The sequence below is a fragment of the Pristiophorus japonicus genome, chromosome 2 (genome assembly GCF_044704955.1).
Source record: "Pristiophorus japonicus isolate sPriJap1 chromosome 2, sPriJap1.hap1, whole genome shotgun sequence".
Classification (NCBI taxonomy): domain Eukaryota; kingdom Metazoa; phylum Chordata; class Chondrichthyes; family Pristiophoridae; genus Pristiophorus; species Pristiophorus japonicus.
Window position 1 is genome coordinate 340,233,498 of NC_091978.1, and position 144,179 is coordinate 340,377,676.

Sequence of the window (144,179 nt, forward strand, 5' to 3'; positions counted from 1 at the left end):
GAGGTGGACACTGGAGGGACTGGAGTGAATCATCATCCCCGGAAAACAATTTAAATTTGATCTTTTAAGTTCCCTTTAAAGTTTTATTTGTTCATTTGTGGGTTTTAGTCCTTCTTTAATAAGGGGGTAGCTTTATCTGTTTATTTTAAAATAGTTGTAGAGCTGTTGCATTGTGAGTGGCTTAGCCAGTCATATGATGTTCAATGAGACTCAATAAAACCCCAGTCAGTTGGGTCTCGATCATCCATGATGAGGAATGCAGTTGTGAGCCTAGTGGATGAACTGGTAATGTGTAGTGTTATTGTTAAACCTTTGTTAATAATCCAATTAGTTCTTAATTGCAATGTGTTGCTCTGAATTCTTAAGCAAAGAATCAATGAAGCAAATACATTAGAATTAACTACTCTTAAACCAAGCATAAAGAGTGAAACTTGGGTTAATTATGAGGCAGCTGTCAAGAATCACTTAAGTTAGATAGATGGAGGCAGGTTCGGAAGAAATGGATCCCAGTCGAGATTGATCACAGACTGGAAGATCGTCAACAGGCAGGCATAGGAACAGAATTAGAGCCCCAATTTTAACTCTGCATGGGAATCAGGCGGATGAGGCAAGTTGAACTCCTGTGCCTCATCTGTATGACCCTAGTCAGTTGTCTGCCTGAAATCAGAGGGAAGTGGCTGCTAGCCAGCAGGCTGGACTGGAATGTTGGGAGGCAGAAGGCCGCTGCCAGAGACAGAAGGAATGGTCCCTGGGCAGGGGTGTCAAGAGAGCTTCGCGGTGGAGGTGTGGAGCCCACCACTGCTTCTTCTGGCTCCACAGGCACGGTAAAAAGAAAGTTACAAAGCTCATCTGTTTTGGCCTACAATGGCTTCCCCACTCAAACCATTGGTTAAAATAGCTGGCGGGTGCTGATAACATCTTCGGAACCCGATCTACATATTTAACAAAGGACCCTGCCGCTGTCCTTCCTGTTTGCTCAGAAGAACAGGTTAAAATGGAAGAATACACAAATTGAGGAAATTAGGTCCCTCTTGAATTTTATGAGTTTGGGTGAAGCTTTGCCCACAAAACAAGCTTTGCTGATAAAATTACGCACAGCGGAGTCACAGGACGCGGCCTGCTCTAATAAGCCTCTTAGGTTTTCAGTGTAGGTAATTTTTTTTTGCTTTTGATTTCCACCTTGCTTCATTTTGCTTCAAGCGCTAGTTGATTTTATTGGTTCGTCCATCATTATTTTTTTTTGTTCCCTGCCAATTTTTCTTTATTTTTGGTTAGTACTGGCATTCAAATTGCACCACACCAATAGATAAGGACTGGTACTCCTTTCGGGGCTCCGAACTCATTGCAATATTGAGATGATGAAGCAGAAGGCCGACAATGATCCTTGAGGCATTTCAGTTACACACATCAATGCCACTGAATATCAATGGCAGATAAGATTTAATATGAACAGTTGCAAAGTACTGCATATGGGAAGAAAAAAATGAACAATCTACCTACTTCATAATAGCTAAGGACGGAGTTGATAGAAATCTAATGGTCCTAGTAGCTTCAAATCTCAACATTTCCAACCATTGTAGAGCAGCAATAAACAAAACCAATGGAACGCTGATCTATATAACCAGAATAGTAGAGTACAAATCAGAGGATGTCATGCTATAGAGCGCTCTGTTCAGACCACACCTTGAATACTGCATCCACTTCTGGTCACCAATACACAAGAGAGACATTCAAGCATTGGAGACTGAGAAGTCTCACGACGTTGATCCTTAGGCCCCGATGTTAAAGTGGGGACGGGAAATAAAACTTTAAAATGATCCAACTCTCGTCAGGTCTGGTCTGACGGGGAAATATCACTGCTCCTGAAAAATAGGGTCTTACTGTTACGCCCCTGGGTTACACTATTGTATATCAGTATGACACAGCTCTAAATGTAAGACACTCGGGGCCAAACTGGGTTCCTGTCTGCCTGCCGTTAGTGCCTCTGGAGGGGCTCTAATGGGGCACAAATGTTTTTTTTGCCTGGGGGGAGTGGGGGTGGGGAGGGGCGCTACTGGCTCTTGTGAAATTGCACGGGATTAAGCGGAGGCACAAAATCGGCAGTACCCTGCTCCCATCGGTAGTGCCCTGGGCCGTTGCGCCGGTGATGATGATGTCATCACCAATTGGGCAGTGCTCCTTGAGGCTGCCACGGGCAATGTCAGCGCCAGCCTCGCAGATCGTGAACCAGGCTGCACTCCGCTGGTGGGGTGAAAATTAAAGGGAAGGTGCGCGGCATCATCTATTTCCCGTGGCCGACTTACCGTTGCGGCCTTCCGTTATTTATTTCGCAGGGTCCGTACCACGATGGTGCAGCCGGGCACTCCTCTTCTGCTTCTGGCGCAGGACATATCGCCTCGCCTCGGTTACCATCCGCAAAAGAGACGATAGCGAATTTCGACCCCTCAGACCTCTTATAGGAATGACCACCATGACTGTACCTGAGAAGAATTTTATGGAAAGACCAAACTTGTTAAAGCCCATCCAGTCAGTCTCTCTGCCAGGCATCAAAGCTAATGGACATACTTAACGGCAGATTTGAAGAATTACTTCTTTTTTGCTCAAAATTAACAAAACAAATCTGTCAAATATAATGAAATGACTTCTGATTTAATTTAAATAATCCATTTCAAAATTTGGATTAAAGTTTGTTAATTTTAAAATCCCTGCCCATATGGTTTGGGAGCTGTGATTATGCTGTTCATTGAAAAGTGTTCATCATATCCTTTCATGAAAATGAATAAGCGAGCACTAACGAATAAGTGTATTTAAATTGCATTTTTTTAAAGGTGTGTCATCCAGTTTGTGCGCAGCGGGTCCCAGAAGTAGCCATGAGTTCAATGGACAGGTAGTCTATTTTGGTGATGTTGGTTTGGGGATGGATGTTGGCCAGAATGCCGGGAGGACTCCCCCGCTTTTCTTCAAGGGATGCTACGGGATCTTTTGCATGCATGGGGGGGGGGGCGGGGGGGGGCAGACGGGGCTTCGGTTTTGGCATCTCATCCAAAAGACAGCACCCGTGATAGTGTCAGCCTAGATTGAGTGCTCGAGTCCTGGAGTTCAGTTTGAACACACAGCCTTCTGAATAATGGACAAGACTGCTACCACTGAATGCAGATTGACACGTGTTTGTCACGTCTCAATCTGACTAAACATTACTATAGGATCTAGAAATACACCCCAGGTTCTTCAGCATCTGTAAAGAAAAAAGACAGATTCTCATTTACTTTCCTGCCATATTGGCTCATATTTTGCAGTCAAAATAACGGTAAAGCTATCAGCACTCACCGTTATTAAAGAGTAATTCGAACAGCAATTTCCGTTGACCGCACATGCCCTGTTAAATGCAAAAATCAGGAAGTTTCTGTCCGAGTTGCCCTGCTCATCCAGAAGCTTCGCTACACAGGTATCTTGCTGAGAGACTCAATATTTCAATACATGGAAATCCACGAAATGCTGTACTTACATAATAGTTACCAACTCACCAGAAAAAGTTAGGGATTTCCATTCCAGTGTAAATAATTTTTTAACAGCATGATAACTCTTAATTACTGGCAAACACGGTCTCTGGCACTGAAAATTAACTTTTACAAGTGTGGAGTCTCATTTCTTCATATTTCAATTGTAAAACACTTTTTAAAACTTTTTTCTTTCTGTCTCTTATCTCTCTCTCTCTCTCTCAATCCTATCTTTCTTTCCCGCTCTTTATTTTTCTTTCTGGCATTGAATTATTCAAGCTTACACTTCCTGGTTCAAACTCTGCATGCCTCATAAAGAAATCTTCAATCTGATTGGTTAAGGAGCTATGCAGTTGCTTTCCCTGTTCACACAGGTCCCAGCTACCCGGTAGAGGATGCCATGCTGATCACAGCATATTCCAGTGCAAAAGCCCATAGAAAGTCTGCGGGTAAGTGTAAGTGTAATGACCGGCTGGCGCTGTTCGTTCGCCACTAACAGCAACATTCAGGCCATTATCTCAAAATTTTATAACCTCCTCCAGCCCTATAACCCTCTGAGAACTTTAAATTCCTCTAAACTCTGGCCACTTCTGCATCACCTCACACTTGGTGGCCGTGCCTTCAAGCATCTAGGCCCTAAGCTCTGGAATTCCCTTTCCAAACCTCTTTGTCTCTCCAACTCTCTCTCTCTCTTCCTTTAAGGTACTCCTTAAAATCAACCTCTTTGACCACACATTTGGTCACCTGTACTAATGTCTCTTCCTTTGGCTTGGTATCAATTTTTGTCTGATTATAATCTTGTGAAGCACTTTTAGGAATCTTACAACAATAGAAATAAAAAAGGGAAGGTGGCTCAACCGTGGCTATCAAGGGAAATCAGGGATAGTATTAAAGCCAAGGAAGTGGCATACAAATTGGCCAGAAATAGCAGCGAACCTGGGGACTGGGAGAAATTTAGAACTCAGCAGAGGAGGACAAAGGGTTTGATTAGGGCAGGGAAAATGGAGTATGAGAAGAAGCTTGCAGGGAACATTAAGACGGATTGCAAAAGTTTCTATAGATATGTAAAGAGAAAAAGGTTAGTAAAGACAAACGTAGGTCCCCTGCAGTCAGAATCAGGGGAAGTCATAACGGGGAACAAAGAAATGGCGGACCAATTGAACAAGTACTTTGGTTCGGTATTCACGAAGGAGGACACTAACAACCTTCCGGTTATAAAAGGGGTCGGGGGGTCTAGTAAGGAGGAGGAACTGAGGGAAATCCTTATTAGCCGGGAAATTGTGTTGGGGAAATTGATGGGATTGAAGGCCGATAAATCCCCAGGGCCTGATGGACTGCATCCCAGAGTACTTAAGGAGGTGGCCTTGGAAATAGTGGATGCGTTGACAGTCATTTTCCAACATTCCATTGACTCTGGATCAGTTCCTATGGAGTGGAGGGTAGCCAATGTAACCCCACTTTTTAAAAAAGGAGGGAGAGAGAAAACAGGGAATTATAGACCGGTCAGCCTGACATCGGTAGTGGGTAAAATGATGGAATCAATTATTAAGGATGTCATAGCAGTGCATTTGGAAAGAGGTGACATGATAGGTCCAAGTCAGCATGGATTTGTGAAAGGGAAATCATGCTTGACAAATCTTCTGGAATTTTTTGAGGATGTTTCCAGTAGAGTGGATAAGGGAGAACCAGTTGATGTGGTATATTTGGACTTTCAGAAGGCGTTCGACAAGGTCCCACACAAGAGATTGATGTGCAAAGTTAGAGCACATGGGATTGGGGGTAGTGTACTGACATGGATTGAGAACTGGTTGTCAGACAGGAAGCAAAGAGTAGGAGTAAATGGGTACTTTTCAGAATGGCAGGCAGTGACTAGTGGGGTACCGCAAGGTTCTGTGCTGGGGCCCCAGCTGTTTACACTGTACATTAATGATTTAGATGAGGGGATTAAATGTAGTATCTCCAAATTTGCGGATGACACTAAGTTGGGTGGCAGTGTGAGCTGCGAGGAGGATGCTGTGAGGCTGCAGAGCGACTTGGATAGGTTAGGTGAGTGGGCAAATGCATGGCAGATGAAGTATAATGTGGATAAATGTGAGGTTATCCACTTTGGTGGTAAAAACAGAGAGACAGACTATTATCTGAATGGTGACAGATTAGGAAAAGGGGAGGTGCAAAGAGACCTGGGTGTCATGGTACATCAGTCATTGAAGGTTGGCATGCAGGTGCAGCAGGCGGTTAAGAAAGCAAATGGCATGTTGGCCTTCATAGCAAGGGGATTTGAGTACAGGGGCAGGGAGGTGTTGCTACAGTTGTACAGGGCATTGGTGAGGCCACACCTGGAGTATTGTGTACAGTTTTGGTCTCCTAACCTGAGGAAGGACATTCTTGCTATTGAGGGAGTGCAGCGAAGGTTCACCAGACTAATTCCCGGGATGGCGGGACTGACCTATCAAGAAAGACTGGATCAACTGGGCTTGTATTCACTGGAGTTCAGAAGAATGAGAGGGGACCTCATAGAAACATATAAAATTCTGACGGGGTTAGACAGGTTAGATGCAGGAAGAATGTTCCCAATGTTGGGGAAGTCCAGAACCAGGGGTCACAGTCTAAGGATAAGGGGTAAGCCATTTAGGACCGAGATGCGGAGGAACTTCTTCACCCAGAGAGTGGTGAACCTGTGGAATTCTCTACCACAGAAAGTTGTTGAGGCCAATTCACTAAATATATTCAAAAAGGAGTTAGATGAGGTCCTTACTGCTAGGGGGATCAAGGGGTATGGCGAGAAAGCAGGAATGGGGTACTGAAGTTGAATGTTCAGCCATGAACTCATTGAATGGCGGTGCAGGCTAGAAGGGCCGAATGGCCTACTCCTGCACCTATTTTCTATGTTTCTATGTTTCTATGTTTCTATGTTTCTAAAGGCACCATATAAGTGCAAGTTAATGGCCCTGAAATTCCGGGCGGAGGCTTCCTGCGGGCAATTGTCTCCGACCTGAAACATTTTGACAAATTTACCTGGTGTTCCGGGAGGAGCCTGCAATTCCGGTGGGGAGGCCTTCTCTTCCCGTGCTGCGAAGCGTGCTCCCATCCTCCTGGTTACCCATGCAGAAGGTGCAGTCACGTGTGACTGATCAGCCAACAGATACTTTATTCCACAGCTTTCTCATTAATAGCAATGAGAACGCCGTAGCTACGAGTTCTCATTGCTATTAATGAGAAAAAAAAAACAAAGACACTAAGCACATATAATAAAAAATTAAAAAAAACACCTCACATAATTAAAATTAATTGAAATTAAAGTTAATAAATATCTGAGAGAATTTTTTTTCTGAGTTTTTAAAAAGTTTTTTTAATTATGGTTAAAATTAAATGTAATGTAGTGGACAGGGTTTTAAAAAAATGTGTTTTTTAAATTTAATTAAATTATGTTTTTGTATGTTTTTAAACTCTTACGTCTGTAAAAGTAGGCTATTCGCCTGCTTTTATCAGGCGCAAGAATTTTGAGGACATTTGCTAGGCAAGATATGGATATATACTGGAAGCTTGCCCCATGCAAATGTCCTCGCTCCCAATATACGTGCGCATTGTGCGCTGAAAACCGGCTTTTCAAATGTCTTCCTGGGTCCGTACACACTCCGTATGGACCCGGGGAGGTCGGAATTTCAGGGCCATTGTCAAACAAGATCCTTTCAAATGCATCATATTTTTTTCATCAAGCGTAAAAACTAGAATAGTTTCATTTGTCCATTTTTGGCCCAAATCAGGATATCACATGTGCCATATTCATTTCTTTAAGCAGGTTTTAGAGAGAATAGTGAATATGGTTGAATTTTTAAATGATATCAAGCAAGTAGATTGATTTAATTAGTATCTGTTTACAGTTGTTGCGCACCCAATATGTAATGTGGCAGAGATCATGCTCCCATTTCCGACTTGGTGAGTTCCTAATTTTACCCACATCAGTGCGGAATTCCTGAGAGAGGGCCCAGCACTCCTTCCAGCACAAATGCTAGAAGGAGTGTCATTTTCTCATTGTTCTTCAGAGCTGCTGATTTTACAATAGCGCTGTTCCTCTTAGCAAGGTAAAAGGAAAAGGGGAAAATTGATTTAGTAATGTTACCTTCCAAAAATAATCAAAAAAGAAAGGCCATTCGGCGGCCCTTCGAGCTTGCACCGCCATTCAATGAGTTCATGGCTGAACACGCAACTTCAGTACCCATTCCTGCTTTCTCGCCATACCCCTTGATCCCCCGAATAGTAAGGACTACATCTAACTTCTTTTTGAATATATTTAGTGAATTGACCTCAACAACTTTCTGTGGTAGAGAATTCCACAGGTTCACCACTCTCTGGGTGATGAAGTTTCCCCTCATCTCGGTCGTAAATGGCTTACCCCTTATCCTTAGACTGTGACACCTGGTTCTGGACTTCTCCAACATTGGGAACATTCTTCCTGCATCTAACCTGTCTAAACCCGTCAGAATTTTAAACATTTCTATGAGGTCCTCTCTCATTCTTCTGAACTCCAGTGAATACAAGCCCAGTTGATCCAGTCTTTCTTGATATGTCAGTCCCGCCATCCCGGGAATCAGTCTGGTGAACCTTCGCTGCACTCCCTCAATAGCAAGAATGTCCTTCCTCAAGTTAGGAGACCAAAACTGTACACAATACTTCAGGTGTGGCCTCACCAAGGCCCTGTACAACTGTAGTAACACCTCCCTGCCCCTGCACTCAGATCCCCTCGCTATGAAGGCCAACATGACATTTGCTTTCTTAACCGCCTGCTGTACCTGCATGCCAACCTTCAATGACTGATGTAACCATGACACCTAGGTCTCGCTGCACCTCCCCTTTTCCTAATCTGTCACCATTCAGATAATAGTCTGTCTCTCTGTTTTTACCACCAAAGTGTATAACCTCACATTTATCCACATTATACTTCATCTGCCATGCATTTGTCCACTCACCTAACCTATCCAAGTCACTCTGCAGCCTCATAGCATCTTCCTCGCAGCTCACACTGCCACCCAACTTAGTGTCATCCGCAAATTTGGAGATACTACACTTAATCCCCTCGTCTAAATCATTAATGTACAATGTAAACAGTTGGGACCCCAGCACAGAACCTTGCGGTACTCCACTAGTCACTGCCTGCCATTCTGAAAAGTACCCATTTACTCCTACTCTTTGCTTCCTGTCTGCCAACCAGTTCTCAATCCACGTCAGCACACTACCCCCAATCCCATGTGCTTTAACTTTGCACATTAATCTCTCGTGTGGGACCTTGTCGAAAGCCTTCTGAAAGTCCAAATACACCACATCAACTGGTTCTCCTTGTCCACTCTACTGGAAACATCCTCAAAAAATTCCAGAAGATTTGTCAAGCATGCTTTCCCTTTCACAAATCCATGCTGACTTGTACCTATTATGTGATCACTTTCCAAATGCGCTGTTATGACATCCTTAATAATTGATTCCATCATTTTGCCCACTACCGATGTCAGGCTGACTGGTCTATAATTTCCTGTTTTCTCTCTCCTTCCTTTTTTAAAAAGTGGGGTTACATTGTGATGTGTGACAAAGTGCGCGATGTGTGATGTATGACAATGTGCCCGGTGTGTGATGTGTGACAATGTGCACACCGTGTGATGTGTGACAATGTGCGCGGTGTGATGTGTGACAATGTGCGCGGTGTGTGATGTGTAACAATGTGCACGATGTGATGTGTGACAGTGTACGCATCGTGCGATGTGTGACAATGTGCGCGATGTGATGTGCGACAACGTGCGCGGTGTGTGATGTGTAACAATGTGCACGATGTGATGTGTGACAGTGTGCGCATTGAGTGATGTGTGACATTGTGCGCACCGTGTGATGTGTGACAATGTGCACACCGTGTGATGTGTGACAATGTGCGCGGTGTGATGTGTGACAAAGTGCGCGATGTGTGATGTATGACAATGTGCGTGATGTGATGTGTGACAGTGTACGCATCGTGCGATGTGTGACAATGTGCGCGATGTGATATGCGACAATGTGCGCGGTGTCTGATGTGTAACAATGTGCACGATGTGATGTGTGACAGTGTGCGCATTGAGTGATGTGTGACATTGTGCGCACCGTGTGATGTGTGACATTGTGCGCACTATGTGATGTGTGACAATGTTTGCGCCATGTGCTGTGTTACAATATACACACGTGTGATGTGTTACAATATACATACATGTGATGTGTTACAATATACCTACGAATGTGATGTGTTACAATATACATACGCCCTGTGATGTGTTACAATATACACATGCATGTGATGTGTTACAGTATATTCAACAGGTCAGACAGCATCAGTGGAAGGAACACAGCATTAAACTTTCAGGTGTGAGTCCTTCGTCAAAGCAGTTTTCTCCTGTTGTGACAAATTCCACAGTATTGGCACTGAGTATAGGGAAATAGAGGCAGAATAATTTGGTTATAAATATAAATTAATGCATTAAGCTCTATATAAATGTAAAGCGAAGACTGGGGATGGCTGTAATCCTTACCCATCATCAATGAGCCATTTAAAGGGGTGAGGGTAGATATTATTGTTCCGTTGATTGTCATGAGTAGCTCACAAAGCAAGACATTAAACTGAGGTCCCATCTGCTCTCTCAGGTGGATGTAAATGATCCTATGGCAGTATTTTGAAGGACAGCAAGGGAATTCACCCTGGTGTTTGGTCCAATATTTATCCCCCAGATTATATGGTCATTATCACATTTCTATTTGTAGGATCTTGGTACTTGCAATATTGGCTGCCGCGTTTCCTACATTGCAACAGTAACTACACTTGAAAAATACTTCATTGGCTGTAATGCGCTTTAGAATGTCCCGAAGTCATGAAAGGCGCTATATAAATGCAAGAGTTAAAAAAAATATCTTGATTATGATGGACTAATGGGGGGAGTTTTAATTTGGAGCAGCGCATGGGTTTAAGTGTGGGTGGGGGAGTTACCGTGACCAAAAATGTAAGCACATCGGGAAGCCGGCTCCAAAATGCCAAATTCCGCTTTTAATTCGGACGTGTTGGGCTGGTTGCACAGAACCCCCTCGGGAGAACCGGCTTAGCGATTTAAATACAGTAATTGCTCAATGGCAGCGATACTTCAACCCGGTATCAAACTTAACTTCGTATCCGCAGCCTGCCGATCCGATTTAAATGAGGCCCGAGGCCCAATATTGGGTGGTCCTCGGGCCTACCTGTTCCAGCGGAGTTATTGTTCCGACACGAAGCAGTTTCCTGGCCATGGAGTATGATAACTATTTTTAGCTCATCCTCAGTTTGAACCCTTTTTACATCCTAAAGAAATCTCAGTTCCCATTTCATAACCCTCTTGCAGTTGTAGTACTGGAAGAACTTTGTTGTGCTGTGTTTGACACCTACAGCTACGTTTCACCCTCTTCACCCACCTGACAGACATTTTTAAAATGATTTGCTCTTTATTAGAAGTTCTTTTATTCTTCCCAATAGTTTCCCTCACTTTGCTCCTCATAGGTTTTGTAGAAAATGGTATTCTATTGCATTTCATTTTTGTATTGTCTTATTAATAGATTTAGATTCAGGTTTATTCTCCCTGTGCTTAACTGTCCTCAGTATCTGTTTCTCCTGCATACTCAGTAGTATGCCTTTAAGCATTTTCCATTCGTCTTCACTTGTACCATCCTCAAATCAATCTGTTTAAGCTCTTTCCTCATTCCCTTGAATTTGGCCCTTTTAAAGTTGTGTACCAGGGTTTTGGTTTGTGGTATTTATTGTATGCTAGATCACATCAAATGTAATCATGCTATGGTGGTTTTCACTCAAAGATATCAATACTTCCATTCCCAAAATGCTGTCTGGGTTTTTTGCCATTACCAGGGACCAAGGTCCAACAATTACATTTTCTAGAAGACCATTCCACACAAAGACAAAAGCTGTGGGAAACATCCCCACTGACATTGCATTTGTATGTTTTGGATTGATAGAAATATTGAGTTTTGTGGCTCCAAACATTATTCAGAGGGTTAAACTAACTTCCAAACAACTGATACATTTTACATTTTCAAGTTGTTTCTTATCTAGCTGTAAAAATTCATTCTGTGACTATTTCTCCACCCCACACTTTCTCTGCTCTGCAATGTTGCTAAAAATAATGCAGTGGTATCAGGAATTGAGCTGCCCTCTTCAAATGTTGATGGAAGTCAGCTTTCAGCTGTCTGGTGATCACTATGCAAGTCATATTGTTTGTAAGTAAATCAAAAATTGTTTACTTTCTAATAATTTCATTTTTTATTTATATATATATACATGTGCAGGTAATTGCCTTTGGGCACAATGCAAGCTTTGTGTTCCATTCCTTGTGGATTGGAGTGAAAGGGAAAAGCAAGCTCAGCACAGCAGTTATTCAGCCATTACTTCACAAGCAATCTCAGTTAGAGCGCAATATTATATTTACATAGTGCTACTTATGCAGTTTTTAAAACAAATTAAAATTTATGCTTGACGTACTGAAATGGAAACAAAGTATTGGTCCAGAATTTATGGTCAGTTGCAAAGCAAAAGGCATTCACCACTGGTCCCGAAGAAAGCTGCCCACAGCGGTCTCGCAGTCTCTATGGTGAGAAGTTTGCCTTTTTCGACGCGCAAATTATTTCAATGCAGTATAGTGGTGAATCCCTAGTGCAATCTGCTATAACGTCAACAAGCTGTCTTAAACAGCCAATCACATTGCAGAATTCTCACAGACAGGGAAGCAGGAAATGAGAACCTGCTTTTATCCAGACTTCTAAAAAATTGTTGCCGAGAGCAAAACAAAGATTAAGGCTCACACACGTGGATAAGGTAGAACCTGAAATATCAGATCAAATTTTTTTTTTCTTAAAAATGGTAATTTATTTCATAATGGAGAAATTTGATACTCCACAAAATTGAAAGTTCTTCAGGGCCATAACGTTTGTTTAGCAGTCAACGTGCTGTTAAAATGCCTGTGCCTAATCCAATAAGGCTTAACACTTAATGCGACACCATAGTCCATTCCGCAGTCAACCCAACACATCCACCCCTTCCCACGGCACCTTCCCGTGCAAGAGTAGGAGATGCAAGACCTGCCCTTTTACCTCCTCCCTTCCCACTGTCCAGGACCCTAAACACTCCTTCCAGGTAAAGCAGCGATTTACTTGTACTTCTTTCAATTTAGTATATTGCATTCGCTGCTCAGGATGTGGTCTCCTCTACATTGGGGAAACCAAATGCAGATTGGGTGACCGCTTTGCGGAACACCTCTGTTCAATCCGCGCTTCCTGTCACTTTAATTCTCCCACTCTGACCTCTCCCTCCTCGGCCTCCTACACTGTTCCAATGAAGCTCAACACAAGCTCAAGGAACAGCATCTTATCTTTCATTTAGGCACTTTACAGCCTTCCAGACTCAACATCGAGTTCAACAATTTCAGACCATAACCTCTGCCCACATTTTGTTCCCTTTTCTCACTTTTCTTTTCACTAAAAATCCCCCCACCTCTTTTTTTAATTTTAATTTTGTTTCTCTCTGTTTCCCATGGCAGCCGACATTTATTCCACCATTCACACTCTATCTAGACTCACCTTTTGTTTCCTAACTTGTGCTATTACCGTCTCACTTTGTCCCATCATTTCTTTTGTCTCTCAAATCTCTTCTGCCTTCCACCTCATCACAGACCTTCCCTTTTGTGCTTACCACCCCTCCCCTTGCAGGGCCCCAGCACTTCTTTAAGACTCTGTTACATTTTGAACTGTTGCCAGTTCTAACGAAGGGTCGTCAACCTGAAACGTTAACTCTGTTTCTCTTTCCAAAGATGCTGCCTGACCCGCTGAGATTGCCAGCATTTTCTGGGTTTTTTTCAGATTCCAGCATCCGCAGTATTTTGCTTTGTATGAACGTTTAATGTGGTATTTAATAGCGATATTACTGTGGAAAAGCCCAAGTTTGCCTCGGTTTCACTGGTTTCACTGAGTGTCGGCTTAGGGGATGGAGGTGGCGGAGGGGCGGGGCGGCTAATGTTGGAATTACTGACTGCAACTTCAGGATTTCTCTGTTTAGATGCACATGCACTACTTCCTGAAGTTGTGATCAATTTAAAAGGAGTAATAATGGCAAACGCTGTTAGTGGGCTGTTGTTACCCACCACATATTCTACCCCGTTAACCAGTCCAAATTTAGGTAGAAGAGCTAGGTGTGTCATGATTCCAATAAAATTTGGAAACCCTCTTATGCTGCTGCTGTTAATCTGTGGGAAAGGAGAACATAGAATCATATAGCATGGACGAAGTCAGTCAGCCGAATTTTTGCCTGTGCCGGCTCTTTGATGGAGCTAGCTCTGCAAATTTTTCCTTTTCCAGTATATATCTAATTCTCTTTTGAAAGTTACCATAGTGACCCGGATGTTCCATGGCCTATGACCGCGTATAAACTACGTATGCAGCCGTAAGTGCCTCACAAGTTCCGGGTTTACGCATGGGCTGCGCATGCGTGAAAACCTGGAATTGCGATCTGTGAAGAATCTTCTTGACAGATCCTCTGCATGCGCAGAAGTGGACAATCACTGGTGGAATGTTGGGCTATTTGCAGTCAGTCGAGGAGGCGGGAGCTCAGAGCAGCGTGAGTCCGGGGTCGGCGAGAGGCCTATAAAGGCCAGCGGGAGTCAGGCAGTTCGAGCAGTCAGTCGAGAAGGTGGGAGCTCGGAGCAGCGCGAGTCCGGGGTCGGCGAGAGGCCTATAAAGGCCAGCGGGAGTCAGGCAGTTCGAGCAGTCAGTCGAGGAGGCGGGAGCTCGGAGCAGCGCGAGTCCGGGGTCGGCGAGAGGCCTATAAAGGCCAGCGGGAGTCAAGCAGATCGAGCAGTCAGTCGAGGAGGCGGGAGCTCGGAGCAGCGCGAGTCCGGGGTTGGCGAGAGGCCTATAAAGGCCAGCGGGAGTCGAGCAGATCGAGCAGTCAGTCGAGGAGGCGGGAGCTCGGAGCAGCGCGAGTCCGGGGTCGGCGAGAGGCGTGCCGGTGCAGCTACAGGGAGAAGGCAAAGAAAGAAACAAAGGTGACGTCACAGCCTAGGGTGTAAGTGATTGGCTGGTGATTGGTGAGTAGTTTTTCTTTTTCTTCTTAAATTAGTCAGTAACTTTTAACATTGTCGTTGCCAATTTAAGTGTATCTAAGGGTTAAGTCATGGCAGGAGAGCTCGGTCGGGTGTTATGCTCCTCCTGTACCATGTGGGAACTCAGGGGCACTTCCGGTGTCCCTGACGACTACGTGTGCGGGAAGTGTATCCGCCTCCAGCTCCTGACTGTCCGCGTTGCGGAGTTGGAGCTGAGGGTGGATTCGCTCTGGAGCATCCACGATGCTGAGAATGACGTGAGTATCACGTGTAGTGAGTTGGTCTTACCGCAGGGAAAGGGTCCACAGCCAGCTAGTGAATGGAAGACCAGCAGGAAGAGCAGTGCAAGGAAGGTAGTGCAGGGGTCCCCTGTGGTCATCCCCCTGCAAAACAGATACACTGTTTTGAGTACTGTTGAGGGGGATGACTCATCAGGGGAGGGCAGCAGCAGCCAAGTTCATGGCACCGTGGCTGGCTCTGCTGCACAGGAGGGCAAGAAAAAGAGTGGGACAGCAATAGTGATAGGGGATTCAATGGTGAGGGGAATAGATAGGCGTTTCTGCGGCCGCGACCGAGACTCCAGGATGGTATGTTGCCTCCCTGGTGCAAGGGTCAAGGATGTCTCGGAGCAGGTGCAGGACATTCTGAAATGGGAGGGAGAACAGCCAGTTGTCGTGGTGCACATTGGTACCAATGACATAGGTAAAAAAAGGGATGAGGTCCTACGAAACGAATTTAAGGAGCTAGGAGCTAAATTAAAAAGTAGGACCTCAAAAGTAGTAATCTCGGGATTGCTACCAGTGCCACGTGATAGTCAGAGTAGGAATCGCAGGATAGCGCAGATGAATACGTGGCTTGAGCAGTGGTGCAGCAGGGAGTGATTCAAATTCCTGGGGCATTGGGACCGTTCTGGGGGAGGTGCGACCAGTACAAACCGGACGGTCTGCACCTGGGCAGGACTGGAACCAATGTCCTAGGGGGAGTGTTTGCTAGTGCTGTTGGGGAGGATTTAAACTAATATGGTAGGGGGATGGGAACCAATGCAGGGAGACAGAGGGAAACAAAAAGGAGGCAAAAGCAAAAGACAGAAAGGAGATGAGGAAAAGTGGAGGGCGGAGAAACCCAAGGCAAAGAACAAAAAGGGCCACTGTACAGCAAAATTCTAAAAGGACAAAGGGTGTTAAAAAGACAAGCCTGAAGGCTTTGTGTCTTAATGCAAGGAGTATCCGCAATAAGGTGGATGAATTAATTGTGCAAATAGATGTAAATAAATATGATGTGATTGGGATTACGGAGACGTGGCTCCAGGATGATCAGGGCTGGGAACTCAACATTCAGGGGTATTCAACATTCAGGAAGGATAGAATAAAAGGAAAAGGAGGTGGGGTAGCATTGTTGGTTAAAGAGGAGATTAATGCAATAGTTAGGAAAGACATTAGCTTGGATGATGTGGAATCTATATGGGTAGAGCTGCAGAACACCAAAGGGCAAAAAACGTTAGTAGGAGTTGTGTACAGACCTCCAAACAGTAATAGGGATGTTGGGGAGGGCATCAAACAGGAAATTAGGGGTGCATGCAATAAAGGTGTAGCAGTTATAATGGGTGACTTTAATATGCACATAGATTGGGCTAGCCAAACTGGAAGCAATACGGTGGAGGAGGATTTCCTGGAGTGCATAAGGGATGGTTTTCTAGACCAATATGTTGAGGAACCAACTAGCGGGGAGGCCATCTTAGACTGGTTGTTGTGTAATGAGAGAGGATTAATTAGCAATCTCATTGTGCGAGGCCCCTTGGGGAAGAGTGACCATAATATGGTGGATTTCTGCATTAGGATGGAGAATGAAACAGTAAATTCAGAGACCATGGTCCAGAACTTAAAGAAGGGTAACTTTGAAGGTATGAGGCGTGAATTGGCTAGGATAGATTGGCGAATGATACTTAGGGGGTTGACTGTGGATGGGCAATGGCAGACATTTAGAGACCGCATGGATGAATTACAACAATTGTACATTCCTGTCTGGCGTAAAAATAAAAAAGGGAAGGTGGCTCAACCGTGGCTATCTAGGGAAATCAGGGATAGTATTAAAGCCAAGGAAGTGGCATACAAATTGGCCAGAAATAGCAGTGAACCTGGGGACTGGGAGAAATTTAGAACTCAGCAGAGGAGGACAAAGGGTTTGATTAGGGCAGGGAAAATGGAGTACGAGAAGAAGCTTGCAGGGAACATTAAAGTGGATTGCAAAAGTTTCTATAGGTATGTAAAGAGAAAAAGGTTAGTAAAGACAAACGTAGGTCCCCTGCAGTCAGAATCAGGGGAAGTCATAACGGGGAACAAAGAAATGGCAGACCAATTGAACAAGTACTTTGGTTCGGTATTCACTAAGGAGGATACAAACAACCTTCCGGATATAAAAGGGGTCAGAGGGTCTAGTAAGAAGGGGGAACTGAGGGAAATCTTTATTAGTCGGGAAATTGTGTTGGGGAAATTGATGGGATTGAAGGCCGATAAATCCCCAGGGCCTGATGGGCTGCATCCCAGAGTACTTAAGGAGGTGGCCTTGGAAATAGCGGATGCATTGACAGTCATTTTCCAACATTCCATTGACTCTGGATCAGTTCCTATGGAGTGGAGGGTAGCCAATGTAATCCCACTTTTTAAAAAAGGAGGGAGAGAGAAAACAGGGAATTATAGACCGGTCAGTCTGACCTCAGTCGTGGGTAAAATGATGGAATCAATTATTAAGGATGTCATAGCAGTGCATCTGGAAAATGGTGACATGATAGGTCCAAGTCAGCATGGATTTGTGAAAGGGAAATCATGCTTGACAAATCTTCTGGAATTTTTTGAGGATGTTTCCAGTAAAGTGGACAAAGGAGAACCAGTTGATGTGGTATATTTGGACTTTCAGAAGGCTTTCGACAAGGTCCCACACAAGAGATTAATGTGCAAAGTTAAAGCACATGGGATTGGGGGTAGTGTGCTGACGTGGATTGAGAACTGGTTGTCAGACAGGAAACAAAGAGTAGGAGTAAACGGGTACTTTTCAGAATGGCAGGCAGTGACTAGTGGAGTGCCGCAAGGTTCTGTGCTGGGGCCCCAACTGTTTACATTGTACATTAATGATTTAGACGAGGGGATTAAATGCAGTATCTCCAAATTTGCGGATGACACTAAGTTGGGTGGCAGTGTGAGCTGCGAGGAGGATGCTATTAGGCTGCAGAGTGACTTGGATAGGTTAGGTGAGTGGGCAAATGCATGGCAGATGAAGTATAATGTGGATAAATGTGAGGTTATCCACTTTGGTGGTAAAAACAGAGAGACAGACTATTATCTGAATGGTGACAGATTAGGAAAAGGGAAGGTGCAACGAGACCTGGGTGTCATGGTACATCAGTCATTGAAGGTTAGCATGCAGGTACAGCAGGCGGTTAAGAAAGCAAATGGCATGTTGGCCTTCATAGCGAGGGGATTTGAATACAGGGGCAGGGAGATGTTGCTACAGTTGTACAGGGCCTTGGTGAGGCCACACCTGGAGTATTGTGTACAGTTTTGGTCTCCTAACTTGAGGAAGGACATTCTTGCTATTGAGGGAGTGCAGCGAAGATTCACCAGACTGATTCCCGGGATGGCGGGACTGACCTATCAACTGGGCTTGTATTCACTGGAGTTCAGAAGAATGAGAGGGGACCTCATAGAAACGTTTAAAATTCTGACAGCTTTAGACAGGTTAGATGCAGGAAGAATGTTCCCAATGTTGGGGAAGTCCAGAACCAGGGGTCACAGTCTGAGGATAAGGGGTAAGCCATTTAGGACCGAGATGAGGAGAAACTTCTTCACCCAGAGAGTGGTGAACCTGTGGAATTCTCTACCACAGAAAGTAGTTGAGGCCAATTCACTAAATATATTCAAAAGGGAGTTAGATGAAGTCCTTACTACTCGGGGGATCAAGGGTTATGGCGAGAAAGCAGGAAGGGGGTACTGAAGTTTCATGTTCAGCCATGAACTCATTGAATGGCGGTGCAGGCTAGAAGGGCTGAATGGCCTGCTCCTGCACCTATTTTCTATGTTTCTATGTTTCTATCCGCCCAGAGAATGCCCGTGAAGCTCTTAGGACTGGATTTTCGAGGTATGTGGCCAGTTTAGCGCATGGGCAAAAACGATTTATTTGACCGCTAAACGAGGCGCACAACATTTAGTTTCCGGGTGGATCTTTCGGCAGTGGTTTTGCGGCGACGCTAAAACTTAGCTCCCGCCCGATGTTCTCACCATTTGGATGACGTCAATCAGTGTGCAACGCTACGTTAGCGCCCTAAGCGGAATTTTTGAGCATATCACCTGATTTAGTGTCCACACGGGAACCAGCAAAATGCAGTCGCACCCTGGTTGGACCCAGGGCATAACTGGCTCTAACGGCACCATCTTGAAAACAGAGCAAAAGTTCAGTGCATAAAAGGATTGGGAGAAGAAGGCTGAGTTTTTCATAATGAAGTATTATGTGAGGTTACAGATCATTTTAAAGGATATTTAAGGACATTTTAAAAGATGGGAGCTGTACTATGTCAGCCATTAATCCTGGCTGCTATAATTATATGGTGTCGAGCGTAAGAAGGCTTATTGATGATCATTTTGAACGTAATCAAAGAGGTCGCAGATGTATGGGGAGGAGGCCTTACCCCCAACAAGTTTACCGGGTACAGCGCTCATACCTGCAGCTCTCTGAGGCACAGTGCGCTTGAAGGCTGCACTTCTGAAAAGAGGTACTCACAGAGATATGCCTGCTCATAAAGGCAGACTTACAGCCTACCAGCGGCAACAGAACTGCACTGCCTGTCGAGGTGAAGGTAGTTATGTACGGAGAAAGAGTCAGACTGAACACTGTGAGCTCAAAGTAATGTGTGACCTTCGTCTTTTATTTGAAGATCTCCAGAGTGCCTCTCCAACCTGTGAGGCCTCTTTAAATACCTGTGCTCCCAAGGGATTAGGGGATGAGCCCTCTGATGGCTGTACAGAGTAAATATAAGTTTATATAAATAACAACAATGCCCCGCAAAGTCAATAGTGTAACTATTTACAATGTGAGTCGATCTGGGGCTCTTCTTGCCCTGGTTGATCGTCTCGGTGTAAAAGCTGGTGTTGTTGAATCATTTGTTGGGCCCTCGCTGGGCTGCAGTGCAGCTGGCCTTGCTGGACTGCCTGGTGTATTGGGTCCTGCTGGGCTACTGTGGATGATGGGTTCTGCTTCGTGGTCAACCGTGGTGCCGGTTGCCACTGGTGTGTGTGTGTTGAGGGATCAAAAAATGTAGGGTCCAAGGTGGGTTGCTCAGGATAATCCATGAATCTGAGTTGATTTGGTCCAAGTGTTATCGGTGAATGAGTCCATTTGAAAGTTTGACCCAAAACACCCTGCTCCCCTCTTTGGCCACGACAGTGCCGGGAAGCCACTTGCAACCTTGTCCATAATTTAATACAAATACAGGATCATTGATTTCAATCTCGCATGACACATTTGCGCTATCATGGTATGTACTTTGTTGAAGCACCTGCTCTCTAACTGTTCATGTAGATCAGGATGAACTAACGAGAGCCTTGTCTTAAGTGCTCTTTTCAGGAGCAGTTCAGCAGGTAGGATCCCAGTGAGCAAGTGGGGTCTCATGCGGTAGCTAAGCAGGACTCGGGATAGGCGAGTCAGCAGTGAGTCTTCAGTTACCCTCTTCAAGCCTTGCTTGAAGATTTGCACTGTTCTCTCTGCCTGACCATTGGATGCTGGTTTAAACTGGGCAGAGGTGACATGTTTGATCCCGTTACGGGTCATGAATTCTTTGAACTCAGCACTGGTAAAACATGGCCCGTTGTCGTTCACCAGGACATTGGGTAGGCTGTGTGTGGCAAACATAGCCCGCAGGCTTTCAGTAGTGGCAGCGGATGTGCTAGCCAACATTATTTCACATTCAATCTACTTGGAGTACGCGTCTACAACCGCAAGGAACATTTTACCCAAGAACCGACCTACATAGTCGACGTGTACCCTGGACAACGGTTTGGAGGGCCAAGACCATAATCTTAGCGGCACCTCCCTGGGTACCTTGCTTAACTGCGAGCATGTATTACATCTGTGAACGCAGGACTCTAAGTCCACATCGATATCGATACCACATGTGGAATCTGGCTATTGCTTTCATCATTACCATGCCTGGGTGGGTACTGTGGAGGTCATTGATGAAGGTGTCTCTGCCCCTCTTGGGAACCACTACTCGATTGCCCCACAGAAGGCAGTCTGCCTGTATAGACATTTCATCTTTGCGCCACTGGAATGGCTTTATCTCTTCCTGCATTTCCACTGGGACACTGGACCAGCTCCCGCGAAGCACACAGCTTTTGACTAGAGATAATAAGGGGCCCTGACTTGTCCAGGTTTTGATCTGCCGGGCAGTGACAGGTGATGGCTCACTCTCAAATGCTTCCACATCCATGGCTAGATCTGCGAGCTGCGCCATTTCCACCCCAGTGGTGGGCAATGGCAGCCTACTGAGAGCATCAGCGCAGTTTTCTGTGCCTGGCCTGTGGCAGATGGTGTAGTTGTATGCGGACAACGTGAGCGCCCATCTCTGGATGCGGGCCGATGCATTGGTATTTATCCCTTTACTCTCGGAAAACAGGGATATTAGTGGCTTATGGTCAGTTTCCAATTCGAATTTTAGCCCAAACAGGTATTGATGCATTTTCTTTAGACACACGCTAATGCTTCTTTCTCAATCATGCTGTCGGCTCTCTCAGCCTTAGACAGACTCCTGGATGTATAAGCAACCGGTTGCAGTTTCCCGAAATCATTAGCTTGTTGCGATACATACCCGACGTCATATGACGATGCATCACATGCTAGTACCAAACGCTTAGATGGATCATACAACACAAGCAATTTGTTTGAGCATAACAATTTTCTCGCTTTTACAAAGGCATTTTCTTGGCTTTTGCCCCAAACTCATTCGTCCCCTTTTCATAGTAAGACAGGCAGTGGTTCTAACAGTGTGCTGAGACCTGGTAAGAAGATACCAAAGTAGTTCAGGAGTCCCAAAGACGACCGTAGCTCCATCACGTCCTGTGGCCTCGGTGCGTTCTCGATTACCTCCATCTTCACGTTGGTGGGCCTGATGCCGTCCGTCGCAATCCTCCTTCCCAAGAACTCCACTTCAGGCACCAGGAAAACGCACTTTGAGCATTGTAACCTGAGCCCCATGTGGTTTAATCAACTAAGAACCTCCTCCTGGTTCTGCAGATGCTCGGCTGTGTTCCGACCTGTGACCAAGATGTAATCCTGGAAGACCACGATGTGCGGGACCGACTTCAGTAAGCTTTCCATGTTTCTCTGGAATAGCGCTGTAGCTGATCGAATTCCAAACAGGCATCTGTTATAAATAAAAAGGCCTTTGTGCGTGTTGATGCAGGTGAGGCTGTTCGATGATTCCTCCAGTTCCTGCGTCATGTAGGCTGGATTCAGATCCAGCTTCGTGAAACTCTTTCCTCCCGCCAGCGTTTCAAAGAGGTCGTCAGCCTTTGGTATTGGATATTGGTCCTGCAGGGAAAAACGATTAATACTTACTTTGTAATCGCCACAGATTCTGACGGTGCCGTCTCCCTTGAGGACAGGAATGATCGGACTAGCCCACTCGTTGAACTCAATCGGTGAACGTCCGAGGCCTATAAAAGCCGCGAGAGGCAGCGGGAGTTCGTGGTCGAGGAGGATGCGTGAGTCCGGGGCAATGTCCGAGGCCTATAAAGGCCGCGAGAGGCAGCAGGAGTTCGTGATCGAGGAGGAGACGTGAGTCCGGAGCAATGTCTGAGGCCTATAAAGGCCAGCCAGTGCAGCTGCAGGCAGAAGGCAAGAAAGAAGTAGAAAGAAAGCGAAAGATGACGTCACAGCCAAGGGAGTAAGTGATTGGCTGTTGATTGGAAAGTAGCTTTTCTTTTTCTTTTATTTTTCTCTATCAGTAAGTAACATTTAGCATTGTTGTTGCCAAATTAATTTTATCTAAGGGTTAAGTCATGGCAGGACAGCTCGGACATGTGTTATGCTCTTCCTGTACTATGTGGGAACTCAGGACCGCTTCCGGTGTCCCTGATGACTACGTGTGCAGGAAGTGTATCCGCCTGCAGATCCTGACAGACCGCATTGCGGCACTGGAGCCGCGGGTGGATTCACTCTGAAGCATGCACGATGCTGAGAATGATTTGAATAGCACATTTAGCGAGTTGGTCTCACCGCAGGTAAAGGATACACAGCCAGATAGTAAATGGGTGACCAACAGGAAGAGCAGTGCTATCAACGCCGCCCCTTCTAACGTCAATTTCTTGGTCTCGATGAGCTTCCTGAAAATCCCGGCATGATTCATGCCCTCAATGAAAAAGTCCCTTAATATCTCCCCCCTGCAGGCGTCTGTGAACTTACAGAGACTGGCCGAGCGGCGCAGGTCCGCAACGAAGTCCGAGATGTATTGTACCTCCCGACACCGGTGTGTGCAGAACCGGAGCCGGGCCATGTGTACGCTGTAAGGGGAAAATGGGAAGGCTTCTCCTCCCATGAGCGGGCCCCCTGATATAGAGGGTCGACGCTCGCCCCAACCCGCGTAACAGCCCCCGGAGTTAGCAGACAGAGATGAATGGCAAGGTATAACGATCTTTTATTACGAACATCCGGGAACACCTCGCATCACAGCCTCCTGTGAGTGGAGATGCTCCCCGAACAGCACAATCATACAACTTTTATACATTTCAAAAACCCCTCTGTTCCCAGACAAGATCTCCCTAGATCCCTAATTGGACTACCTTATCAGTGCTACTTCTCTAATTGGACTACGTTATCCGTGCGACTCCAGATTAACAGGTCATGAGCTCTGACTGACAGGCCATGATCTCGTGACCATCTTAGACAATTCCCAGAATGGTATCATAGATTGGAATTTGTTATACATTTCCTTTGGTGCCATGAAGTCTATCTCGGGCCTCTTCTCACGGCCTTATCAGCGGTCTGTTTAGGTTCTCTCCTATTGACATTCCTTGTTGGAATACTATCTGGTATCCCAACCTATAACAGTACCTTCTGGAGCCTTGGTGCTGGAATGTACAAGGCGTGAGAAGAAAGGCCTTCTACCTCCTTATGGGTCAGTGCAGGAACCAGCACTTTAACCCTTGTCCCACTGGTACCCCTAATGCCACATTTCTCTTATAATTGCCCCCCCTTTGGCCCTTGGCTATACGCCAAGCTGGCCATATTTCCCGATAACTATCTCCCTGTAGGCGAGTTCCAAATAGGTTTGTTCACCTGGGTGGCCATCTCCCAAGCTTCGGGACCTGCTGAAACCTTCCCACAGAGTTATATAAGGTAAGTCCTTCCTGTAGGACTGCTTACATTTTCATCCCTTATGGCCTTAATCATAGCGCATGCTCTACCGTGTCGTTTGGCCTGGTTAATTCGTGCACATGTTAATCCAATCATGACCATCAGAACCAGGCCCTGTATTACTACAAGTACATGTGATATTATTCTTATCCATGGGTGAATTTGAATATTAAGTCCAATGTCCCACAGCTTTGAGTACCAGAGCTGATCAGCCAGCATTGCATTAGTGTCTCTCTGTAGGTTGTTTACTTCTTCCATCAGCTGGATAAACTGTCATCTTTGATTCTGGATTCCTTGCACCAAACGTAATAGTTCCTCATTTAATTCCAGTATCTGTTTGCCTTGCGGTTCCCATACCGCCTCCTTGTACCCCTCTCGGAAGGTATCCGTGACCGTTCCGTGGATAATCGTCGGGTTGGCTGCTCCTGTGTTCATGCACCAATCTCCATTCCCTTGTGGAGCAGCGATTGTTTCGGAATTTCCATTGTCTCGGGATGTATGTGGTATCCATTTCTCTCTATTTTTCCCAAAGGCCTGAAACGGAAGAGAGGGTTGGTGATGACACAGGGGTGACTCCTCCCCTGGTCTTAATCGTGTTCGAGAGGTGTGATACTTAGCATGCATCCGTTTGTTTGGTGGAATCTGCAATCATCATTCATCATTCATGGCATACCTCGACATAAAATCACTTGATTATTTTTATAACAATCGGTTATGCCAATGCCTTTCGTACTAATTTAATTTTAATCACCCGTCTGGCAGGCTGATAGTAACGCAACCGAGTTTGGTTTCTTACTTCACCGATATTATCGATCTGGTATAAGGGGTCTCCATTTGTTATATCATACTGTGGTATGGACAACACAAATCCGATCATATTCACACGCCCAGTAATACATCTGAAATTTGGCACCCATGCGTGACTGTTCCTTCGTACCTCGCATGTGTTATTCATTTTTTTATCTCGAGTCCAATTGTTAAGTATGCTGTTTGGGATCCAATCTGGTATGTCCCCATTCTGGAGTTGCTCCAAGTTATGTTGTACTTCACTTAATCCAGGCCCCATACCCGGCTTGTAATCGTTTACTTATGTCGTTCCCCATTGCGTGGATCAAATTTATTGTCTTGGCATGCTTCTGTATGGGCCACCTGTAACAGTTCCCCTTCCGCGCCATCTCCCAACCGCGCTTGTAGGGCTTGGTTATCCATTTCCCTCCCCAGTAAATCCCTCAAGATTTACGTTAAGTTGTTAACCCAGTCGCCTATTGCATACAGGTCTATGGAATTCATCGTCGTAACCCCTGCCGCATAACCCGTGCCTAGTGTTTCCAGTATTCCCCTTTTTGTTCGACCTTGTCCTGTTCCCTTTCTGACATTAAATCTCAGGGTAGTGGATTCAGGTCCTTCGAGAATCCGTTGTGTCAGGTTCTGGTATAGACTTATAGTTTCATTCCCACAGAAGTTAGGAAGAATGAGTAGTCGCTGACGCACCCCAAATTATATCCTTTCTTCAGATTCTTTCATTATTAGGCCCCCTTTGGCTCCAGTCTTTATGGACGGGCTTACGGGGGGACTTGCGTGGTTGTGCTGGGAAGAGTTGTTGTCCCCAGGGTGGTTGTTGGGGCAGTGGTAGGCTTCCCAGGGTCCCTTTGGGCATGTTTGGTGTCCCAGCCGGACCTTTATTGTCATCTTTCCTCCACACTCCATCCGCCCCCCTTTTTTAGGTTGTATTCCTTCTTGTTTGCGCTGCGCATGATCAATACCGGCTTCTCTGTGTTATAACCGTGTCACGCTTCAGGACATACACCTTATATTCCAGAGACCTCCCTTGGTCTTCATTTTATCCCATTGGCCAGTTTTCCTAAACATCCTGGGGTCCCACCCCCCTTTTGCTCCGTTCTGTTCCCACCCTTCTGTTCTTGTGGGGTGGATTTGGCGGCTTGTTTTGCAGCTTCGTCCGTCCAGGCATGAGCTTCTAGAACTGAAATTCCATCCAGTTGGATTTCTGCGCCCTTCCCCTTTTGGTCCTATGAACTAGCTCCTGTCCTCGGAATCTACTGGCGCCCATGGCATCGGCAGTCTGCTGCATTACACTTAATACACTATACATAGCCATGCGTTAAAATAAATTCTGTCCTTGCTCCAGTCCTTGGCTGCTGGGATGCATATTTCGGCAGTTAAATTAAACAAAGCTAGTTCATGTAGTTGTGTCTTTCCTGCGTGTGCTATATCTCTCGTAGTCCATCTGTATTATCCAGTGCTTGCGTGGGCCTCAAGGTCCCCAGTATCCTGAGTCTCCAGAGTCGAAGTAGTCACTGCGGTCCCATCTCGGTGAGTGTTTTATCTGCAAATTTTAAACAGATAGTCTGGTCGTCACCAGGTGTTAGGATCTGGTCTACTCATCTCTTATCCATGCATGTCGAGGTCACTCTGTGAAATTGGAGGTAAGGGTTAGGTTGGGCTTGTGGACTACACTTACCCAACGTGGGCTCTATTGCCATAGGTGATGGTGCTATGGCTGTGCACTGCACTATCCGTCTGGTCCCATTTAAAAAAAAATCTCTTCCAGCTTATTTATCTTAACTTTTAACTCTTGAATTTGTTTTGCTTGAGTATCTTTCTTTTATTTGTATCAGCCGAGTATTATTACATAGGCTAGTTCTGTTTTTATTTTTATTCTGACTATCACACCATTTCCTCTATCTATCAGGTGAGTCTTTTTTATTCTATTTAGAAATCCAAATTAATAATGTCCAGTATAAAACAGCTGTCAATGGAAAGGGTTAACTCCTTTACAGATTTGTAAGAAGGTCTGATGTCATTACGTGACTTCGCATAGTCTTTGTGCCTTTAAAACTTGCTTAGAAATAAGGAATCCGTTAAAACAGCAGAAATCATTAGTAAAGCCGTCATAATAAAAGTCTTCTCATCAGGAAAGATGGCATTTTAGATTAAACTCCAATTTTTTCTTAACTTCTAATTCAAGTACTTGCCAAAGATTTTTTTTTAATTGATTTAAAACGAGACCACACATTTTTAATAGCTATTTTGTTTACTGAAATCCAATTTTCACATAAGCTGCATACATTCCAACATTTCGTTTTATTTTACGGTCCCGTTCACTGGGCAAATCTTGTGTTATATTTCTCTCTCAGCACAAAATCTAAACTTCCGTTCCAGTTCCATTTTCTATAAGAATTTTAAAATTCAGTAAGCTTCTCTAATTCCCAGTTTTTTCATTCTGTGCTGAGTTCGCATAGCTTAGATCTTTTCTCCTCGTTATTTTCAAAACCCTCCTGCTTGTTTAGACTGTTCGGGACTTTTCTTGATAAACAACGTCCATTTTGGAAATCTTTCAAACTGCACTGAAATTTTCTCGTAACTTAAAATCAATATCAATGGAGAGTGTCTTTTACCTCTTCAAATTCTTTTTTTTCAATGAAACCAATATCTTTTTCACAGCCGATATCAACTAGTATTTAGTAAGTTATGTCTTTTTCCATCGCAAACACCCTTTTTTTTGTCAGCACCTATTTAGTACGTTACGTCTTTTTTTCCCCAGATCTCCTTTCTTCAAATTAGGTTTTGTATTTTACACGGAAGGCTCGTGTCTCTGCAAATTTGTTAATTTAAAATCATCAGACAATCAAAGACACTTTTCCTTTCAAATTCGTTCAATTTGTTTTCTTTCAAAGTTGCGTCTTTATCTTTTTTCTTTTCTCCATAACTAGAACGGAGTCTAGCATGTAGGCTTTGAGGGCTGCTTTTCGTTATCTCAAATTCCAGTTTCAAGATCATTACAATGTCTTTTTTCTAAACTGCTAAAGCTTGCCATTTTAACATTTTTTCAAAAGTCCATTTTACACCTTCGCAGATAGCTCGCCACTTGCCCAGGAGTTTGACCTGATCCCTGAAGGTATTTCTAGATTGTTTCCAAACATTTTAGTTTAATTTCTCTTTTTTCTAAGAGATCAGATTTAATTTAATATATTTTTTTAGTTTGAATCCATCTCAGTATTTTGCTGTGCCTTCTCTTAATATCATCCGAATAAATCCACACCTGCGTTTCTAACTTAAAATGTCTTAAAACTTCCCACATACAGGACAACACTACAAAGGGTTCAAAAAACTTTCACTCTGTCTGAAAAAGTGGGTGGAGCTAAAATAAACAGACAGCTGCACTATTTTTCCAAACAGGCTTTCAGAAACATGAAAAATTCATTCCGCAGTCAAAAGATCACACAAGGACTCTCACTCAACGACAGACATTCACAAAATTCTCTCTTCATTCAACAAAGCTTATTAATTGTTTGGCCGGCTCTATTTTTGGATCCATATGTCACTTAAGATAGTCACTATCAGCTTCTTTATGGCCTTACGTAGTTACGCAAGTTACAATTAATGATTGGTTTTATTCGCCTTTTTACTAGTCGTGTTACCCATCTTCTTCGGGGCTATCTTGGGCACTCGCTTTAATTCGTGTTAGGTATGCAGGACGTTATTTATATCTATATGTCTTCCCTTGGCGCCGTACACTCGTACTGCCACGTTTTGGGTCAATATGTCACGTCCCTGCACCGTGCGCTCGTACCGCTTCAGGTCAATAGACCTTCCTCTATATCTTCCCTTGCATCGTACCCTCGCACTGCCGTGCTACCTCCACGCGCACATTTTAGGATATACCTTTGACCCCCTTCCACCCCTAGATCGTCCTTGTCCTCCGTCTCTGTCCCTCCGGGACTCACTACAGGTGGTTCTTTGTACGGATGTCCTTCCCTTGCGGTTTACAATGCCACAGCTCTAACTTGAAGATGGTAAATTAAAACATACTCACCCCAACAGCTGGGTCATTGTTCCGTTCGGGAAGTCCGTACCCTGCATGCAGACCAAATGTAAGGGGAAAATGGGAAGGTTTCTCCTCCCACGAGCGGGCCCCCTGATATAGAGGGTCGACGCTTGCCCCAATCCGCGTAACAGCCCCCGGAGTTAGCAGACAGAGACGAATGGCAAGGTATAACGATCTTTTATTACGAACGTCCGGGAACACCTCACATCACAGCCTCCTGTGAGTGGAGATGCTCCCCGAACAGCACAATCATACAACTTTTATACATTTCAAAAAGCCCTCTGTTCCCGGACAAGACCTCCCTAGATTTCTAATTGGACTACCTTATCAGTGCTACTCCGGATTGACAGGTCATGAGCTCTGACTGACAGGCCATGATCTCGTGACCATCTTAGACCATTCCCAGAATGGTATCATAGGTTGGAATTTGTTATACATTTCCTTTGGTGCCATGAAGTCTATCTCGGGTCTCTTCTCACAGCCTTATCAGCGGTCTGTTTAGGTTCTCTCCTATTGACATTCCTTGTTGGAATACTATCTGGTATCCCAACCCATAACTGTACCTTCTGGAGCCTTGGTGCTGGAATGTACAAAGCGTGAGAAGAAAGACCTTTACCTTCTTATGGGTCACTGCAGGAACCAGCATTTTAACCCTTGTCCCGCTGGTACCCCTAATGCCAAATTTTTCTCTTACATATGCTACTCACTGGCTTGAGATGCTCACTGATCAGCTGGCTGAGCTCTTCAAAGGACTTGTCCGCTGGCTTTTGGGATGCGAGCAGGTCTTTCATCAGCGCATACATCTGTGGTCCGCAGCTGGTCAGTTGATGCGCCCTTCGCTTGTCAGCCACTGTCGCTACCAGCCAGTCCTTTGTGACAAAGCTCTGCTGGAGTCTTTCCACGAAGTCGTCCCAGTCCTCTCCCACACATTAACGTTCCCCTGTGCTACCGGTGGCCATCCTCGTGGTTCGGTGATTCCCGTTTTTCGTCGCCAAATGTGGTGTCCCTGCACCTTACTACAAACTCACACGAGGCATGTACTGCAGACACAGTCACTACGTGACCTTAACCTTTATTCCCAGGACCAAGGAGTGCTGACCCTGCGTGGGACCTCCCCTTTTATACCTGGAAACCCAGGTGAGGAGTGTCTCCCACAAGTTCACCCCCTGTGGTCAGGGTATGCATTTCTAGGGTATAAGTACAGTGTACAGGAGTTGCATAAGGTTACAGTTATGTGAAGATTACCGTTGCATGATGGTTACATACATGACAGAGAGAAAACGGGAAATTATAGACCGGTTAGCCCGACATTAGTCGTGGGGAAAATGTTGGAATCAATTATTAAGGATGAAATAGCAGCACATTTGGAAAGCAGTGATAGGATCGGTACAAGCCAGCATGGATTTGTGAAAGGGAAATCATGCTTGACAAATCTTCTGGAATATTTTGAGGATGAAACTAGTAGAATGTACAAGGGAGAACCAGTGGATGTGGTGTATTTGGACTTTCAAAAGGCCTTTGATAAGGTCCCACATAAGAGATTGGTGTGCAAAATCAAAGAACATGGTATTGGGGGTAATATACTTGCATGGATAGTGAATTGGTTGGCAGACAGGAAGCAGAGAGTCGGGATAAACGGGTCCCTTTTGGAATGGGAGGCAGTGACTAGTGGAGTGCCGCAGGGCTCAGTGCTGGGATCCCAGCTCTTTACAATATACATTCACGATTTGGATGAAGGAATTGAGTGTAATATATCCAAGTTTGCAGATGACACTCAACTGGGTGGCGTTGTGAGCTGTGAGGAGGATGCGAATAGGCTGCAGGGTGATTTGGACAGGTTAGGTGAGTGAGCAAATTCATGGCAGATGCAGTATAATGTGGATAAATGTGAGGTTATCCACTTTGGTGGCAAAAACACAAAGGCAGAATATTATCTGAATGGTGGCAGAGGATGAAAAGAGGAGGTGCAACGAGACCTGGGTGTCATGGTTCATCAGTCACTGAAAGTTGGCATGCAGGTGCAGCAGGCGGTGAAGAAGGCAAATGGCATGTTGGCCTTCATAGCTAGGGGATTTGAGTATAGGAGCAGGGAGGTCTTACTGCAATTGTACAGGTTTTTGGTGAGGCCTCACCTGGAATATTGTGTTTAGTTTTGATCTCCTAATCTGAGGAAGGACGTTCTTGCTATTGAGGGAGTGCAGCGAAGGTTCACCAGACTGATTCCAGCGATGGCTGGACTGACATATGAGGCGAGACTGGATCAACTGGGCCTTTATACACTGGAGTTTGGAAGGATGAGAGGGGATCTCATAGAAACGTATAACATTCTGACGGACGGGATAGGTTAGATGCGGGAAGAATGTTCCCGATTTTGGGGTAGCCCAGAACCAGGTGACACAGTCTTAGGATAAGGGGTCAGCCATTTAGGACTGAGATGAGGAGAAACTTCTTCACTCAGAGAGTTGTTAACCTGTGGAATTCCCTGCCGCAGAGAGTCGTTGATGCTAGTTCATTGGATATATTCAAGAGGGAGTTAGATATGGCCCTTACGGCTAAGGGGATCAAGGGATATGGAGAGAAAGCGGGAAAGGGGTACTGAGGTAAATGATCAGCCATGATCATATTGAATGGTGATGTCGGCTCGAAGTGCCGAATGGCCTACTCCTGCACCTATTTTCTATGATTCTATGTTTCTATGAAATGATGCCCTCTCTTTGCAGCCGGTCTAGCTCGGCACTTGCCTTCTATGCCTCCGGCTCCTTTCAGGCATCAGCAGGGGACATATGCTCCATCTCGCAGCACGCTATACATTACAGCATTCGCCAGGTGACTACTGCACTTTATGCATGCAGGATGGACTTCATAAACTTCACAATGATCAAGGAGGCACAGCATGAGAGGGCTGTAGGTTTTGAATGATTTGCTGGCTTCCCCAATTATATCGTTTCTTAAATACAGAGACCACGGGTGTACTGTGCATGCGCATGGCCGTGCCCTGCACTGCATTTGCGATCGGACAGCAGAGCAGAAACGCGGGAAAAAAAACATTTGCGCAAGCGCAGATTGGCCGAGATTTTTTTTTATGATCGGAACTTTCGGCTCCGATGAATAAAGTCTGTGGTGCAACGCCGGAGTTAGTGCTAACACCCATCGTGATCTTTCATTTGGTGAAAATTGTGCACTTTGGCACTAACACTAACCAAACGGTAAAAAAAATATTTCGCCGCAATTTGCGCCAGGAGATCGGTGAAATCGCTAAAACCTGAAAATCCAGCAATTATGCTTGGTAGAAGTCGGCATAAGCTGCCTTTTACCAGTGTAAGGGTGAAAATAAATATTAAAATATTTTTTAAAAATTATTTTAACATTTAAAAACCTGTTAAATAAGTTTGTGTTATTTTTGGCCCCTTAGACGTAGAAATTGGTGCCCTAAGCGAGACTCGGCGGGCAGGGAAAGCCAGCTGAAAGAACAAGGTGTTGGTTACACCTCCTTTTGGAAAGGTAAACCAGAAAATGAGCTATTTGGTCATCTCAGAGACTCCCCTTGTGGGATAAACGAATGTCTCATGAATCTTCGGCTCACGCTAGTCCGGAACCAGTGCTCTACGGTCATCAGTGCATACACCTCAACACTGGAAGCTACGGACAAGACCAAAGAGGAATTCTACTCCAGCCTTGAACCATCCCTGTCCCGAGTCCCAACGGGCAAAAAGCTGATGCTTCTTGGCAACTTTAACGCCAGAGTTGGAAAGGACATAGACCTCTGGGGAGGTGTGATCAGCAGAGAGCGGGTAGCAAAAACCAACTCCAACAGTACCCTCCTCCTGACGAAATACTTAGAACATGGCCTTGTCATTTCCAACATCTTGTTCCATCAGAGAGACAAGTTCAAGGCTTCATCGCAACACCCTCTCTCCAAGCACTGGCATCTGCTAGACTACATCATCGTCCAAGTGAGAGACCGCAAGGATGTGCGCATTGCCCACGCCATGACAGGAACTGAACACTGCTGGACAGGCCACAGCTTAATCCATTCTGTCAGCTCCATCAATGTAGCCCCAAAACAGCGGCAGCAACAGAAACAATGCCGCAGGAAAGTCAGCGCTGGAACACCCAAAGACCCTGCTAAGTGAGCCCTATTCAGCTACTGCCTCACAACCAACCCGATGACTCCCAGTGATCCAGAGATGCAGAGTGTCCACAGCACCTGGTCTGCCCTCAAGGCCTCCATAATTAGCACTTGTGAAGAGATGCTCAGTCACTCGACCAGGAAACATCTCGTTCGACGAGAACGACCAGGAGAACCAGGAGCTAATAAGCCACAAGCACAAGGCATTCTTGAACTGGAAACAGCAACACAACTTGAGAGCAAGAAAGCAGCTTTACAGAAGTCTGAAGGCCGAGGTCCAATAAAAAACTTGTGACGTAAAGAACAGATAGTGGGTGCAGAATGCACAGGAGATCCAGCAACTAGCTGACAACCACAATGTGTGTGGATTCTTTAGCACAGTCAAGACTACCTATGACCCAAAGACCCAAGGTCCTACCCCACTATGGGCCAAAAATGGAGGGGTACTCATCAAGGACAGAGAGGCAATCGGTGCCCGTTGGAAGGAGCACTTCGAAGATCTCATTAACTGAGACTCTGTCTTCGATGTGACTGTCCTCGACTCCATCCTGCAGCATGCTACCCACCACCACCTCAGCCCAACCCTAGCCCTGGCATGAGGTTGAAAAGGCCATCTAACAACTAACAACTCTTTTTGGTTGGAAAACAAAACAGTTAAGTCAAGTGCCCTCCAATCTGGGGGACACTCCAAACATTTTTCAACTGCCCTTTTTTTTGTTTTTTTGGGGTTTTTTTTAAACTTTTTTTTTTGTTTTTTTTGTGATTTTTGGGCAATAAAATCATAAATTTTCCAAGTGCCCCCTATAAAAGGGGAGGGGGACACTAAAAACACCAGCAATTAAAACAAATTAAACTTTAAAACATAAAATCAAATTAAAATTTGGTTGCCGGGGGTGATAATGCACTCCAGTCCCTCCGGCGCCCACCTCTCGTGGAAGGCCGCGAGCCTGACAACTAACAAACAACAAGGCCTCAGGAACAGATGGTATCCCCGCCGAAGCACTAAAGTGTGGCGGAGAAGCATGATTGGTGCAAATACATGAACACATTTCTCTTATTTGGAAGAAGGAGATCATGCCGGGGGTCTCAGAGATGCCGTAATCATGACCATCTTCAAGAAAGGGGACAAGTCTGATTGTGGTAATTACAGAGTAGTCTCCCTGTTGTATGCCACAAGGAAAGTCATCATAAGAATCCTCCTCCCTCTGGCTGTATAGCTCTTCCCAGAGTCGCAATGCGGATTCCGCCCACTAAGGGGCACAATGGACATATGGACATGATCTTCACCACGCGTCAAATTGAAGAAAAATGCAGGGAACAGCACAAACCTCTGTACATGGCCTTCTTTGACCTCACAAAGGCCTTCGACACTGTCAACTGTAAGGGATTATGGAATGTCCTCCTCAAATTCGGCTGTCCTCAAAAGTTTGTCACCATCCTCCGCCTGCTTCACAATGACATGCAAGCCATGATTCTTACCAACGAATCCACCACATGTACGGACTGGTGTCATCGCACTAACGCTATTCTTGCTCTTCCTTGCTGCAGTGCTCCATCTCCCCCTCAGTAAGCTTCCCGCTGGAGTCCAGCTAATCTACAGAACAAACAGGAAACTGTTCAACCTCCGTCACCTCTAGTCCAGATCCAAGGTCGTCCCATCCACTGTCATTGATTTACAGTATGCAGACGATGCTTGCGTCTGTGGGCACTCGGAGGCCGAACTCCAAACCATCGTCAACACCTTCATCGAAGCATACTCGAGCATGGGCCTTACACTAAACATCTGTAAGACAAAGGTCCTCTACCAACATGCCCCCACCACACAGTAATGTCCCCCGATTATCAAAATCCACGACGAGGCTTTGGACAATGTTAACCATTTTCCATACCTCGGGAGCCTACTGTCAACAGGGGCAGATGTCAATGATGAAGCCCAACACTGCCTTCAGTGTGCCAGTGCAGCCTTCGGTTGCCTGAGGAAGAGAGTGTTTGAAGAGCAGGACCTCAAACCCGGAACCAAGCTCATGGTCTATAGAGCAGTAGTGATACCCGCCCGCCTATATGCTTCAGCGACATGGACTATGTACAGCAGGCACCCCAAAGCACTGGAGAAGTACCACCAATGTTGCTTCCGCAAGATCCTGCAGATCCATTGGCAGGATAAGCACACCAATGTCAGTTTTCTCACTCCGGCCAACATCCCCAGCATCGAAACATTGACCTTGCTCAATCAGCTCCGATGGACGGGCCACATCGTCCGCATGCCCAATACGAGACTCTCAAAACAAGGGCTCGATTCAGAGCTCCAACACGGCAAGTGAGCCCCAGATAGGCCGAGGAAGCATTTCAAGGACACCCTCAAAGTCTCCTTGAAAATGTGCAACATCCCTACTGACACCTGGGAATCCCTGGCCCAAGACTGCTCAATGTAGAGGAGAAGCATCCGGGAAAGCACTGAACACCTCAAGTCTCTTCACAGGGAGCAAGCAGAAGCCAAGCGCAAACAGAGGAAGGAGCGCATGGAAACCCAAGCACCCCACCCAGCTGTTCCTTCAACCACTGTCTGCCCCATCTGTGACAGAGACTGTAGGTCCTGCATTGGACTCATCAGTCACCTGAGAATTTATTTTAGTGCGGAAGCAAGTCATCCTCAACTCCGAGGGGCTGTTTAAGAAGAGAAGAAAACATGTTTAAATTTATTTTTCAAAGAATTACACTTTTGTTTTAAATGTTTAATGAAATTGTATTTTAATTTATTTTAAATATGTAGTGATTTTTTATTCAAGATTGTATACATGTTTTTTTTTTATGATTCCTATTAGCTTATGAGGATTCCATATATAAATGGGATTCCAATACACATAATGGGAATCCCTTTTCTGATTGGTTGAGCCAGTCCATGTGAGCCCAGCGGCGCTGGTGAACCGCATGCGCTCTTGGGATACGTGGGCTTTTATTCAGGCCTACGCATAGAGGCCCAGGGACACAACTCTCTGTGGATCCAGGACCATCAGGTAGGTGTGTAGATATATTGCGGTTCAGAGGCATCCGCCCGCGGGAAGCCTTTGACCGCAAATTCAGGCCCAACAACTCGTTGTGTAATGAAAGTGTGGTGCCCAGAATTGAACACAATACTCCCCATCTCCCCTCTTTTGCCAATTACTGTAAATCTGTCCTCTGTTTACCGGCCCTCCTGCCAGTGGAAATAGTTTTTCCCTATCCACTCTATCAAAACATCTCACAGAAGGGATTGGCCCAGCATAAGAAATATGTTTAATGCATCATGAAAAGTAAATTGGCTGATATTGTTGATGTCCCTTGAACTATCACACAGGAAGCAGAGACATCAAAATTGAGGGTCACAGATACCTCAATAGTCTTTCACAGTTCTATTGCTATATTCAAGGTTGTCTGCAAGTCTTTTTTTGCCACTTTCCCTTAAACCATGATAAACTATTAGTCCTGGTCTGAACTGGTCTATGATCAAGCAGATTCTTGAAAAGAAGTCTTCATTTATTTGGATGCCTGGTTGCTCCTGGGACATGGCAGCATCCAGCTTAAATCTTTCTCAGACAGAACAATCGACCCCAGTGGATGTGGAATGAAAATGGATACAGTTTATTTTTTTCCAAAAAAAACTAGTCCTATTTTTAACACAAATGGTTGACTGATTTTATGAGTTTATTTAACTTATGCTTTTATATACTCAGCAACATCGTGCCTTTACTCTGTAGGGACACACTATCACGTTGAGCTGCTGCATGCACTGTGACGGAGAATTGCTGTCCTGTAATACATCATCTGGGAAAAACTGTCATTATTGGCACAACAATCGTGAAGAAGTGGAGTTTGGAGCAAATATTCAGCAGTTGCACTTGATATAAAACTTTAGTTAAAGAGAAAGGAGTTTAAAAGGCTGCTTTTACAAGATATGAACATACATATTACATAGAGTTTCAGATGTTCAGTGTCCTTTTGGTATGGATGCTTCAGGAGACCACCCACCACCCCCACTAACCCTTCACCCAACCAGTGACCTTTGACCCTCTGAAGAAATGGCCGCAGAGATCAAGGGCAGGGAGGTCATAGAGAAAGCAGGAATTGAGCAGTCAGAAGCCTGGTGCAATTCATGGTTTGTAATAAAGTATACCCTTGATATAAAGCCTGGAAATTAGTGTCAATGTCTAAATTATATCACTTTCATGGCATTAACATATTAGGCCAGGTCTTGCTGGAAAAATAGCGACGTGTTGACGACGCCACCATTATTAATGTGCAAATCGGGCCAGCAAGTTCAGGGGATTAAGAGATATGCCATGACTGCAAATCTCCAGGACATAATGGTCAATTTACACCTCCATTTGCTTAACACAATCGGCATCTTAACCATAACCTCCCTGTTATTTTTAATAACTGTTTGGATTTGATCATTAATTTCCCATTAAACTCGCCGCAGAAAATTACGTCTTGTAATTAATCCTAAAATCTTATAGCACAAAAGAAGGCCATTTGACCCACCATGCCTGTCCTGGCTCTTTGAACGAGCGATCCAATTAGTCCCACTCCCCTGTTCTTTCCCCATAGCCCTGTAAATGTATTTCTTTTCAAGTGTATATCCAATCCACTTTTGAAAGTTGCTATTGAATCTGTTTCCACCACACTTTCAGGCAGTGCATTCCAGATCGTAATATCTTACTGTGTTCAAAAGATTTTCCTCATCTCCCCTCTGGTTCTTTGGCCAATTATCTTAAATCGGTGTCTTCTGCTTATTGTGTATGTAGGCACTCTGTTAATGACTACACGAGGTAGGGTATGGCACTTGAACTGTACGGACTGTAGTCCTTTATTGCAGCTTCTAGAGTGAGGACACCAAGAGGTGAGCTCCCTTTTATACTGGGTTACTTGCAGTGTACAGGTGACCCTTAGGTCTCCATCAGCAGCACCCTCTGGTGTACAGGTAAGGTATATACAGGGTGAAGGTACATGCAGGGTGAAGGTACATGCAGGTCCAGTGTTACAGTCCATCAGTACATCATTGGCATGCATATATAAAACTGGTTACAGACACGTATGCCACTGGAAGAAGCTGCTCCTTATTTATTCTATCAAAACCCTTCATGATTTTGAACAACTCTATCAAATCTCCCCTTAACCTGCTCTACACTAAGGAGAACAACCCCAGCTTCTCCAGTCTCTCCATATAATTGAAGCCTCTCATCCCTGATGCCATTCTGGTAAATCTCCTCTGAAGCCTCTCCAAGGCCTTTACATCCTTAGACCAATTTTGCACAACATTGCGCAACCAGATTCGACACAGCTCAGTGAGCTGGAGCATATACGTGACACGAGACAGACCAAATATACATTCTAAGAAAAGGAAACTATTGCAGATATGAGTCAGAGTAAAGCCTCAATTTCTTCCAGTTGTTTTATCATAACTACAGGCAGAATGTTTTTTAAACATCAGCCTGGGAGTCAGGGCAGCACGAGAGTGCAGAACAGTGCTGGCTCTGGCATTGTCCAGTGTCATTAGAATGGTGTCAAAATGAACAGCGAAAAGCAGCCAATTGGATGAAGCTTCCCTAAATCACAAAGCTGCTCTGGGTCCGAGTGTCTGCATTGGTTACATTCAGAAACATTTTAAATGCAATGTTGTAATTAGAAGACAATGAAAGAGCCGACAGCAATACTTTGTAACCACCGGCCCTTTGTGCCTCTTTCCAGCCCAGCCCTGCTCCCCCTCACCCAGAGCCCAGACGCCCCAGAGCCCGGTCAGTCCCCACTTCTCCCAGAACAAGCCCTCACTCTCACCACCGGACCACTGTGCCCTGCTCTCCCTCTCTCGGCACTGTAAGTACACTTGTGACAATGTGATAGAAACATAGAAACATAGAAAATAGGTGCAGGAGTAGGCCATTCGGCCCTTCAAGTCTGCACCGCCATTCAATAAGATCATGGCTGATCATTCCCTCAGTACCCCTTTCCTGCTTTCTCTCCGTACCCCTTGATCCCCTTAGCTGTAAGGGCCGTATCTAACTTCCTCTTGAATATATCCAATGAACTGGCATCAACAACTCTCTGCGACAGGGAATTCCACAGGTTAACAACTCTCTGAGTGAAGAAGTTTCTCCTCATCTCAGTCCTAAGTGGCCGACTGATAGAGAATTCAAGCTCTGCAGCCTGGCTGCAGGTTTTGAGAAAACACAGACCACATTGCATTAAGTCATCAATCAACTTGACATTTTAGGACCTTGGGTAGCGAGCCAATTAAAGGTTAACAGATTATCAAATGAGCCAATAAGGTCAAAGAAGGCGAGTTCTTTTCTGTAAATTGAACCAGGTATAAGTACAGCCATTTTGGTCATGTGTTCTCAGAAGGACAAAGGCCTGGCTTAAAGCCAAGAGCTTGTTGTTGCTGCCAGAATAAAGTTACATTAAAACTACAATCGGTGATCATATTTCATTGGAAATTAAGAGGTCTAACAATTTTGGCGTCACCAACAGGATCGCTGAGGGAAGAAACTGAATTTTGGACATTGGACCTACATACTGAGGTAAGGACTCCTCTTTATAAAAGTCCTCGTTCAAACGTCTAAATTTGCCTCTCCTTCTACGCGATTCTGAAAGCCTCCAGTTTGCAAACTCTCCGGTTGGTAGTCAGTTCGAGGTCCCATAGACATCTAACTTCGGCGGTGTGTTAGTTAATTAATCACCGACCCACTGACCGGCTGAAAAGCCTACGACTCGAGACCCCAGTAAAGAAATCAGTATTATGTCAGCAGGAGATAAGAGCAAAGAATTGCCTACAACTGTTAAAGGTGGGCAGGCACCACCTGAGGTTTCGATAGATGAAATCCTCGAACAGTTGAAAAAATACATAGAGCAACAATTCAAATGATCTAAAACCTGTATAAAGATCGAACAAAAGTATGGTACCTCCAAAGGACAATGGTCCTTGGACGAGATTAAAAGGGTCTGGGGAAAAACGACCAGTATGAAAAATAAAGAGCGAACTAGATGGTCCCTAGCCGTTATGGGACAGATCCGAAAGCGGAATGAAATTATAATGCGTTCCCAAATGATCGAGAACTGACCAGTACAAAGGACCAATTGCAAGCTGTTTGCGCACAGCTGCGACAGAAAAGACTTGAACTTGATAAGTTGGAAATGGAAGTTAAAGATCTTAAAGGTGAAATTAAAGAATGGAAAAAATCATTAGGTCAACAGACAGTAATAGGAAAAGGAAAATGTATCGGTCAATTCCCAGGGTACCCATGTTTGGATAAATTAAAAGCGCAAACCCGAAGACACGACCGAGGAATAGATACAGATTCTGAATCTTCTGACGATACAGGGTCGGAGGATAAAGAATTAGGGGTGTGCTTTGCCCCATTTAAAAAAAACGAGTTGTAGTCAAATCAGGAGAGACTGCGGATGAGGGCGGAACCAAAATAAGGAGGAAAAGGGTGTATGCAGAATACTTAGTTCATGATCCGACAGACCCAGAGAAAATTGATAAATGGTCCAAGGAATTGCCCAATCCAAAGAAAGGGGGAGTGAAAACGTTGGACCAATTGAACCGCTTAAGAAATATATATCAACTTCATCCCTGGGACGGAGTGCAAACTTTGACCATAATGGTGCCAAAAACACAGGGAAGAAAATTGCACGACAAGGTAGAAGAAACTTTGAGGCAGGATGAGCAAGAATTAGACACAGGGTGGGAGGCGATTAAACACTGGCTGTAAGCCTTCAGTCCAGCTAAGACAGACTGGGGAAAAATTGCAGCCAGCCAACAGAAAGGAACAGAGGAGGTCCTGGAGTATGACGAGCGGTTTAGATGCATGTGGCTAGAACATTCGGGTATAAATAATACGGATGAGGAAATGGATGAACAAGTGTTTGGACCCCTGAAAGCAGCTTTCGTGGCAGGTCTAAAGCCAGAACTGTCCAAAATGATTAAGGTAGTGTTACCGGACTGGGAAGGTAGAGGAACTACCTTTGCAGCATTGGTGGATCGATGTAACCAATTAGACAGGGATATGGGAGCTAAAGTCCGAGCTCTACAGGCTATGGGATGGAAATCCCAGGATTCCGATAAACAGTCATTCAGAAAATTACCCGGAAAATGTCCTTATTGTGGGAAAGAAGGTCACAGGGCCAAGATGTGCAGGGCAAAACAGCAAGGTCGTGGCCAGGGAAGAGGACGCAGCCAGGGATACAATTCAGCCAACAAACCAGGTTTGTCACAAGATAACGACCTCATAGAAGTATTTAAGCGACTGACAATATAACAACAGAAGGAGTTACTTGGGATAGCAAAAAACAATTAGAGCCCACCATGGCGCCCCTCCTCGCACTAATACAACAAAGGGGAGATGGACCATATATAACTGTGAGGGTGGGCGATAAGGATGTGGACTGTCTTTTAGACACAGGGGCGGAATTAACATGCTTACCCCTACAATATGGAGACTTTTTGCCATTGGGTGGTAGGGCACGTACAGCCTATGGAGTTGGGGGCCATAAAATGGAAATTAAAAGGACAACACTGGTACTTATAGGGCTGGGTCCACATGAACTAACCACGCCGGTCTGGATAGGCCCAGTAGATCAACCCCCTTTGGGAATGGGCGTTCTAATCCAAGTCGATTCATCGTTGCATTTTGAGGATGATCGGGTGACATGGTCAATTAGAACTTTGAATAAAGAAGAATTGAAGGAACACCCGATTATGGGCTAAAGATAAGAACGATTGTGGCCGACTCCAGATGGAGCCTGCATCATTTACCGGGACCAAGCCTCCATGCACTAAACAGTATCCCATCAGTCCAACTGCCATCGCGGGAATCTTACCGGTTATTCAGCAATTGGAGAAACAAGGGGTGCTTATTAAAATGCATAGCTCTTCCAATAGCCCCGTGTGGCCAGTACAGAAATCTAATGAGACTTGGCGTTTGACTGTCGATTATAGGAAAGCTAACCAGTGTATTGATCAAAAAGCTCCTTTGGTCGCAGATCCCTCCACCATTTTTAATGCCCTCAAACCAGAACATAAATATTTCTCGGTTATAGATATGGCCAACAGATTTTGGTCGGTGCCTCTGGCACCGGAGGTTCGACAGTGGTTTGCTTTCACGGTCCAAGGACAACAGTATACTTGGACCCGATTACCGCAGGGTTTCCACAACAGCCCTACGGTATTCCACATGGCTTTACAAAGCCATTTGCGAGAATTACCTCCTCTGTCATCCACAGTCATCCAATATGTAGACGATATCCTGCTAGCTTCAAACATGGAAGAACAGCATGAACAAGATTTACGAGCTTTGCTGGACCACCTTTGGCTGAAAGGACATAAAGCCAGCATCGACAAAGCACAAATATCCCAAGAAGAGGTTGTATACCTGGGACAAAAGATTTCACAAGGAAAGAGAGAACTTACCCAGGATAGAACTGCAGCCATTCGGGCTGCTAAAAAACCCACCACTATTCAGGAACTAAGGTCTTTTTTGGGATTGTGTAACTTTAACGGAAATTGGATTGACTCCTTCACACAGCTTGCTCAGCCATTGAATGATATCTTAAAGGGGAAACGTGCCTCTAAAGAAGCCATCACCCTCACTAAGGAACAGCAACAGGCCTTCCTGTGTTTGAAAAAGGCTTTGTGTTCGGCACCGGCTCTGGGAATCCCCGAAATGGGAATGACCACTGCGGATCTAGTCCTCGACCAAAAGGTGATTGTCAAGTGTCCCCACACCGTATACGCTTTGCTGTCTATGAATAGAATGTCTCAGGTGACGGCAGCTAGATGGACCCACTGGACAGCAGTTTTGGAAGCTCCTAATCTCCATATCGTCTGGGCCAGCCCGGTTAATCCCACAACTATGCTCCCGATGTCAGAATTGAGGGAGCAAGAGGGGGGAGAATGTGAAGAGTATGACTGCGTGGAGATTTTAAAAGAAACAGAAGAAGCAGCCTTAGCAGCAGAGGAGCCTCTGCACAATCCAGACCTCATCCTGTTTACAGATGGTTCCTCCTTTGTTGACAATGGTACCAGAAAAGCAGGATGGGCAGTTACAACCTTATATGAGGTAGTGGCAAAAGGATGTTTACCCTCAGGAACGTCAGCACAACAGGCCGAGTTCTGGGCCCTGTCAGAAGCATGCCGAATAGCAGAAGGACAGACAGCTAATGTCTACACAGATTCGCGTTATGCTTTTGGAGTCGCTCACGACTTTAGTCTGTTATGGTGGAAAAGGGGATTCCTCACTGCTGCTGGTACACCGATCCGAAATGGAAAAAAAGTCCGAGACTTACTAGAGGCCATACAATTACCTCAGGAAGTGTCCATCCTGAAGTGTAAGGCCCATACCAAGGAAAATACCACAGAAGCACAGGGAAATGCCCTAGCCGACCAGGCAGTTACAGATGCTGCCTCACAGGGCATTCCTCCAGAAGAACCAACACAGATGTGCAGATTGAAAGCACTCAGGACTCTGACACGAGACCTTCAAACAATGCAAGGCGAGTGCTGCTGAGAGGAAAAATGGACATGGATTGAGGCAGGAATTACGCTATGCGAAGATGGTGTCTGGAGACAAAGAGTTATCGACAAGCCAGTCGTGCCACAAGCGCTTATGCCTTTTTTAGCCCAACAGATCCACTTGTGGGGACATTTGGCCTCACAACAGATGACGGCACGGTTCCAGAAAAGCTGGTGGGGTCGGGGATTTAAAAAACATGCCCAGCTGGTGGCAGACCGCTGTGTAATCTGCCAGAAAAATAATCCTGGACCCATCACGGTAATGCCCCAACTGAGGCCCCCTGCCCCTGTCGGACCATTCCAGCATCTGCAGGTTGATTATATATCTCTTCCTTCATGCCAAGGATACACTAACATTCTTGCCATGGTCGACAGATTCTCTAGATGGGTAGAATCTGTCCCAACTAAAAGAGCCACAGCCAATCACACTGCAAAGGCCTTGTGTAAGGATTACATTCCCCGATGGGGAGTCTCGAGTAGCATTGACTCAGATCAGGGAACTCACTTCACAGGTGCTGTCTGCAAAGAAGTCTGTAGGTTACTGAACATTACGTGGGATTTACACTGTCCTTATCATCCACAATCATCAGGACAAGTAGAGCGAATGAATCGAACTCTGAAACAACAGCTTGCCAAATATCACCAAGAAGGAACACCATGGCTCCAGGCACTACCAATAGTGCTATGTAGCATTAGGGCAACCCCGAACAGAACTACAGGTCTAAGCCCATTTGAAATTATAACAGGAAGACCCATGTCGCTGCCAGGAACTATTGATTTAAGGAAAGCTGATGGTCACTTAATGAGTGACACTTTGTTATCATACTGTCAGAACCTAACTAATGCTATTAGTTCTGTTTCCCGACAGGTATCGGCAGCTTGGGGTAATCCACCCGAAGGAGGACATGACATCATCCCGGGAGTCTGGGGGTTTGTGAAAAAGTTGCATAAAGAACCTTTGGGTGCCAAGTGGGAGGGACCTTATCAAGTGTTATTGACCACCCAGGCAGCTTTAAAGTCCAAGGAAAGAAAGCCTAGATCCATGCTTCACACGTTAAATGAGCACCCGTAACAGAAGCTGAAATCTAATAAGGACAATTACTTCTTGCCAAAATGTATGAATTTACTGTATTACTGACTGTAGGTATTCTAGGCATTTGCCTACTTCTTACTTGCCGACCCTCTGCACCAAAGGGAAATAGTAGGGTAGCAAGGGAATTATAGTAACTGCTCCCGGAATTCTGAAAAGGGAGGTACTTGCGCCCTACTCGGAACTGAGTGTTGCACGTATATCCCAGATAGCTCCGAAGAAATTACCCACTTAGCGGAGCATATCCAAAAGGAGGTCGAAAAACTTAAGCAATCCCCATCGTTCACTTTGTGGAGTGGAGCATCTGAATGGCTAGGTTCAATAGGAACTTCATTGGTGGAAGGTTTAATTCTATTTGTTGTAATTGTTTTACTGTTATATTGTTTGTTTATGTTGATTAAATGTTGTTGCGACCAGGCGGCTGCAGCTGCTGTTCCGCAGGTGAGACACCTTGCAGGTCCCAGCAGACCATCTGTACGTGGCACAGGGGTATGTTATGCTTCAGGGAAGATTGTTTACTGGTTGAATTAAGATATTGATTTGGATTAAATTGGAATAAGGTTAATCAACCTACTAAAACCAGGCTTCCATTGTGGCCACGATGGAACTCAGATTGGTGTAAATTTGTGTGGAAGTTACTAGTCTGGACTTGTGGCGAAATACATCAACAAATTTTAGAAGGAAACTCTATTAATATGTATGAAATTATTTTGTAGAATGTTTAAGCAGTGATAGCTGATGTTTTATGATTCAGTTGGTGAAAGAATCGAAGGGGGGATTGATAGAGAATTCAAGCTCTGCAGCCTGGCTGCAGTTTTTGAGAAAGCACAGACCACATTGCATTAAGTCATCAATCAACTTGACATTTTAGGACCTTAAGTAGCGAGCCAATTAAAGGTTAACAGACTATCAAATGAGCCAATAAGATCAAAGAAGGCGAGTTCTTTTCTGTAAATTGAACCAGGTATAAGTACAACCATTTTGGCCATGTGGTCTCAGAAGGACAAAGGCCTGGCTTAAAGCCAAGAGCTTGTTGTTGCTGCCAGAATAAAGTTACATTAAAACTACAATCAGAGTTCGTATTTCATTGGAAATTAAGATATCTAACACCTACCCCTTATCCTAAGATTGTGTCCCCTGGTTGTGGACTTCCCCAACATCGGGAACATTCTTCCCGCATCTAACCTGTCCAGTCCCGTCAGAATCTTATAAGTTTCTAGAAGATCCCCTCTCATCCTTCTAAACTCCAGTGAATAAAGGCCCCGTTAATCCAGTATCTCCTCATATGACAGTCCAGTCATCCCTAGAATTAGTCTGGTGAACCTTCGCTGCACTCCCTCAATAGCAAGAACGTCCTTCCTCAGATTAGGAGACCAAAACTGAACACAAGATTTCAGGTGAGGCCTCACTAAGGCCCTGTACAACTGCAGTAAGACCTCCCTGCTCCTATACTCAAATCCCCTAACTATGAAAGCCAACATACCATTTGCCTTCTTCACTGCCTGTTGTACCTGCATGCCAACCTTCAATGACTGATGAACCATGACACCCAGGTCTCATTGCACCTTCCCTTTTCCTAATCTGCCGCCATTCAGATAATATTCTGCCTTCGTGTTTTTGCCCCCAAAATGGATAACCTCACATTTATCCACATTATACTGCATCTGCCATGCATTTGCCCACTCATCTAACCTGTCCATGTCACCCTGCAGCCTCTTAGCGTCCCCCTCACAGCTCACACCGCCACTCAGTTTAGTGTCGTCCGCAAACTTGGAGATATTACACTCAATTCCTTCATCTAAATCATTAATGGATATTGTAAAGAGCTGGGGTCCCAGCAGTGAGCCCTGCATCACTCCACTAGTCACTGCCTGCCATTCTGAAAAGGACCCATTTATCCCGACTCTCTACTTCCTGTCTGCCAACCAGTTCTCTATCCATGTCAGTACATTAACCCCAATACCATGTGCTTTAATTTTGCACACCAATCTCTTGTGTGGGACCTTGTCAAAAGTCTTTTGAAAGTTCAAATACACCACATCCACTGGTTCTCCCTTGTCCACTCTGCTAGTTACAGCCTCAAAAAATTCCAGAAGATTTGTCAAGCATGATTTCCATTTCGTAAATCCATGCTGACTTGAACCGATCCTGTCACTGCTTTCCAAATGCACTTTTATTTCATTCTTAATGATTGATTCCAACATTTTCCCCACTTCTGATGTCAGGCTAACCGGTCTATAATTATCCGTTTTCTCTCTCCCTCCTTTTTTAAAAAGTGGTGTTACATTAGCTACCCTCCAGTCCACAGGAACTGATCCAGAGTCGGTAGACTGTTGGAAAATGATCACTAATGCATCCACTATTTCTAGGGCCACTTCCTTAAGTACTCTGGGATGCAGACTATCCGGCCCCGGGGATTTATCAGCCTTCAATCCCATCAGTTTCCCAAACACAATTTCCCGCCTTCAGTTCTTCAGTTCCTCCTTCTCACGAGACCCACTGTCCCCTAGTACATTCGTAAGGTTATTCGTGTCGTCCTTTGTGAAGACAGAACCAAAGTATTTGTTCAATTGGTCTGCCATTTCTTTGTTCCCCATTATAAATTCACCTGAATCCATTTGCAAGGGACCTACATTTGGCTTCACTAATCTTTTTTCTCTTCACATAATTATAGAAGCTTTTGCAGTCAGTTTTTATGTTCCCTGCGAGCTACCTCTCGTACTCTATTTTCCCCCTCCTAATTAAACCCTTTGTCCTCTGTTGAATTCTAAATTTCTCCCACTCAGGTTTGTTACTTTTTCTAGCCAATTCCTTGGTTTTAACACTATCCTTAATTTCCCTTGTAAGTCACGGTTGAGCCACCTTCCCCGTTTTATTTTTACCCCAGACAGGGATGTACAATTGCTGAAGTTCATCCATGTGATCTTTAAATGTTTGCCATTGCTTATCCACCATCAACCCTTTAAGTATCCCTTGCCAGTCTATTCTAGCCAATTCACGCTTCATACAGTCGAAGTTACCTTTCTTTAAGTTCAGGACACTAGTTTCCGAATTAACTGTGTCACTCTCCATCTTAATAAAGAATTCTACCATATTATGGTCACTCTTCCCCAAGAGGCCTCGCACAACAAAATTGCTAATTCGTCCCTTCTTATTACACATCGCCCAGACGAGGATGGCCAGCTCTCTAGTTGGTTCCTCGACATATTGGTCGAGAAAACAATTCCTAATACTCTCCAGGAAATCCTCCTCCACCGTATTACTACCAGTTTGGTTAGCCCAATCAATATGTAGATTAAAGTCACCCATGATAACAGCTGTACCTTTATTGCACACATCCCTTATTTCTTGTTTGATGCTGTCCCCAACCTCACTACTACTGTTTGGTGGTCTGTACACAACTTCCACTAACGTTTTCTGCCCTTTGGTATTAAGCAGCTCCACCCATACCGATTCCACATCATCCAGGCTAATGTCCTTCCTTACTATTGTATTAATTTCCTCTTTAATTAGCATCGCCACCCCACCTCCTTTTCCCCTCTGCCTATCCTTCCTAAATGTTGAATATCCCTGGATGTTGAGTTACCAACCTTGGTCATCCTGGAGCCATGTCTCCGTGATGCCAATTACATCATATCCGTTAACTGCTGTCTGCGCAGTTAATTCGTCCACCTTATTCCGAATACTCCTCGCATTGAGGCACAGAGCCTTCAGGCTTGTCTTTTTAACACACTTTGCCCCTTTAGAATTTTGCTGTAATGTGGCCCTTTTTGTTTTTTGCCTTGGGTTTCTCTTCCCTCCACGTTTATTATTCTCCTTTCTATCTTTTGCTTCTGCCTCCATTTTATTTCCTTCTGTCTCCCTGCATAGGTTCCCATCCCCCTGCCATGTTAGTTTAACTCCTCCCCAACAGCACGAGCAGACACTCCCCCTCGGACATTGGTTCCGGTCCTGCCCAGGTGCAGACCGTCCACTTTGTACTGGTCCCACCTCCTCCAGAACTGGTTCCAATGTCCCAGGAATTTGAATCCCTCCCTTTTGCACCACTCCTCAAGCCACGTATTCATCTGAGCTATCCTGCGATTCCTACTCTGACTAGCACGTGGCACTGGTCGCAATCCTGAGATTATTACTTTTGAGGTCCTACTTTTTAATTTCGCTCCTTGCTCCCTAAATTCATCTCTTAGGACCTCATGCCGTTTTTTACCTATATCTTTGGTACCTATGTGCACCACGACAACTGGCTGTTCACCCTCCCTTTTCAGAATGTCCTGCACCCGATCCGAGACAACCTTGACCCTTGCACCAGGGAGGCAACATACCATCCTAGAGTCTTGGTTGCGGCTGCAGAAACGTGGTCATTGTTAATGCAATGCCAATCAACTTCCTTAAAATATGCAATCACATTTCCACACATAGTAAATTGTTCCTAGAGATTTTAAAAACATTAGAATTTTTTTTCTTACTTTTCGTTTCTGTCTCTTTTTTCTCTCTTAATCCAATCTTTCTTTAAATTTCTTTATTTCTCTTTCTGTACCTGATTTGACTCTAATTCACCCTATTTCCTTCTCCGTCATTTCTCTGTTTCTTTTTCAATCCTTAAATCTCATTGGTTAAAGCATTACACCACTGGTCCCATCATTCACTATAGTCCCAGATGCCCCAATGCCCTCAATCCTGCCGTTATCAGCACGCACTTCCAGCCAGTTACCGTGCAAAGTATTTTTGAGCTGGAAGGTGCAGGAAAAAGTCTAACTAATGCCGTATGCTCCAACAAGATCCTGTTCAATAAAATATGATCAAATATTATTAACATAAACAGGGTCAGCTGTGGCTCAGCGGCTAGCATTCTCGCCTCTGAGGCAGAAAGTTGTGGGTTCAATTTCTACTCTAGAGACTTGAGCACAAAATCTCGGCTGACACTCCAGTGCAGTACAGTGGAAGTGCATTCTTTCAAATGAGATTTTAAACTGAGGCTCCGCCTGCCCTCTCAGATGGACATAAAAGATCCCATGGCTCTATTTTGAACAAGAGCAAGGGAGTTTTCCCTGATGTCCTGGCTAATATTTATCCCTCAATCAATACCTAAAAAAAAAACAGATTGCTGTTTGTGGGACCTAGCTGAGCACAAATTGGCTGCCGCATTTCTGATGAGCAACAGTGATTGCACTTCACAAAAGTACTTCATTGACTATAAAGTGCTTTGGGACTTGCTGAGGTTGTGAAAGGCGCGAATCAATGCAAGTCTTTCATTTACCTTCATTCTAAAATTAAAACTGTTTCTGACAGGAAGTTCATGTGGCAATCATGCACCTTCTCGGAAATGCTCATAAATAATTTCTGTCCTTATATGATTGTTCCCATCTTAGGATTAGAACTGTTGTAGGCATTAGGCACCTGCTGAATATATAAAACACTTGGCATTAGGCACCTGCTGAATATATCTAAATTCATATAAGTTTAAAGTGGCCACATATAAAATGGCTGCCCAAGCAGGATGGGAACCCCGTTAGTCAAGTAATGAACTGGGGCTGACCGAGCAATGACTGAGCAATGACCCTGTGAGGCCCACTACATAGGAATGCCTTGGATACAAGATAATTATAATGAACCAATGATTTCACACAGCCGAAGCCCGAGGAAGAGAGATAAGGGGAGAACCTGCCTCACATAACGAGGTCATTAATCAGCCCGAGCTGACAAAAACCGAACATGCAGTTCCTGAGGTATCAGGGGAATTCTATTGGGTTAAAGAAACCTATATGTAATCTATAATCGTTATGATTGGATTGTATCCAGCCGAAGTGGGCTGAGTAACTGTAAAGAACTATTGTAAAACATATAAATATCGATGAGTTTCTTTGTTCGGCTGAGAGAAGTGCCTGGATCCAGTCCTGAGGCTTCCTCCCCGCTAGCGTAAATAAAGGCCGCATTGGCATTGAAACCAACTCTGAGTGTTGAGTGATTCTTCTGAGAAAACATTCACGCTAACAGTGGTGTAGTTGGCAGGATTTCCCGGAGTCGCTGGACGCCCTTGGAAAAACCCGGGTGAGTATAAAAAACGATTTTTAATTATAAAGGGTGCGGAAGGTGAAAGCCGGTTGATCGACACAAGACAATGGTCTAATATCTCAAACGCCTAGCCTGAGCCTGAATTAATAGGACTTTTGTCCCACATGATGGCCAGGAACCAAGTAGGCGTAGGGAACACACTTAGACCTTGGAATCATGATACTGAAAGACATCTTCCGGACCCAGTAGTGTGATTTGAAATATACCCGGGGGAGAACCAAGCGGTGTACAGTGGCTAACGGAATCCAAACCTGTGAACAGGGTCGGACCAACAGACAGATCGGTGGTAGGTAGTCATTAAGGATACGTAGAGCACTGCGGGAATTGCTTAAACGTGTTTTAAGAATTGTATAAGTTTGTGTAACAGCAGACTTGTGACCTGACAGCAGCCTAGAGATGGTCTACTACAAGTTGTGTGAGGTAAAGGGCAAACCTCTGAGAGTAGATTCTTAACGGTTCTAGTCCTACCCAGGAATGGCCAGATAAAGCAGATAAACTCGAGTGGGAATCAGAAGGGTCCCTTACCCGCCATCTGGCGGAAAAGCAAAAGAAACTAATCGAGAAGATGATTAGAGCAGGGTGGGATCCTCAGGACCTGCCAACAGCCCAACGGGAATGGTGGGTGAAGGAACGGAAAAACCAATACCGGTAGTCCACTACAAAAGTTATGTGAGGAATTATTTAGATAAAACTACGAATTCCCTGAAAGGTCATGGATCCAAAAATAGAGCCAGCCAAAACAATTAATAGGAAAGAAGAGAGATTGTTGTAAATGTCTGGTTGTTGAGTGAGAGTCCCTGTGTGATTTTGTGACTGCTGAATGAATTTTTATGTTGTCATGTTTCTGAAAGCCTGGTTGGAAGAGGAATGCAAGTGTCTTTTTATTTTAGCTAACCCTTTGTAGTGTTGTCCTGTATGTGGGAAGTTTTAAGACATTTTAAGTTAGAAACGCAGGTGTGGATTTATTCGGATGATAAGTTACGGAGCTAGGAAATGTACAAAGGATAGGTTTGTTGAGCAAAAGATAAAAAATACATGGTCCCGGTGGTTAAAAAAAAGAATTTACTTGTCGAAAGAAAACATGCAATGCTTGATTACATTGGATTGAAAGACATAAATTTAGTCTCGGAATGAGATAAAGAATGCCTTTTAAGAAAGCTTCTAGCTCAAAACAAAAAAAAAGGTTTTAAATAAAGATTGAAATTACAAAGTTTGAATTGGGATTTTGAGATATTCAGAGAAGGCACAGAAAATACTGAGGTGGATTCAAAAAAAAAAATATTAAATTAAATCTGATCAGGTCAAACTCCTGGACGAATGGCGAGCTATCTGCGAAGGTGTAAAAGGAACTTTTGGAAAATGTTAAAAACAGCAAGCTTTAGCAGTTTAGAAGAGACATTTTAATGACTTTGAAACTGGAGCATTTTGAGATAATGAAAAGCAGCCCTCAAACCCTCAAAGCTGGACTCCATTCCAGTTATGGAGAAAATAAAAAGATAAAGACGCCACTTTGAAAGTAAATAAATGATTTTAAATTAACACATGTGTTTGTGATGGAAAAAGACATAACTTACTAAATACTAGTTGATGTTTGCTGTGAAAAAGATATTGGTTTAATTAGAAGGAAAAAAAATTGGAAGAGGTAAAAAACACTCAACATGGATTCGAATTTTAAATTATGAGAAAGTTTCAATGCAGTTTGAAAAGATTTCCAAAATTGAACTGGCACAGAAGTTTAGATTTTGTGCTGAGAGAGAAATTTAAAAAAAAAATTGAATTTCAGTAAACAAAATTGCTATTAAAAATGTGTGGTCTCACTTTAAATCAATTTAAAAAAAAAACATTCTTTGGCAAGTACTTGAATTAGAAGTTAAGAAAACATTGGAGTTTACTCTAAAATGCCGTCTTCCCTGATGAGAAGATTTTTATTATGACCACTTTACTAATTTATGCTGTTTAACGGATTCCTAATTTCTAAGCAAGTTTTGAAGGCACAAAGACTTAAAAAAGAAGAATTTTTCGGATGATTACGTGAAGTCACGTATTGACATCAGGTTTTCTTACAAACCTGTAAAGGAGTTAACCCTTTCCATTGACAGCTGTTTTATACTGGACATTATTAATTTGGATTTCTTAATAAAATAAAGAAGACTCACCTGACAGACAGAGGAAATGGTGGGATATTCAGAATAAAAATAAAATGGAACTAGCTGGTCAAGAGTTAAAAGCTAAGATAAACAGGCTGGAAGATAATGTTTAATAAAAAAAACGGGACTAGACGGATAGTGCAGTGCGCAGCCATAGCACCATCACCTATGGCAATAGAGCCAATGTACCCCACGGTGGGTAGGTGTTGTCCACAAACCCAACCTAACGGTAAAGCAGACAGCGATGTTTGGAGGAATAATGGTGGCATTGGTGTTGATTGGAGTTTGGATAATATTTAAATGGGTCATCATGCAGGCTCGAGCACAGCAGGCTCAAACGCAAAACCGACGGCAGCCCAGACAGGGACATGAAGTGATAGAGATGGTACGACTATAAAGAATATGGCTAACCTAATCCTTACCTTCGATTCCACAGAGTGACAGCGACACAAGTAGACCAAAACCTAACACCTGGTGACGACCAGGCTATCTGTTTAAAATTTTCAGATAAAACACTCACCAAGATGGGACCGCAGTGGTGACTTCGACACTGGGGACTCATGATACTGGGAACCTCAAGACCCACGCAAACACTGGATGATACTAACAGATTGCAGCGCACTCAGGAAATAAACAACTACATGAACTATAGAGTCTTGTTTAATTTAACGGATCGAATGTGCATCCCAGCAGCCAAGGATTGGAGCAAGGACAGGACTTATTTTAATGCATGGTTACAAGTAAATCCTAATAAGAACCGGGTATGTGTACAGTGCTCCACAGGTATAAGGAGCAGCTGCATTAAACAGAGGGATGTCAAAGGGCCCGATGAATGTACTTTCAGCATAATTTGCGCGCCTCCGGGACAGTCCCAGCAATCAGTCATCCGCAAAAAGTGAGTGGGGCTGTGTGGGTACTACGAGGAGGTGGGGGCGGCTGCAATATCATTGTATGTATGCTTCTCACCCTCTCCGACACCGCGCCCCATAAGAACCACTACATTGCCCGAGGAACTGCCTTGTCCCATAACTACTAATGGACCAGAAAATGGGATTGTAATGTACAACGAAGGGGAATTATTGTATGATAATGTTAAACATGAAATTGTGCCTGTCCTGATCAATATTTCAGGCATCCAGATGCCGGAATACTGTACAGAACAGTCAAGGAAGATGTACAATGTATTAAGTAAAGTTGTAATGCAGCAGGCTGCTGATGCAATGGGTGCCAGTAGATTCCGAGGAGAGGGGTCAGCCCCCAGGATAAAGAGGGAAATAGTTAATGATATTGCCATCGTTTTCAATACAGGGACCTCCGTAGTAAACTCGATAGATATACAAGGGTTAAATGAGAGGGTGGAACAGCTTAGAGGGGTGATGAAGGGGTTATTAGAGAGGGTGGAGCAAAACCAGGAAGACCAAGCCAACCTAGGAAAGGAGGGTGCCGAAATCCAGTTGGATGGCATCTCAGTCCTGGAAGCTCACGCCAAAACCATCAATCACCTCATTGATAGAGAAAAAGAAGATACAGGAAAGCAAAGACAGGGGCAACTCTGTCACGCTTATGGTCTGTGGATGGTAGGACAGATCCGCCACAATCTTGACCAGATCCAACGCGGGGAAGTACCCGATTAGATAGACAGTTCACATTTGGCTCAGTTGGCTAACCAGAGGGGACACTGGATAATTGTACTCTGAAGGGACTGACCCGAGTATACCCAGCAATTCCAGATTGCCAGATGGGTAGGAATACTGGGATAGGGATAGTCCTGATGATCCCTATAGCCACGCCGGACTCAGGGCTGTTCCCCCTGTACCAACTAGAGAATATCGGAGTAATACGGGAAAATGTCTCCATGCGTTACTATTTGACCAGCACCTCCGCCGTTCATCGAAACAACATACTTACCGGGATTTCCCTAACAGATTGCAAGCAAAGGGGTGAGATCACAGTATGCCCTCACCCGGTAGGCCGAGGTGAGCTAGACGAGTGCGGGTTTAACCGAACCAACGGGTGTGTACTAGAAATAGTGCCCGCACACAGGCACTTCGCGAGGGCAGGCTATGGAGGGAAGGGAAGATACTGCGTCTCTACCACAGAGCGTTCATACCAGTATAATGACCTGCAGTGCCCGATACCACAGCCAAACTTTTACTTTACGCCACTACAACCTGTCACGATCGGGCAAGTGCATATCACCCAGGTCAGGCGCCGGAAGTCCGAAGTTATTGAGGTAACCGATCAGCTCCATGATCATTTGCAGGATTATGACGAACCAGATCAGGTCCCTATCCCACATCTAACCAAAGTATTACGAGAGTTGAGGCTCAGAGTGGGTCAATCCGTAAAACTCTACCACCAACTGCAAACTAAAATCAAAGTACTGGAAGAAGATATCGATGTAGACTTACAAAGTCAGAGTTGGTGGAGAAAGGTCTGGGACTGGGGAATAAATGTGAACATCCATCCTTGGATTCAAATAATTTCACACATACTGGTCGGGATACAATTGATCTTAGCAATAACATGGGGCATAATGGCCTGCCAGGCATGCAGGCACCAAGCACGATGAAGAGGGACCCATGACCGGTCCCCAGATACTAAACAAGCCTGTCTAATAAAGGGGCAGGAGGATTTGGCCTTTGTCAATTTGATTTAAGCAACCGGGACTCCTGAAACCGCGTGACTGGCCAGCGCGTTGAGGCAGGGAGTACCGGGCCGTGCATAAAATCTAATAAAAGTAGGGCGGTCGGTTAAAGGACTAGTCCCTTTACCGAAAGGACGAAATTGTTGTAGGCATTAGGCACCTGCTGAATATATAAAACACTAGGCATTAGGCACCTGCTGAATATATCTAAACTCATATAAGTTTAAAGCAGCCACATATAAAATGGCTGCCCAAGCATGATGGGAACCCCGTTAGTCAAGTAATGAACTGGGGCTGACCGAGCAATGACCCTGTGAGGTCCACTACCAGGAATGCCTTGGATACAAGATAATTATAATGAACCAGTGATTTCACACAGCCGAAGCCCAAGGAAGAGAGATAAGGGGAGAACCTGCCTCACATAACGAGGTCATTAATCAGCCTGAGCTGACAAAAACCGAACATGCAGTTCCTGAGGTATCAGGAGAATTCTATTGGGTTAAAGAAACCCATATGTAATCTATAATCGTTATGATTGGATTTTGTCCAGCCGACGTGGGCTGAGTAACTGTAAAGAACTATTGTAAAACATATAAATATCGATGAGTTTCTTTGTTCGGCTGAGAGAAGTGCCTGGATCCAGTCCTGAGGCTTCCTCCCCGCTAGTGTAAATAAAGGCCACATTGGCGTTGGAACCGACTCTGAGTGTTGAGTGATTCTTCTGAGAATAATTCACGCTAACAGAACCAACTTGAAAAAACTATCTTTACATGTCTGAAGATCTGGCTAGAAGCACTTTAGGTAAAATGGTGTCTGCACCTGCTTAAGAAGAGCAATGGCTCTCTTATTCTTGGAAGAGATGGGAACTCTGTTCTAAACCAAGTCATAGATAAATTCACCCTGGGTACCATGCAACTGACAGGGACATTATCGTGCCATAGTATGCTGAGGCAAGTACATTGGTAAACGCCAGCATCTTGCAAACACATCAGGACACAGTTTTTTCTCTTTCTTCCTGCATATAAACAATAATTATTACAATTTGAAATTTCACTAATTTTAAAAGCTGTTCTGCACATTTCAAATGTTTGCTTTAAAAATATGTGGGTAGAGTTTCCGCTTTGGATGCAATCAGGAAATTATGGCCAAAATGCACTTCAAGTTACTGCTACAATTAATTTGCTTAATCACAAACATTAAATCTTCGGTGAACCAGCGTAATCGGGCAATGTAATAGAACACAATTGCTTCTTTTTATATCCATTGAAGTGCATTCCATGATGTACTTATGAGTGGTAACCTGGCACAGTTTTATTAATTCAGCTAAAAATAAGCATTTTTAATAACATGTGAGTAAGCTGATTTGAAATGACTGAAACTGCTTTAAAAAAAATCTATATGAGACCATTTAATAGTTTCATTGGTGCAGACTAGTCCATTTCTTCGTAAATTAAGTCTTTTTTGATATGACAAAGCTTATAAAAGATGCCTACTGGTGCCTGTGCACCTAAGACAATGAGCACAGTTCGAAGAACCTCCCCGAACCAGTGCTGAAGCATTACAAAATTTGTGAGAGAACCCCCCCAGTGTTTGAACTCATTGGAAAGGAAATTTAATTTGGAACTATTCACCAGAAAGTTTGAGATCCTAAAGTGCACATGGAAGAAACTACGAACTTTAATCGAATTTCGGATTTTACAAAGCAGATTGAGTTTGTGTGGGCAGGGCTGAGAACTAAAGGATCTATCCCTCAAAGAAGCCAGTTTTGAGTATTGAAGCTGTCTGGGGTATTGAAGCTGAAGCAAATTGTCTGGAGAATTGTGGATACTCGAAAACCCTTCTCCCCAGGAGATATTAACAGAGCAACAATTAACCCAGAGATAGCTAACCATCATCCTGATCTGGAAAACCATTCCAGCCCATACATAATAACAATGGCACATCCAGTCTGCATGAAAACCCCAAGCCAGACAGGCACTGCAAATACCAGAGCTAATATTTCCATCAAGAAACAGATTTAGAAGATCGACACATCCGAGACAGGTTAACATTTAATGAGCCCTCCAAAATATGACAAAGAAATATCAAGCCGGTCAAAATTGAACAAAGAATCTTAGCCGATTTGGCGCGAAGATTACAACAGCTCCAAAGGAATAACTGTTCCACAGCTTTAACAAAGGGCATGCGATGCCGTGCCATGCTTAACAGAAGGTAAGCACGCAGCAGAATAGCATCATAGAGCATCGAGGAGGGAGAAAGATCACCACAGCAGTTTTAACTAGCTTCTCCAGCCTTGACCTGAAATTGGAAAAAGGAAGGAAGAACATCACCATCGCAGCAGCAACTGGCCACAGCCAACATGGTAGCACCAAAAGCACCGCGATCGACCAACTTCAAAACAAAATTCCACATGGAAGAAACCGAAGAATCGAAAGTTTCCACTCTACAACCTAGGCCTGACTACCAACAGGTGAAAACGTTACCTAAAAAGATTTTGAAACCTATTTCTAATGAAAGAAAGTGGGTACTTACCCCATAGGTCCAAAACGCGCCCTACCGCATCAGCGGCACCACCCAACTGAAGTAAGAAGTCTTCTACGACGTTCGGGGTACGGCAAGCAGAACCTGCAGAATCCAGCGAACCCCGAAATCGCGAACCACCACCAACTACCAATAAAGGATTGGTGAGCATAGTCCCTGTTTGCCCTAGAGTTTAACCTAGTCAGTGTTAGGCATTGGCAGGTCGGAGGTGTATTATTCACTGTAACCCCTTTGAATGTGTGATGTGCTGTTCTTGACTTGAGTGACTATAAGTTTGACATTGTATTTTCTTGCCTTTAATAAAATCGAAGTTCTTTTGCACCAAACCAGTTGGCTCTTGCACTTTATCACATCCCCCAAGTAAATCCAGAGTCTAGAACCCAGGAAGTGGGAGCGATTCGAACCGCTCAGAAGGTCAGAGGTGAACCTGACCCCACACACCACCCCTTACAGTGCGTCGATGGAATCTAGCAATTTTGAGCTGGGGCCATGGTCACTTTTGTGGGTGGGGCCTGATTCAGGTGAAGTGAATTTTGAACCAGCATGAACGATTGTGGAAAACACGATAATAAGTGGGTTTGGGCACAACTCACTTACGTTCAAAATTCCCCACTCATTTGTGCTGGTTCGGCCAATTCGGCCTGGATTGTGCTAATATAACTAGCGGAAACAGGCAGAAACTCGACCACATATTGCCTTTTTTTCCTCGCTGCTAACCGCTATCCTTGCCCTCCCCAACTCAGCCACAACAATCCCAAGGAAAGTTAAAGCAATTTTTCCCAAACCATGCCTAATGTGTCTAATCAAGGGCATCCTGCTGGAAACCTTCTGTCTCATCTGTCCTGACCTCTGTCTGGATGTACTAGATCTCCTTCTTGCCATCATTTGTTGCAGGATATCTGAGATCAGAAACTTAGCAAAGTGGGGGAAATGAATTCTGTTTTGTCATATGTTGGTGCTCCAACAAACTTTACTACACAGGATGTGATCTGGGCCCAGGGGAGGCGAGAGTTTGGGGCCCAGAAGAGGCGAGGGCCCAGGGACAGCACAGGCCAGCCCACACTGCGATATGTGTGTGCACTAGGTCCATGCAGAAGAGCTGGTCTCCAGTCGTCTTGGTTAATCCTTCCAACTGGACCAAGACTGAGCTCTGCCAAGCCTGTTTGGTGGCTGGGATGCAACGGCAACCACACGTTAAAAAAATCCACACACAGGCTTCTTCCACCCTTCAGGATGTAGTTTGGGATCCAGAATATCAATGAAACGCCTGTGAACTCATCCGCTTTCCGCATGGAAGCAAGTCATCTTCGTTTCGAGGGACTGCCTATGATGATGATGACTACTTCTGCACATATTGAATTAATCATACTCTCGAGCCATGCACGACTATGGATGGATAGCTCATTATTCAAGTTAATCTATTCATCACCTAAATGAAATCAAGTGATTATCTCTTGTAAAATGTTATGGTAATTATGGAGATTGAGTCGAATTGAATTGAATAACAATGAGGTCTCCGATGAGGCAACGTAAGAGGTAATCTGAAAAGGACAAGCATTACTGTTAACTGAAGACTTGCTGAGAAAAACATTTAAGGCCCATATTTCAAACATAGACAACTTAGAGATAAATGTTTGGAGCAGTCATTAAGAAGAAAATTCTGGACCCCCCTCCCATTGCACGATTGCTTTGCCCACTGTAAAAACAAGAGTGAAATTTGCTGATGCCCCTTTTGGGGGCGGTAACTGAGGTGAGGTGGGATTTCTTGTGGCTGGTGCGGAAGTCCCACCCCAGCCGCAAAATTCCGGTTACCATCCCTCACAGGAAGTGGAGCACAATGTTGCGCACTTCACTTCCCTTTGGGGCGGGTCCGGGGGCGCTACACGGGCGGGTTCGGGAGCGTTACGTGCCTTCTCCGTGTAGCGCTGACATGTTTCAATGCCCCTCCCCTTCCGTTAAAGGGGAAGAATGCTGCAAACTGTGCAGGCCCTTTGAAGGTCTCCACTGGGCCACCAGGGCTAAGGGGGGCGCTGTAGCCCAGCACCAAGATGGCATGCCGGGCTGCACAATCTCGATTCGAACCCCACAAAGGAGCGGCGAATGGCCCAATCAGTAAAGACGGGGGCGGGGGGGGAGGGAGAAACAAAGAAGATGGCACGTGGCACAGCGCACCTCACTTTTTACGGTTTGCCCCGTGATGGGGGCCTGGCCCGGTTCACGATCCATGAGGCTGGCCAAAAGGAGGTAGCCAAATATGGTTGGACATATTTAAATTAGATGGGGCAGGTTCTGTTTCTGGCGTGTAAAAGTTCTCGTCAGATTTTGTTCCCTGGGCTACACCCAGGTGGTGTTTAATGCACAGAATGTAAAGGCAAAATTCTACCCCTATGCATCTCGGTTAAGGCAATGCAGGAATCAGCAGATGAGATCTTTATTCATACCAGAACAAGCAAGACAGGGGGCTTTTAAGGCTGCTGTGCAGACTTGCTCTCCCAAATGGCTACCCTCTACCCTCTCCTCTTCTCTCCTACCTCCTCACCTCTTCTCAGCCTCTTGTATCTCCTCCTCTTCCCCTTCCTCTACTCATCTCTCCTCGCCCCCTTCTCTCCTCCTCTTCCCCTCCTCCCCTGCCCTCTTCTCTCCTCTCTTCTCCTCCCTTGGTCTTGCTTCCCTATTTGCAAACCCATGAGACATGGACTAGTTTATCAAATAATTAAAATATTGATTCGACCCAAAGGTTACAATTAAGAATTTAAACTATTGAAAACCATAAAAGTGTTAACATTCAACTTATCCTCAGGAGTTCATGCTGGCCAATTGTATGTTGTATGTATGTGTTTTGTTTTTTAAAAAAAAAACAATTTTGTAGGTTCTACATGTAAATTACAAGCATATTATACAATATATGCCCATATGGAAACAATATCCACAGTGGATTAGAAATATGCTCATGGTGTATTGCACTTTACTAACCTTGAAAATTAATTTACAAGACGTTATACTGTTAAGGGCCTTTTATTAAGAATCCCCTTAAGAAGACTCCATCATCTCTGACCTAGCCTCTGACTCCCCATAAGTGATAAATGAGCTCCTCAAAATGTGCAACTATTAGCATCTCATTTCACCATAAACTAAACCTGGTATCAACTGTATTCTTCAAGGCACAAAGTAAGTATTTCTCAGTTGCTGACATCCCCAGGAGGAGAGTATTTGTGGCTCAGTATAGCAAAGCACGCGTGATCACCCCCAAACTGCAATTGTGATTTTAAATCTACCTTACTCATTTGAAGATTGACTGATAACCAGTGATCCCAAAAGAAGTATTCTGCAATGGTTATATAACTCACTGTCTCATTAGTATATACTGCAAAATCTTAGCTAAAATGTTGTCCTCTCGGTGAGAAAATGATTAACCTTTTCAACTCACCAGTGTTCGGCTGGTTTTGTTAAGTGCTGGTTAGCCATGCGTGAAATCAGAGACAGAGGGATTTACACTATAATTTCTTTCAAAAACCAAATTTCTTTTCCTCTGAGCAACTAAAGCAAAAATCCAGAATGAAAAATCCCATAAGGGAACCATTTATTTAAATCTATCTCCAACTGAAGTCTATAATGTGTGAGGCAGCATGAAATAGAATAATGAAAACTTCTACCTCAAAAATTAGAATCTATCAACAGTGGCCATAAATTTGTATATAAGTCCTGTCACTATATATTTGATCACCAATGATACTTCATGGCTGTCAGAGATACATGGAGCACTGATCTGGGATTACAATTCAGTCCACGCAGCAGGAGATGTTTATATAAGTCCAAAAGCAGTGTATCAAGTAACATCCATTTGCGATTTATATAAGTGAAGACTTTGTTTAATTACTGTATCTCATAATTGGTAAAATAGATGGTGACCATTAACATCACATTTATTTAGCCAATGTGGCGAGCAGAAGAACATTTTCTTATATATGTTTTGGAAGTGTTTCAAACCATAAAAGCTTGACTGAGAGAATGAGAATCCTTGCAGGGTCATTGATGATTGGGTCACAGTGCATCCTGTGCTATGCATCTGATGGGATCCAATTTTTTCCTGCATACTAATAAACCATCCATGACATTGCCTGTGGAAAGTTGATGAATATAAAGGGCTGATTAAACGGCCGTTATTTACCTTTCCATTGAAGTCAGTGAAAATCAGATGCAGTGTAAACCGAGCCCATCCACTACCATTTGTTTTCCACCACTGTGTAAATTTAAAACCATCCCTTCACTATTTTATATACAAGATTGGGAAACTCGCTCCACAGAGCCACCTTATGGGTCAGAGCCTGCAATTATATTGTGACAGTTGGCATAGTAAAATTGAATGAGAAATGTTGATATAACAAGGTACAAAAGTAAATATTAACCAAAAATCATGCCAACAGGAAGTAGGATTTGTCGACAGGAAGTGCATATCCTTTGAAAGAAGTTCAAGAATATATAGATGGTACTAATTACAAGGTGAGCTTGATGATCTTTGCTGCTGTTGGCGGATATAACAACAGGGGAGAAAATTGGAGAAACCAAATGATCAAACACATTTGGGATTTATATAGTATTGATAACAAACAACATGGAAACTGGATGTCAGGAATTAGAAAGACTGCATATTATGAGATTAAAAGATTCAGGATCTCATAGTAAAATCTTTTGATCAACTAAATGTAGATTTCTGCTTTGAGCTTAGTGAGATGCATGAGTCAGCACATTAGACCAATTGTAATTTTTCTATACTGTTTAGTGTCAAAGCATTCTTGCAAAGGGGTTATAGCAGAAATATAGGGATTGCTAATGCCTGTATGCTAACTAATGCTAGTTTAATTAAAGGTCTTGGCAAGGACATTTTAGAGCAGAACGAAGATAAATTGTGGAGTCTGCACTCGTGGTGTCACTTATTGATAAAACTAAAAACTCAGATCAAGATAATAGAGGGTGCTCCAGTCTAATCAAGCTCCACGCAATAAATTAATGAATTCTAAAGGATAGATGGGGAGAATGAGATGTTGAGCATTGTCGCTTACATATTCAAAACTTACCTAAAATATGAAGATTCTTAGGTTTATCATCTGTTGCCAGGAAAGCCAACAAAAAAAATGCTGATACAGATAATGCATGAACATTTGGAAAGGCATAACATGTTAAAGCAGTCAGCTTGGAGTGAAGTAAAGGAGATGATTTTATGTACTAGGGTTTTCAGATATTTTACTGACATGGAGGACAGCAGTTGATATTACAGTATAGACTTGTATTTTCAGAAAATAGGTGACAAGGTTCCACACCGGCAATTAATGTCTATGGTAAGGAGTGATAGAATAGAACTGTACCTGAAGAGGATGCACCAATGTAAATTAAATGCAAATAAATGTCAAATGGCTCTGCAGTCAGATTTCTGCTAATAGCACTGTGTTCAATTCTCGAGCAGTCTGCTGCCATAAAAGCACAGTGATAATATTATTTTTTCAGCCATCCAGCTGTTACCTATTCTAAAGAGATAAGTTTGTGATGTCAAGAAAGGGCTTATCAAAGTTTCAGACAGGCAGCAGTGAATTCTAGCTGCTTCAGAGAGAACAGCAATAGCTCCAATGAATTTCCTGTCTCCAAAGTGATACTAAACGCTGGATTTCAGGAGCAATTTCTGCCTGGGGCTCCTCCTGCACCAGTCTCTTTAATACAGTTGCATAAAACATGTCTATTTCACCACTACAGCTCATAATTTTAACTCCAGTGACTATATATTGTACTCAGCTATCAACAAAGCCTAGCCCACAAATTCTCATGTGTTTTTGCTCCAACTGCATTATGCCTATGAATTGTTCCTTGTTATGTTAATTGAAAGTTGTCCAAGCATTGGACTTTCTCTTCCCTCTGACCCTAGGCCCAAAATTGCATCGCCAATGTGCCCGATACATGTTCACAATAGACCTGAGAGGACGTTTGGCTGTTAATTTCCCCCACAAAAAATTGATGACAGAGGAAAATTGGGCTCAAACATTTTAAGAAAGTGGATCAAATCAGATGGCCAAAAGGTTTTAAGGAATGTCTTACAGGAGGAAAGAGAAGTAGAGAGGCAGGGAGGCTCAGGCCTGGAATTCCAGAGCTGAGCACCTAGGCAACCAAAGGCATGGCCATCAATGGTGGAGCGATTAAAATCGGGTATTCTCAAAAGACCAGAACTGGAGTAGTGCAGATATCTTGGAAAGATGTAGGTCTGCAGGAGATTGCAAAACAATATGAGAATTTTAAAACAGGCTATATCTACTGATCATATAAATGTCCTTGACTTTGCTTTTAAGTTTTCTCTGATGTTCCCAGAAATGATGGCTCCATGAATATAATTTATTCAAAGGTCATGCTTATTGTGGTCTTGAATGCTCAGTATCGATATATTTATGCTTAATACATGAAGGGAACTTATATGGTCTGATTTGCCTTACACATTATCTGTGGCTAACTGGTTCAATAATAGAATCTCACTCATAGTATTTTGTTCATCTGATCCTGTGATTGAGCCACACCTTATGATTTAGGGTGGGCGAGTTCAACTTTACCAACATTTCTAAAATGCTCCTCATTTGCAGAAAGATGTCTCAAAGCAGTTTGCAATAAAGAGGAAACATTAGCAGATGCTAAGCAAGAGAGAAAATTAAGTTAAAGGAAAGGATTAAAGCAGGAAACCAAAGAGCAGAGTTTTGAAGAGGTTTTTAAAAGTAGGGAAGGAGGTGGCGAGGTGGCGAGAATGAGACTGGTGGTTCCTGCCTTCCACAGGACAGGAGTATAGTGATTAATCAAGTGACCATCAGTGATGAAGCAGAGGGAATCGGACCAAGGTGTAACCCAGTGTTATTGGAGCAGAGAGTATATATAGGCCCACAAAGCGAGAGGAGATGACTAAGATAGGGACAAATCATCAGAGCCAGATTCAACCTGGCCCTCCCTATATAACAACTTGACTTTAATGTCCACTCAATTCTACAAGTATATGCTTGACCTAGCTTTACTTTTGAGTGCACTGGGATTAAGCAGAAATCCAGTGCTGCAATGCAGACTCCAAATTTGAATATGTTTATGTGGATTTGTGCAGCTGAGCTTCTTAGATGCTGTTGCTTGAGAGATCACAGCTTGAGGTATAAATGTAGAAGCACCCAAATTATTTTCTCTCTCCGTTCCTGATTTCTCAGATCTGGGGCACAGTCTCTGTCTTAATCTTTCTCTCTTCATCCGTCTTTCTCATCAGCCTTCCAATTCATTTTGGACATAACCCTCATTTTAGAACAATCACCCACACTTCTTTAAACATACATATAAATACTTCACTGATTAGTTTATTGCTGTATTTTGCACCAAATGGAGTTAATGAAGAGTTTGTGACAACCCAAAGCATCTCGGAAATTAAAAGAGTCATTAGGTATAATTGGATGGGTTCAATAATACACGGGCGATCTGCTCTGCCAGTTTATCACCCAAGCGTTGAAGGTGAAAATTCTTTTCATTGAATCCCCAACACTGAATCACCCACTTTCAGCACTTGGGTGAATCTCCACCCTAATAGGGTGTTCCTCAGGTTGGGTAGTCTTCACTCATGTTCTAGGTACACAGGTAGTAAAATATTCTATAACTGGTAACAGATGTAATGATGTCGTGGAAGAAATGGTGCGCTATGTTGGATAATATTTTGCTTGGCCTAAAGAGGGTATTAAATGGGAAACTTTGAATTGACTTGATTTTATTTGCTTAAACTACATCGTTATGTGAAATATTGAATATGTCTGCAATTGGTTGCTAGAAGTGATTTAAGCTTTGCTGTGTTGAATAAAAGTTAAAGTTTTCTGGGTTGTTTGCTAACCTGCTGCTGGTTCTCAGAGATAAAAAGTTAAAACTGCAAATGGCAGAAGACTGAAATAAAATGCCGTTTTTTGGCATATTTGAAGAGTTATGCCCGTTTTTTTGGGGCCCGGCTATGCCAAAAAAATAACTTTAAAGTTTTCCCATTCTAATTTTAGAAATTGGCACCATGCAGCCTGTTCTTTAGCATTTTTCTTGGGGGGGGGGGTGTGCGTGGGGGGTTGGCAGAGCCTAAGGTCTGTGCCGAAAAAAGGAGGCTCCACCTTCTGCGCATGCGCGGGAAAAAAAATACATTTTTTACATAACTGGTATGGGCACGCACGCATGCCCAGTACATCTCCTAGTCTGCATTCAGCCATTTTTAAACAGCCAGTTGTGTGTGAGAACTTTTATTCTGAGTGAAAAAAATCAAAGCTGCAAGGTGGCTCAAGGACCAAGAATTTCTCACAGGACGAAATGGAGGCCCTGGTTACTGTAATTGAGGCCAGATGGCACGAGCTGGACACCAGCAGAGGTCACATAAAAGTTTCACCTAAAGAAATGAAGCAACACTGGAACCAACTTTCACAAGATTACTGTGCAATGGTGACCACCCCGACGTCCGGAGGCCAGTGCAAAAAGAAGTGGCAGGACCTTGGTCAAGCAGTTAGTAAAAGTAATACTTTCATTAATTCACTGGAATTGCAATTGTAAATCTGACCATCTGTATGTCCCACTCAGCAGAAAGACACCATCTCTAAAAAGTTATATTTCATCTTTACAGAGGAAGGTGGCTGACAACAAAAAGAGAGAGAACTCGAACAGGAGGAGGCCCGACAAATCTGCACCCACTGACACACTTGGAAGAGAGGGTCGCTGCTTTGATGGGTCCTGCCTGGAGAAAAGCAACCACCACTGCACAAGCTGGGCCCACACTCAAGGGAGAGGGCAAGTCCTGCAAATTCCACAGTCTGGCTTTGCTAAATGTTAAGGACTGCGCGGGCTAGTCATGGGGATGTCTCCGTCAGCTACATTTTGGTTGATGCAATGTGGCATCATTCATCGTGGTCCTTCAAATCAGCCTGCTGCCTGCACTGTGTGAGCCTACTCATGCCACCCTGCCCCACCCCCTCCTCCTCTGCTGCTAACCATTTGTCTGTTCTGTTGTATTTTGCAGAACTTGAGGCCAGCCCGAATGAGGTGAAGCCGATGCAGAAAAAATTTCAGATGACGACAGCCCTGAAGAGCAGAACATCTTCCAATCCGACCTTCCAGATGAAGAGCTTGGGGGTGAGCGGAAGGGGGAGAGGGAGGATGAAGCCCCCACTGTTGTACTCACTCTGGAGGAGGTGCTGATGCCGCCCATTGAGGTGCCAGTCCCATTCCTGAGTGGTGCGAGTGTTAAGACATTTCATGGTTTCACACCGTCCAAGGCTGTGGGTCCCAGTGGGGTGCAGCGAGCTGCAACCAGGGACCCACCGCCCGAGGCTGCGGATCCCAGTGGGGAAAAGCAAGCCACACCCAGGGTGAGGAGGGGAATGAGAGCTCAACAGCACTCACCTAAGATGCAGGATGTAACAGATGTGGTTCATATGATGGCATTGAGTGGGTAGAGCATTGACCTTCCGTGATCACTCGTGGACACCATCAGTGGGGTGGGTGATGAGGTATCGGGACTGTTGGGAGAAGTAACAACACTCTCCCGAGAAATGGGAACACTGTCCGGGCACATTAGGGAGGGAATGTTGCAGGTAGCTGATACACTGTTGGTGAACATGAGGGTTGGAATGTCGCAGATAGTTGAGATGCTGACGGAGCACATGAGGGAGGTAATGGTGGAGGTAGTTGAGACGCTGTCAGAGCACATGAGGGAGGGAATGTCGGAGGTAGCTCCTGCAATACGGGGAACATGCCCAGACTCCGCGGCCATTGACAGAATCAATTGTCACTCCCACTCCAATCCCCAGACCAACCTCTGAAGAGGCCCAAGTCGATCCTTCCAAATTACCGCCTGCTCACGTCCCCCCAACAAGAAGTGCGCACGGCCCAAAATACTCGAAAGAATAAGCTTGATGCAAACCCAGCAGATCGGAACGACCCTATTTAAAAAAGGAGGCAGACAAAAAACAGGAAACTATAGACCAGTTAGCCTAACATCTGTGGTTGGGAAAATGTTGGAGTCCATTATTAAAGAAGCAGTAGCAGGACATTTGGAAAAGCAAAATTTGGTCAGGCAGAGTCAGCATGGATTTATGAAGGGGAAGTTATGTTTGACAAATTTGCTGGAGTTCTTTGAGGATGTAACGAACAGGGTGGATAAAGGGGAACCAGTGGATGTGGTGTATTTGAATTTCCAGAAGGCATTTGACAAGGTGCCACATAAAAGGTTACTGCACAAGATAAAAGTTCACGGGGCTGGGGGTAATATATTAGCATGGATAGAGGATTGGCTAACTAACAGAGAACAGAAAGTCAGGATAAATGATTCATTCTCGGGTTGGCAGCCAGTAACTAGTGAGGTGCCGCAGGGATCAGTGCTGGGACCCCAACAATTTAAATCTATATTAACGACTTGGAAGAAGGGACTGAGTGTAATGTAGCCAAGTTTGCTGATGATACAAAGTTGGGAGGAAAAGGACTGTGCGAAGAGGACACAAAAAATCTGCAAAAGGACATAGACAGGCTAAGTGTGAGGTCATGCACTTTGGCAGAAAAAAATCAAAGAGTAAGTTATTATTTAAATGGAGAAAGATTGTAAAGTGCCGCAGTACAGCGGGATCTGGGGGTACTTGTGCATGAAACACAAAAGGATAGTATGCAGGTACAACAAGTGATCAGGAAGGCCGATGGTATTTTTGCCTTTATTGCAAAGGGGATGGAGTATAAAAGCAGAGAAGTCTTACTACAGCTGTACAGGTTATTGGTGAGGCCACACCTGGAATACTGCATGCAGTTTTAGTTCCCATATTTACGAAAGGATATACTTGCTTTGGAGGCAGTTCAGAGAAGGTTTACTAGATTGATTTAGGGGATGAGGGGGTTGACTTATGAGGAAAGGTTGAGTAGGTTGGGCCTCTACGCATTGGAATTCAGAAGAATGAGAGGTGATCTTATCGAAATGTATAAGATTATGAGGGAGCTTGACAAGGTGGATGCAGAGAGGATGTTTCCACTGATGGTAGAGACTAGAACTAGAGGGCATGATCTTAGAATAAGGGACCACCCATTTAAAACAGAGATCAGGAGAAATTTATTCTCTCAGAGGGTTGTAAATCTGTGGAATTTGCTGCCTCAGAGAGCTGTGGAAGCTGGGACATTGAATAAATTTAAGACAGAAATAAACAGTTTCTTAAACGATAAGGGGATAAGGGGTTATGGGGAGCGGGCAGGGAAGTGGAGCTGAGTCTATGATCAGATCAGCTGTGATCTTATTGAATGGCGGAGCAGGCTCGAGGGGCCGTATGGCCGACTCTTGTTCCTATTTCTTATGTTCTTATGTAACCCGAGAAATGCTTCGTCACTGCCAACGGACAGTGGTGGAGTCACCAAGGCCAAGCGCAGCGGGCGGTCTTAGAATAAGGTGGAGGAGAGATGGGTGCAGCCTTTCTTTGCTGCTGTTGTTATTATTATTGTTGTTACTGTTGTAACTGTTCTCAACTTAAAAAGTTTTTTGTAAATGATGTAAATTTACAAGTTTAAAAGTTTGTATGTGATCTTAAAGTTTGTAAATCATCTTAAAGTTTGTAAGTGATCATAACTGAATAGTTTAATGTTTGATACAAGAATATTTTTATTGAAGTTAAGTTAAGTAGAAATAAGTGTTAAACTTTTGAACAAAATATATTTTAAATTATAACTGAATCATTTGCATTATTTTGTTCCATTATTAACCCAGCATTTTCAACTAAAGAAGAATCATTTACATTATTTGTTCCATTATTAACACAATACAACATTATGGAACAGGTCCAAACAGTAAACATGGTTCATTTGGAATAGTTGCCGCTGAGCCTTCAGGCAGCAAAGCGTTCACGGATGAGCTGCTGATGCCAGGCTCGAGCAATCGTTAATTGGGCACGACAGCCTGCCCTCCTCCGCAATCGTGCTCTGGGTTCAGGTAGTTGCATGGCTTCCTCGTCCTCCTCATCCTCCTCCTCCTCATTATCTGCATCTTCCTTCTCATCATCAGCCACTCTCACCTCAGGTTGGTCTTCTACTACCAGCTGCTGTTACCTCATGATGGCTAAGTTGTGCAGCACGCAGCACTCAACAGTAAACTGACCGACAATCTCAGGGGAGTATTACAAGTAGCCTCTGGAATGGTCCAGGCATCGGAAACACTGCTTCAAGATGCCAATGGTTCCCTCTATTATGCTGCGTGTCGCAATGTGCGACATGTTATACTCCCATCCAGGTTACGCATAGGTGCGTCATGAGCCAGGTAGCCAGGCCGTCTGTCCTTCTGGCTAGTGCTGAAACATGGCAGATATAGCGCTCTTGTAGGATGAAAGCATCATGGGTGCTCCCAGGATATATCACATCAACTGCCATGATGTGATGCATGTCGTCACAGATGAGCTGCACATTCACGAAGTGAAAGCCTTTTCTGTTCCTGTACATCCCAGAATCCTTCAAATGTGCTCATAAGGCGATGTGGCTATAATCAATGCAGCCCTGTGCGTTTGGGAAGCCAGCAATCCTGGAGAAGTCCACAGCCCTGTCACGCATTTTCTGGGCGGTCATGGAGAACTTTATGTAGTCATTCCTCCAGGCATATAGTGCAGCAGTCACCTACTAAATGCAGATATGTGTTGCATATCGAGGCATGGCGCACACATCCCCAGTTGGAGCCTGGAATGATCCAGATGCATAAAATGAAAGTCCAGTTGTAATCTTTACTTCAACTGACAGAGCAGTCCTCCTGACGCTTCTCGGGTGCAGGCCTGCTTTTATTAACTCACAGTTACAACTTCTTTGCAGAAACGCAGCCTTCTTACACAGTCTGCCTCACTCAGGTGCAGGTACGAATGCCTGTCTCAATATACCCGAAGTGGGTAAGGCCTCCTGCCCATCATTCTACGTACTCTGAGGTTCCTCAGGTGATGCTGCCTAATCAATCTTCTCCTCCGCAGCACTATCATGCAGAAGACTTGCATGAGGTATGGCATTGCCAATATTGCCCCATAATTAAATTGTAGCTTTGCGACAACCTCAAAACAGCAGGACAAAGCACTCACACCTCTTCTTTCCTCTCTCTCTTCAAGGTGGAGGCCCTAGTATGGACCGCACTCTGGTCTGCGCATGCACAATAGGCTTGCTTACAACGGGAAGCTAGGCATTCAAATGAAGACATTTGGATCAACAAAGCTTAATGCAATTCTTGAATTTTTGATTCCACCCCAACACCGAATGTCTCCTCACTGGGCTCGAGGGTCGGACCATCGGCCGGCAGAATTACTCCCTCACCCGGAAACAGGGACTCAGGGCTCAGCTTCAAAAGAGGGGCAGGTGTGGAAGCCGTTCAGTGGAGGGGTGGTACTTTTTAAAATTCAAAAATTCAGGAATTGCATTACACTTCCAATTTATCCCTTTTGACTTTGAAAAAATTAACACTTATGATGCATATTCACTCCCTCCAAAACTTTGGCTAAAAACAATGGCGTCTTTCTGCGCCGATTTTGTAATGTGTGCTGATTTTTGTTAAGTGCCCAGACTATTTTTTGCGAGTGGTACATACGCCGTCCTAGGAAAATTGTAAGTTGGTCAAACTTGCTTAAATCTCAAAAACTGGCGCAGATATCACGTTACGCCCCCATGACGCAAAAAAAATCCTAGCCTAAAAAAATCGTACCTAAGTGAATTACGCTGGCACAGAAACTTTGTTGAAACTTGGAGACTTTTATTTACGCCAAAAAAAACGGTACACGCCAAAAAAACGGCGCAGATAATTGGGGAAGATTGAGCCCAGAACGTAGATATACATGCTATGCATTCGCTTCTCAAAAGTGAAAAGGCAGTTCAATATTTCAGGTGTAGCCCTTCATTTGAATCTGGTAATGAGAAGGGGATCAGGCAGTGCAGCGACAGTTCAGTGGAGCGTTCACTCGATCTCTGCTACAGCGAGTTAGCTTTCATTTTATTTGTCAGAAGTATTTATTTTCTCAGCAATGACCTGCTATAGGCATCTGGGACTATTTTCTGCTTGATTCTGAATGATTAATTTGGTGCAATGTGTTTCATGTGTCAGGGTTGTCTAACCTATGGCAGTAGGGCCACATGCAACATCTGAGCTCCAGCAATCAGAAAATGAAGCTCAGGCAACAGAGTTTTATTTGTGTTTATATTAGCTGGTTTATTGTATTTGAAATTTGTGGGCTTGGAGTTAGGGAAGGCCTGTTCTTAGCATTGTTGCCTTATTGTTGGATAAAATCTAAATACAAATACCAAGGTTTACTCTTGTCAACAACTTTAGATATATGCAAATTAGTGGGAACATGGATGAACTTTATGAGTGACTCCCTGAGGCTCTATGGTAAGCATTTATGTGGCCTAACAAGACAAAAGCTTGGACACTCCTCTAATATTCCAAAAAATAATGGACCTAATGGACTGACTGCATTTTGTCTTTGGATTTGAATTGGTCAGGAGTTTGTTAATGTTATGCTTTTAAGAAGTAATGACCTAGATATTTGATAAGGCCTGAAAACAGGCAGTGGTACTGTAGGGCGAGATTTGCTTGTACACGTTTAGAAAGTGCAGGCAGCACGTTATTTTGGTGATGCCTGCTGATTGAGTGATTTTAGTGTACAACCCAGCGATGAATGCTTTGCTTCACGCTATGCGTTCAACTTGAGGCCCAATGTCATGTCCTTGTAGCACCGCTGAAGTGAGGCTGCATTCTCTTAAAGGAAGGCAGTCATTTTTGAAAGCCTTCCCAAGCTCTTAAAGATGAACTGCCTTCTGAAGACATTTTTTTAAATCATTTATAGATAGGCAGTCCCTAACTCTTAAAGCTCAACTGCCCCTTCAGGGAAAAAAACATTAAAAATCATTTGAAACTAGGCAGTCTTCATCTCTTAAAGCTGAACTGCCTTCAGCACGTAAAAACTGGTAAAGGTGCTTCAGCATGAATACCAATGGCTCAATAGGCCAGGGAAAGGGCATGCAGGGTCACGGATGCAGCACTCCAGCTTTGTGCATGGGGTCAACACTGGAAGAGAGGTCCTCTACCCGCAAGGGATGAGGAGGCCCTCTAGAAAGAAGCGTGTGGGACCAGATCACTAAAGCTATCACTGCCTGCAGTGTCGCCCCCAGGAACTGGATCCATTGCCCAAAGAACTTTCATGACCTCAGATGAGTTCAAGATCTTTGAATGCAATTTCAAAAGCCATCTCCTACCAACTGCACTACTAGCTTCACAGATTGATCGCTGCACGACCCACCCCATTATTCACCTACCAACAATCTCGACCAAACAAGAGGCACACCTCACACTCCTAGCTTCACCTCACTCCTTTGGAGGAGACGGTGCTGGCCATTCTTAACAGAGGCATGATCGAGCCCTTGGCCAGCGGCTGAAAAAATACAATACGCTGGTATCCTCAAATGTTATCCTTCTTCTCACATTCCACTTCCTCCTTGTTATGTATGTAACTATGTAATACTTGCCACCAGAGGGTGCGACTGTTGGAGTCCTAATGGCCACCTGAACACACGTGCAGGGCCAGTATAAAAGGTTGGCTGCCATGTTGTTTAGGCACTCTGGAGTTGTAATAAAGAAGACTAAGGTCACACTAAGTTTAGCTCACGGTACTCAGCCTCATGGAGTTCTTCTATATGTAACACTCCTCATCCCACAATCTATTTTGATGTACAAGCTGCACATGGTGTAAACATGCACCTCTTGCTTTCTAGGCTGACACTGCAGTGCAATACTCAGGGAGTGCTGCACTGTCAGAGGTGCAGCTTTTGATAGGGCCTCATTTTGACATCTCAGTCAGCCCTCTTGGGTGGATCTAAGAGATCCCATGGCACCGTTCAAAGAAGCTTAGAGGAATTCTCCCTGGTGTCTTGGCCAATATTTATACCTCAATCAATTTTGCTAAAACTGATTATCTGGTCGTTATCACATTGCAGTTTGTGGGAGCTAGCTGTGCGTAAATTGTTTGGCATGGTTCCCTACACTTCAAAGGAACTTCGATGGCTGTTAAGCACCTTGGGATGTCCTGATGTTGTGAAAGGCGCTACATAAATGGAAGATTTTCATTTTATTAAACGTCTGCACTGGTCTTTCTGTGAAACAAACTATGTGAGGAGAATAATGATAGAAACTCACCGAGCACTGGTTTAGGAAGTAAACTGCATTCTGAATTAGCAGTTTGGAACAAAAATTAAGACGATCATCATTCAACCTGACCAATATGTTCACTGACAATACTTGTAAATTACATTAGCTTAATGCTTCTATCCATTTTCAGGAAATGACACACTATTCCTGGCTGAACAACAGCAATTTACCAAAAGCTATTCTTTAGAGAAAAAAGTTAGCTACAATCTATCTGGATGTGTTATGGAATTAAGTCATGAAGAGAAGACAGTTCCAGGTTTGATCCTAGATTGCTGCTGATTGGAGCCACAATGGTGTGAGGTGTTTGGAGGGCGACAATTCACCTCCATTAGGGAGGGAAAAATTCTGCATGGTAGGTGTAATATATCTGCTTCATGGGTTCTTTGCTTAAGAATTCATAGCAACACATTGCCATTAAGAACTAATTGGTTTATTAGCAAAGGTTTACCAATCACAATGCACATTACCAGTTCAACTATTTTAGTTGTGCACTTTAAACAAGTGCAACGGGGGTGGTGGGTGGGGGGGCACACTTCAAAATACATTTTTTCCAGTGCTCCTTTTTTGGGGGTGGGGGAGGGCGGTATTTTAGGGCACCATAAACAGAAATTATACAAGTACCCCCTGGCTAAAAGGGCAGGGGCACTAAAACCAGGAAATTAACTTTAAACATAAAATCAAATTAAAATTTGGTTCCCGGGGGTGATGATGTACTCCAGTCCCTCCGGCACGCACCTCTTGCGGAAGGCCGCGAGCGTACCGGTGAACACCGCGTGCTCCATCTCCAGGGTCATCCTGGCTCGGATGTAATCGCGGAAGAGAGGCAGGCAGTTGGGCTGAATGACAACCGCGACCTGCCTGGACCGGCAGATGGCCCCCTTGGCCGTGCCCAGGAGCAGTCCTACGAGGAGGCATACCCACCTGCCCGCTCCCCTCCGCACAGGGTGCCCAAAGATCAGGGGTGTGGAACTGAAGTACAGCCAGAATTTGAGGAGCAGCCCCTTCAAATAATGGAACAGGGGTTGCAGCCTTGCACATTCGATAAAAACATGGAACACGGACTCTTCCAGACCGCAGAAATTGCAGGCGGCCTGGGAGCCCGTGAACCGACTTAAAAACTTATTGCACGGGACTGCTCCGTGCACCACCCTCCAGGCCAAGTCCCCGATAAATACTGGGAGGACTCCCGCGTAGAGTGCACTCCATCGGGGACCCCCGCCTCCTCCGGATGGCAAGATGGTGCGCCATGGCGTGTCTGGACGGCAGGCGAGGATGGCAAGGTTGAGAGTGTGCAGGAGCAGCCCGTACAGGAAACCCCTCTGCGCAGAACTGAAAGGCACGGAGGGGATTTCCCCGAGGAAGCTCAAGTTGTGAGGCGCCGGCTCCCGAGGGAGGTTTCAGGGTTTGGCGCCGATGAGGAATTCCGTCTAGACAGGGGTCAGTTCGGATGGGATCTCCCCACGTGCTTGAGCCTCCTCGACACACCTAACGGAGTCAGGGCCCAGAGCTGTTTTTAGCGACTCGATAGCATTGGCCGCGCGCCGGATGTCGGCCAAGTTTAGGCGCCGTGCCAGCACGTCTGGCGCCATCCAGCTCGCTCCACCGCTATCGAGCAGGTGCCTGACCCTGGTCACCTCGCCAGCCACAGCCCCCTCGTCCGCCTGCCACCTAAAACCGTGGTCGTGGAGGTACGGATTCCTGAACAGCGGCTCCTGCAGGACAGCCGCCACTCCAGATGGTGGAGAGCTGCACTTGGTGGCGACTTTGTATCATACTCCGATGAGTTTCTGGTAAAAGACAGGCAGCCCCCACATGGCGGTCCTGACACACCCCCAGGTTCACAAACAGGAGCTGCGTGTCATAATTGAGGCTGTACTGCTAGCGGAAGAAATACGTCGCCAGCGCACGCCACCTAGGAGGGGGTTCGACGTCTGCAGGGTCTGAAGACGGAAAGTCGCATGCTGGGTGCTAATGCACATCAACGCCTGACCGCCCTCCCTAAGCGGTAGACTCAAAACTGCAGCAGAGACCCAGTGCTTCCTGTTGTTCCAGAAGAAGTCCTTCTGTATTTTGCCGACAAATGCAAGGGGAGGGGTCAAAGTGACCATCCGGTACCATAGCATAGCGGCCACCAGCTGGTTTATGACTAGCGCTCGACCCCTGTATGACAGCACTCGGAGCAGTTCTGTCCAGCGCCCTAGGCGAGCGGCGACCTTGGCCTCCAGCTCTTGCCAGTTCGCCGGCCAGGCTTCCTCGTCTAGGCTGAGGTAGACTCCCAGATAGAGGAGATGTGTCGTGCTCCAGGCAAAAGGCCTGAGCTCCTCTGGCAGGGAGTCCACCCGCAACTGACCCACCAAGAGTCCGGGGACATTTCTCCCAGTTGATCTTAGCAAAGGATGCGGCCGAGTAAATCTCCTGGCACTCACGCATCCTCCGCAGGTCAACGGGATCCTTGACCATGAGGAGCACGTCATCGGTGTAAGCCGAGAGGACGACCTCCACGCCCGGCCCATGCAGAGCCAATCCCATCAATCTCTTCCGCGAGAGGCGCAGGAAAGGCTCCACGCAGATGGCAAATAACTGGCCGGATATGGGACATCCCTGGTGCACCCCTCTCCCAAAGCGAAGGGGTGCCGTCAAAGGCCCATTAAGTTTAATCAGACACTCCGCGGCAGCGTACAAAAGTCAGATCTGGGCGACGAAATGCGTCCCGAACCTGAAAGCGCGCAGAGTTACGAACGGATAGTTGTGATCCACCTTGTCGAACGCCTTCTCCTGGTCTAGAGAAAGTAAGGCGACTGGCAGACCAGCCTCTTGCGCACAGTGGACCAGGTGGATGTTATCATGGATTGTCCGGCCCGGGACCATGTAGGACTGGTCGGGGTGGATCATGTGGTCCAGCACGGCGCCATGGGGAGTAGGCATCACCCTGGCAAAAATTTTGGAATCCGTGCTGAGGAGGGAGACCGGGCACCAGTCCTTAAGTAGGTGGAGATCACCCTTCTTAGGTAGCAGGACGATGACTGCCCTGCGCCAAGAGACGGGCATCTCCCCGGTCGCCAGACTTTCCCCCAGGACCCGTGCGTAGTCACCCCCCAAGACGTCCCAGAACACCCTGTGGAACTCCATGGTCAGCCCGTCCAGCCCCAGTGCCTTTCCCCTCAAGAGATGGTCAGCTCCGCCAGGCTTAGCGTTGTAGTGTCTCTGCACCTTGCTACAAACTCACACGAGGCATGTATGTATCAGACACGGTCACTCTGTGATCTTCAATTTATTCCCAGGACCAAGGAGTGCTGACCCTGGGTGGGACCTCCCCTTTTATACCTGGAAGCACAGGTGAGGAGTGTCTCCCGCAAGCTCACCCCCTGTGGTCAGGGTGTGCATTTCAGGGGTACAGGTACAGTGTGCATGAGTTACAGTTACATGACTATTGTCATTGCAAGATGGTGAAATACATGACATCACCTCCCCCTTAAGTCTTTTAGTTTCAGAGGTTAAGTCTATCGGGTGGTCGACGCTCTCTCGTGGAGCGCCGCAGTTGTGGCTCTGGTGACTGAGCCTCAGCACGTGTCTCTGTCACTTGATGTGATTCCGGCCTTTCCGGGCTGGTCGCCGGGACTGTGCATGTTGAGGGCTGTCTTTGTTGCTCGTACGCTGGCAGTGGTGTGGGTGCTATCTCATCATGCTTTTCTTCCGGTTCCTCCGTGTCTATGCTGAACCTAGTCTTTACTTGGTTCAAGTGTTTGGGGCATATCTGCCCATTGTTTAGTCTGACCACCATGACCCTGTTTCCTTCTTTGCCGATTACAGTGCCCTCAAGCCATTTGGGTCCCAAAACATGGTTAAGAACAAATACCGGGTCATCTATTTCTATACACCTCCCCCTTGAGCCTCGATCATGGAGCTCGGTTTGGGACTGGCGCTTGCCCTCAACAATGTCTGCCAGGGCTGGGTGAATGAGGGACAGCCGCGTCTTGAGCGTGCGTTTCATGAGGAGTTCCGCTGGCGGGACTCCCGTGAGTGAGTGCGGCCGGGACCTGTAGGCCAGCAGGAGGCGCGATAGGCTGCACTGAAGGGAGGATTCTTGGATGTGTAGCATGCCCTGCTTTATGACTTGGACTACCCGTTCCGCCTGGCCATTGGAAGCCAGCTTGAACGGCGCTGTCCAGACGTGCTTGATCTCATTGCCCGACATAAACTCCTGGAATTCATGGCTGGTAAAACACGGGCCATTGTCGCTTACCAGGATGTCCGGCAAGCCGTGGGTCGTGAAAACCGTACGTAGACTCTCCACAGTGATGGATGTCATGCACGAGTTCAATATGATGCACTCGATTCACTTCGAGTATGCATCGACTACGATCAGGAACATTTTCCCCATGAAAAAGCCACGGGCTGAGTGGAGCCTCCCTGGGGGCATTGCCCAGCTGGGCACACGCGTGCACCTGTGAACCCAGTGTTCCAGGTCTGAGTCAATCCCCGGCCACCATACATGTGACCGGGCAATAGCCTTCATTAACACAATGCCAGGGTGCTCACTGTGGAGTTCCCTGATGAACGCTTCGCTTCCTTTCTGGGGCATGACTACCCGGCTGCCGCATAACAGGCAGTCGGCTTGGATGGAGAGTTCATCCATCCGTCTCTGAAATGGCCTGACTTCCTCAGGGCACGTCCTGTGTGCGGGCACCCAATTCCCAGTCAGGACACATTTCTTTATCATGGATAGGAGGGGGGTCCCTGTTGGTCCAGAGTTTGATCTGTCCGGCTGTGATGGGGGAGCCCGCAGTGTCAAAAGCCTCAACGGCCATGACCATCTCGACATTCTGCTCCGACGCCCCCTCGGTGGTGGCCAGTGGGAGCCTGCTGAGTGTGTCAGCGCAATTTTCTGGGATCCGTCGTCGGCCAGCAGCGTCAAGAGCTGCTTACGGACCTCCCGTCTTTTTTCCAGCGAGTAGAAGAAGGGGGAGCCGCGGTCCAAATCCCGCAGGAACCAGATCCGCGACCTCACGAACGCGCCTCGGAACCCGACAAGCTGCAGGTCCTTCAGCGCGGCCTTCTTCACTTCGTACACCGTCCGCAGGGCCGGGTCCGTGACGACTTTACCCAAACGGACTTCCAGATTAAGCACCTCCTTCTCTAGGCACCCCACCCTGACCTCCCACCTCTTGGTCAACCCCTTTGTGTACGCTTGACAGAAGAGACGGACGTGAACCTTGCCCACGTCCCACCATAGCCTCAAGGAGGGGAAGCCCCCCGTTTCCTTCTCCAGTCGGCCCAGAAACAACGGAACGAGTCCTGGAACCGCTCGTCCTCCAGCAGCAGATTGTTAAAGTGCTAGTACATGGACCCCACCCGCGCGCGGAGTGAAGCAAGCTCCGCCCACACATGGTGGTGATCCGAGCACGGCACCGGCCGCATGGAGGCCGCCGGAACGCAGGAGACGTACGCCCGAGACAAGTAAAGGCGGTCGATTCTGGACCATCCTACTCCAGGCCTCACCCATGTAAAGGCGCTGGAGTCGGGGTGGAGATTTCACCAGATGTCCACCAAGTTGAACGACCCAACCAGGTCCCTCAACTTCTCTATCGCCGTCATGCTCTGCGGGCACCGGAGTGGTCCCTTGCCTCGAGGGTGCAGTTAAAATCCCCCCCGAGGACAATGCAGTCGCCGACGTCGACGGAGCCTAGAAGTGTGGACACTTCTTCGAAGAAGCGCGTTTGCTGCGGCCCGGGCTGAGGGGTGTGCACGTTCACGAGATGGAACGGCACATCCCCCAGGTGAACTGTGACATGGAGCAAGCGGCCTGGCACAGGCTCCTCGACCCCCAAGATCTCTGTCTGAAAATGTGGGGCCATCAAGATAGCTACCCCACAAGAAGTGGCAGTGAGGTGGCTCATGCGAATCTCTCCTTGCCATTCCAGGAGCCACGTGACCTCGTCTCCCGGAATGGTGTGGGTTTTTTGCAGGAAGCACACCGCATATATCCCCTCCCGTAGGAGCGAAAAATTGTTAATTCTACGGCGTGCCCCTCTGCTGCCATTGAAGTTGAGGCTGGCTATGGTTATCTTCACGACAAGAGCATAGTGCAACCTCTAACTTAAACTACGGTGTGGGGGGATGGGTGCAGGGGTGGAGTTGTTTGATGACCTCACTTCCTCAGCAGCCCAGCGAGGAACGTTCTTAGCTGGCGCAGCTCAAGGGTTTCTGGTCCTGATAGGGTCCTGCCTGCACCCATGATTCTGACGGCGGTGCGGACGGACCTGATGAGCAGCGGCAGCTCAGACCATTTGCCCAGGGCCAGATGGGCTCTATTGCGGCAACCCTGGCATTGCGCCAAAAAGTCCCGGAGTTCCTTGGTAGGAATGAGGAGGGACTCACCGGCGAGCAAGAGGATATCCACCACCTCACTGGGGATGGACTCCAGATCTTCTCCCACGCCCTCCACCGAGTCCCTGTCCCCTCCGGGAGGTCGCCGCCAGCAGCCAGTCCATCGACCGCATGGGGTAAGACAAACCGCCCGGCCGCATCATCCGGCTCTACCTCTGTCACAATCCCACTCCCAGGATCGCCGGCAGAGGAATCCTCCCTGGGCTCCCCCGGGATGCCAAGTCGGGAAGCGGCAGCGGATGGGGATCCCCCTCCGCCCCAGGCACCGGGGAGCATGGAGAGATCGGGCCGAAAAACAGCTCCAGGTCTTCCAAGTCCCCCGGCTCCAACGTCAGGGATGATAATTGGGATTCCACACCCTCCCTGCTACCACTCCCACCGGCCCAGCGGGTGGATGTTCACGAAGTGCATTAAAATCTTATTCTTTTCCCGCCAGGTCGAGCAGATCCCGGGGGATGTCAATAATTGGCTGGGCGGGCTTGGACTCTGCCTCATCGGCCCCACCCGCCTCAGTCCCTGGGATGCTCGGCCCGGTGGCGACATTCTCTTTTCGTGGCCACAAGCCCCCCGCAAGTGGAAGTTCTTTCTCCCCATCCCCGGGGTGCTCAGGCTGGGTAGCCTTGGATGTCTCACCTTCCCGAGGGACAGACTCCCCCGGCCTTCGACGCGCATTGGGAGCGCTGGTGGTGGATGTGGGACTCGCGCTGCGCACCGACTCCTCCATGGAGGGAGGGACCTTGGTCATCCTCCGCTTCCTTGGATTGGTGACTCCTTTTTTTACCGGAGGGACTGGGAGACAGGGAGCTCTCCATGTCTGCTGGGTCTCCCGCCTCTGCTCCCTCCTTCTGATTATCTTGCCCGCCTCTGAGCCCGACCACGGGTGGCAAACTCCCCGCAGAGGCGGGTGCGGTCAGGGGCTCGGGCCCGGGCTCGGAATGCACTGCACTCACCGGCGATAGTGCGGGGGGGGGGGGGGCGAGCGCATTGATTGGGCTGTGTGGCCCACTGAGGGCACTATCTGGAGGGTGATTATTTGTTTTCTTCCGCGCCTTCCTTCCGCGCGGATACTCTCCCTCCCCCCCCGCCGGAGGCTGTGAAGAAAAGGCTCCCGGCGATGCCCGCGCACCTATGGCTCCCGGCACGGGGACGCTACCAGGGGAGGGGTGGCAGCGGCACCAGCCTTGGCCACTTTGGCTGTTTTAGCGGCCTTGGTGGCGGGGCAGTTCTTTCAGACGTGCAAATACCTCCTTACAGGCGTGACACCGCACGCCATCCGACGTCCAGAAAATGCAGTCGGCAGTCCCCTCGTGGAACAGAATGAATGTACCCGCTGTTACCTCCTTCCGGGCCAGCTGAACGAATAGCTGGCACTGGAAGGAGAACACAAAGGGCGGGACGTTCGAGATGACGAGCCTCTGCACGGTGGCCTCGAGAGGATCCACCGGCAGGAAGGTCCCACCCACCATGAGCGCCTTACTGATGGCCAGCGACACCTCCCACTCCGACCCCAGGAAGAACACAGCCTGGAGGCGGCGACAATGGCCAAGTGGCCGACTACCCCAACCATTGTCCTCACGCACTCCTCGCTGGTCATGTTGGGGTGAGTGTAGCTCTTGATCCCATTCATTTTAGTAATGAGTCTGAAACGTGACGGGGCAGCAGGAGTTGCCATGGCCTTTGCTGCCACGCACACATAAATTTGTGCTGGCCCCGCCACCAGCGAAGATGGACTCGCCATATTGGGGTCCCTTCAACGGCTACAACTCTTTTTGGAGTAAACTTAAACTTTAAATTGTGCCCCCCGATCTGGCGGATACTCCAAACATTTCCCAAGGCCCTTTTTTTTGTTTTTGTTTTTTCTGTATTTTTGTAGTTTATTTGTGTTTTTTTGGGGCTCTAAAACCATAATTTACAAGTGCCTCCTATAAAAGAGAAGGGGGACACTAAAACTGGCAATTAAAACAAATTAAACTTTAAAACATATAAAATCAAATTAAAATTTGGTTGCCGGGCGTGACGATGCACTCCAGTCCCTCCGGTGCCCACCTCTCGCGGAAGGCCGCGAGCGTACCGGTGGACACCGTGTGCTCCATCTCCAAGGACACCCTGGACCGGATGTACGGGCGGAAGAGAGGCAGGCAGTCAGGCTGAACGACCCCCTCGACCGCCCGCTGCCTGGACCGGCTGATGGCACCCTTGGCCGTGCCCAGGAGCAGTCCTACGAGGAGGCCCTCGGACCTACCCGCTCCCCTCCGCACAGGGTGCCTAAAGATCAGGAGTGTGGGACTGAAGTGCAGCCAGAAATTGAGGAGCAGCCCCTTTAAATAATGAAACAGGGGCTGCAACCTCGCACATTCTATAAAAACATGGAACACGGACTCTTCCAGACCGCAGAAATTGCAGGCAGCCTGGGAGCCCGTGAACCGGCTTAAAAACTTATTGCACGGGACTGCTCCGTGCACCACTCTCCAGGCCAAGTCCCCGATAAATAGTGGGAGGACTCCCGCGTAGAGTGCACTCCATCGAGGACCCCCGCCTCCTCCAGACGGCAAGATGGTATGCCATGGCGTGTCCGGACGGCAGATGAGGATGGCAAGGTGGAGAGTGTGCAGGAGCAGCCCGTACAGGAAACCCCTCTGCGCAGAACTGAAAGGCACGGAGGGGATTTCCCCGAGGCGGCTCAAGTTGGGAGGCGCCGGCACCCGAGGGAGGTTCTGGGGTTTGGGGCCAATGAGGAATTCCATCCGGACGGGGGTCAGTTCGGACGGGATCTCCCCACATGCTTGAGCCTCCTCGATACACCTAACGGAGTCAGGGCCCAGAGCTGTTTTTAGCGACTCGATGGCATCGGCCGCGCGGTGGACGTTGGCCGAATAAGGGCTACACTCACCCCAAAGTCACAGGCCTGAAAAGTCTTGATTAGCCTCGTTGATGAGCAGAGGGAGCTCCTAATGAGGGACACCTCTCCCCAACTTTTGACAATTGTGGAGGGGCCCTTTTCTCTCTGCTCAGTAGTTGTTTTTTTTTAATATATTTTAAACGAGGCTCTCAGAGAGAGAGAGAGAAGAGAGACAGAGAAAGAGTGAGGGGGTGTGGGAAAGAGGGAGGCTGTGGAATCAGGCACTCCTCACAGCGTTGGGTGCGTGCTTGCAGGGGTGCACTCCCCGAATCATAAACAAAGTCTTTATATTTTTCTGGCGGCAGGGGGAGAAGATGTCTTCACCCGGGATGGTTGGAACCACCCAGGCACAGTCCTCCAAATGATGTTAAGTACTTAATTGGGAAAGAGGAAAAGCACCCAGGTAGCTCCAGCCAACCCGGGCCAGGCAATGAGAAGAGGGGTGCTTTCAGTGGTGTGTGGGGCCTAGTTATTCGCAAGAACCCCACACACTTGCACGCACACAACCCCCCCTATGATGTACTTATTAATCTTCTTTCCTCCCCCTGCCGATTAAGCAAAGTCTTTTTTGGGGAGTACACCAAAAAATACACCCACCTGTTGATGTTGACAATGGCTCTCCCTCCTTCCACACAGTTGGTGAGTAGTTGAATGGCAGCTGTTCCTTCCCCCTCTCTCAAACTCTGCAGCAATAACAGGAATATTGGCAGCTCTCCCTCCTCTCCCCTCTCCAAGCAGCAGGTCTAATCCTCCTCCCAGACACTCACAGTCTCCCTGTAGATGTACCTGGAAGGCAGCTTTTCTTCCACCCCCTCTCAGAGGGTCCTGGGTTCACTCTCACTCTCACTGTAGTTGTCACAGTATTAGCAAAGGTTTAACAATTCCACTGCACATTACCAGTTCAACTATTTTAGCTGTGCACTTTAAACAACTGCCCCCTGCAAAGGGGGTCACCCTCCAAAATACATTTTTTTCCAGTACCCCTTTTTTTTGGGCGGGGGGAGCATTTAGGGCACTAAAAAGAGAAATCATACAAGTGCCCCCTGGCCAAAAGTGGGGGGGTGGGGGGCACTAAAACCGGCAAATTAAACTTTAGACATAAAATCAAATTAAAATTTGGTTGCCGGGGGTGATGTTGCACTCCAGTCCCTCCGGCGCCCACCTCTCGCGGAAGGCCGCGAGCATACCGGTAGACACCGCGTGCTCTTTCCCCAGGGACTCCCTGGCGCAAATGTAACCGCGGAAGAGAGGCAGGCAGTCTGCATACATTACAGTCGGCAAATCAGAGCCATCAGTATAACCCCTTGTTGTCGACCCCCTCCCCTTTAAGGAAACTATAGGTGTCAAACCAGCACCTCCTGCGTAATAAGGGAAAATCTTAAATAAACAGGGGGAAAAGCAAGCAGGAGCAACGTATATTTAAAAGAGTAAATAAGAACAGCAGCCAAACTGATTTAAATAATTAATTATCTGCTTAATTAAATGGCCACATCAATACATTTCAAGAAGTGCCTGTTGTCTAATGAGCATATTTAAACCTTTAGGAATTACCACACACTGTGGAAAACCTCACAATTGTATTTACAGTTGGACCAAAATAACGCAAAGAAGTGCCATACAATGGGCTCAATTTTCCCCAAAGTATTTTTTTGTCGTACTTGAAGAGTTACGCCCTTTTTTGGGGGGACCAAGTACGTCAAAAAAAAATGTTCTAAGTTTCCCCGTTGGATTTCTTCATTTTGGCGCAACCTAGCCTGTCCTTTAATTTTGGGGGTGGAGCCTTGATCTGCGGCACAAGGATCGGGTTGCCATGGTAACCAGGGACACAATGCGAGCTGAGGCTGCAAAGTGAAACGTACAGCCAGCTCCCAACACATTAAAACACATTGCATCAATTTCAAAACACAGTAAAATATATTGCAGCAACTTACCTCCAATTATTAAAGCCGGTGTGCTCTCCCGGCCCTAGCCCAGGCCGAGTGGCCTCCTGGTCCGCTCCCCTGCCCCTATCCCAGGCCGAGTGGCCTCCTGGTCCGCTCCCCTGCCCCTATCCCAGGCTGAATGGCCTCCTCCCTCCCCATCCCCGCATCTAACTGCATCCAAAAGGCTTCCCCCCCCCATCCCCTCTCCCTCCCCACACCTCTCTCTTCCAGCCACCCCTCCCCGCCCCCCCGCCCACCTCTATCTCCCCTTCTCTCTTACCTCTCCTGCTGCTGCTGTCTGAGCATCTGCTGCACTTACCTGCACCGATTTCCTTACCTGCGCTGATTTCTTTAACTCTCCAGAAGGTTTTTCTTCAGAGGCCACATATCCTGGCCTAACTGGAGTAACTCTTAGCTTGCCAAACTTGCCTAAATTGCCAGAATTGGCGCGGGTGGCAGGTTACGCCCCCTTTGGCTGAAAAAAAAAACTTATCTAAAGAAATTGTAACTAACTGAGTTACGCTGGTGCAAATTGACTGGGGAAACTGTGATTTTTTTTAACTTAGGCCAAAAAAAGCAGCCTGCTCCAAAAAAAGGCGCAAATCACTGGGGAAAATTGAGCCCATAATGTCTGGAGTCTCAAGGTGGAAGCGTAACCCATCCCGCCTGAGAGGAATGGGGTGGCTGTGTAGTTAAAATAGCTGTGCACCATTCTGCCACTATCTTAACTAGGCTCTTTTTTTAGGTGGCTGACGTGCCTGCTTGCCTGAGGCAGAAGTCTCATCAATGCATGTAAGTTAGGGCTCTATGTTTTCAGTAGGACAGTGATGGAATTTTAATGGCCTGCTGAGTGTGGTGCCCACCGTGGATGCCCTGATCAGCAAAACCTGGTGGGGAAGAAGAGGAGGACATCTAAGGTAAGTCAAAAATATTCCTTAGTGAGACCAGGAAGAGCAAGAGTGCTCCTCCAGGCCCCACATGGAAATCAGAGCCTCTGCTGCCCCAGACTCGCTCCACCTTCCCACCTGCAAAATGGCTCCATTTCCTCCCTATGACTTACCTTGGTGCTGGTGGGTAGCCTCTGGGCTCCGTGATTTTGATCTACCCAAAGCCTGCCAGTGGGCTTTATCCGCTTGTTTCGGGCAGTCAGCTTGCCAGCGGGATGCAAAATAGAAGCTAAAATAGCACGAGTCTCGAACTGATGACGCCAGGTGGGTTTGATGCTCGTCCCATCCACTTGCCTGCCCAAAATTTATTCCCTTCCAAATCCCCCTCATTCTCATGTTGACTGTGACATCCTAATAACACTTCAAGAAATACCACATCCCACACAGCACCTCATAGTCATGTTCAAATGTAGGCCAAAATTCCAGTTTGGAGCAATCATACTGTCTGTCCAGAATCAAAGGTTATATTTATAAGTGCACAAAAGCACCAAAAAGACTTCAATCATTCTCCTGCATTGCCCAGGGCCTGATGAGCTTGTTTAAACCTATGGCAACTTGGCACTTCAATTACCAGCATCTAATGCTCATGTTTCTATGCAAAACTATACCGTGGCAAAATTCGATAGCCCCCAAAAATGGGCGCGGGGATCGGATGCGCGATTCAACTGCATGTGTTGCTTCCAATGCAGGCAGCACGGCACCTTTGTGTTAATTGCTAATTTGAATGATTGCTGCATGCAGCCAGCGCTAAACATGCGCACACTTCAACAGTGGGCCCAAGATTGTGCGAGGCTACCACCACTTAAAGCTACCCTGCACTACTTGAAGGCAGCCTGCACTTCTTAAAGGGCAGGTGCATTCTGATTGGAGCAGGTACTGGAACTGTTTGTAGAAGAGAGTCTGAGCAGGAAGAAGAGTGAATTATTGCACAACAGGGGAGAAAACGTCCTCTAAGATTTTCTGATACTACAATGGAGGCCTTGATGGAGGAGGTGGAAAGGTGGAGAGAGGTCCTCTAACTACAGGGGCCAGGAGGCTCTCCAGACAAACTCTGCGAAGGGAACAGATAGCCGTGGTGGTCAATGTCCGGAGTCAAGCTCCGAGCACCTAGATGCAGTGTCGCAAGAAGTTCAATGACATCACATTAGTGGTCAAGGTCAGTGAATTCTTCTTCAAATGACATATCCCACAAACTGCACCACTAACCTCAGACACTGCTCAAAGGACCACACCCCCATTACTCACCTACTCACAATCTCTATCAATCATGACTCATACCTCACACTCATTTCTCACTCTCACATACTTATCACTGCTGCAAACTTCATGCCCATGTTTCACAGCTTGCACACATTTCCAGCTATTCAACCATGACAGCCACATCACCCAAACAGATTGCACTCACTGATACACTTCCCTCTCGCAGGACAAGTTGCCGCATAACCGGAAACAGCAGGAGCTTACCAGTGGGGGACAGGGATAGTTGCATGTCCTTACAGGTCCTTGAAGGAGACAGTGGTCACCATCATTGAAGCAGCTATTGCTGAGGCCGGACAGTGGCTGGGCTGAAAACATTGAAGATGACAGCATCCTCATAACTAATCCTCCTTCTCACATCCCACATCCCCCTCATCCCACAATCTCTTCTGATTTACAAGCTGCACATGGTGTAAGCATGCACCTCTTGCTTTCCCTCTCTCCCCTCACCACAACCCTAACCTCGTGCCTTTCTCCTTTCAGATACCCAAGAACTGCAACCTGGCCAGGCCATTTTGGGAGAGCAACAGGTGGAAGAGCATAGACAGTGAGGAAGTAGAAACACCCGATTTCACACTTGCAGATACCGATACCGCGTATAATTTAGAGATAGTTTAGAGGTGGCATCTGCACGTGGTAAGACACTGGGCACGAATGGCCTGCAGCCAGGGCAGGGGGAAAGAGTAATGCAGCTGTCAGCTTGCCGGAGGCTGAGGTCATACTACAACCATTGGGGCAGCACTGTGTAGGACAGGAGCACTAGGACAGGCAAAGGCACACAGAAGACAGGCACTAAGGGAAGGCACAAGGGTGATTAGTTGATGTCTGTATGCAATATGGCATGCTTTGATTTATAAATTTGTTTGGAATGTTTATTTTTTGTTGACTTTTATTTTTGCAGTTTGGCCAAGTGACACTGTGATGGTCAGTGACTGAGTAAGATGTGAGACTGGGGAATTGAGGTTGCATGTATAGGTATCGCAATCAGATGAGTCGTTGAACGACAACCTGGGCAGAAAGGGGCTGTCTAGGTTGCCTTCTCCCTTCCTCCTCCTCCTCTTCTTCCTCCTACTGCTCCTTCTGTTCCTCAGCTGGTCCCAGTACAGCTTTTGGTAAGGGCTGTGCTCTCATGATGGCGAAGTTGTGCAGCATGCAGCAGATCACCATAAATCTTGACACTCACTCTGTTGAGTACTGCAGGGCTTCTCCAGAGTGGTCCATGCAGCGGAAGCATTGTTTCAGCTCGCCTTTGGTGTGCTCTGTCACATTTTGTGTGGCAGTATGCTGCCAACATGTGTGTGTTTTCCACACAATAGTCATAAGCCATATCATTAAAGGATAGCCCTTATCGCCCGGTAGCCACTGTCTGGTTTGTCGGTGTGGCTCAAAGGCTGGTGGCACAACGGACTGCCGCAGAATGACGGCATCATGTCTGCTGCCAGGTTACTGGGCATTGACCTGCATGATATGCTGCGTATGGTCGCACACCAGCTGGATGTTGAGGGAGTGGAATCGCTTTTGGTTATGGTACATCTCAGAGTTGACATGCGGTGCCCGCAAAGTGGCGTGTTTGCAGTCAATGGCACCCTGCAATCCTCGCAAAGCTGCATGCTCACTCCACTTGCTGCTCTCTGGCAAGAGAGAATGAAATGTAATCAGCTCTCTTGGAATACAGAGCCTAAGTGACCTCCCTTATGCAACAGTGGATGGCAAACTTGAAGATGTGTATATATCCTACTCCAGCTCAAAGGAGCCCAACACATAAAGGTTCATGGCCGCAGTCGCCTTCACAGCCACTAGCAGTGCAGTCCTTGCCCTGCTCTGAGTTTGCAATTGTGGTTGCAGCAGTTGGCAGATTTCAGTGAGAATGTTCTTAATGGAGCACAGACGTCTGATACACGGTTTCTCCCTGAGGTTCAGGTCGATGACTTGCTCCTGAAGACCCTGGGCATATATGGCCTCCTGCTAAGAGCTCATCTCCCCTTCCTCCTCCTCCCTCTGGCAGCAGCTTGTCCTGCTCTATGTCACCGCTGCTCATTTGCCCTGTCATGCTATAGTCCAAGGGGAATGTCTACTACTGCACCCATGTTGAACGATAAGGGAGTCAATAGTAATGGGAACGGGCAGGGAAGTGGAGTTGAGGCTAGGATCAGATTAACCATGATCTTAATTGAATAGCAGAGTAGGCTCAAGGGGCCAAATGGCCGACTCCTGCTCCTATTTCTTTCGTTCTTATGTCTGGGAGCATGTGGTTTGTGCAAAACCCTTGAAGTGAGGGTGATGTCCTTCAGCACCTACCACACCATTCCCTGTAGTCTTTAGCAACTTTAAAGAATTCTAGAAATCACCAAACAATTCTACAATCACAGTAACTGCCAGTAGAAATCAATAAGCAACTAACCTGTAAGTTGTTAATGATCCTTTTAAGCACTGTTGAGGGATCCTTCCTGTTGCTGACCGTGTGTGTGTGTTTAAGAGAGGGCGTTGGGTGGAGCATTGAGCTCCAAAATGGTAGCGCTGACGTCAAATCAGCATTACACGCTGATTGATGTAATGATCTTCCTAATCTGCATTTGTCCGGCAGATGATCACCGTGTGCGCGCTAACGCCCTCGTCACTATCATGTTCGGTGCGAATTACACCAGAAGTGTGCATGCGCACCGTGGATGCAGTTTTGAACCTCTAAACACCCAAAAAAACTGGTGGTATGGATCTGAGTTTTGCATCCTTTGTGCTAACAGTACAATGCATTTAAAAACAAAATTAATTGTATTATCTTGATTTGAATTGTGGTTCTGAGAGGGAAAAAAAAACTCCCTGTTACCTCACTGTCTCAGCTTGGATACAATTCTGCAGTGACTTATGTGTATGCTCACCATTCCGGACCTGGTTATTTGAACATTGCTAATCTCATCTCTTGCCATATGAGACATATGTGGCTATATGGACTGGCCAGGTGGGCCGAAAAGTGGCAAATTGAATTAAATCTGGAGAAGTGTGAGGTAATGCATTTGGGGAGGGCTAACAAGGCAAAGGAATACACAATAAATGGTAGAATACTGAGAAGTGTAGGGGAACAGATGGACCTTGGAGTGCATGTCCACAGATCACTGAAGGTAACAGGACAGGTCAATAAGGTGGTTAAGAAGGCATTTGGGATACTTTCCTTTATTAACCGAGGCATAGAATACAAGAGCAGGGCTTGAACTGTATAAAACACTAGTTTGACCACCACATTACAAGAAATATGTGATTGCACTAGAAAGGGAACAGAGGAGACTTACAAGGACGTTGCCAGGACTAGAGAATTGTAGCTATGAGGACAGATTGGATCAGCTGGGGTTGTTTTCTTTGGAACAGAGGAGGCTGAGAGGAGACTTAAATGAGGTGTTTAAAATTATGAGGGGCCTAGATGGAGTGGATAGGAAGGAATTATTTCCCTTAGCAGAGAGGTCAATAATCAGGGGGCATAGATTTAAAATAATTGGCAGAAGAATTAGAGGAGTTGAGGAGAAATGTTTTCACCCAGAGGATGGTTGGGGTCTGAAACTCACTGCCTGAAAGGGTGGTCGAGGCAGAAAACCTCATGCATTTTAAAAGTATTTGGATATGCACTTGAAGTACCGTAACCTAAAGGGCTACGGACCAAGAGCTAGAAAGTAGAATTAGGCTAGATTGTTCTTTTTTGGCCCGCACAGACATGATGGGGCGAATAGCCTCCTTCGGTACTGGAAAGTTCTATGATTCCATATTTTAGAAAGAACAGATAAAATGCTGAAGCTGAGATTATACACACTTGAATGTGGAATTCCTTTGAATTTGAAAGTCTGCCTCCTACGGTGGTTCTTTCTGATGTGTACCTGAAGATGAACATTACTTTCTGATTTGTGAAAGCGCTTCACTTTCGATAGCTAAATTTGTTTTCCAGATTCATGTGGTGTACTCACGGAATGAGAAAGCTTCATTCTTATAATGTTGTACGGAATTTTCAGCTTCTTTTGTGTCAATGAATCTTCCTCAGTCTTTATAATGACTGATTGCAAGTCACATCATCTGATGGCTCCCCTGTGTTCATTGAGTATATAGATTTAGAAGCCTAAAAATTTTAGGTTTCTAAAGAGCTGATGTTGACAACACTCATCACTATTAGTGAATCTGTTAAAGTGTGCTCTTTCATGACATTTTTAAAGTCAGGCAGACCTATTTTCTCTAGGAGAAACAAATTTAGCATTAATGCACTATCTTTGAAGAAGCTCCAAGTTCCTGAGGTGAGCAAGCATATGCTTCCAGGAACATTTCATACCGTGCATATTGGTGTACCATAATAGTGAATTTTAAACAAACTACGAGGGTGAAATTCGGTTGCGCCTCTGTTGTGGTGTTAATCCAGGCGGAGCAGTATTTTTAGCTCCGTGAAAATGTTTGTTCTCCCGCCCAGAAATTCGTCAAAATCGGCCAAAGAGTTGTCAGGGGCGATTAATCAGCCGTTGCACACCAGAGCTGAGGGGACAATAACGAAAGTTTGGTCGATACATTTTGCAGACCTATTGCACATGCGCGGAACTCTGAATCAGATCTCGGGAAAAGCCGAGTTTTAAAGGCGCGGCAAATCAAGTATGCACAGGCGCAGTTCATGATTGTCACTCACCTGAGAGCAGGAGGATGGATGCACAGGCAGGCAGACAACGAGCGCACCACTTCTCGGCCACGGCCCTTGAGGCACTGCTGGAGGCCGTGCAAGGGCGCCAACATGCCCTGCTGCCTGGAGGAGGATGAAGGGCATTCCCCAGAGTGTTTAGGAGGCTGTGGAGGGAGGTGGCACAGAACGTTTCTGCCCCCCACATGGTGCAGAGGACCGCGACTCAATGTCGGAAGGAATTCAATGACCTGACTAGGTTTGTCAGGGTGAGTACCCATTACCTTATCCTTGCAATGCCTTCATGTGAGCCTCACTGCTTTTCACTGCCCACATCTTCTCAATGTGTGCCAAACCATGCTCCTCGTTGCTGTACACACCCTCAAAGCTCTCTAAAGCCTCCCCAGACATGCCCCGCTCATCCAAGCGTCTCTCACCTTCTAGCTCCCGATGCAGCCTGAGGACACCAACAACACATTTTAACTCTCCATATGCGGTCACAGACCTTCAAGCTCATGCCTACTTGTAGCTCCTTGTGCTCAGACCCCACCTTCTACACATCCACTGTTAGCTGCCACACAGGCTGAGATGCAAACATTTATTCGTCACTACGTTAGTAGCGAGTCACTTACTTACTACAGACACATGTCGCACACCAGTAGGTACAGATCCACTGACAACTTATTATTTTGCTCATTGCAGGCCAAGCTCGCCCACAACAGGCGAGAGTAGGAGTGACCGGGGGAGGAGAGCCAGACCTCCAGGACCTCACAGCCATCGAGGAGTGAGTGTCTGCCCTCATGGGCCCACCAGTCAGAGTGGTGGTGGCCGGCAAGGCAGAGTCCCCGCAGGACACTGACGGTTTGTGAATGAGGTGTCCGTTTTCTCTGACAGCCCTGATCCTTGATCCCACATGCCTACAACATGTATCTGTAAAATAACTATATCCCCTCCTTCTTGCCTTCCTGCCCCCTACCCAACTGCTACCCACACTTGTGCTTACAGATGATGAACCAAATGAGCCACAGCCTGCCCATCAGCCTGCGTCCTCACATCAGGGGGAGGATGAGAATGATGTCCAGGTGTCCGTGGCAACCGACCGGGACCCGACGCCAGTGCCCACGAGTGGGGACACCTGCAACTTCCCGGGCTTCACGCATGTTGACGCCCCTGGACCCAGTGGCCTGCAGCAACGCGCAGCACAAGGGGAATCTCGGGGGCAACACAGTCCTGGTGTCGATGTGAGGCTGCACGTCTGCCTGCAGGAGATGGCATATCTCTGTAACGACCTCCTTTCGGAAGTGCAGCCTTCTGACACACTGCTGCTCGGACAGATCCAGGTATGAGCATTACTCTAGTCCTTACTCTACAGTATGAAACCACACGAGGCACATTCTGGGGACAAGGTCACTCTGTGACCTTAACTCTTTATTCACAGGACTCCAAAGATGATGACCCTGCGTGGGACCTCCCTTTTTACACCTGTGTGATCAGGTAAGGAGTGTCTCCCACAAGTTCACCCCTTGTGGTCAAGGTGTACATCTAGGTTGAGTGTATACAGTAATACAGTGGTGTTACATTGTGGTTACATACATGACAAGCATTGCTGTCGGTAAAGCCGTGGCGGGATAAGGCCTCCTTTGGCTGGCGACATGGCCAACAGCCCTTCTCGCTTCATGACGCCTTGCTAGAGCATGTAGAATGCGATGCTGGTGAACTAGTAGTGCCCCCATTTAAATTTTTAGAAATTACTTTTTCGCAAGCTGAACTGTTATGTCTGTCTGCCGCTGCAAACTCGGAGGCTCTCCACTATTCTCTGTGTAAGCATTACACTGACTGTGACCTCCGAGGGAAGCACTTCTTCATCCCTTTAAATAGCCACCAGTTATCGACTCTGCAAGCCTGTACTGACTATTTTTCCAGATGCTGTTATTGGCGGGCGCTCAATGAGGCGCGCGCACCGAATTTAGTGACCGGGGCGCAAGCATGAGTGTTGCACTAGGATTACATCATGACCACATTGATCGTCAATAACCAGGCGCTAATGGTTTGCGCCCCCGGTGAGCCTTTAATGAATTTTCCGTCAGGGTGCTAAAGACTGCGTGCCCTGTTGCTAAGCTTTAATGCTCGTGTTAACGCCCCCTCTGGTCGCTAACTGAGGCTATAGACAACCGAAAATCCAGCCGCTGATGTTTCACCTTTTTTAGATTTTACTTTAAGCTGTGCATCTTGATCTGTTAAATTAAACATTGGCACTGGTAATATAAATAATGGAGCAGGACATATGTATAAATTGATCAGTTATGCTCCGCTGGAGCCTCAGTGACTTCATACTGGCAGAAAACAACATATTTCACAGACAAGGGAAGAAAGCATTAATTTGAAGTCTTTCGCAGTACACAATAGCAAAACATATTTGCTCAAGGTTGTAAGAATAGGATTTATTTATTTTTGCCTCCTGGGTGCACTCACCAAGAACATATTTTTGAAGTTGCGGAGCTCTCCAAAGAATTCTTCAATGGCGACTTTCTTTTGGATCAAAAGCAAAAAAAAATACTCTCTGAGCTCCTCAAAATGCTTTCATGCATTTCAAGCGAGGCTTAAACGTTCTGCTCCCCAGCACACTGGACAAAGCTATAGCATTGGATATTAAGGGAGGGTGAACCTCAGAGATTTAAATACAGTATCTGTAAGGAGTTATTGAACTGTCAGCGTCCATAACTTCATAACGTTTTATAATATCATCCTCCAACATATGCTTTTCACAGCACTGATAGCCAGGAATTAAGCATTCTACAAGGGAGCTCTTTTGATTGGTGAGCAGTACTTCAGAAAATGTACCAAGGAAATTGAAGTCTCACCCCTTCACCTTGGTTCCTGACCCCAGGAAGGATGTTCCATCTCTAATTCCTGAACTGAAATTCCTGCATGTAAAGTGATTTTAATTCTTTCACCAATTATTGTTCTTCATCAGAACTAAAAGAAAGACTTGGATTTATGTAGCGCCTTCCATGACCACCGGATGTCTCAAAGTGCTTTATAGCCAATGAAGTACTTTTGGAGTGTAGTCACTGTTGTAATGTGGGAAACGCGGCAGCCAATTTGCACACAGCAAACTCCCACAAACAGCAATGTGATAATGACCAGATAATCTGTTTTTGTTATGTTGATTGAGGGATTGGTATCAGTTACTTGAGAAAAGAAGCATGCGAAATGGGGCAGATTAGAATTTCCCTTTACTCCATTTTCAGATTCCACACTTGTCACAACTGATTAGGGAAATAACATTGAATTTTGTATTTAAGTTTTCATTACTTTTCCCCATGCGTAATCTGAATTTGACACCTCTATTTGTTATTAAAAGTTATGCTCCGGTCATGCTTTTCTCATTGAATATTCAGCAGAGGTCAAAATGCAAGGTTTGTACAGACTTAAGGACCGATTTTAACTCGGGGCAGGAATCGGAGGGCGGGGTTGGTGCTGGTGGACAAAACGGGCTGGGAACTGTGGGGCCCCCTGGAGCATGAGGAGTTTTAACTTTCAGATCTCATTCGCATGCCCTGACTTCCACTGACAGGCAGTAGTCAAAATGGAGTGGGGGGAGGGGAGGCAGGTGGAGCGGGGGGAGGGGCGGGGGGGAACGGGTGGGAGGGAGGTGGAGTCTGGCCACTGCTAGGGACTCACAGAAATGGTTCCTCATAAGGTAAGTTGGGATTGGGGTGGGAGGGTGGCATATTCGCTCACTCGGGGGAGGGAGGATGGCCGGGGCAGAAGAGGCCCATGGTATCCTTGAGGGACCAGAAGGAGTAGGAGTGCCCCTCCTGGCCCACAAAAAACCTTTAAAAATGTTTAAAAATTACTTACCTGGGCCTGTGTCCTTATCCGACCCACAGTTAAAATGGCGACACTGACATTTAAATTAAGCCCCCTCTCCTCTGGGACAGGTGACCTCCCCGTGCCTAAAGACAGGTAAATAAAAATGGTAGTGGGGTGGGGAAGTGTGGCGTACACCATTGCCCTCGGGCAGGAAGGATTAAAATCAACCCTGAAAAAGAATCAATGGCTTAAGACAGAAAGTTAAATAGAGATCATTACAGATCTTTAAGAACTGGATGCTGACAAAGAAGAGCTTTGTGCAAGATTCAGGCTGTGACCATCATATTCCATGAGTAAATTCACCAGAATAAATGCCTCAAATATTAAAGACTGAGTCACAATGGCAATGAGAACAGAAAACCCGTCTATATATGCTTCACCATTATGGAACAGCCTAACTGAAATTTCCAGCGACAATGCCTTCACTCCCAATAGTAGCTAAATTAAAGAGATTCTAATGCTGTTCTAGTAGAAACACTGAATGCCTCTGGGTGTGTGATGTACTTGGCTAGCATATTACAGATCAGGGTCACTAGTTACTTCCTTTGCCTACGTCTGATTCAACATACCAGTCACATTCATCACTGTTATATGGAGGTCCTAATCCAAGCATAACATTTCATGAAAAATTTGTAACACGTTGCGCTGTAGCAGAATCTCATCTTCCAGTTGCTGCAAGGTATGGCAGGCAGATGCTGGCACTGATTAGGCACAAGGGAATAGAAGTAACAACCCTCATTTGGCTATTTACGTGGCAATGCCACATACGTCAATGTATTACAAAATGAGATGCTTTTTTTCCTCACAAATGCGTGTCTATTTTTTAAAAACTTTTCTCTGCCCCATGAATTTTGTGCTCATCACTTTTGCTAACAGTGAGGGATGTTAGTGTTGGGAATGGAAAGCAGGTGCACCACAGTTAGATGCGGAGTGCAGGTTCCTCCACTCAGCTCCCACAATGTCCCTTCGCATCAGTTATGTCTCAAATAAAGCAATGTGATTGAGTACTGTATGCTTGAGTAAGTGTGTCCTTAGTCCCTTTATTCTGACTCCAGGGTGCCTGCACAGCATGGGAGGCCGGCTTATATTCAGTGCCCCCAAAGGATGCTAGGATCCCTTGGGACTCCAAAAGATGCGCCCTCTGGTGGCAGTAGAATGCTGGTTACAAGGTGTTGCATGCATAACGTCACTCCCCCCACAAAGTCAATAGTACACTTATTTACAGGGTGAGATAATCTGGGGCTTTCCGCTCCATAGTCGATCGTCTCGGTAGAAACACAGGTGTAGGTGAGTTCATTGTGCCTTCGCTGGGCTGCTGCGCACCTGGCCTTGCTGGGCTGCTGGGGATGATGAGTTCAGCTTCGTGGTCAACCGTGATGTCGGTTGCCAAGTGTGTAAGTGTGTGTGTATCGGAGGGTCGAAGTTGGTGGTATCCTCTTCAGGTTGCTCGTGCCTGTCTGTGACTCGCAGTTTGGTTTGGTCCAAATGCTTTCTGCAAGTTAGTGCATTTGCAAGTTTGACCTCAAACACCCTACTCCCTTCTTTGGCTAAGACAGTGCCGGCAAGCCTTTTTGGACCATGTCCACAGTTCAGTACAAATACAGGGTCATTGACATCAATATCACATGACAAATTTTCGCGATCATGGTGCATGCTTTGTTGATGTCACCTGTCCTCAACATGATCACGGAGGGTGAACTAGAGAGAACATTCTTTTGAGTGCCCTTTTCATGATCAGTTCCGCAGAGAGAACCCCGGTGAGCGAGTGGGGTCTTGTGCGGTAGCTGAGCAGGACTCGGGACAGACGGGTCTGCAGGGAGCCTTCCGACACACATTTCAAGCTTTGATTGATGGATTGGACTGCCCAATCTGCCTGGCCATTAGATGCGGGCTTGAACGGGGCAGATGTGATGTGCTTGATCCCATTGTGGGTCATGAATTCCTTGAATTCAGCGCTGATGAAGCACGGCCCATTGTCACTGACAAGGACATCAGGCAGGCCATGCATGGCAAACATGGCTCGTAGGCTTTCAATGGTGGCATTGGATGTGCTTACAGACATTATTACACACTCAATCCATTTTGAGTAAGCATCCATAACAACCAAAAACATTTTGCCTAGAAACGGGCCAGCGACGTCAACATGGATCCTAGACCATGATTTGGAGGGCCATGACCACAAACTTAGTGGTGCCTCCCTGGGTGCATTGCTCAGTTGAGAGCAAGTGTTACATTGGCCAATGCAAGACTCCAAATCTGAGTCGATGCCGGGCCACCACACACGGGATCTGGCTATAGCTTTCAACATTACTATGCCTGGGTGGGTACTGTGTAGGTCGCGTATGAACGTTTCCCTGCTTTCTTAGGCAAAACCACGCGATTACCCCACAAAAGAATGTTCCCGATGTTGGAGAAGTCCAGAATCAGGGGTCACAGTCTAAGGATAAGGGGTAAGACATTTAGGACCGAATGAGGAGAAACATCTTCACTCAGAGAGTTGTGAGCATGTGGAAAGTTGTTGAGGCCAGTTCATTAGATATATTCAAAAGAGTGTTAGATGTGGCCCTTATGGGTAAAAGGGATCAAGGGGTATGGAGAGAAAACAGGAATGGGGTACTGAAGTGCATGATCAGCCATGATCATATGTTTCTATGTTTCTAAGACAGTCCGCCTGTATGGACATTTCATCTTTGCGCCGCTGTAACGGCTTGATCTCTTTATGTATCTTCGCTGGGATGCTGGACCATCTCCCATGGAGGACACAGTTTTTTACAAGGGACAGTGAAGGATCCTGGCTGGTCCAGGTGCTGATCTGGCAGGCCGTAATGGGTGACTTTTCATTTTCAAATGCATCCATCACTAAGAACAAGTCTGCAGGCTGTGCATTTTCCACCCCGGTGGTGGGCAATGATAGCCGACTGAGAGCATCAGTGCAGTTCTCTGTGCCTGGCATGTGGCGACTTACATAGTTATATGCAGATAACGTGAGCGTCCATCTTTGGATGCGAGCAGAGGCATTGGTATTAATACCTTTGCTCTCTGAGAATAGCGATATGAGCAGCTTATGGTCAGTTTCTAACTTGAACTTAAGCCGAAACAGATACTGGTCCATTTTTTTTTTACCCCATAAACGCATACCAGAGCTTCTTTTTCTATCATGCTGGAGGCCCTTTCGGCCTTAGTCAAACTCCTGGGCGCATAAGCGACCAGTTGTAATGTTCCCGATTCGTTTGCTTGTTGCAACACACATCCGACCCCGTACGAAGATGCATTGCAAGCTAGCACTAAATGTTTACATGGGTCATACAGAACAAGCAGTTTGTTGGAACATAACAGATTTCTGGCTTCCTCAAAAGCAGTCTCTTGTGATTTCCCCCATACCCAGTCATCTCCCTTGTGTAGCAACACATGTAGAGGTTCTAGCAAGGTGCTTAACCCGGGTAGGAAATTATCAAAATAATTGAGGACTCCCAGGAACGACCGCAGCTTCGTCATGTTCTGTAGTCGCGCCGCGTTCTTGATGGCCTCCGTCTTGGCATCGGTGAGTCTAATGCCGTCTGCCGCAATTTTCTCCCTAAGAACTCGACGTCTGGAAAACACACTTCGAGCGTTTCAACCTGAGTCCCACACGATCTAGCTGACTTAGAACTTCTTCTAGGTTCTACAAGTGTTCGATAATGTCCCGACCTGTGATCAAGATGTCGTCTTTGAAAAACAGGGTGCGCGGAACCGACTTTAGCAGACTTTCCAAATAGCTGCGACCGATTGAATTCCAAACGGGCACTTATTGTAGATGAACAGACCTTTGTGCGTGTAGATGCAGGTGAGGCCCTTCGAAGATTCCGCCAGCTTCTGCGTCATGGACCGAGGTCAGGTCCAACTTGGTGAACGTCTTCCCTCCTGCCAGCGTCGCAAATAGGTCGCCTGCCTTGGGTAGCGGGTACTGGTCCTGCAGCGAAAAACGGTTAATCGTTACTTTATCGTCCCCACAAATTCTGACCGTGCCATCGCTCTTGAGAACCGGGACAATGGGACTGGCCCACTCATTGAACTCAACCGGCGCAATGATGCCCTCTTGTTGCAGCCTGTCCAGCTTGATCTCCACTTTCTCTCGCATCATGTATGGCGTCTGTAAGGGGCAGTCCCGGGGGTCAATTTCACCTCTGACCTACTTCAGCGGTCTGAATTACTCCCACTCCTTTGGGTTCTGGACTCTGGGTTTATTTGGGGTGTGTGATAAAGTGAAAAGGACAACTGGTTTGATGCAAAAGAACTTTGATTTTATTACAGACAAGAAAATACAATGTCAAACTTTTAATCACTCTAATAAAGAACAATACATTACACATTCAAAGGGGGCTACAGTAAAAATTACACCTCCCACCTCCCAATACCTAATCCTAGCTAGGTTAGACTCCAGGGCAGACAGAGACCATGCTTACCAATCCTTCCTGGTCAGTTAGCGATAGTTCGCAATTTCGGGGTTTGTTGAATTCTGTACATTCTGCTTGCCATACCCCGAACGTCGGAGAAGACTTCTTACTGTGCAATCTTCAGTTGGGTTGAGTCCGCTGATGCAGTAAAGTGTGTTTTGGATCTATAGGGTAAGTACCTGGTTTTCTTCGTTAAAAATAGGTTCAAAGTCTCTTTGGGTAATGTTTTTCACCTGTTGTCGAGTGGAAACTTTCGATTCTTCAGTTTCTTCCTGTTGGAGTTTTGTTTCGAGTTTGGTTAATTGCGGTGGTTTTTTGTTGCTACCACGTTGGCTGTGGTCGGTTGCTGCCGTGATGGTGATGTTCTTCCTTCATTCAGGACTTCAGGACTTCGAGGCTGGTGAAGTTAGTTTTCAACTGTTGCGTTGGTCTCTCTCCCTTCTTGATGGCATAGTCGTAGTGTAGCACGAGCAATATGGCATTCTCTCTGTTCAAGCAGGGGGCCAGTTATATGATTCGACTTGTCCCAATCTTTGCGCCAAATCAGTTCAGAATTCTTTGTTTAAATTTGGCAGGCTTGACTTCTTTATAATATTTTGGCGGGCTCATTAAAAGTTAATATGTCTTGGGTGAGTTGCATTTCTAAATCTATTTCCTGATGGAAATATTAGCGTGTTAATCGCAATGTCCTTTTGTGCTTAGTTTTTCGCATACAGGCTGTAGTGGGCCCTTCGTTCTTATTCATGTTGAAGATGGCTTTTCTCAGTTTGGTTTGACGACTGACCATCTCTGAGTTATTGTTGTAATGTAAATGTCTCTTGGGGAGAAGGGTTTTCGAATGTCCATTCCTCCAGACAAGTTAACTTAGTCCCAAGATCCAGACAGTTCCAATAATCAAATGGGCTTCTTTAGTTCCCTAGGCCCGCCCACAGGCTTGAATTTGTCTTGTAAAAGTCGAAATTTAATTAAAGTTCGTAGTTTCTTCCATAAGCACTTTGGAATTTCAAACTTTTCAGTAGATAGTCCCAATTTAAATTTCCTTTCCAATGAGCCTGAACACTAGGGAGGTACTCGTGAATTTTTCACCCTTCAATCCCCACTGTGGACAAGCTACACTCTTGTGTGAAACAAGGTAGGCAAAATACCTTTCCCGCATTTATACGAGCTAAATATTGACGTGCATCCCCCTGTTGAAATGCAATGCAATTTCCAGGTGAATACAATCACTACAAATCGGTTACAGCAGAGAGGGGGTACGATGCCCCTCCTTTACTCGGTTTTCACGGTAAAATAACGGTATACTGTCAAACACAGTTTCAGTAAAGTAAAACAAAAGCACTTAGTCAAACACATTCTCAAGTAACATAAAGGTCCATAGTCAAACACATTTTGAGTAATACTCTCACAACACTCGATATTTTGCGGTGTACAGCAGGTAAAATCAAACACAAATTAAACATGGTGTCACCCCTCCCTGCGCGATTCCCAAGTTCGGCCAAGGAGCGTACAGTACCGTTTGATGCCTGACCTGATGGCCTCTGCATTTCACTCAGCAAGTGAGACACCATAAGTAAAGAATAATCACGAGTTGACAGATAACTAAAGTGTAGGAAGCGATTCGGATCCAAACTGGAACTTTATGACATAGGGTGAGAGCACTGCGAAACAAATGTGTGCACCTCCCTGAATAACTCCAATGTTCTCTACCCGATACACCGGAGCGGGGTTGGGCTGTCCCACCCCATGACCGGCATCCTTAGTACGATTCGCATAATGGTGTGGTTAAATTTCCCACAGTCTACTGGGACTGGGTATAACATAAGAACATAAGAATTAGGAACAGGAGTAGGCCATCTAGCCCCTCGAGCCTGCTCCGCCATTCAACAAGATTATGGCTGATCTGGCCGTGGACTCAGCTCCACTTTCCCGCCCGCTCCCCATAACCCTTAATTCCCTTATTGGTTAAAAATCTATCTATCTGTGATTTGATTACATTCAATGAGCTAGCCTCAACTGCTTCCTTGGGCAGAGAATTCCACAGATTCACAACCCTCTGGGAGAAGAAATTCCTTCTCAACTCGGTTTTAAATTGGCTCCTATGTATTTTGAGGCTGTGCCCCCAAGTTCTAGTCTCCCCGACCAGTGGAAACAACTTCTCTGCCTCTATCTTGTCTGTCCCTTTCATTATTTTAAATGTTTCTATAAGATCACCCCTCATCCTTCTGAACTCCAATGAGTAAAGATCCAGTCCACTCAATCTATCATCATAAAGTAACCCCCTCATCTCCGGAATCAGCCTCGTGAATCATCTCTGTACCCCCTCCAAAGGTAGTATATCCTTCCTTAAGTAAGGTGACCAAAACTGCACACAGTACTCCAGGTGCAGCCTCACCAATACCATGTACAGTTGCAGCAGGACCTCCCTGCTTTTGTACACCATCCCTCTCGCAATGAAGGCCAACATTCCATTCACCTTCCTGATTACCTGCTGCACCTGCAAACTAACTTTTTGGGATTCATGCACAAGGACCCCCAGGTCCCTCTGCACCGCAGCATATAGTAATTTCTCCCCGTTCAAATAATATTCCCTTTTACTGTTTTTTTTTTCCAAGGTGGATGACTTTACATTTTCCCACATTGTATTCCATCTGCCAAACCTTAGCCCATTCGCTTAACCTATCTAAATCTCTTTGCAGCCTCTCTGTGTCCTCTACACAACCCGCTTTCCCACTAATCTTTGTGTCATCTGCAAATTTTGTTACACTACGCTCTGTCCTCTCTTCCAGGTCATCTATGTATATTGTAAAAAGTTGTGGTCCCAGCACCAATCCCTGTGGCACACCACTAACCACCGACTTCCAACCCGAAAAGGACCCATTTATCCCAACTCTCTGCTTTCTGTTAGCCAGCCAATTCTCGATCCATGCTAATACATTTCCTCTGACTCCGCGTACCTTTATCTTCTGCAGTAACCTTTTGTGTGGCACCTTATCGAATGCCTTTTGGAAATCTAAATACACCACATCCATCGGTACACCTCTATCCACCATGCTCGTTATATCCTCAAAGAATTCCAGTAAATTAGTTAAACATGATTTCCCCTTCATGAATCCATGTTGCGTCTGCTTGATTGCACTATTCCTATCTAGATGTCCCGCTATTTCTTCCTTAATGATAGTTTCAAGCATTTTCCCCACTACAGATATTAAACTAACCGGCCTATTGTTACCTGCCTTTTGTCTGCCCCCTTTTTTAAACAGAAGCGTTACATTAGCTGCTTTCCAATCCGCTGGTACCTCCCCAGAGTCCAGAGAATTTTGGTAGATGATAATGAATGCATCTGCTATAACTTCTGCCATCTTTTTTAATACCCTGGGATGCATTTCATCAGAACCAGGGGACTTGTCTACCTTGAGTCCCATTAGCTTGTCCAGCACTACCCCCCTAGTGATAGTGATTATCTCAAGGTCCTCCCTTCCCACATTCCCGTGACCACCAATTTTTGGCATGGTCTTTGTGTCTTTCACTGTGATGACCGAAGCAAAATATTTGTTTAAGGTCTCAGCCATTTCCACATTTCCCATTATTAAATCCCCCTTCTCATCTTCTAAGGGACCAACATTTACTTTAGTCATTCTTTTCCGTTTTATATATCGGTAAAAGCTTTTACTATCTGTTTTTATGTTTTGTGCAATTTTACTTTCGTAATCTATCTTTCCTTTCTTTATTGCTTTCTTAGTCTTTCTTTGCTGTCATTTAAAATGTTCTCAATCTTCTAGTTTCCCACTAACCGTGGCCACCTTATACGCATTGGTTTTTAATTTGATACTCTCCTTTATTTCCTTGGTTATCCACAGCTGGTTATCCCTTCTCTTACCGCCCTTCTTTTTCACTGGAATATATTTTTGTTGAGCACTATGAAAGAGCTCCTTAAAAGTCCTCCACTGTTCCTCAATTGTGCCACCGTTTAGTCTGTGTTCCCAGTCTACTTTAGCCAACTCTGCCCTCATCCCACTGTAGTCCCCTTTGTTTAAGCATAGTACGCTCTTTTGAGACACTACTTCCTCACCCTCAATCTGTATTACAAATTCAACCATACTGTGATCACTCATTCCGAGAGGATCTTTTAATCGGAGATCGTTTATTATTCCTGTCTCATTACACAGGACCAGATCTAAGATAGCTTGCTCCCTTGTAGGTTCTGTAACATACTGTTCTAAGAAACAATCCCGTATGCATTCTATGAATTCCTCCTCAAGGCTACCCCGTGTGATTTGATTTGACCGATCGATATGTAGGTTAAAATCCCCCATGATTACTGCCATTCCTTTTTCACATGCCTCCATTATTCCCTTGATTATTGTCCGCCCCACCATGAAGTTATTATTTGGGGGCCTATAAACTGCACCCACCAGTGACTTTTCCCCCTTACTATCTATAATCTCCACCCACAATGATTCAACATTTTGTTCATTAGAGCCAATATCGTCTCTCACAACTGCCCTGATATCATCCTTTATTAACAGAGGTTTCAGAGGCTTGGCGGAGCTGGCACGGGCATAGTGAATTGCTGTACGGGTGGAGGGCTGCGAGGTGCTTGTTCCTGATCCAAGAGGGGACTAAACCTTGTTTTAAATCCTCCAGGTTGTTGCGGCCCTCACCCAACAACCATGCCCCGTACTGTACGCACACCTCATTCTGTGCAGCCTGGACCGAAGCGTTTCTATCCTCCCGTATGAGTGCATTCACTGTCTGTGCATGTTTTTCTAGTTCAACCACTATTTCTTTTAAATGACAGTCATAGCCTGGTCCTCATGTAGTTCTGAACCTACTACTGTGTTCTCTTGTTTCAGGATTTTCCTCAATTGGTTCTTTAAACCATTTATCTGTGTTTGCAGTGCTATGTCATCTAAGCTATTTATTACAGAGGATCTTGTATTGTAGGCAGTGAAAACATCATTTATGATTTCACTTCTAGGTCTCCTCGAGCCCATGGAGCCCTAGCATTTAGGATGTATAGGTCTGCTTTGTCTACATTTCCAAAGTCTAACTCATAACATTTCTTGAACATGTCTCGAAGTAGGGCCTGGTATAGCAGCTCTGTTTCCTTTGGGCACCATGCAGGTAGGTGTACCTCGGTAAGGTTTAAAATGACTGAAGCTACTGCATAATGTAAGCCCTGGTATAACACCTTTTCAGCCGGTACCAATACTAATCCGTTTCCAGGTCCCTTGGTGGTGGTAGGACACTTTTCCATTACTGTGCTTATTAACGGGGTTGTGGGCAGGGATTTCTTAATGTGTACTCTTAGTTCGGTGGCGTTAATTGGGAGTGGGGAGTGTGGGACCGCGTACCCATGTAGGCTAGAATCCCACCCCATCCCTTCCCCTTCATCTTGCCATTGCCCGGTGAAGGCAATTGATATGCCTGCGGGATCAATACTCTCTGATCCCCCACATGCAAACATAAATTCCTTGTTCGGATTCCCACCATTTGTCCCAACACACTTTTACTCCTCCCGTGTCCCTGTGATGGTGCGGTACGTATCATTACCGAGTCTTTCCCAGTCCCATTCCTGGTCCCATGCGTCCTTGCTGAGTTTTCTGAGCCACCACCATCTTTCCAGGGGAATTTGTCCTTTGCAAGTTAAACATACACGTTTTCCCTCTGTAACACTGACTCGGGCAGCGATGATCCGTATCCGGGGGCATGGAACTGAGGCCTCCCCGTAGGTAAAACCTTCCTGGCTGGAGTAGCAGGTAAAATTAGATCCCAGCCACACTGGCCATCTTCCCTCGTGGGCGTAAATGACGAGTTCTTCCACGCCTGGGGTGCCACCCCTGGTGGTTATGATCGGTGCTCTTTCTCCTGAACACCCATAAATGAGGGATTCTTCCACGTCTCCTCGGTCGCCGCTGCACATCCTTATCAGGGTGAGCAGGAACAGGATCCTTCCCATGTTGTCCTCTTTCCTGTAGGGGCACAAAAAACAGATTGTCTAGCCCTGAGAAAACTCTCTGGCTCAACAAAGATGACCGAGTTCCAAATTAGGCTCTCTTCCTTTCAGACATAATATCGACTGGCTGTCTTATTTAGTTCCTTGTGGACTGCTGTCTGCTTCTAACTTTTATGTCACAGCCGTTTTGTTTGTTACCTCACCGGTGCTTCCCTTAATAGTTATACCAGCAGATTCTTTTTACTCCCGAGTGTTACCCGGCCTGTGCCTCTTTTAATAGCTGCACAGGTCGATCCTGTTCCTTACCCCAGCAACTAATACATACATACTTATCATTACACAGATAATCTTACACTACTCTAAATTATTCTCAAATTCATATCGTACTATATATGGACATCTGCCACCCATCTCCGGGCGGCCAGGTTAATTCCTGCCTTCTTTCTTTCTTCTTTTGCTTCTGGGTGTCCAGCGAGGCCGATAGTAAGTCAGGCTGCACCGCCGGACCTGGAGTATCCTGACCAAAGGTGGGTTTGAGTCCCACACTATCGGGGGAACGTCCCCTCCGGTGCTGCAGCACACCGCTCCTTTGGGGTTGGCTGCCTGGTTCGTTTCTTCCCCTGAGGGTTCTGCCTGGTCGAGGGCTATGGGCTGGGGACTCCCACTTGATGGCTGGTCCACCTCTATCTCTTCTGAGGTTCCCTCATTGCCCGAGGCTACCGACTGGGTGTCCCTGCTCACGGGCTGGTCTCTGACCTTAGGTACCCTTTTGCGGCTGGTCCCTTTCAAATTGGAGCACTGGTGACCACGGTGTCTTTGGCCGTGGTGTACAGGGCATCCTTCTTAAGACCCTGGCTGCAGGGGGCGCGTCCGAGTCCCAAATGATTGGGAGGACAGCTCCTCCAGTAACACAATCCACCATCCCTCTAGGTGCAATCTGTGGATTTGCCACATCCCCTGTGGGAATTCCACAGTCGGGGGCTGCAGGTTGGGGTCCCTGTCTTTAGTACGTTTACAGTTTTTGGCTGTCCCTTATGTTTTGCTGCTGCCCCTGGGTTAAATGGTTTGCACTGATTTATGTGGAACCACTTGGTACGGCGGGGCAATTTTTTGGCATCGACCATGGGGCTTGCATTGTCGACAATGTGGTACAGTATCATATATCGTGCCTCAAAGACCCCTACTCTAGCGTAGTTCCTCACGATAACCTGGTCCCCTATCTCCCATTCGTGGTGCTTGCGGGGTTCTCGCAGCAGTCGGTTGCTCCGATGCTGTTTCCCATGTTGTTAGCAGCCTGCCAGTGAATCTGTTTCAGGTGTTCAAACAGATTCCTGACGAAGCTTTCCCGGCTCGCTTCCCTAAGCTGACCTTCCGTGAGTACCGGGGCTAACACATGGGTGGGGGTTCACATGGCTCTGCCGGTCATGAGCTCGTACGGGGAGTACCCCGTGCTCTTTGACTGGCTGGCTCAGATCCCCCTGAGGACCAGTGATAGGACTTCTACCCACCTTTTGGGTGAATCTCCTGTCTCTTTGCGCAGCCTTTCTTTGATAGTGTGGTTTTAACGCTCCACAGGCCCGGATGACTTCGGGTTGTGGCCGACATGCCGTTTTCCTTTGATGCTGAGTACCTTAAGGGTTTCCTGCATCACCTGCCCAGTGAAATGACTCCCCTGGTCGGACTCCATGTATTGTGGTAGTCCCCATCGGGAGAACACTTCTCTGACCAGCATCCTAGCTGTTCCCAGGGCAGTGGCTGTTCGGCATGGGAAGGTTTCCACCCATTTGGTGAATACATCCACCAATACTAGGCAGTATTTGTAGCCTCCCTGGGCAGTGGGTAGGGGCCCGATGCAATCGATTTGGATTGAGTGCCAGGGTCCTGCTACCCTCCTGATATGTCCCATAGACACTTTTCTTTTCTGGGGGTCAGTGTTGTTGGCCGCGCACACCAGACAGCTAGCACAGAACTCGCGGACGTCTTCCCTGAGTCCTGACCACCACCCTGCCTGTTCCACTCGTTGCCAAGTGGTCTCAGTTGCAGGGTGTCCTGCTCCTGGACCCTCGTGGGCTGGAGGAACTCTCTCTGGTATTGTTGCGGTACTACCCATTGCCCCCCACCCCCCCGAACAGCATGTCTTCTTTAATGGCAATTGCTGCAGTGACGTTCAGGCAGTCTATCCTTTCCCCTTTAGCTAGCATGTTCAGGACAGTTTTAAGGACGGGGTCTTGTGTCTGAACCATTTTTAGGTCCGGGGGCAAAGCTATCCCTGCCTTCGCTGCCATCCCCATCCTGCCCCTGTCTGCTGCAATGGGTCCCAGGTTGTACGGATCCCAGAGCTTGCCAGTGCGGACAACATTTCAGCCTGCTGGTTTCCCTTGCGACGGGGTTCGGTGATGGAATGTGCCTTCAGCTTATGTATATAGATATTCCCTTCCTCCCCTATGGCTTTCATGATCTTTTTCAGTATGGGCTTAATTGCCAGGGGTCTCCTGTCTGCGGATGTGTATCCGCGCGGGACCTGATAGCTAGGTACTCCGTACACGAATTGCATGTGAACATACTGTCCGAGCAAATCATGTATGGGGTAGGAAATTCTTCGGGGTGTGTGACTACATACACCACCACAGAGAGTTCAGCGTGCTGGGTGCTCATAGTAATGCCGAGTTTAATCGCCAGGGCAATGCCTGCCTCAGGGTCATAAACTCCGCAGCCTGTGAGACGTTCACCCGCAGATACAGTGCTTGAACCGTCCACATAGATCTCTCAGCCTGTGAGGTGTAACCCAGCCCGAAAGTCTATGTTAATTTCCCATACCCCTTCCACGGAACACCGGTGGGCTGTCCCTGGATAAATCATCTTGGCTGCGAGTCTTGGCTCGCAGAGACCCTTTACCCTTAGGTCCATTTGAGAGAGGAGCAGGGTCCAGCGAGCAAGGCAGGCACTGCTTACTCTCCCGTCCTTGATTCTGCCATCCAGGAGCATTTGGGTGGGCCAATGGTGGGTAAGGAGTGTGATAGGGGACACCCCTGTGAAGACCAGTGATCTTTTTACAGCCCAGTGAGTGGCTAGGAGGTGCTGCTCACAGTTGGAATATCCCTTCTCCACGTCCGTGAATATCCTGGAGAACTGGTCTCAGCCGGCCGTGCCGCTCATGGAGCAGTACTGCGCTCAGGCTGTCCCCACTGGATGCTACCTCCAGGAAAAACTCTTTATCCCCATCGATGGTCCCTAGAGCTGACGCGGTCTGCAGGTCTTTCTTGAGTTGGATAAATGCTGCCTCGCAACCTTTGTCCCATTCCCACTCCACTCCCTTGTGTAGGAGTCGGAGCAGAGGGGCTGCGGTGGCTGCATAATCCTCAATGAAATCTCTGCAGTACCCAGTTAGCCCTCAAAAATAATTTACTCCTGTTGCTGTGTTGGGGGCAGGTAGCTTCTGCACTGCTTCCCTTCCAGCTTTGTCAATGGCCCTTTCCCCAGTGCGCACAGCCAGTCCCAGGAATTTTACTTCTTTCAGGCTGCTCTGTGCCTTCTTGGGGTTTACTTTAAACCCTTCTTCTTTCAGCAGCTCCAGCAGTTCAGCCAGCAGTGGGCCATGCTCCTCCCCCTCATCGGTGAACAGGAGCAGGTCATCCACATATTGTACCAGTTGCTGGGGTCTGCTCAAGCTCTTTAAACAGTTGGCTATACACTGATGGAAAATACTGGGGCTGTTGTGGAAGCCCTGAGGGAGACAGTTCCAAGTGTATTGCTGTCCTTTAAAGGTAAAAGCAAACTTGTACTGATCTTCCCTTCTTAAAGATATGGACCAGAATCCGTTGGAAATATCCAGCATCGTGAAGGTGGTCGCGGAGGCTGGGATACTTCCAATGAGGTCAGCGATAGCAGCAACGTTGGGTGCACAGGCGGGGATGTTACCGTTGAGTATTTAATAGTCCACCGTGGCTCCCCAGGAGTTATCTGGTTTCTTAACCAGCCACAATGGAGAGTTTACATGGGTAGATATTGGTCTCAATATCCCCTATTTAACTAAAGAACCCAAGGTTGTTTCCATGTCTGCCTCCACCTCCCTGGGGAAGTTGTACTGTTTCTGTGGTCGGGTCATGGGGTCCCCATCTATGCTAACCTCACCCCGTTTATTCTCCCACAGTTGTGTGTGTGAGTGGCAAAAGCTGCAAGGTTTTTCCTCACATATTCTTGGTATTCTATCGGGGTGTTACTGACCAATGAATCAAGGTCGTAATCCTTCTTTGGCTTCATGGTGCACACTGTCCCTTTTCCCTGTTTTCCCAGGATAACTATCACCTCACTCTCCTGTCCCGTATAGACTGACCCCCAAAGACAGTGGTTTCTTAAATCCACTAGGATCCCATGGCCTAGGATGAAGTCAGCCCCCAGGATCCCTCTCCCTTCCTGTTCCCACTTCATCAGGACACAAGTCCATTTAGTGTGGAGTGTACCTAAATGAATAGAGAGTGGAACGGAGAATGAGCCAGTCTGTTCAGTGCCTGTGAAACCCACCAAGCTGTAGGGGACCCCTGTTAGACAGAGGTGAGGCGGCGGGGTTTGCTGCATAGACAAGGGTGCTTGAGGCACCGGTGTCCAGCAGGTAAGTTCCTTTCACGTTTTCCACTTCCATCTGAATGGTCGGTCTCCCCCACGTATCATACTCGAGGGAACACAGGTGGCCAGGCTGTGCCTGTCCTAGTCACAGTTTTGGTTGGGAGGGGCAGATGGGATCTCGGTACCGGTGGCGGTGGCTACCTTCCAGGACCACCTAACATGAAGGTATCAAACGAGTGGGGATGGGCAGGCTTGTCTGTCTCGGCCTTTTGGCCGGGGCTGGAGAACTCTTTCCTGCGCTACTCTTCCAGGGATTTCTACAATCCTTTCTCCAGTGCCTACTTTTTCCGCACCCGAAGCAGGTATCTTTTGTATTGGAGGGGTTGCCCCCCTCGTGGCGTCATTCCCTCTTATCTTGGCTAGGTCGGATTTTGTGGATCCTTCCCTTTTGTGGGAACTCTCCCGTCCCTCTGCTGTTCAGGTAAGCTAGGGTCAGTTGCCTGAGCACTCCCTGTTCGGTGGCTTGGGGATCTCTTGGGTCGAACCAGGCCTCAGCCTTGGTTATTATTCGGGGTAAACTGTTAGCTACTAGGCTTTGGAGCAAGTGTGCTAACTCGTCTGTGCTTAAGTTTTCTCGATCGATGTCCCCACAACAGGCGCTCTGCTACACAGGCCACAGTCGGTCTGCGAATGCCTGTGGGGTTCCCCCTGTGAGTTGCACCATTTTCTCTAGTTTGGAGAAGGGACTCCCGTCATGGCTTCTAAAATGTCTTTCTGAATGGTGGCAAGCGTTCTCCGTCCCCTTTTGATCTCACTAGAGAGGGACTGGTACAGTTTGCTGCCCAGGGATATGAGGAGCATCTTTGCCATTTCTGCATCATCACACCCATTAATATCCCCTGCCTGTTCCACCTCCATAAAGTGAACTGAGGGGTCTCCCTTTGGAGTTAGCTTACCCAGGTGGCTTATCATAGCCCTAAGCTGTTCGGGAGTGTGGGGGACTACAAACTGACTTTCCAGGGGCCCTTGACCCCCGGCACTGGTGGGCAGATCAAACTTCTGTTGCCGGACCAGGCACATTGGCCCTGGTTCTGGCACTCCCTGTTCTGGCTCGCCTACCCCTCCTCCCTGCTGCCAGGCCGAGCTGAAACTCGGTGCCACAGCGGGTGGTGGTTCGCTATCCCTGTCTGCCTCGCAACTCGTTCGTCCCTCCTGCTGCTGCACCAGTGTAGTCACCGGTGCCACAGGTGGTGGCTGAACAGTTTCTTCCTTCTCTTCAGGCTTACCTGGGGTGTACCCGGGCTTATCAGACATATCATGCATTTTGCCTTCGACAGAGCAAGGTTTAAACTTTTAATTTGTTGCTGGCAGGGACCATGGTCGCCCGATTCAAACCCATTAGTGCTAGCTAATTTATACGCTGCCTGCACATCTTTTAACTTCTCCTGGAGCTCTTTGACTTGTAGGGTGAGGTGAGTGCTTTCCTCCCACAGTGACTTTTCATTACTTTTGGCCTCTGTAATCTGACATTGAAAATTGTCCTGACTGTTTTTAAACCGTTCCATTATCTGGGTCCTTTCCTGTTTTAGCTTATCGAGTTCTCCCCATAACCTTTCTTCTGCCATGGCCCTTTCCTGATAGTTCTCTGCACATTCCAATAACTCTGCCTGTAGTATCTCATTGATTTTATCTAGGAGTTGGACCTGTCGCTCTAGACAGACAGCCTTCTCTACTGCTTCTTTGTGATCCTTGCTTGCTGTCCACTGAGCTGCAGCATCAGCTGGATGCTCAGCGCGCAATCGACCAAACACCTATTCCTTAGTGACATTGACCTTCTTATACACATAGGAGGAAATCCTCTCTTCCATCTTGGTTCTTTGCCCCAAACCAGTACTCTCCGCATCACACCCTTGTACCAGAGTCCTGCCGCGGTCGCCATTTTGTAAGCATGGTCCCGGGGGTCGGGTTCACCTCTGACCTACTTGAGCACTTTGAATCGCTCCCAATCCCTTGGGTTCTAGACTCTGGGTTTATTTGGACGGTGTGACAAAGTGCAAAGGACAACTAGTTTGATGCAAAAGAACTTTGATTTTATTGCAGACAAGAAAATACAATGTCAAACTTATAATCACTCTAATAAAGAACAATGCATTACATATTCAAAGGGGGTTACAGTAAACATTACACCTCCCACCTCCCAATACCTAATTCTAGCTAGGTTAGATTCCAGGGCAGGCAGGGACTATGCTTACCAATCCTTCCTGGTCAGTTTGCGGTCGTTCGCGATTTCGGGGTTCGTTGACTTCTGTATCCCAAATGTCGGAGAAGACTTCTTGCTGGACAATCTTCAGTTGGGTTGAGTCCTCTGATGCGTTAAGGCGCGTTTTGGATCTATGCGGTAAGTACCCAGTTTTCTTCGTTAGAAATAGGTTCAAAGCCTCTTAAGGTAATGTTTTTCACCTGTTGATAGTCAGGCCTTAGATTGTAGAGTGGAAACGTTCGATTTTTCGGTTTCTTCCTGTTGGAGTTTTGTTTCGAGTTTGGTCGATTGCGGTGGTTTTTCATTGGTACCAAGTTGGCTGTCGTCGGTTGCTGCCGCGATGGTGATGTTCTTCCTTCATTCAGGACTTTAGGACTTCAATGTTGGAGAAGTTAGTTTTCAACTGTCATGTTGGTCTCTCTCCCTTCTTGATGGCATAGTCATAGTGTAGCATGAGCAATATGGCATACCCGCTGTTCAAACAGGGGGCCAGTTATACGATTCGAGTTGTCCTGACCTTTGCGCCAAATCAGTTCAGAATTCTTTGTTTAAATTTGGCGGGCTTGAATTTTCTTTGTAATATTTTGGCGGGCTCGTTAAAAGTTAATTTGTCTTGGGTGGGTTGCATTTCTAAATCTATTTCCTGATGGAAATATTAGCTTGGTAATCGCAATGTCCTTTTGTGCTTAGTTTTTCACATACAGGCTGCAGTGGGCCCTTTGTTCTTATTCATATTGAAGATGGCTTTTCTCAGTTTGGTTTGATGGCTGACCATCTCTGAGTTATTGTTGTAATGTAAATGTCTCTTGCGGAGAAGGGTTTTCGAATGTCCATTCCTCCAGACAAGTTAATTTAGTCCCAACACCCAGACAGTTCCAATAATCAAGTGGGCTTCTTTAGTTCCCTAGGTCCACCCACAGGCTTGAATTTGTCTTGGAAAAGTCCAAAATTCGATGAAAGTTCGTCGTTTCTTCCATAAGCAATTTGGGATTTCAAACTTTTCGATATAGTCCCAAATTAAATTACCTTTCCAATGAGCCCAAAAAAGGAGGGTTCTCGTGAATGTTGCACCCTTCACACCGCACGTGCCTTGTGGTGGATGGGTCGTGTACCAGGAACCAAGTGGATCTGCACCTTTGCCTCAGAGAAATTTCCGATGCCTGGCTCAAACAACGATGGGAAATTGTTCAAATCCTGGGCACATGAGGTATCGTCAACGGATGAAAGCGCTCGGATGTCGTCCCTGTTCCAGCGGATTTTTCCCAGCCAGCTTCTGCCGAACAATGTGGGGCCATCTCCTGGTACAATCCATAGAGGTAGTTCATGCACCGCTCCATCATAGGAGACTTTTACTGCTGCACTGTCAATTACAGGGATTGGCTCTTTAGTGTAAGTTATCAGCTTGGTATGAATAGGACTCAGCTTGGGCTTTGTGCCTTGTTGCCCACAGCCTCTTGAAGGCCTTTTTGCTCATGGTAGACTGACTCACACCCATGTCTAATTCCATGGATACTGGAATTCCGTTCAGTTCAACTTTTAAGTTGATCGATGGACATTTTGTGGTGAAGGTGTGTACCCTGTACACTCCTACCCCTCAGTTCGAGTCTCTAGTTCAGTTTGATCTGCCATGGATCAGTCTTCCTCTGCAACGTGGTGGTTTGCAGGGTTTGCAGCTCATCTGCACATTTACTGGAGGTGTCCCATTGTTCCACAGCCTTTGCACGCATAGTGTTTGAAGCGGCATTGATGGGCTCGATGATCACCTCCACAGCGCCAACAAGGTGTTAATTGCCTCGCATTCACACTTGATGGTGGAATCTGAGTCATCTGAGGTCATGCAGCTCTGTTCTGCCATATGCATTTCTGCCTGAAAACGACATTACTTTGTGTACAGTAATTGCCAATGCATCTTTACGCTGCACAATTTGTTTGGTGATATCGCTGGTGGACATAAATGCCTGGGCTATCGTTATGGCTTTGCTCAGGTTCGGCGTTTCAACAGTCAATAGTTTGCGAAGGATAACCTCATGGCCAATGCCAAGCACAAAAAAGTCTCTCAGCATTTGCTCCAGGAACCCACTGAATTCGCAATGTCCTGCAAGGCGTCTTAGTTCAGCGACGTATCTCGCCACTTTCTGGCCTTTAGACCGTTGACACGTATAGAATCGATACCTTGCCATCAGAGCACTCTCCTTCGGATTTAGGTGCTCCCAGACCACTGTACACAGTTCTTTATGCGATTTGGTTGTTGATTTCACCAGAGCAAGAAGATTCTTCATGAGGCCATAGGTGAGGAGGATTGCCCTTCGTTTGGCAGCGTTCGCGTTCCCTTCCAGCTTGTTGGTCACGAAGTATTGGTCGAGTCACTCCTCAAAGGCCTCCCAAACATCCCCTTCTGAGAATTTCTCCAGGGTCTCAACAGTTCTCTACATTTTCACGTGATGGTTCGTTATCTGTTTCTCGTCGCCAGTTATTATGTCTTAACTAAAGCAATGTGACTGAATAGTGTAGACTTTAGTAAGTGTGACCTTAGTCTTTTTATTCTGACTCCAGATACCTGCACAGCATGGGAGGGCTGCTTATATGCAGTGCTCCCAAGGGATGCTGGGATCCCTTGGGACTCCAACAGATGTGCCCTCTGGTGGCGGTAGAATGCTGGTTACAAGGTGTTGCATACATAACAGCATTGATCTCAGAAAAGCTCTTGCAACTTTTTCTATTTCTCACAACCAACAGCTTATGGCATCTTTGAGTTAAATAGACAATGTGGTGCTGAATTTTGGGGTAGTTGGGCACACATGCATTTAGTATGGGGCTGGGAATCCCCATGTGTCATTTTTAAATTAAAATGTGCCAATTTCAGATTTACCAATTCTTTTCTGAGTCGTTTCTCTGAGTGATTACACACAAGTCAGCCTAAAACATAGCTCCCTTGTGGTCCTTTTGCAGAATGTTGAATGATTATATTTACAACAATGCCTACATTGATCGAACTAAGATAGCATCTACTTAAGCAGCTATTAACAACACCAACATGGAGACACAACTGCACTGGAAGTATGAATCAAACTATTAGCTAGATATACATATATGCAGTTATCCACTCCCCCACAGAAAACTAAGGCAGTTATGCTATATGCTCAATTTTGGTGAATGTACATAATGTACTCGTCAGTGTTCTATCCGTGTACAAAATTCTGGTATTCAGTTAAGGACAATTACTTGGATTAGAAATATTATAATCACTGCCTTCATTTAAACATGCTCCGAAAACCAGAAATGCAGAACCAGACTATTCCAGACAATCATGAGAACTTCCATTTATTGGGGCAAAAGGCCTATCAGCATCCAAGGGAAATACGGCAGCAAATCCTTTGTTAGTGGAATCCCTTTTCAACATCAGTAAGTGTCATAATAAAACCTGGACACTGAATCATTCCAAGCTAATTCTACAGTTACAGTCAATAAATAGCATGTGGAGATCGAAATGAAAATAACAAGGATCATGTCTTGTACATGGATCCAGAAGACTGCAGCATCAGGATACATCCCTCATTTTTAAGAAGCACCTCCAATGCATACTGATGTGGTTCCAACTTTGATAAACTAAAGCTCATCCAAACAATTTGCTTCTTATCTTATCTTTAACCATGTTTGCTATTTTATTATCTCTATGTTGTTCTCTTTCAAAGGTTAGGGCAGGATAATCTCTGCTGCACATTTCTCTATTACTATTATCAACACTTCTTTATTGAACAAATAAAGGGAAAATAAGTCTTCTGTTGGTCATATATTCCTTTGAGATGGAGCATAAATCCACCTTGAAGCAGTTCCTCCAAATCACCTGAGAACTAATGTAGTTATGGTGGCAGCTGCATTCAAATATCAATTGAGATTAGGATTAAGATTCAAAACCTATGAACAGAAATCTAGTGCACTGTGCTGTGTTCATACTTTATTTATTTGTTACAGGACACTAGGCGGGCATTAGGATCCTGTGGGAGCTATTCACGGTTGCTGTACTCATGCTGGTTCATGCCGGTTTGGGGACTACATTTTGGGTTGTATAAAAGCAGAGTTAAGTTAGGTTAATTTACTCCTGGCTCAGTTTGTCAGTTATTTACGCCTACACAACATAATTTGGCGATGAGGATGACTCAAATTAACCTTCCTACAGCAGTAATAAGCCACCCACTACGGATTGCGTGCTTAACTTCCACTGCTTTAACTGTGGGGACAAATCACACTCAGCAAAGAGTCCTAACTGCCCTGCACGTGAGAAGAAATACTCTGCATGTGATAAAATGAATCATTTTGCAAGTGTCTATCACTCATCGCAGCATATTCAATATGTGGACAACTCCAATAGTGATAAACCGTGTATGGTTTACACCATTAGTGACATTTCGCACATCAGTTCGGGCAAATTCAAGGACTGTGAGGTAAACATTGATGGCACGCCCTCCTGCCTCCTCATTGACCTTGGAGTCAAAGTCTCCATATTGAGCGAGGCTGTGTACAAAACCCACTTCACTCACTGTCAACTGCAGCCCTTAACTTCCACTCTACATGTGAACTCCGACTCCATAATTGAGGTACTTGGGGTCATATCTGTCCCGATATACTACAAGGACATAACATTGGAGAACTTTTACTTTTATGTCACGAAGGGACGAAGCCTCATGAGCGTTGACCTTTTTGACAAGCTTGGGTTCAAAGTTTACAACCCAACCGGCACACCTGTGTACATGTAATACTTTGACAAGCAGTATCCCTCAATCTTCACAGGGTTTGGAGTGACAACAAAATTCTGCCATCGTCCCCGTGTTGACCCTTCCGTCAAACCGGTTACGCAGCGACTTCACCGTCTCCCATTCGCGGTTCACGACCAAGTATCCAAAGTCACCCTATCTCCTTTACTCCTTCTCATCCCCTCTGCACTTCCTTCCTTTCACTTCATGTCCCCCTCCTCTACACTATGCCCTCCCCTACTCTCCTCTCCTCTCCGTTCCCCTTCCCCCCTCTTCCCTGTCTCCATCTCCGCTTTTGGAGTTGAGATGCTGCTTGTTAGGGGATCCTGATTTGAATACTTGTTCTGCAAGTGGCCCTGATGCTGAATACCTGCTCACTGAATGGGGCGGCAGATGTTTGAAAGGTACTCATTGGTGAAGTGGAGGCTAATGATTAAATATTGCTTAGTGTAGTGGACAAGACTTGAAATGCTCCACAGTGAGTGTGAGTCCATATTTGGGTAGGCTGCACAGTGGGGGTGGGGAGGGTGATTTGGAAATGCTGATCAATGCTGCTGGTGCAGTCCAATTCAGGAGGAAGATTTTGGTTGAGAGGCACTACTCAGTTGTGGGGCGGGGTGGTGGGGGGGGGGGGGGGGGCGGTGGCGGGGAGGTGATAGTTCCAGAAAAAAAGATGCTGCTCAATTGAGAGATGGGCCCAAGCTTTTAATTGAATCATGCTGATCACTGGCGTGAGGGGTTAGATTGAGAGATATCGCTCACTGAGGGAGTGTTTGTTGTGAAATATTGCTCAGGATGGGTCAATTCAGATTGAGAGACGCTGCTCAATAGGAGAGGGACCTGATTCATAAATGCTACTTAGTGAGGTGACATGTCCTGGCCAATGTTTATCCCTCAATCATCATAACAAAAACAATATATCTGGTCATTCTCACATTGCTGTTTGTGGGAGCTTACAATTGGCTGCTGCGTTTCCCACATTACAACAGTGACTAGACTCCAAAAGTACTTCATTGGCTATAAAGTGCTTTGGGAAGTCCAGTGGTTGTAAAAGGTTCTATATAAATCTAAATCTTTCTTTCATTATGGTTTCTATTCAGAGAGTAGGGGTTCACAAGGTGACTTTTGCAGGGCCACTGACAGGTGTAATACCATTGGAATGATGTAAGATCTCATTCGATGGGAATTTCCTCAGGGTTTCTCCCACAGCGCTGCCAAAGCATCAGTGGGAGTTACAGCAGCAGAGCAGGAGATACTCAGAAAAAATTCCCAGTGACCATTATTAATGCATACATACAAGTTGAGATAAAACCAGAAGCACTATTCAGGTCAAGCAGAGTTACAAGTGGGGAGATAATTGGATCAAGGCTGGGAGGTTGACAGATGGACAGGGAAGGAGAGGGGAAAGATGCTGATGGCAGAGGGGAGAGAAGTGAGGAGAGTGTGCAGGCAAATAGAAAGGAAGATAGAGTGAAGGGATAGAGACAGAGTGATAAGAACGTGGAAAGAGAGCAAAGGGAGAGGCATGGTGAAAAGGAAGAATGAAAAGGAGAGAGACGGGAGGGAGAGGAGAGTACGACTGAGAGGGAACAGGAGAGGAGGAGAGAGGGAGGAAAGGGAGAGGAGCAAGGAGAGAGGGACAAGAAGGGATAGCAGGAGAGGAGGATGAGGAAAGAGAGAAAGAAAGAAAGACTTGCATTTATATAGCGCCTTTCACGACCACTGGACGTCTCAAAGCACTTTACAGCCACTTAAGTACTTTCGGAATGTAGTTACTGTTATAATGTGGAATGAGAGGGAGAGAGAAGGATAGGGGAAGGGAGAGGAAACAAGAGGAGAGAGAGGCATTAGGAAGAGGTAGGAAGGGAGCAAGGGAAGGGAGAGATAACGAGAGAGAGAAAGGGGAGAGTGACAGGAGAGAAAGAGAAGGCTGTAATATTCCTCAGCTGAAGGTGTGGGGGTGGGGGGGAGGGGTGGGGGTAGGCGCATTGGGTGGTGGAAGAAAAGGATTCTGTAGAATTGGGCTCTACTTTAAAAATTTGCTTCTCGGAAGGGGCAGGCAAGGGGTTATAATGTTGCTCAGTGGTAGGGTGAATATGACAAATGCTGCTCAATGGGAGGAAGTACTGGTCTGGAATATTGAAATTGCTGCCTATATATTCTGTACATTTTTTTACTGGGGAGTGGACCGATTTGTTTGTTGCTGGTTCTTGTCATGGCCAGATACTGCTTCATCATCCAGAGCACCTTTTATTTACTGATGGGATGTGCATTTAGAAAGGCCGAGTTTTTCTTCTGCAGAGGCTGGCTTGTTTATTGCGACTACACTGATTTGGTTTGTCTCGTTAACTTCAGCAAAGATTTACTTGTGCACCTATTGTATTGCTAGCAGTTGGCATTTTTCAATCGGCGATTCACTAGCTCATTGAATTACTTCCGCTTTGTTTTATATAGTGGAACGACCATTTCAATCCACGCCCATTGGTGCTTTCGTCACACCAGCCTTTGTGATTCAGAGCAAAAAATGGACTGCAGTGACATCACATTTTTGCAGTTAAATAGAGTTCATGAGATTTTTGGGGGGAAGTTTATTGCAAGTAAAGGGTTTAACAGACACTTCTGCATTTCTGGTTAGGGTTGGTTGGAACAGTGCAGCAGCCTGTCATGTAATGTTAGGGGAAGTCACACTTTGTTTTATTGGGTCGTGAAACAAAACACTCACAGCACCAACAACAGCTGCACAACCATTAGAATATTGCAACCACACACCATTTTTAATGAAACACTTATATTTGTTAGTAATAATGGCATGTACAATGCACTGGGAAGATGGCGAAGATTCAGCAGAGTATGTATAACATGTTTGTCGACAGCAACAACTCATCTTTAACACTGGAGTTCCAAGTATATCACTGTGAAGAGAGCTGAGGAGTGGAAATGGAACACTAAATAGTGTTGGCTGTGTTCATAGAAACATAGAAAATAGGTGTGGGGGTAGGCCATTTGGCCCTTCGAGCCTGCACCACCATTCAATATGATCATGGCTGAGCATGCAACTTCAGTACCCGAGTCCTACCTTCTCTCCATACCCCTTGATCCCTTTAGCCTTAAGGGCCACATCTAACTCCCTTTTGAATATATCCAACGAACTGGACTCAACAACTTTCTGTGGTAGAGAATTCCATAGGTTCACAATTTTCTGGGTGAAAAAGTTTCTCCTCATCTCGGTCCTATATGGCTTACCCCTTATCCTTAGACTGTGATCCCTGGTTCTGGACCTCCCCAACATCGGGAACATTCTTTCTGCATCTAACCTGTCCAATCCTGTCAGAATTTTATATGCTTCTATGCGATCCCCTCTCATTCTTCTAAATTTCAGTGAATATAAGCCAAGTCGACCCATGTTTCTTCATATGTCTGTCCTGCCATCCCGGGAATCAGTCTGGTGAACCTTTGCTGCACTCCCTCAATAGCTAGAATATCCTTCCTCAGATTAGGAGACCAAAACTGTACACAATACTCAAGGTGTTTTCTCACCAAGGCCCTGTACAACTGTAGTAACACCTCCTTGCCCCTGTACTCAAATCCTCTCGCTATGAAGGCCAACATGCCATTTGCTTTCTTAACTGCCTGCTGTACCTGCATGCCGACTTTCAATGACTGATGTACCATGACAGCCAGGTCTTGTTGCACCTCCCCTTTTCCTAATCTGTCACCATTCAGATAATAGTCTGTCTCTCTGTTTTTACCAACAAAGTGGATACCCTCACCCTGGTCCACATTATACTGCATCTGCCATGCATTTGCCCACTCATCTAACCTGTCCAAGTCACCCTGCAGCCTGTTAGCATTCCCCTCAAAGCTCACACCGCCACCCAGCTTAGTGTCATCTGCAAACTTGGAGATATTACATTCAATTCCTTCGTCTAAATCATTAATATATATTGTAAGTAGCTGCGGTACCCCACTAGTCACTGCCTGCCATTCTGAAAAGGACCTGTTTATTCCCACTCTTTGCTTCCTGTCTGCCAACCAGTCCTCTATCCACATCAATACATTACCCCCAATCCCATGTGCCTTAATTTTGCATACTAATCTTTTGTATGGGAGCTTGTCAAAAGCCTTTTGAAAGCCCAAATACACCACATCCACTGATTCTCCTTTGTCCACTCTACTAGTTACATCCTCTAAAAATTCTAGAAGATTTGTCAAGCATGATTTCCCTTTCATAAATCCATGCTGACTTGGACCGATCCTGTCACTGCTTTCCAAATGCACTGCTATTTCATCTTTAATAATTGATTCCAGTGGACAACCTTCTTACTGAATCTGGAGCAATTCCAGTTGCTAAGTTCCGAAGATCCACCATTTCAAACCCTTATTTTTAGATATGTGTCAGGATTGTTCCTGTCAGAAACGTGTTTATACTCAAAGCAAGTCACTCAATTTTCTCTTTGACAATGATCTGGGAACTCCAAACAGTTGTGGTATAGGATGCAGGCTATTCAAGTACCTCGGCCACTTCTACTTACACTTTGTTTCAAGATGTCCTCCTCTATTGGAGAAGGTACTAAGATTCTGTCAGATCATATCTTTCGCCTAAAATGCAGACTTGAGATCTACATTTAATATTACGTCATTTATTTCAATGCATGCTCAATGAAGATAAATGTTTGAGGAACTATAAGCTGAACCACATTTAAAGATGAATATATACTTCAAGGTTAATATTTTAAATCTGAAAAAATCTTGATTGTCTGGATATTTTTCAAGTTCTTGCTGATTATTTAATGGAACTAATTTGACTTTGGATACTTAGCTTCAAGAATAGTTATATCAATTTGACTCTCCAAAACCACAGGCAACTGATTGTGGAGAGTTCATCAGTAAAGTGGAAAGAAGATCTGCATTATATATTTCCAATCACAATCATTCAGAAGAACTTAATTCTAAAAGGACAAAGAGTGTTAAAAAAAACAAGCCTGAAGGCTCTGTGTCTCAATGCGAGGAGCATTCGTAATAAGGTGGATGAATTAACTGCGCAGATAGCTGTTAACAGATATGATGTAATTGGGATTACGGAGACATGGCTCCAGGGTGACCAAGGCTGGTAACTCAACATACAGGGGTATTCAATATTCAAGAAGGAGAGACAGAAAGGAAAAGGAGGTGGGGAAGTGTTGCTGGTTAAAGAGGAGATTAACGCAATAGTAAGGAAGAACATTAGCTTGGATGAGGTAGAATCTGCATGGGTTGAGCTGCAGAACACCAAAGGGCAAAAAACGTTTGTGGGAGTTGTGCACAGACCACCAAACAGTAGTAGTGAGGTTGGGGATGGCATCAAACAGGAAATTAGGGATGCATGCAATAAAGGTACAGCAGTTATCATAGGTTACTTTAATCTACATATAGATTGGGCTAAACAAACTGGTAGCTATACGGTGGAGGAGGATTTCCGGGAGTATATAAGGGATGGTTTTCTGATGTCGAGGAACCAACAAGAGAGCTGGCCATCCTAGACTGGGTCATGTGTAATGAGAGAGGATTAATTAGCAATCTTGTTGTGCGAGACCCCTTGGGGAAGAGTGATCATAATATGGCAGAATTCTTCATTAAGATGGAGAGTGACACAGTTAATTCAGAGATTAGGGTCCTGAACTTAAAGAAAGGTAACTTCAATGGTATGAGATGTGAATTGGTTAGGATAGACTGGCGAATGATACTTAAAGGGTTGACGGTGGATTGGCAATGACAGACATTTAAAGATCACATGGATGAACTTCAACAATTGTACATCCCTGTCTAGCGTAAAAATAAAATGGAGAAGGCGGCTCAAATGTGGCTGACAAGGGAAATTAGGGATAGTGTTATATCCAAGTAAGAAGCATATAAATTGGCCAGAAGAAGCAACAAACCTGAGGACTGGGATAAATTTTGAATTCAGCAGAGGAGGACAAAGGGTTTAATTAGGAGGGGGAAAATAGAGTATGAGAGTAAGCTTGCAGAGAGCATAAAAACTGACTGCAAAAGCTTCTATAGATATGTGAAGAGAAAAAGATTAGTGAAGACAAATGTAGGGCCCTTGCATTCAGAATCAGGTGAATTTATAATGGGGAACAAAGAAATTGCAGACCAATTGAACAAACACTGGTTCTGTCTTCACTAAGGAAGACACAAATAACCTTCCGGAAATACTAGGGACCAATGGTCTAGCGAGAAGGAGGAACTGAAGGAAATCCTTATTAGTCAGGAAATTGTGTTAGGGAAATTGATGGGATTGAAGGCCAATACATCTCCAGGGCCTGATAGTCTGCATCACTGAGTACTTAAGGAAGTGGCCCCAGAAATGGTGGTCATTTTCCAACATTCTATAGATCTGGATCAGTTCCTATGGATTGAAGGGTAGCTAATGTAACCTCACTTTTTAAAAAAGGAGGGAGAGAGAAAACAGGGCATTATAGACCAGTTAGCCTGACATCGGTAGTGGGGAGAATGTAGGAATCAATTATTAAAGATGTAACAGCAGCGCATTTGGTAAGCAGTGACAGGATCGGTCCAAGTCAGCATGGATTTATGAAGGGGAAATCATACTTGCCAAATCTTCTAGAATTTTTTGAGGATGTAACTAATAGAGTGGACAATGGAGAACCAGTGAATGTGGTGTATTTGGACTTTCAAAAGGCTTTTGATAAGGTCCCACTCAAGAGATTGGTGTGCAAAAGTAAAGCACATTGTATTGGGGGTAATGTATTGACATGGATAGAGAACTGCTTGGCAGACAGGAAGCAAAGAGTGGGAATAAACAGGTCCTTTTCAGAATGGCAGGCAGTGACTAGTGGGGTACGCAGGGCTCAGTGTTGGGACCCCAGCTATTTACAATATACATTAATGATTTAGACAAAGGAATTGAATATAATATCTCCAAGTTTGGAGATGACAGTAAGCTGGGTGGCAGTGTGAACTGTGAGGAGGATGCTAAGAGGCTGCAAGATGACTTGGAGAGGTTAGGTGAGTGGGCAAATGCATGGCAGATGGAGTATAATGTAGATAAATGTGAGGTTATCCACGTTGGTGGCAAAAACAGGAATGCAGAATATTATCTGAATGTTGACACATTAGGAAAAGGGGAGGTGCAACGAGACCTGGGTGTCATGGTACATCAGTCATTGAAAGTTGGCACAGCAGGCGGTGAAGATGGCAAATTGCATATTGGCCTTCATAGTGAGAGGATTTGAGTATAGGAGCAGGGAGGTCTGACAGCAGTTGTACAGGGCCTTGGTGAGGCCACACCTTGAATAATCTGAGGAAGGACATTCTTGCTATTGAGGGAGTGCAACAAAGGTTCACCAGACTGATTCCCGGGATGGCAGGTCTGACATATGAAGAAAGACTGGATCGACTAGGCTTATATTCACTGGAATTTAGAAGAATGAGAGGGGATCTCATAGAAACATGTAAAATTCTGACGGGATTGGACAGGATAGATGCAGGAAGAATGTTCCTGATGTTGGGGAAGTCCAGAACCAGGGATCACAGTCTAGGGATAAGGGGTATGCCTTTTATGACCGAGATGAGGCGAAACTTCTTCACTCAGAGAATTGTGAACTTGTGGAATTCTCTACCACAGAAAGTTGTTGAGGCCAGTTCATTAGATATATTCACAAGGGAGTTAGATATGGCTCTTACGGCTAAAGGGATCAAAGGGTATGGAGAGAAAGCAGGAATGGGGTACTAAAGTTGCATGATCAGCCATGATCATATTGAATGGTGGAGGCTCGAAGGGCCGAATGGCCTACTCCTGCATCTATTTTCTATGTTTCTATGTTTCTAAAATGACAATAAACATGGAGAGGTGCTCATCTCCTGCAAAAACACTTGTATTTGGACAGCAAAAAAATCCTGTGGGGGCAATTTTCTTATGCTGGTGGGCAGACTGATGGCACCACTTGCCTGGTGGCACTATCATGGTTCAGGCCTCAGTTGTATTTTTATCAGCGAGCTGCCAGTCAATGCTTGACCAGATGGAGGGCAGGTGGCAGGAATAGTCTTCTCTGTGGAGCCGAGCCCACCACCCCCCTGACCCCCGTTCTCACACCCGCCTCCCAGACCTTAAAGTTGGCAGCAATCTCAGGGGGACGGGGGGGTCAGAGTGGCTGGCAGCCGGTGGGAAGATGTACAACCAAGTGGAGCACTCATACTTTTCCTGGCCCCACAGAAAGCAATGGCAGCGCAGTTGTTTCTGTGGCATTTTCGGAGCGGTCTGCCTTGGCCTCGGCCTCTTGTTAGCTGAAAATCATGTCGGAATCCTAAAACCGGAGTAGGACCCAAATTTAAAGGAGGAGACATTTTTTGGATATGAGTACAAATAGGCCACTATGCAGCCCACTGAAAATCGAATAGGGTGGCGCTTGGAAGGTCTATTCTTATTTTTCATTTGGCTACCGCCCTTTTTTTCAGCATGAATGGGGCAGTAAAAGAAAAGAAAGAAAATCTTAAATTTTTAAAGCGCCTTTCATGACCACCGACGAAAGTAGGCAGAAAACCATTGCCCCCATGATCTTTATGGTTTTGTTCCCCAATAGAACCAATAGGAAGAGAAAAACAGAATTGTTTAAAGTTTTTAGTATGGAGCAACTTGCTAGTGACCAACCTACAACTGCCACAATTTAGTACTGATCAATTGAAATTTACAGAAAATTATTTTGGAAAATAATATAAGAAAATTATTTAGAAATGGGCTATTATCTTTTAACACTCAAGTGAGACTATGTTAAAATCTCATCTGGCCTTTTATTCTCTATGTGTTAATTTTTTGAAAAAAGGATGATTGAAAGTAAGAAAATCAGAAGATAGGAAAGAAGGACATAAGAATATAAGAAATAGGGATAGGAGTAGGCCATTTACATAGAAACATAGAAACATAGAAAATAGGTGCATCGGCCCTTCGATGAGTTCATGGCTGAACATGCAACTTAAGTACCCCATTCCTGCTTTCTCGCCATACCCCTTGATCCCCCTAGTAGTAAGGACTACAGCTAACTCCTTTTTGAATATATTTAGTGAATTGGCCTCAACAACTTCCTGTGGTAGAGAATTCCACAGGTTCACCACTTTCTGGGTGAAGAAGTTTTTCCTCATCTCGGTCCTAAATGGCTTACCCCTTATCCTTAGACTGTGACCCCTGGCCTTTATTGCAAGGGGGATGGATTGCAATGCCCCTCGAGCCTGCTCCGCCATTCAATATGATCATAGCTGATCTGATCCTGCATCAACTCCACTTCCCCGCCCACTCCCCATAACCCTTGACTCCCTTATAGCTCAAAAATCTCCCTGTCTCCACCTTAAATCCATTCAATGACCCAGCCTCCACAGTTCTCTGGGGTAGAGAATTCCAAAGATTCACGATCCTCTGAGAGAAGAAATTCCTCCTCATTTCCTTTTTAAATGGGCAACCCATTATTCTGAAACTATGCCCCCTTGTTCTAGATTCTCCCATTAAGGGAAACATCCTCTCTGCATCTACCCTGCCAAGCCCCCTCAGAATCTTATATATTTCAATAAGATCACCTCTCATTCTTCTAAACTCCAATGAGTATAGGTCCAACCTGCTCAACCTTTTTTCATGTGACAACTCCTTCATCTCAAGAATCAACCTCGTGAGCCTTTTCTGAACTGCGTCTAATGCAAATATATCCCTCCTTAAATAAGGAGACCAAAACTGTACTCCAGTTGTGATCTTACCTACACTCTGTACAGTTGGAGCAGGACTTCCCTATTTTTATACTCCATCCCCCTTACAATAAAGGCCAACATTCAATTTGCCTTCCTAATTACTTGCTGTACCTGCATACTAACTTTTTGTGTTTCATGTACAAGGACCCCCAGATCCCTCTGTACCACAAGCTTTTGTATTTTCTCCCTAATTAAATAATAACAATTTTTATTTTTCCTACCAAACTGGATAACCTCACATTTTCTCACATTATACGCCATCTGCCAAATTTGTGCCCACTCAATTAGCCTATCCTGACTCTCTGCTTTCTGTTAGCTAGCCAATCCTCTATCTACTATGAGCTCTTATCTTGTGCAGTAACCTTTATGTGGCAACTTATCAAATGCTTTCTGGAAATCCAAATACATGACTTCTACTGGTTCCCCCTTATCCAACTTGCTCATTACATCCCCAAAGAACTCGAGCAAATTTTTCAAACAAGATTTCCCTTTCATAAAATCATGCTGACTTTGCTTGTCTGCATTATGCTTTTCTAAATATCCTGCTATTACTTTCTTAATGATGGACTCCAGCATTTTCCAATGACAGATGTTAGGCTAAATGGTCTATAGTTTCCTTCTTTCTGTCTCCCTCTTTACTTAAATAGGGGCGTTACATTTGCAGTTTTCCAGTCTGTTGGGACCTCTTCAGAATCCAGGGAATTTTGGTAGATTACAACCAATACATCCACTATCTCTGCAGCCACCTTTTTTAAGACCCGAGGATGCAGGCCATCAGGTCCAGGGGCCTTGGTCATCTTAAGTCCCTTTAGTTCGCCGAGTACTTTTTCTCTCGCGATAATTGTTTTAATTCCCCCCCTAAATAGTCCCCTGATTATCAATTATTGGGATGCTTTTAGTGTCTTCAACCATGAAGACCGATACAAAATATTTGTTCAAAATCTCCGCGATTCCCTGTTTCCCATTATTAATTCCCCAGTCTCATTCTCTAAGGGACCAACATTTTCTTTAGCTACTCACTTCCTTATTATATATCTGTAGAAGCTCTTACTGTCTGTTTTTATATTTCTTGCAAGTTTACTCTCATAAGCTATCTTCTCTCTCTTTATCATTGTTTAGTCATCCTTTGCTGGTTTCTCAAAATATCCCAATCCTCCGGCCTTCCACTATTCTTCGCGACATTGTACGCCTTTTTTTCAATTTGATACCATCCTTTACTTCCTAAGTTAGCCACGGATTGGTCAACCTTCTCTTAGAGTCTTTCTTTCTCACTGGAATATATATTTGCTGAGAGTTATGAAATATCTCCTTAAATGTTTGCCACTGCATTTCTACAGTCTTACCCTTTAATATATTTTCTCAATCCACTTTAACCAACTCTGCTTTCATATCTTTGTAATGACCTTTATTTATGTTCAGGACACTAGTTTGTGATCTAGCTTTCTCACCCTCAAACTGAATTTGAAATTCTACCATGCTATGATCACTCTTCACAAGCGGATCCTTCACTACAAGATCAGTAATTAATCCAGACTCATTACACAATAATAAATCTAAAATAGTCTGCTCCCTGGTTGGTTCCATTAAGTATTGTTCAAAGGAAAAAAAACAGAAAATGCTGGAAATCTCAGCAGGTCAGACAGCATCTGTGGAAAGGAAGCAGTATTAACATTTTGGGTCGTTGACTTCGTCAGAACTGGAGAGTGTTCAGAAAGAACAGATTCTCAACAAGCAATGAAAGGGGGAGGGGAAGAAAGAATTGAATATTCAGTCACATGTGCATGCTGTATTAGGCAGCATTCTCTGTTGTCTGTGTGATGGACAGGAACTTGGAGTGGGAGGGGAAAGATCTAGTTGTCGTGCTCCACGTAGGTACAAATGACATAGCTAGGACAAAGAAAGAGCTTCTGCTGAGGGAGTATGAGCAGCTAGGGGCTAAATTAAAATGCAGAAACACAAAGGCAATAATCTCTGGATTACTACCTGAGCCACGAGCAAATTTGCATAGAGTAAACAAGATCAGAAAGATAAACATGTGGCTCATAGATTGGTACAAGAGAAATGGATTTCAATTCATGGGCAATGGCACCAGTACTGGGACAGGAGGGAGCTGTTCTGTCAGAACGGGCTTCATTTGAACCAGGCTGGGGTCAGTGTCCTGGTGAATCGAATAACTAGGGCTGTAAATACAGTTTCAAACTAAATAGTCGGGTCCAGTTAGCGGAAATTTAAAAAGAGAAAGGAGGAGGCAAAAGAGTAGGGTAACAATAGAGATAATGATAACTAGAGTGTGACAGGAAGGGACTGAGTGTCTCTCCTATCTCTCTTCCAACCTATCACAGACCTTCCCTTTTGTTCTTTCTTCTCCTCCCCCTTTCAGTGCTTGTTAAGAATCTGTTCTTTCCGAACATTCTCCAGTCTGATGAAGGGTCATCGACCCGACATGTTAACTCTGCTTCCTCTCCACAGATGCTGCCTGACCTGCTGAGATTTCCAGCATTTTCTGCTTTTAAAACTTCCTGGGACCCGATACTGCCTCACTCGTAGTCACACCCTCCTGTCCCTGCCCACGGACCAAATTTGAATTATTTAACTTAAGGGGTGTGACTCTCTGCTGGAACATAGTAACAGGTAACAGTCCACGCAACTCTCCCCTTCCCTGATGTGTCAAGTGTTTGAAGCTTGGACTCCAGCTCATCAACTCATCAAAAAGGAGAGAAGGAATAAAAGTGGAGATGAGAAGAGCATAAATTTGTGGAGGCAGTTCTGTACACTGACAAATTGCACCTCAAGTTGATAGGACTACAGAGAAGCATAGAAACATAGAAAATAGGTGCAAGAGTAGGCCATTCAGCCCTTCGAGCCTGCACCACCATTCAATAAGATCATGGCTGATCATTTCCTCAGTACCCCTTTCCCGCTTTCTCTCCATACCATTGATCCCTTTAGCTGTAAGGGCCATATCTCACTCCCTCTTGAATATATCCAAAGAACTGGCATCAACAACTCTCTGCGGCAGGGAATTCCACAGGTTAACAACTCTCTGAGTGAAGAAGTTTCTCCTCATTCAGTCCTACATGGCTTATCCCTTATCCTTAGACTGTGACCCCTGGTTCTGGAACTCCCCAACATCGGGAAAATTCTTCCTGCATCAAACCTGTCCAGTCCCGTCAGAATTTTATATATTTCTATGAGATCCCCTCTCATCCTTCTAAACTCCAGTGAATACAGACCCAGTCGATGCAGTTTCTCTTCATATGTCAGTCCAGTTATCCCGGGAATCAGTCTGGTGAACCTTTGCTGCACTCCCTCAATAGCGAGAACGTCCTTCCTCAGATTAGGAGATCAAAACTGAACACAATATTCCAGGTGAGGCCTCACCAAGGCCCTGTGCAACTGCAGTAAGACCTCCCTGCTCCTATACTCAAATCCCCTAGCTATGAAGGTCAACATACCATTTGCCTTCTTCGCCACCTGCTGTACCTGCATGCCAACTTTCAATGACTGATGTACCATGACACCCAGGTCTTGTTGCACCTCCCCTTTTCCTAATCTGCCACCATTCAGATAATATTCTGCCTTTGTGTTTTTGCCACCAAAGTGGATAACCTCACATTTATCCACATTATATTGCATCTGTCATGCATTTGCCCACTTCCTAACCTGTCCAAGTCATTCTGCAGCCTCTTAGCATCCTCCTCACTGCTCACACCGCCACCCAGCTTAGTGTCATCTGAAAACTTGGAGATATTACACTTCATTCCTTCATCTAAATCATTGATGTATATTGTAAAGAGCTGGGGTCCCAGCACTGAGTACTGCAGCATCCCACTAGTCACTGCCTGCCATTCTGAAAAGGACCCGTTTATCCCGACTCTCTGCTTCCTGTCTGCCAACCAGTTTTCTATCCACGTCAGTACATTACCCCCAATACCATGTGCTTTAAGTTTGCACACCAATCTCTTGTGTGGAACCTTGTTAAAAGCCTTTTGAAAGTCCAACTACACCACATCCATTGGTTCTTCCTTGTCCATGCTACTAGTCATATCCTCAAAGAATTCTAGAAGATTCGTCAAGCATGATTTCCCTTTCATAAATCTATGCTGACTTGGACTGATCCTGTCACTGCTTTCCAAATGTGCTGCTATTTCATCTTTAAGAATCGATTCCAACATTTTCCCCCCTACTGATGTCAGGCTAACCAGTCTATAATTACCTGTTTTCTCTCTCCCTCCTTTTTTAAAAAGTGGGGTTACATTAACTACCCTCCAGTCCATAAGAAATGATCCAGAGTCGATAGACTGTTGGAAAATGATCACCAATGCATCCACTATTTCTAGGGCCACTTCCTTAAGTACTCTGGAATGCAGACTATCAGGCCCCAGGGATTTATCGGCCTTCAATCCCATCAATTTCCCGAACACAATTTCCTGAATAATAAAGATTTCCTTCAATTCCTTCTTCTCACTAGACCCTTGGTCCCCTAGTATTTCTGGAAGGTTATATGTGTCTTCCTTTGTGAAGACAGACCCAAAGTATTTGTTCAACTGGTCTGCTATTTCTTTGTTCCCCATTATAAATTCACCTGAATCTGACTCCAAGGGACCTACGTTTGCCTTCACTAATCTTTTTCTCTTCACATATCTATAGAAGCTTTTGCAGTCAGTTTTTATGTTCCCAGCAAGCTTCCTCTCATACTCTATTTTCCCCCTCCTAATTAAATCCTTTGTCCTCCTCTGCTGGATTCTAAATTTCTCCCAGTCCTCAGGTTTGTTGCTTTGTCTTGCCAATTTATAAGCTTCTTCCTTGAATTTAACACTATCCTTAATTTCCCTTGTCAGCCACGGTTGAGCCACCTTCCCCATTTTATTTTTACTCCAGACAGGGATGTACAATTGTTGAAGTTCATCTATGTAATCTTTAAATGTTTGCCATTTCCTATCCACCGTCAAACCTTTAAGTATCATTTGTCAGTCTATTCTAGCCAATTCATGTCTCATACCTTCGAAGTTACCTTTCCTTAAGTTCAGGACCCACGTCTCTCCATCTTAATAAAGAATTCTACCATATTATGGCCACTCTTCCCCAAGGGGCCTCGCACAACAAGATTGTTAATTAGTCCTTTCTCATTACACATCACCATGTCTAGTATTGCCAACCCTCCAGTTGGTTCCTCGACATATTGGTCTAGAAAATCATCCCTAATACACTCCAGGAAATCCTCCTCCACCGTATTGCTACCAGTTTGCTTTGTCCAATTTATATGTAGATTAAAGTCACTCATGATAACTGCTGTACCTTTATTGCACGCATCCCTAATTTCTTGTTTGATCTGTCCCCAACCTCACTACTACTGTTTGGTGGTCTGTACACAACTCTCACTGGCATTTTCTGCCCTTTGGTATTCCGTAGCTCCACCCATACAGATTCCATATCATCCAAGCTAATGTCCTTCCTTACTATTGCATTAATTTCCTCTTTAACCAGCAATGCTACCCCACCTCCTTTTCTTTTTTGTCTATCCTTCCTGAATGTTGAATACCCATGGATGTTGAGTTCCCAGCCTTGGTCACCCTGGAGCCATGTCTCCGTGATGCCAATGATATCATATTCGTTAATTGCTGCCTGCGCAATTAATTTGTCCACCTTATTACGAATACTCCTCGCTTTGAGGCACAGAGCCTTCAGGCATGTTTGTGTGTTGTATGTTGATCGGCTCACTCATACTCTCACAGAGTGAGTTTCTGAACCTTGAGGTGAAAGGAGGAGAAAGTGGCCTGCTTTATGCCTCCCATTAGTGCCTCCGGGGGGTGATAATGGGGCGCTACTGATTCTGTGACCAGGCGCGGCGAGAGTGCTGACGTCAGCGAAATTTCCTTGGCGGTGTGCAGTAACGCTAACCCCTAGCACTCCGGAGATCATGATGTCATCTGGCTGTGCAGCACCCCGTTACCGCCCCAAATGCGAACTTCGGTTCTGCACCCTGTGTCAACACCGGCAGCTGCAGGAGGTGTCGTCAGGAAGGCTGGATGCTTGGGGAGCAGTATTTAAAGATAATGCCACTCTGGTAACTTAAAAATTTGTTTGCAGCCCTTAGGTGATTTTGGTTCCATTTTGCTGTGCTGTGATTGATCAGCCCTGCACTCTGTGCTTGGGGCTGATCATCACAGATCGTGGCTGCCATTTGCGATGAGGGAAGGTGCCTCGGATCCCGGCAGTGCTGTCCTCGACTTTGGGCAGCGCTGCACCGCTACCACCCCTCTTGCCGGCTTTAGTGTTCCAAGGGAAGTGATCGCGCTTCATTTAGCATGCCACTTTCTTCCTGGAGCGCTAAACCGGAACTTCGTGCCGGCTTCACTTGCATAGCGCCCGGCGATACTTTTGCGCTCTTGCAAAAGATAGCGCTCTGAGCGGGACGCTACACAATTTCTAGAAAGTGTTTCCCTCAAAATGGGGGAAATAAAGTTATAAAATAGAAGCATGAAAGACTTGAATTTATATCAGGGGTAGCTTTCAACTTTGCAAAGGGAGGAAAAATGACACTTGATGTGCCTTTCAATTCTGCATCTGTGTTCATTTCAGGTGGTAGTTTAGAGGCTCATAGGATTTAATTGAATATGCAGTCACATGTGCATGATGTATTAGTCAGCGTTCGCTGTTGTCTTTGTGATGTATCAGTCAATGTTATCTGACAGTTGCTCATGTAGTAGCTGAAAGACTCCTGATGTTTGTGAATGAGGCTTACTAGTTAAACAGATGGTGTGCGATCTGCTTTATCATCATGTTTTGTGTGAGCTTGCCTGTGGATGTCCTATCTCTGCTCATTTCCGGCAGCAAAACCATCCTAGAGGGAAAAGTGGTCCATCGTTTCTTGCACACACACAAAAACATGTGATGTCAAATCAGATCTCACGCCATCTGTTCAACTAGTAGGCCTCATTGACAAACATCAAGTGACCTTCAGTTACCAAATAAGCATTGGACAGACAGCATTGACCAATACAGAAGCACCCTACAGATTATGGCTAAAGGCTCTCCATGAGCCACGGCTTCTTCAGGTTCTGGATTTGCAGCAAAAGGAAGAGACAAGTGGTCACTACTCGGTCTTTTCTTTTCAGTAGGGCTATCAGCATACTTCTGTTTCATATTCCAGCATCCGCAGTATTTTGCTTTTGTATCAGCATACTTTCTCCCACTGTCCCAACATGGAGTACCATCCCTCTTTTGCCAGTACCTAGTCAGCAATACTCTAACGGCGAGGCAGGGAAATCAGCTGATTTCAAATTGAACTGGTATCAAATTGAAAACAATGGCATACAATGTTGCCAAGATTAGTGGGAGGCCAGAGGATTGGGAAACTTTTAAAAACCAGCAAAGGAAAACAAAAAAATAATAAAGAGAGAGAAAATGGTTTATGAGAGTAAACTAGCAAGAAATATAAAAACAAACAGTAAGAGCTTCTACGGGTATATAAAAAGGAAGAGAGTAGCTAAAATAAATATTGGTCCCTTAGAGGATGAGACTGGCGAATTAATAATGGGGAATAGGGAAACGGCAGAGACTTTGAACAAATATTTTATATCGGTATTTACGGTAGAAGACACTAAAAAAATCCCAATAATAGATAATCAAAGGGCTATAGGGAGGGAGGAACTTAAAACAATCACCATCAATAAAGAAAAAGTACTCAGTAAAATAATGGGACAAAAGGTGGATAAATCCCCTGGACCTGATGGCCTGCATCCTAGGGTCTTAAAAGAAGTGGCTGCAGAGATAGTGGATGCATTAGTTGTAATCTACCAAAATTCCCTGGATTCTGGAGAGGTCCGAGCAGATTGAAAAACCACAAATGTAACGCCCCTATTTAAAAAAGGAGCGAGACAGAAAGCAAAAAACTATAGACCAGTTAGCCTAACATCTGTAATTGGGAAAATGCTGGAGTCCATTATTAAGGAAGCAATAGCAGGACATTTGGAAAAGCATATTTCAGTCAAGCAGAGTCAGCGTGGTTTTATGAAAGTGAAATCATGTTTGAAAAATTTGCTGGAGTTCTTTGACGATGTAACGAACAGGGTAGATAAGGGGGAACCAGTGGATGTGGTGTATTTGGATTTCCAGAAGACATTCGATAAGGTGCCACATAAAGGTTACTGCACAAGATAAAAGTTCAGGGGATTGGGAATAATTTCTTAGCATGGATAGAGGATTGGCTAACTAACAGAAAACAGAAAGTTGGAATAAGTGGGTAATTTTCCAGTTGGCAAACGGTAACTAGCCACATGGATTGGTGCTGGGGCCTCAACTATTTACAATCTATATGAATGACTTGGATGAAGGGACAAAGTGTAATGTAGCCAAGTTTATGCAAAGATATTACAAAGATGGGTGGTAAAGCAAGATGTGAGGAGGACACAAAAGGATGTAGACAGGCTGTGAGTGGGCAAACATTTAGCAGGAAAAAAAAATCAAATTATTATTTAAATGGCAGAGACATTTCATAATGCTACAATACAAAGGGATCTGGGGGTCCTTGTGGATTTAACACAAAAAGTTAGTATGCATGTACAGCAAGTAATCAGGAAAGCAAATGGAATGTTGTTCTTTATTGCAAGGAGAATGGAGTGTAAAAGCAGGGAAATCTTGCTACGTGTGCAGGGTATTGGTAAGACCACACTTAGAGTACTGCATACAGTTTTGGTCTCCTTATTTAAGGAGGGATATACTTGCATTGGAGGCAGTTCAAAGAAGGTTCATAAGGTCATTTCCTGAGATTAATTGGTTGACTTATGTAGAAAGGTTGAGCAGGTTTGGCCTATACTCAGTGGAGTTTAGAAGAATGAGAGGTGATCTTATTGAAACATGTAAGATACTATAGGGGCACGACAAGGGTAGGTGCAGAGAGGATGTTTCCACTCGTGGGGGAATCTAGAACTAGAGGGCCTAGTTTAAGAATAAGGGGTAGCCCATTTAGAACTGAGATGAGGAGAAATTTCTTCGCTCAGAGGGTCATAAATATATGGAAATCACTGCCTCAGAGGGCTCTGGAGGCGGTTTCATTGATTATATTTAAGATGGAGACAGACAGATTTTTTGAATGATGAGGGAGTGAAGGGTTATGGGGAATGAACAAGTAAGTGGAGCTGAGCCCATGATCTGATCAGCCATGATCTTATTAAATGGTAGAGCAGGCTCCTATTTCTTATGTTCTTATACTACCTCTGCCTAGGATGGCGTCATTTGCCGTGGCTCAGTGGGTAGCACTCTTGCCTGTGAATCAGAAGGTTGTGGGTTCATGTCCCACTCCAGAGATTTGAGCACAAATAAATCTAGGCTGACACTTCAGTGCAGTGCTGAGGGAGGGCTGCACTGTCGGAGGTACTGTTTTTCAGATGATATGTTAAACCGAGGCCCCGTCTGCCCTCTCAAGTGGATGTAATAGATTCCATGGCATTATTTCGAAGAAGAGCAGGGGAGTTGTCCCCAGTGTCCTGGTCAATATTTATCCCTTAACTGACATAATAAAAAAAACAGATTATCTGGTCATTATCACCTTGCTGTTTGTGGGAGCTGGCTTGTGTGCAAATTGGCTGCTGCATTTCCTACATTACAGCAGTGACTACACTCCAAAATTATTTCATTGGCTGTAGATCGCTTTGAGACGTCTGGTGGTCGTGAAAGGCGCTATGTAAATCCAAGCCTTTCTTTTCCTAAATCCCTTGGTTGGTTAAGGATTGGGCAGCCTATATTCCTGCTTTGGGTCGGGGATGATTATTTTGGGCACTGGTTTCATTGACGGAGATTCGGCCTCCCCACCTTAATTTCTCTCTGTCACTGTCTCATTGCGCAGTACTATAAGCTTAGGATGAAAACTCAGGCTTATAGTACTGTAGAACTTCATTCTAATGAAGGATGTGGAGGTGCTGAATTTGTGCATTTAACTGATTACCTCAATGTGGCATCTGTCAGCAACTTTAACAGTTGATAAGATAAAATAGATCAACTGTACAAAACCTGAGATCAGATTTTGCAAATGTTATACTAAAAGCTCTTATATGTGCTTCAACATAAATCAAAGTTTTAGATTTTTGCATGTCTTGGTCATTAGGTGATACCATGTAAATGTGCATTAAATATTATGATGCTATTTCTAATGTACATTTTAGTAGCATTTAATTGAAGTTTGTGTTGCAAATGTGGATCAGCAATGGCATGCAATTTATTCAGAAAGAAGAGAGTCCAGTTTAGGTTCAAACCTATATACAAAGACGATATGCTCAAAATTAAACATAAACTGTTATGTTTTTTTTAGATTTTGGTTAATACAGGGACAGGAGTCCCCATTATCGGACTCCACTTCATAAAGACAGAAGCAAAGCACCAGATCTCTCTTGCTAGCATTAAAATCATATGGGTGCACCATCAGACAGCCTGTGTTCTTATTAAAATTTATAACCTAACTTTAAAAAGGATATTTTCACAGTAGTTATGCTGCTGCTGGTATGACAGTTAAGCAGTGTGACACTTTTTTCTTGAGGTGGTCTTACACTATTGGAATTGCTCTTAGATTGGCAACTTCGAACTAAAGTTACACTGAGCTTTATGCATGGTGCATCATTGACACATTGACACAATTTCGATCCTACCCACCTGGCGGAAACTAAGATGGCCGGCAGCTACTTGACTGACAGTTCCTTATTAAAATTGACTGGTCAGCAATTCCAAACGCTGGAAATATTGGTAATTAAAAAAAAATTGTTCATGGCATTACCATGTGGGTGTCACTGGCAAGGCCAGCATTGATTGTCACAATGTCAAAGTGAAGATAACTGTGTGTAGGGATTTGGGTGTGCATGTACATTGCTATGGGTCTGGAGTCATGTAAAGGCCAGACCAGGTAAGGATGGCGGATTTTCTTCATAAAGAACATTGGTGAACCACATGGATCTGGTAGTTTCATGATACCAGCTTTTTATTCCAGGTTTTTATTTAATGAACTGAATTTAAATTTCCCAGCTGCCATGGTGGGATTTGAACTCACGTCTCCGGATAATTAGTCCAGACCTCAGAATTACTGGTCCAGTAACATAACTGTTATGCTACCATACCGCATAATATTTTTATATGATTTGATATAACATCAAAAAAACTTATATGATTTGATATAACATCAGGGACAGTTAGGGAATTCCAAGAGAGGAGACAGTTTGTACTTTTAAAGAAGCATCTAGTCAATTTGATATTCCTGATTGAAAGAGAAAAATTAGGCTAGAATTTCCACAATGTTTTCCACAGATAAATGGTGGGCTTCCACAGAATTTGTGGGGTGTGGGGGTGTTGTGTTTAAATTCAGAGCAAGGTACATCAGAAATGTTAGAGTTGTGCTCCTTCTGTGATGCCTAATAGATTCTGATGGAAATGCAAGGAATAGGTGACTGTCCCCAAAGTGGAGATAAGATGGGAATGACAGGATGACCTCAACCATCAGGAATGCCATCATTTATGACTTGACTCACTCTTGTGAACTGCCTGCATCACTTGCCTATACAAGAAATGGCTCAAAACAGAAGCTCCATCTGTCCAAAAGGCAAGTGGGATAAGGCTGCATCAAAGCAGATGAAGACCAATTAGATGATACCATCCCACTAGAGTTTACAGACCACTCTGCTTCCTTTGAAGATTTTTCAGAATTGTTCTGCTCAAAGAGGTTACAGTTCAATAAAGAGGCCTTGCAGGAACTCTGTTGAACCCAGTCCTCTAAACCTCCTCTCAAAATGCCAACTGCATTCTTTATCCAGTTGAAAGCCACCAAAGCCCTCAATTATTATGTGACAGGGCTCTTTCAGGTTGAAACTGCTGGCTTCTGCAACATTACTCACTTCCTAGTCCATTGCTGTAGCCGTCAAATGACTGCTACCTTTTTCTCAACAGGAGAGCCTTATGTATAAACTTCAGAATGTCAACCCAGGAAAAACATTACAAGATTACAAGATCAATACAGATGAGGAAGACTATTTTCCCTTTATTAGTTCCTTCAGCTAGAGTAATCCTAATTTAAACTCCAAGGCAGCGTGCAATTGTTTCTTAAATGATTCCAGGTTTTTTTTGTCTCCTCTACTCTATCTGGAAGTTTATTCCCATGTTGATCACGCTTCTGTAAAGAAGAATTTCATCGTGCCCAAGTTTCGGGTGGAGTTCCTCCTATTTTTATGGAGCAACTAGTTTAGTTTGGAGTATCTTAGAAATCACACTTCTTGGCATTTTGCTTGCTCCAATTCTAGTGAGTTAGTTTAGTTTTGTTTTAGTTCAGTTTTTTTGTCAAAAGGGGGCATTACCAGCCACTTACACCTGTTTTGCAAGTTTAGTCACCGAAAAGTTACTCCAAACTAACTTAGAACAGAGTAAGTGTCGTCTTTTGTATGCTCTGAAAAACCTTGCGTACACTTTAGAATCACGCGCAGGTAGTCAGAGATTGGGGGGGTGGGGGGGGAAGGGAAGTTAGAAGGAAGTTCGGGGATTTTCCAAAGCATCAAACACTTCACTTTTAAAAATAAAGAACCATGTGAGGTCATGCACTTTGGCAGAAAAGAATCAAAGAGCAAGTTATTATTTAAATGGAGAAAGATTGCAAAGTGCCGCAGTACATTGGGACCTGGGGGTACCTGTGCATGAAACACAAAAGGATAGCATGCAGGTACAGCAAGTGATCAGGAAGGCCAATGGAATCTTGGCCTTTATTGCAAAGGGGATGGAGTAAAAAAGCAGGGAAGTCCTGTTACAGCTGTATAGGTTATTGGTGAGGCCACACCTGGAATACTGCGTGCAGTTTTGGTTTCCATATTTACGAAAGGATATACTTGCTTTGGAGGCAGTTCAGAGAAGGTTCACTAGGTTGATCCCGGGGATGAGTGGGTTGACTTATGAGGAAAGGTTGAGTAGGTTGGGCCTCTACTCATTGGAATGCAGAAGAATGAGAAGTGATCTTATGAAACGTATAAGATTATGAGAGGGCTTGACAAGGTGGTTGCAGAGAGGATATTTCCACTGATGGGGCATGATCTTACGATAAGGGCCCGCCCATTTAGAACTGAGATGAGGAGAAATGTCTTCTCTCAGAGGGTCGTGAATCTATGGAATTTGCTGCCTCAGAGATCTGTGGAAGCTGGGACATTAAATAAATTTAAGACAGAAATAGACAGGTTTTTAAAATGATAAGGGGATAAGGGGTTATGGGGAGCGGGCAGGGAAGTGGAGCTGACTCCATGATTAGATCAGTCATGATCTTATTGAATGGCGGAGCAGGCTCGAGAGGCCTTATGGCCTACTCCTGTTCCTATTTCTTATGTTCTTATCAATAATAAATGATAAATATATCAATAAATAAAAATAAATAAATAAATAATAATAAAAACAATAATTCAATAAATCAATGAATAAAAAATAAAAAGTTCCTACCTCACCTACCCGTTCGAGAGCAACGGGAATCCGGCCAGGGCTGGGGCTGTGTGCTGCAGGCTGGAAATTGGCACTCTGCCCACTCCAGGTGCCCATTTGACCAGGTCTGGGGCTGCATATTGCAGGCTGGAAATCGGCACTCTACCCGCTCCAGGAGCCCATTCGGCCAGGGCTCAGGTCGGCATGCTTCAGGCCCCTCCCACACAGCCAGCAGCACATGCACACAGAATATGGGGCCACGAGCTACGGTGCATGCACACAGATTCCACTGCGCACGCGCGCAGCTGCCGGCACTCTTTTTGGGCCAGTGCTGTAGCTCTGCGCTCCCACTGCTGTTGTGCTGCGTCATGCTGACTGCTGAACAGGCCTGCTGCATTCAGAGAATCCCGAGGTAAGTTTTTGGCACGCTTTTCACTCCACAAAATAGGCGGGCCTCTCGGTGGTGCAACGTTTTAGCGGACTTGGGTCCATAGGACCAGGAGGAGGTCATTCATCACCTCGAGCCTGGTCCATAATTCAATCCGATCATGGCTGATTTGCGCCTCAACTCTATTTACTTACCTCTGATCCATCTCTCTCGATACCCCTACTGTTATATATGTAAACCTGTATATATCTTGTGTAGCCACCAGAGGGCTCATGCCCTGGAGTCCCAAGGGATCCCACAATCCCTTGGGAGCACAGGTACTTAAGTAGGCCTAACAGGCTGGAGAGGCACCCTGGAGACCTGGATTAAAAGACTACGGTCGCACTTTACTTTGAGCTCACAGTATCCAGTCAGACTCTTTGTTCATACATAACAACTGGCAACGAGATACAGATGACGAACCCAACGATGTAGAGAACAGTGGGCATCCTGGAGAAATTCTCAGAGAGAGATGATTGGGAAACCTTCATGGAGCGACTCGACCAATACTTCGTGGCCAATGATCTGGAAGGAGAAGCGAACCCTGCCAAATGAAGGGCGATTCTCCGCACCGTCTGCGGGGCACCAACATATGGCCTCATGAAAAATGTGCTTGCTCCAGTGAAACACACAGAGAAATCATACGATGATTTGTGCACACTAGTCCGGGAGCTTCTGAGCCCGAAGAAAAGCGTTCTGATGGCGAGGTACCGGTTCTACACCTACAAAAGGTCTGAAGGCCAGGAAGTGGAGAGTTATGTCGCTGACCTAAGTTGCCTTGCAGGACGTTGCGAATTTGAAGGACATTTGGAGCACATGCTCAGAGATTTTTTTGTACTTGGCATTGGCCATGAAGTAATACTTTGCAAACTTTTGACTGTAGAGACCCCAAACTTGAGTAAAGTCATAGCGATAGCCCAGAAGTTCATTGCCGCCAGTGACAATACTAAGCAAATCTCTCAGCATACGAGTGCTGCTACAAGTAATGTGAACAAAGTGATGTTGTCTTCAAATTGCAATGTACAGGGCAGGCCCCATATGAACGAAAGGCCATTAACACCTTGTTGGCGCTGCGGGGGTGATCATCGTTTCCATTCATGCCGCTTCAAAGGGTACGTTTGCAAGAGCTGTGGAACAATGGGATACCTCCAATGTATGTGCAGGCGAGCTGCAAACCCTGTTAATCCTGCAAACCACCATGTTGCAAAAGAGGACAGATCCATGGCGGATCACGACAAACCAGAGCCCTCAGACTGAGGAGGCAGAGGTATATGGAGTGCACACATTTACCACAAAGTTTCCCCTGATAATGCTGAAGGTTGAATTAAATGGACTCCCAGTGTCAATTGAGCTGGACATGGGTGCGAGTCAGTCCATTATGAGCAAACTGACTTTCGATAAATTGTGGTGTAGCAAGGCCTCAAGGCCAGCCTTGTCTCCCATTCACATGAAACTGAGAACTTACACAAAGGAACTGATTCCCATAATCGGCAGTGCTAGTGTAATGGTCTCCTACGGTGGAGCGGTGCACCAGCTACCACTCTGGGTGGTACTGGGTGATGGTCCCACACTGCACGGCAGGAGCTGGCTTGGAAAGATACACTGGAACTGGGATGACGTCCGAGCGCTCTCGTCCGCTTACAACACTTCGTGTGCAAGGTTTTAAACAAGTTCCCTTCGATGTTCGAACCAGGCATCGGGAAGTTCCAAGGAGCAAAAGTGCAGATTTACCTAATTCCGGGGGCGCGACCCATCCATCACAAGGCGAGAGCAGTACTCTACATGATGAGAGAAAGGGTACAGATCGAGTTAGACCAGCTGCGACGAGAGGGCATAATTTTGCAGGTCAAATTCAACGAGTGGGCCAGTCTGATTGTTCCAGTCCCCAAGGGAGACGACATCGTCAGAATCTGTGGTGATTACAAAGTAACTATCAATTGCTTCTCCCTGCAGGATCAATACCCACTACCAAAGGCTGACGACCTTTCTGCTACGCTGGTGGGAGGAAAGACGTTCATGAAGCTGAACTTGACCTTGGCCTACATGACGCAGGAGCTGGATGATTCATCGAAGGGCCTCACCTGCATCAACACGCCCAAAGGTCTCTTCATTTACAACAGATGCCCATTTGGAATTCGTTCAGCCAAGGCGATATTTCAGAGAAACACGGAAAGATTATTGACGTCGGTCCTGTGCACGGTGATCTTCCAGGATGACATCTTGGTTACAAGTCGGGACACAGTCGAGCATCTGCAGAACCTGAAGGAGGTTCTTAGTCGACTCAACTGCGTGGGGCTCAGGTTAAACTGCTCGAAGTGCATTTTCCTGGCTGCTGCAGTGGAGTTCCTAGAGAGAAGAATCGTGGCGGACGACATCAGGTCCACCAATTTGAAGATGGAGGCAATCGAGAACACACAGAAGCCACATAATGTGATGGAGCAGC